The sequence below is a fragment of the Melanaphis sacchari genome, unplaced genomic scaffold (genome assembly GCF_002803265.2).
Source record: "Melanaphis sacchari strain LSU unplaced genomic scaffold, SCAv2.0 Contig1_pilon_pilon, whole genome shotgun sequence".
NCBI lineage: Eukaryota > Metazoa > Arthropoda > Insecta > Hemiptera > Aphididae > Melanaphis > Melanaphis sacchari.
Window position 1 is genome coordinate 5,193,548 of NW_020270976.1, and position 126,719 is coordinate 5,320,266.

General features: G+C 25.3%; 2 protein-coding genes across 7 annotated transcripts; one reads left to right on the top strand and one right to left on the bottom strand.

Moving 5' to 3' along the window:
- Window positions 1-32,720: 32,720 nt before the first annotated feature.
- On the bottom strand, window positions 32,721-81,143 carry LOC112593081 (protein PFF0380w-like). Of its 6 annotated transcripts, none has more exons than XM_025337335.1 (60): window positions 80,614-81,143; window positions 78,825-78,936; window positions 78,669-78,755; window positions 78,553-78,595; window positions 76,196-76,384; window positions 75,996-76,074; window positions 73,879-73,995; window positions 69,753-69,896; window positions 68,150-68,278; window positions 67,979-68,065; window positions 67,114-67,194; window positions 66,863-67,039; window positions 66,336-66,452; window positions 66,097-66,204; window positions 65,803-65,898; window positions 65,620-65,736; window positions 65,318-65,425; window positions 65,129-65,236; window positions 63,746-63,853; window positions 61,695-61,823; window positions 60,545-60,631; window positions 57,171-57,305; window positions 56,223-56,306; window positions 55,891-56,025; window positions 55,452-55,568; window positions 54,484-54,612; window positions 54,168-54,293; window positions 53,724-53,852; window positions 53,500-53,616; window positions 53,346-53,423; window positions 52,625-52,759; window positions 52,481-52,561; window positions 51,644-51,730; window positions 51,175-51,297; window positions 51,010-51,099; window positions 50,820-50,933; window positions 50,514-50,630; window positions 50,348-50,440; window positions 49,737-49,847; window positions 49,402-49,524; window positions 49,257-49,346; window positions 49,064-49,177; window positions 45,538-45,648; window positions 45,421-45,471; window positions 44,919-45,005; window positions 44,736-44,852; window positions 44,461-44,556; window positions 44,346-44,399; window positions 44,160-44,279; window positions 43,573-43,698; window positions 43,402-43,515; window positions 42,668-42,793; window positions 42,505-42,606; window positions 41,819-41,940; window positions 34,349-34,459; window positions 34,191-34,258; window positions 34,028-34,121; window positions 33,314-33,383; window positions 33,143-33,230; window positions 32,721-32,894 (listed from the first exon to the last, which is right to left on the bottom strand). In XM_025337335.1, exons 1-60 carry the CDS (start codon window positions 80,699-80,701, stop codon window positions 32,804-32,806), a joined length of 6,387 nt encoding a protein of 2,128 aa, XP_025193120.1. In that variant the 5' UTR covers window positions 80,702-81,143; the 3' UTR covers window positions 32,721-32,803. The 6 variants fall into 6 exon arrangements, with proteins under 6 accessions (XP_025193120.1, XP_025193119.1, XP_025193118.1 ...); XM_025337334.1 differs by having other exon boundaries at window positions 44,346-44,396; window positions 52,481-52,567; XM_025337333.1 differs by having other exon boundaries at window positions 52,481-52,567.
- A 6,924-nt stretch (window positions 81,144-88,067) lies between these two features.
- Window positions 88,068-108,071, top strand: LOC112593220 (translational activator of cytochrome c oxidase 1). Its single transcript, XM_025337570.1, has 5 exons — window positions 88,068-88,375; window positions 89,318-89,427; window positions 89,751-89,881; window positions 91,482-91,656; window positions 107,800-108,071. The coding sequence occupies exons 1-5, from the start codon at window positions 88,192-88,194 to the stop codon at window positions 107,998-108,000; spliced, it is 801 nt and encodes a 266-aa protein (XP_025193355.1). The 5' UTR covers window positions 88,068-88,191; the 3' UTR covers window positions 108,001-108,071.
- The last annotated feature ends 18,648 nt before the right edge of the window (window positions 108,072-126,719 follow it).

The following is a 126,719-nucleotide window of genomic DNA, read 5'->3' on the forward strand; positions in this document are numbered from 1 at the left end:
TAGTACTATTATAACATCTGAACAAATTATCTGGTTTTTTAGCTAGCATAAAATGTTTAGACTGTTTAGAGTATTGTTTTTGCAACATTAAAAAATATATTTATTTATTTTTGAAAATAAATAATAAATATAAGTACAATTCTCATGGTTCTGATGCGTTTTATATAAATTTGAACTCCATACATTTTTCCATCTATATTAAACCTAATATTGTAATAATAATTTTAATATAATACGAATATTTGACCGGCGGTAGTATATTTTACATTCATATATCAACTAGAATTTGGTTGTAAAGGGTACATTATATATTATGAAGCGAATATGATAATATAAATGTTGTATTTATAATTAATGTTATTCCGAATGTTATACAAACAAAAGTATAACATATAAAATATGCGCGAGAGCAATAATTATGTGCCACCAAATTAATTATAGTACCCTTTTAACCACCCACCAACTTGCAATCATATAATAAACATTAAGCAAGATGTACACATATTTAATTTTTAGATTCTAAAGTGAACGAGAAATGTTTCAGACATGATAATTTTATTGTTTAATAATAATATTACTATGTGCGTACATAGTTATTAAAAATTCGCCGTTATTTTTTAGAGTAATAAAAATATATACGTAATATTACGTACGAGTATAGTATACTAACAGATTGGAAATTAGATTTAGGTTGTAATTCTAGTAATCTGTCTGCTGCCAATACAATTTCCACCATTGAATGCGTGGAATATTTTTAATATTTACTTGTATTTATTTTATATTGAAAATAATAAATTTTCAATCATTGGATCATAGGACATTAAAAAAAAAAAAAAAATACTACTATAGAGTTTATTAAAGTTCATTTCAAATCGATTTTTAATAAATACTTAATTAAAAAAAAAAAAAAAAAAAAATGTAATTTCGTTAGTAAATAAATAAAATATATGATATGATCTTAAAAACTGGAACTATACTCCTCCAGCATAATATTGTCTAATAATGTTTTTAAACTATCAGTCAAATTAAATTTACTTACGCTTGTCTAATTAATTAATCTGTATAATATTTATTTTTTTTTTTTTTTTTATAACATGATTAATCATTTCCTTTTATTAATAACACAGTAGCTCAGTTACTTGAGGTGCTTGTTATTTTATAACTAGGCATTCAAATATTTAAGTTAAATTTTACATAAAATAATATATAGTTTTTTTATTCATTATATTATTGGCTGGAATATAAATTTTTATTTTAAAAATCATTCAATATATCTACTAAGAAATAAAATGTAATACTTCATAAGCAATAAACATATTAAAATTCATTATCATAAATAAAAATGTATTTTATATGTAAATATAATATACTATCTAAATTTCAATAAAAAAAAAAGTAAGTTTTCTGTTAAAATTATAGTATAGGTATTTATTATTTATGTTATTTTGATATTTAGGTAAGATATTGGTGTAAAATTTAGACATTTATTATTAGATACATTTATCGTTTTACGAATATTAAATATTTTATTAGATAGGTACTATAATAAGTAATAACTATAAATATAACATTTTATGCACGTGGAAAAAAATAATAACTGTAATCAAAAATATTACGATTTTGGATGAAACTTTGTTTATCAATACTGATAAATAATATTTTGTTTAAAACTTATATTTTCTCCAATGTTTTTAGATTTTGAACAGAGCAATAATATATTTATCTTATAATGATACATATGTATTTTTCTATCTATCTGTCATCATCTACTAGAGCAGTAAAACACTTTAAATTTGAGAAATAATTTCTTTATTTTGTTAAAAAATGTTATTTTAAAAAAAAGTTAAAAAAATTATGAGTGAGTAAAAATATTTTAAAATGTAACACATATTTTTTTATAAGTTTTACAATCTTAATTAAAAAAACAATTTCTACAAGAAATTCATATTAATTTTTATAACCATTTTAAGTTTAAATTTTTACAATAAAAATTCACCCGTATAATAACTCCATCATTAAGCAAATAATTGTATAGACTCAATACAGTTTTTAAACACCATAAATAAATTGGTTGAGCATGCTAAAAAATTAGTCTAAGCCTAAAATATATTTAATAGTTACATGATGATTTCTTATTTCTTATATTATTTATTTATTTCTTATGTAGTTTAATGATTAAAGAATGTTAAGAATGCGTTATAGTTTATAGACAGCATGGCGTTTAGGTACATACACAATATACACATACTAATTAATTTATTGAACAAGTAGGTATTTGTTGTGCGTAAGTTTTCTCACCACCTTAGCTTGTAAGACAAAAATGTTTAAATGTTAAATGACGTTTTAAAGCATGAGGTACTACATATGGAGCATTTTTTTATAATTGTATCCCCGTTGAGCAATAGCGTAGCTACCACAGAGACAACAGAGCTGGTAGTTTCCTTGGGGTATAATATTTTATTGGAGGTTTACATGTATGATAATGGTTAACATTTAATCGATATAAAATTAAAGGATATAGCGCAAAGAGAATAATTTCCATCATAGAAAAACAATATTTTGACTTAAGGCGCTTTAATGTGTAACTACGTGAGTGCCATTAAGGCCTAATCCACACATATAAAGAGAGCATTAATTGTGTTCACAATAATTGCATCATAGAACCGTTTACTATTAATGATTAATGGTCAAAAAGTTATTTATATTTATATATATTTAATTGTGTACGAGATTTCACAAAAGAACCATATGATTTACAATAATTAAAAAATAATAATGTTACAATAGTAAAATTTTCAAAAGTTTGTTGGATTAAATATTATGAATTTTAATAACTGTAATTTGTATTTTTGAAATGATGAATTTATTTACTTAAGTTCAAATTAACGAAAAATGTCAAACTTAAATTATTTAAATTATCAAACGCACTAATGAAAAATACTTAATATATATATACAATAAATGTATATATAAATTAAATACTATGTACGTTTAATGAAATCTTCAAATTATTAATACATTTAATAATATAATTAAAAAATGTGTTACAAAATTTTAAAAAATACATGCATACTCGTACATGTCATTTTACATGCGCTTACTATTTTCAATATAAAACTAATATAAAATTCGTGTTAGCTTTGAAGATGTATTCTTGTACAAACATATTTTTTTTTAATTATTGTACTATATTACTTTATATATTGTATTTTTAAAGTTTTTTATTTTTTTTTTCATACTTTAATTATTCATTTTTTCATGTTTTTTTTTCAAAAAATAAATAATTTCTTTTTTTATTATAAATAGTTTTCTTAGTTTTTTTAAACACGTTGATTTATCATTATTTTATTTTTATATAATTTAATTTTTTTTTTTAAGGTATTTTTTTGTTTTTTCATTATTTATGTTTTACCATTATTTCAAATGTTTTACATTTTTTTCATTTTTAATACCTAAAAATTATACATATTTATTACTTTTTTTAATTAAAAATGTATTTTATGATAATGAGAGATCGAAAATAAAGTTTAATTTAACACCTTGTTTGATGTTGAGATCTTTTTCATACTTAATCTAAAAAATTAAGAATAAAACATTAAAAATAATAACACCTACTAAGTTTTTAAAAATATAATAAAAATATTAAAATGAAAAATTAATTTAGTTTAATTTAAAAAAAAAAATAGGTATCAAATTATGGAGTAAATTTTGTTCATTCACACTTTTTAGTATAGAAAATTATTAGATTTTATCTCGTAAACATTAATCTAGTTTGTACTTATATAAATTATAGAAAACAAATAACACTAAATTTTTTTTTTTAACCAAGAAAAAATGAACTATGTACTAAGTTTAGTTAAAATGTTAATCTAATTTTCAAAATAACATTTTATAGATATAATATAACTTACAAAATATTTTACTTTTCAGTCTATCTATCTCTAAAAATATAGGTGCTTAAAGATACAATAATAATAAAAAAAAATGTATAACTTTTGAAGTATATAAAACGGTTATGAATTCTAATATTTATTCTAATAACCATAAGTTTTAGTTTTTCAAAGAAATTTAATCTCGTACAATTTATTGTACAACTTTCAAACATATTATAATAAACCATGATCCTTTAACCGGTAAGCTTTTTACTAGCAATTAGTTTACTCCAATAAATTTTAGTTTTTAAACTATTTTAAAGTTACAATCATGGCTACTTAATGTGATTTACTTACAAATTATATAAAAACAATTATTTTTAACAAGGGGCAAGTGTCCCGTATCATATCCATTCTAAATCTACCCATCATTCTATTACTAATATCAACTACGTTAAGAAATAATAACGCAAGTAAAATATAACTTAGCCATAACTATAGTATATGTCCTGCAGCAACTTCTTAACTGTTTGACAGAATATCACTTCACGCGCAGTACTGTATTGGTTATTTAAGTTGAGAAAAAAAATTAATTATTTGACATACACTATTTTAAACACTAAATAACTTTAGAAAGTCAAAAACTTTTAATTCATTATCGAACTATCACGATATAAATTAATTAGTTAATTCTATTAAACACTTACACAATGTACCTATGCAATCGTCGTCAACAAAATAATATATTCACGAGCTTATTATAATATTAATATTCATTAGCTAACATAGTATTAGATAAATTTTAATACGTATAGCGCCTATCGTAAGTATTAGTTTATTTTTGTAAAGAAAATATCATAGTTAATCGCTGTATAGGCATTTTCAGTTTATTGATTATATTATCTATTATTAATATTTTTCTTAATCAACGCTTTCAAATAAATTTTTTTCATCATATTGTAGACACAAAAGTGATTTAATATCCATTAGCAGCTATATAAATATATAAATTCCAATCGTTTTATTTTCTCAAAAATATGTGGTTTTCCATATACTTTAAAAAATACAACTATAAACTTTAATATATTTTGAAAAATATGAATTACAAATTAATCACCTTGAAAATTGCAGTAATAATATGTTCATACACTGTAAAATGATTATTTATAGTTAACTTATTATTATCCTATTTTATCCAAGAACAATAGTAGTTTAATATCGAGTACCTACTTATGTAATTTTTTATGATTTACATAAGAAACTTAATTAGACTTACAATATTATAATAAGTTACTTTTTAACTTGACTCTCGTGTCTTTTTCTCAGACCTCAGTTTTCTCTGATCATATTATTAAATGAATATATTTCATATAATACAAATACATATTAGATACATCAATAAATAGCATAAATCGATAAACATCATCAAGAAATTTCAGTGGGTATAAGTATTATAACAATATTATTACTTCATATTTATCTATACATCTGGCCAACGGATACGGACAAAATAAATAGACGCTAGTATACGATTCAAGCCAACCGTGTTTGTCGCTAGTTATTGTTATCATTGCACGTAAGTTTATACGTTTGACGGCTTTCGACCCTTTTTTCAAGTTCATTCGGGGGACGTCGAACTTTGACAGACTAAATATTATACATTATAATAGGCCAGCCGGTATACGACTTTGATTTCCAGCACATTGTACGCGTCACGCAATAACAATAATCCACCGCAGCGCAGTCGATGCGTTGAAAGCAAAACGTGGTAGTTTCGGTCAGATCCATATATGGTTATAACCGATATTACATCTCGTGCATAAAACGTATACATATAAGTATTGTGTACGTGGAAGTAGGAATGCATGAACGGAAAAGAAATAGAGAAAAAGAGAGATAGAGAGAGGGAGAGTGAAAGAGAGAAATCATCGTAACCGCACGACTATATTTTTGAACGAACCACACACACACTTACATATTATATGTGAAATCTTGTCTACGCCGTCTTAGTCGTTATAACTCCGGTCTTGGACCGTTCGCGGCTCACCACGTACGAAACATAATTCAACCGTATCAAACGGAGAAAAATTGACTACGCGGGGCTGCTCTATCCGCTCGCACGCCGTAACGTCGATTTAAGAGAGAGAAATGATAGTGCAGGGCATTGGAGGTGAGACGAGGGTCGTGTCGAGGTTGGAATAGGCACGAGGCGATGGCGTATAACGATCGTTTGGTTTAACTCCCCTGGTCCTAATATATATATATATATATATATATACATACATCCACCCACGCGTATTGATTGTTGTACCCTGTATATATTGTGCGTGTGTGTGCTTAAATTCGGCTGACCGGTCTGACTCCAACACTCGTGTACGTATACCCTCTCTTATCCTCACCACGCGGGTTCACTTTCGGGAGAGGTCTCGGGGCCACCGGACTCTAATCCATCAAAACGTCAATTCGAAACCGGGCCGGCTGAGCGCGCTAAGGCTAGGAAACCGCCCAAACACGTATTTCTAATCTACACCTGTCCACAGCGATATCCGTTGATTTTTTTTTTTTTTTTTTTGCGACTTTGACAACCCAATGCTTTTCCGCCAAGACTACTGCGCCATAATCGTTATAATATTATTGGAAAAAATAAACGATTTTGGCGTGTAGTGGAATAAAAAAGCGCAACGAAAGAAACAAAAGGTTTCTACATAAAGTCGAAATTAGATTTAAACCGCGTCGATTTATTATTATTATTATTCTTAAGCGCCCACGCGTCATATTATTGTTTTACGGACCGTGTTCGACGCCAGTACCTACTTATTTCATATTTTCCGAATGGCATATTCCAGGAAAAATAATATGACGCAATAACAATGTATTGTCTAAACTTGTTTTATATTATTTTTTTAAAGATATCGAATCATTACTATTTTATTCTAATATAATTTTATTAAATACAGATAATGTTTCTACTTTTATATTAATATACCTAATATTATGTTATTAAATTTATGGCAAAATTTGAATTATAAACCATAACAGCGAAAAGCTCAAGATTCAAAACAGCTCGATAAAAATATTATATTTCTTGATTTATTTGAAATTTTATAAGCTGGATATTATACTTTGCTATTCATTTCAAATGTTATTTATACAATAACTATCCAAAAACAATACGATTTTATTAACATTATTTGATGATGTTGCAGTTGTTATGCTGATATATGGTTAGAGCCTATATAATTTCAACAATGCAACGTCAGAAATAACTAATATCATAAATCCATGTCTTTCGGTCATTTATACTTAAATTATTTATTACACTATTAGTGATTTTAAAGGTTCAAATCATGGTTTTGACAGAAATATTATCTTTCAGTTTTATCTATGCCAATGTTACTAATGTTCATGTCACTTCAATTTCAATGATCAATGTCTGTAAAATATATCTTAACGTAAAATTTTCAAAATCAAAACCAGATTTTCTTAAATAGATCAAGATGCATTATAATATACATGTATAATAGTTATAACTTATCGGGATTCGTCTAAAATGCTAATTATATAAACAAATTTTAAATGTATGTTATTGTACATATTCATACTATAGTAAATAATTTTTATTCATTATATATATGTATGTATGATAATAAATAATATATTTATATGTAAACTGTATTTTAAAGCTACTGGAAAAGAATTGGCAGAATTGTACGTAATAATTGTTAACGAATTGTGAGACTGTGCTACGTTTGAAAAAAAATAAAGAGTACTCATAATATGATTTAAAATAGATATAAAATAGTACACAAAAAAAAATATTTTCTATTAAAACCTATGCTCGGTGAAGTTTGAAAAATATAAACGTCGGCGATTTGTCTGGAGTGCCTTAAAATAACAACACAGTATTACAACAATAAATTTAATGAAAAAAATGAGTTTGTACTGTTTTTACGTGTCATACGATTAACCAAAATTGTTTCCTCTCCCTCCAAGTATATGAACATATACCAACATAAACACACTTAAAAGATTAAGAAATTTCATATAATTTTCTCTGCCCACATTACAATTCCGATGACTTAGGTAGATAACAAAATATGTCAAATCGGAGGATAGAAAACGTGTTATACACATACAACTTAAAGAAACCCAATCATAGTTAATCGTTTTGATATCTGCTACTACTGTCAACCTCTGTCTTAATCTTCCAGTGATGACCAAATGTGATTAAGTAGTTTACTCGTATAACCACGAAAACGTGATCGACCAATTATATACCCGAAAACAATAAATAATAACTATAATAATTAATAATATACACAGTTTTTTTTTTCAATTTCCCCCCCCCCCCCCCCACCCCCAATTTCTATACAACTTTTAAAATTTAATTTTATGTTTTATTCTATAGTTAGTATACTACGTATTTGTGGAAAATATTTTGCCCCCTTTACCAAAATTATTAGGATTTTTTCAATAAATTATTACAAAACGTTAAATATTTTCTTTTAAGAATTTTATATTTATATAGGTATACGTATATATAAAAATAATATTTTGATAATTTCCGGTGCTCGCAATGTTACAATGTTACAGTATTGATCGCTGTAGTTGACGTACACTTTTAACTTAAATTAACCACCAATATACAAGCGTGAATTGAAATATTTCAGAAACTAAAGGCATGCAACTTGGCTATTTTACTGAAACCTAAACAATTGCATGACACATATAATTGAGTACGATATTTATAATGAAATCAATCAAACAAAAATTAATTAAATAATTTGGAATAAACAATATTATAGGTAGGAGGTACTCCTCGAGTTTTTTCAAATGGGGGAGTATAATAATTCGGCCGTTTATGACGTATCAACTCCTGCGGTTTTAATATTAATGGGTACTTTGATTTTGTTGGATACTATACCAACCTATATTAAGTGAATCATGATACTGAAGTATATATTATTATTTTCAAAATAAATTATACCTATTATTTAGATTTTTGAATTGTTATTTAATGCGCTTTTATATCATATAAATTACTATAGTAATACATAATATTATATTACATAATTTATATAAATGATTAAATTTAACTTTAAGACTTATATTATTAATTAACAATTTCAATAAAAAATAAAATAGTAAAATATAAATACTATTTACAATTTACGAATATTTTCTATCATTATTATAAATTTAAGACTCGACAGAATCGATTTAAACATTATCAACAGTAGCCGGTGAAATTAATAGCCAATAAGGTTATTGAATATATATTATAACTTTTTCAAAACAAGATGTTTAGGAAGAATTTATAAATCTTTCTTTAACTAATATTTAGAATATTCATAAATTAATATTAAATCATCATTTAATTTCAATTTAAAAAAATATTTCAATCTTAATATTTTGGTTGGTTTATTTTATAACTATAGTAAAATATAATTTTCTTTGTTGACGGTTTGTAAACAAGTTGGGTAAAAAAATTGTAAAACAATTTAATTTTTCATTCCAACGCTCACTCATTACGACTAAACTTCAGCCTTCGCTGTAACCATCCTTTGTCTTCTGACCGCAAATCCAATTCAGTCGACCAGGGTACGGTATAATAGTAGTTTCTAACAAGTTTCGCAACGCGTACTGATGAAAAATACGAGTAGAATTGACCACCAGCTGTTATTTTTATTTAATTTTTTAACAGTAAACTTTTAGAGTTAAATTTTCGACTATCCTGTCTATTACTTTTGAACGCCTAAAAACACAATAACTATTCCAACGGCCGCCAACGACTAAGCTATCGTTGTCATGTCTATATTTATGCTCGTTATATTATGACCTCAGTCGACGAACAGACCGGCCCTCAGACCAAGGAAATCGTCCCTAAGGATGCATTTTCTCCAACGCGTACCGACCGCTATCCGCTGATGATTCGTTTTATTCGCTCGACCCAATGTGTATGTGTTTTTTTCCTATCTCTTTTCACAAAAGGCCATTTTGTTTTCAACAGGGATGGCTGGCGGTGATGGTGGTTTTTTGCCGCCATAAGAATAAAGTGGAAAACGGGACAACCGGGAATTTTATCGAATTTCCGCCGTCTCCGTTGTAGTTAGACAACAGATGCAATCGTTTTAAAACCAAAAACTTTTATTATGTTTTGACGCAGTATACGAAACACGACGAATTCATAAACCAGCTATATACTCTATACTTACGCGCATTACCTTAAATGTATACATTTAAACGATAAAATACCATGCACATCAGACGTTTTATTGATGCACACGGACGAATAATAATATTTACTATCGTTTATTCAACGTGTATTTTCATTTTTTTTTTTTTTTTTTAAATTGTGTACACGCTGTATAGGCTTTGTGATGACAATAAAGTTTCTATGGTCTCTATAAAAAATGTCAATCGTCATAAGAAATTTTCGTACAATAAAAAACTCGAGAGTTGAACTACCTATACGTATTTTCCTTTAGAAATGAGACGATGCAGGTGGCTTCCACAATGAAAAAATGTACAAGTTTTACTACAAAGTTCTTTTTTTTATTATTATTACGAAGAGTAATTTTAAATCACAATTTATAAAAAAAAGTAATAAACTATTAAAAACATCATGCTTTCATAAGCTCTATATATTATCGTTACCTATATATGTAAAACTACTAAGACTTCAATAAAAAAATAAATAAATAAGAAAAATAACTCTGCTGCAAACCATCATTGAGCAGGTCACTGCTGTGATGAATTAGTTGAATTTAAATTAAATTATACGAGTATAAATCATTGCATATGTTAAATAGTTATATACGCGGAGACGATGAGTCGCCTCTATTTCTGAGGATATTTTATAATTATTATTTTTTTTCTATTAGTAATACGGCAAGATGAATTTATGTTTTAAAAAACATCACATATTATATGAAAATGTTGTATTTTTTATAAGTCGGTACGACGAACAATTTTTGTTATAAACTTATAAATAACATAAAATTAATCTAAACATTTTTATTTTTGAATTACAACAAAAAATATATTGATTATATCAAAAACAGGTATTGCATAATATTCTCATTTTTCGCTATTTTCGTTTGTTTTTCCAATTATTTTAAAAATTAAATCTCCTTATGACCCTATATAAGTACTTTATAATTCAAATTCTTTATTCTTGACAAAATTAAAAAAAATTAATTAATTATAATAATACAATTTAAATAATTTGATATTCTGATCATTAAATTAATATAACTATTAAATGTAAATGCATTATTGAACTACCCATACTTTCTATGATTGGTTAATTAAATTTCAACACTTCTTAATCAGACAAATTTAAATACTCGATTTCTATTTAAATGATCATATCGTAAATTAATCGAGTAGTATTCGCAAATATGACACACAATATAATTTACAATTTCTTTCAATTCATAATTTCAACTAAAACAAAATAATATGAAGTCTAGACACCTATTTACTATTCAATGATCATAAATAAATTATAAAATGGTGTTTTTGTACACTTTCGGTTATAACTCGTTTTTCTCTCACAAGCTCAATCGGCTAGCCAGTCAGCCTGCTGCAGTTTCGGAGCAGCCATAATGATGTAATATAAAACAACATTTTCCGCCGTCGCCTGTGCTTCCGGATGTATTTTCCTGAGAAAACCCTTCAGAGGCGAGTGAGACGACAAATAGAAGGCGGTGTAGAAAAAAAAGGGCAGGACAGCTAATGCTGCAGTTTTATAAAATATATGTATAGCTATAACGTCAAATCTGTTTGTGCGACAAAACTCATTTGCCGATTTCTCGGTTCATTTCCACCGTGTTCAATTTGAAACTACACGGTCGCTCGCCGGCAGTGATGGCGCAGCACTAGTGCCATTTTTATAAAACTGAATAACATTAACATCCAGCTTTTTCTTTATTTTTTTTCGTCGTATTATTATCTCGCTGTACGCAATCGTTCCCGTGAAGACGTTTCCTTTCTCTTTAGTTATTCATTTTCACGGAACAGACGTTCATTAAAATATTTCTGCGAATGAGTTAATATTGTACAGTTTGGTGTGCGCGCATAAAACAGGCGCAATCTATAAACGAATAGAGGCGATATTAACATCAGCTCTCGGTAGTGTCAGGCTATTTACAGATTATTATTTAACATGACGTTTTTCATCGTGATATTGTTTATTGTTTTACCATAACGCGAGGATGGTACCTATTTATATTATCTAGTGTAATGGACCCAAATTTACCTAACCTACTAAACATTTATATAGAAAACCGTCTGTTGAATACATATTTAATAACTTTGTTCAGTTTATTTATCTAATAAACTTTAATCAAATTTTAAACTACTTAATCTAGTATAATTTTGTTTAGCTATCATAATTAAATTTAGGTTAAGTTAATCAATTTGTAATGAATTAAATTTTTGGTATGTATACCGTTCAAAGTTTAAACTTAATATAATTTATCAATTGATCATATTTTGACAATACTAAATTTAATGAAACTCAATTTATACCTGTCTGCTACTAAATACTATATAAGCATATAACTTTATTAAATAAAGAATCTTAAATTTACCTTAAAAAGTATTAAATAATTGATAACAAAAACTATTTACAATTTAAAACTTAAAAGTATTATGATACATACATAAAGCAATTTAAAAATTTATAAATTAAAAAATGGAAATGATGAAAAATTATACTATGTGCGCATTTTTAAGGGTCCATAATAAAATGTTAATAACTCTGGAACGTTATATCTACAACGATAAAGCAATATGTTGTGGAATAAAACTAAAACATATTATATGTACAACAGGTAAAATAAAATTGAAAAACAGTAAAATGCATAACCAACTATAGTAATAAACATCACTAAATAATACGAGTATTTCGAACGAGTATTTTTTTATCAAAAATAAAAGCTGTGATAAAACCATTCCATGTGTATTTTTAAATTTCTTTTACGTTTCCTATAACATTTTTTAGCATCTTTAGACTTAGCCTCGTCGTCAAAACGCCCCCGCCTTGTCTCCAAAACGATGTGTAGTGAGAAACTGATCGAAAACTCGATGTGTGTGTATGTGTGTGTGTGTGTGTGTGTGTGTGTGCGCGCGCGCGCGTATAGTGCATACGCGAAATCCAATAAAATAATAGCTGTTTTCGACAAAGTTGTTTTAACCTCCTCATACGAACTCCTCACTCTCTCTCACTCATCGTCTCCGAAGCACTCGTTTTCGAGGATAAACAAACCGTCTCTCCGACAGAAACACATAATAAAAACATTTTGAACGAGCCACCGTCATCCCCATCAGCCCGGTAAGTCTATCGTGAAAATATTCTCGAGGGATTGCCGCCGTAAAGTCAGACGACGAGACATACGCTCGTCTCAGAGCATAAAAACACCGCCGTTGCTTTTCGCCCTACTCATTTCTTCGAAAGCCAAGACCATGGTAGTCAGTGGTATATGAAAGTAATCCATGTCCCCTCGGGGAAAAGCCGCTCGATATTTTATATTCTTATCTACTGTACAGTATATGATACACTAGTGGTAAAATATGTACGCGTATATATTATAAAATAGAGTAGAGGTTATTATATTTTACACATTGTGCGTTTTATAATATAGTTTAACATTAAATGCACGGTATTATCGTAAAACATCATATTTGATCAACTTAATCGATTTGTAGTGGACGTAAAGAAGTATAGAAAATATTTATAAATTGGTGTATTGACTGAATATGAGTCATCAGGACGGCTTATTCAACCAATTTTATAGCTTAAAGAACAATAATAAAATTATGGTGTAGTTGAATAATAAATTTAATCAGAATAGAAAACGAAAATATCGAAATAGATCATTTTTCGAAAACAATAAAAAAAAAATTTTAATTTCTTACAAATTTTTGATTAATCCAAATATTTTTCTGAATATGTAAGCATGTTTTTGAAAACAAAGGTCCAATATTTGGAATAATTGTGTCCTATCAATTTAAGATTTCTTGAAAAATTCAAATTATTTTCTGTAGTGTCTGTGTGAAGTTGATACCCCGATGACTTTGACTAATTTACTTTAAACTAGTGCCAAAGGTTTTGAGTTTATCAAACAAAGTCGGGGGGCGTCAACGTGAACTTAGCGTTTTAAACTTTGTTTTATTACTGCATTTATTGTAAAACTACGTTGAAAAATACGAAACCAATGTTGTAAATTGTTGTAATTTAATATTAATAGTTTTATAACGTTAGTGTTTCAGAAGTAAAAACAGGAAACAATTTACGCCCATGACGTTATTTTCATGGCTAATTGTATTTACCTCACGTTTATTACAGTCGTTACCATGGCGATGTACCTACATCGAGAAATTTTAAAATAATAACATTATTATTCAGTAAAAATTTAATTTTGAGTCTGTCTAGCCACTATATTAATATACAAAACACTTAGTTGATAGTGCTTTATTCAAGACATGAATTAAGATATATATGATCGAATACAAAACTAAATGGAATGTGGTTCTAGATTAATAATATATTCATATATTTCCATAATGCATTATAATATAAAAATTTATAAATAATGATAAAAAAATAAAAATATATTATATCATTGACTGAATCAGGAATAGATTATGAGGAGCTCGACATTTTATCCTAAAAATACTTTTGAGAACAAAACTACTTTACCAGGTCTTTTTTAGTTTGACATTTTAAATTCTTATTGTTTTTCAAAGATAAATATTTTTTTATTTGTTGAGAAAAGTCACGTCATGGATGTCATAAACGTAATCTAATGTTGGAAAATCGTGTTGTCAAAATACAATAATCTAGTGAATTCATTCTTCTGTATAATAGGTTCCGATGCACCTCGTCATTAAATATGTAGGTCATAGAATATAGTGTATTAAAATTGAATTCAATGGTAAATTGTTATATAATACAACTCTGAGCAGAATCTGTTTTAACAGTTCCTATTTATTATGTTATTTTATCATATAGTTAATCATTAATACTAACTACTTTTAAACTTTTAATATTTTTACATAATTTTTACATTATCATTATTATTATTAATACCTACGAATATTGAATTAATTTTCCCCAAAAGCATCATATAGGTATATTAATATTATTAATTATTTTTATATTTTTATCATATTATATTACTGTAATTTAACTTTTACGTTTATATTTTTCATAAATGTCTAAATTTACTTAATGTACTTTTACAAATTCATAATATATAATTTTATATATACGTCCTAAAACTTATATTTCATAATATTTTTATTTTATCATTCAATAGCTACAGATATACATTTTTTCAAAAAATAATCCCATTGGTCTATCTGCAACTTTTTTATTGTCATACTCCGAACTTTTATACCTACACACATAATCAAAGATAAAAATTTTTTTAACAAGCCAAAGCAATCGTTCAGCTGCAATGCGTTATACGCGAAGTCTTTTTTTATTATCGATTAAATTCTACGATTTTATAATTATTTTATTATACATAATATATAATATACCTACTATGTATATTAAAATACAGCATACCTGTATATTTTTCATGCTAAAACATATGATTTTATTAAAAACATTGTTAATTGTTCTATATTGTTATTATTTTAAATATTCAACGTTAAGTCCATAACAAATAAATAAGATTGGGTTAGCTTTCCTTGACGATGTTAGTTAAAATCAACAATAAAAAAAGTTGTATTAAAGATTTATAAATTTATAATGATAAAAAAGGCGTAAAAAATCCGTACTATATAAGTCAGTACACGTTCGTTAGTATTATGTGATTTCCCATATTAGTACCTACTTAATTGTTATAAAAATCTTGTGCAATTTCAGTTCATAATAATGTTATTAAAGCGCAGATGAACGAGATTAAAAAAAAAAAAAAAAAAGGTTTAATTTAATTAAAAGGATCGGATGGTGTGCTGAAAATATGCCACCCTGAATTTTGGCGTTCCACGTATTGAATTTAATTAAAGCTTTACGGCCATAGGTTTTTTGTTTTGTTTACATTTTCGTTCATTGGTTAAATGTGCGCTATGCGGAGGGTGCCTGACTGATTCAACTTTTGGGTTTTCTTTCCAAAAATAAATCTCGAAAAACCGAGGATAAATAAAAACAAGAAAAACTCGTGTAAAAGAGAAAAAAACAAAAAAAAAACAAAAATAACGTAGCAGCACCAACACGGCCAGGCATATACGAGGAACGATAAAACCTTCATGATTGATAAGGGTCGTCAGAGGCGGCGTTAGTGTTTTGAAGGTGAACGAAACAAATAGTCGAGGGACCGGGTGTGTACATGGGCCGAATGTCCATAAAGCTAATGAAGGTTCACGCGAGCGCTTCCAATGATAACGGACGAAAAGAGAAAGAGAGGTGTGTGTGTGTGTGTGTATATGAGTGTGTGTATTATATATTCCGACCATTAGTTAACTCGCTCTATCTACAATTCTTCAGCTCTCCACTCACTCACAGCCAGTAGTCGGATGGACGGTCAAACGGAGAATCCGGCCCAAGTACTATTTCTCTCTCACGTATATAATTTCCTTTAACAACTCTTATAATATTTGGATACCAGCGATCTTTTTTTTCCTTTTCCTCTTTCCGCCGTCGTTTCTTATTATTTTTATAAATTACCATCTGAACCCGTATCGTTTATTACTACTGTTACTGCAATATTATGTCGTAACCCGTTGCCATCAAACTGTGCGGACCACTGTACGCCTTTCACATCGATATAATAGCTGCCTAAATAATTTTAAATAATCAAAACTCAAGTTAATAAATTTTTCTTGACTATCCTATTTCTTTATCCCATCCACTTCATAGCTAACCATAATATTCTATGAATAGTATATCTTATTTACCACATTGCTGCACGTTAACAGCTCAAGCGCTATAATTGTATACTTAAAATAACACAAAAGATCCGAGAAAAAATTAAATACTAAAATCTATTGACTTATGAACATCGATAATTTGTGAGTATACTGTGGAGACGGTATTTACGACTAACCTAAATATATCATAGTTATTTTAAACGTAATTGAATTGTGTTAGTTGCAAAATTATTCACATCAGAACCTGTCTAATAACATAATAATATATCAATACATAGATAATAAGACACTACCATTCTTTAATAGCCCACTCTCGCAGCCTTATATTATATATTTATATATGTAAATATACTGACGCGTGACGAGCGTTCTAAATATCATGCGTACAACTATAATAACACGCGCAGGCAGTTAAACTATTTTATTGGCTAAGACGTGTTCCATGAACTTCATAATATGATAAATTATAATAAATTATATTTCAATTGCGTAAAATGACTATGTTAAAGCGCCAACCATCCCACAGAGTGGTCGAGTACCTATGATCTTATAGAAAATCTTATAGAAAAATCTTACAATACATTTTCTTAAAAAAAAAAATTAGTAATTATGACCACTGTGTATTTTAATTGAAATCCAAAAAAACCTCAATCTCACGCCTTTTTATCTACTCATTTAAAGACGCCAATTATTTCCTTTCTTTCAAAACTATTAAACTACTTACTCCTCACTTCTAGAACATATTTTCTTCCAGCATTTCTTAGTATTATTACAGAACATATCCCTTTTTAATAAAAATACCTATGGTCAAAATAACCCACTTGAGAGGATTCTGAAGTTGAAAAACAAATCTGAATTAGACTTTTTTCATTAAAAATAAACTTTAACATTATGTATTATTATATGTTAATCGGTTGTATGCATTGCAGACCTGCAATCTATGTTTAAATATTATATATTATTATGTTTTGTATAATTTTTTATTCTATTATGATATAATTATTATTTTAAAACTATATTGAATATTATGATTATAATTATCACTATAAATATCTTATTACTCTACTTGCGCAAACTATGGTGATTATGTTTATAAAATAAAAGATTAATAAGTAATAAAATATTATATGTTGTGGGCGTTACGAGTCATATACGCTCAATTTAGTTATTGTTAATAATAAACCTATGTAGACAAAGAAGAGCTCTAAGCAATATATTGCATGTTTCAATATTACAAACTTAATGTATTTTCAATCGATGGTTTTTGAACTTAATTGTTATTAAAATACTAAACAATTCTATTTTTTATTATATTCTATAATCTATAGGATAGGAATATATAATCGTAAATACTTTATAGCTACAGCGCTTTAAATAAGAAAGTAAAGGTGGAAAATACAGGAGGGTATGTTATCCATACTTATTTTTATAAATATATACTCTATTTTACACGATACAGACATAATGCGATTGGCTGTATATAACGTAAAACAAATTTTGACAATTATTCATAATCATTAAAGTAAAAACTAAAAAATTATATGATCCTGTACCTTGACAATAAGTACTTGCTTAAGTATAAGCCAAAAATTCCATACAATGCTGTTGTTGCTATTTTTTGTTATATTCAAATAAAAAAAAATATATTTTATAGCAAAGCTCATCTAAAATGTTTCGTGTTACCATTCAAATAAATTAAATGTAATTTACAAATAAAAATATCGACAATTATTATGAACATCTCCACTTTAATATAGTTTTATAATATTCTAAATTTATAAAATACTTCTATATGATAATATAAAAATATAAAATTATAATTAAATAACTTTTTTTTTTTTTTTAATCAAAATCCAACAATGGTTATATCTACTAGGTACCTAACTTATTATAATATGTATTGTTAGTCTCAGCATCGTAAAAATTCTATCAGACTTTCAATTCTACTTGTCCTCGTGTAAATGTAAATGCAAAACGCAACTACAATAAATATAATTCAAATTCGCACACAACATATAATAATGAAAACGAATTTCAACATTTTTTGGACGCGATCAATTTCCCCCCGGTCGAAACTGCATATATGTTATACATATTATAGTCGCTCAGTTCGTATAAATTTCAATTTATTTTTCCATCCTCAACCGCGTGTTTAAACTGTACGCTCGCAATATTATGTAAATCGTACACGGAATTCCACACTTGGCGTGTTATATATTATATTACACTTTAATGAACGAGCAGCCACCGCATAACGAGCGTTTTAATTTCACTCCGTTTTAATACCGTTTTATACTTGCACAGTCATTATTCATTACGTTATCTGAAGACGCACGTCATTTCGACGAGAATCCGTCGTTTCGAGAAAATGTATTATATTCCCTCGTCTCACCGGTAGCTTAAAAATCAAATGTCTGCAGTTTTCCGGGTTCCAACTATTTTTTTATTGCCTTACCAATCGATTTTTATTATCAGAATACTGAAACAAACTATCTACAATAATATGATATAAATGTATAACACACGCAACAGCGGTTAATAATTTACGACTTCACATAATAATGTGTTATTAAAATATAAATGAAAATGAAATATTTTTTTTTTTTAATGAAAATTTAAGTCATATATTTAGCATATTTGATTCATAATAATAATATTTTGGGTTATTTATTGGATTAATAATTATGAACTGTCTATATCATATAGAATTATAAATTATAATCTATAGTTAATAATAAAGCTTTTTTCAGAATTTAATTGCTTTTGTTTAAAAAAAATATTGAACAATGAAAGTTTTAATTAATAATAACAATAATACAGTTAAACACTTGTTTCACTACCAATCACATGATATTATAACATTATATATTTACGAATAACTACTATGACATAAAATAATAATGCAACAAAATTCACAAAAAATTAATTTTGTTGTTAAAAAATAATAATAATATTCCAAACCCAAAACTTTCAATAAATCACATAATAAACGTTGCTATTTCAACAATGATAATATACACACAAAAAAAATCCAAACGTAATATTATGCTGTATGCATAATGTTTCTTTATAAAAAAAATTGAAATCAGTAACTTAACTTCGATGGATCACAATGTATAGGATAGATAGTGGATGGTTTCACCTAATGTTTAGTGGTGTGGATGGAGAGGGAGGAAATTAATAAGGAGACATATTCATTCTATAGAAACTATCAAGAATAATTTCGAATAAATAAAATTGAATGGTTTTACAAAATGTTAATTTGAATAAATCAAAAAATGCATTAGTCTTCCATTGATTTTAAAATATTTTTGAGAATAATTTTTTGATCAGAAAATTCGCTCTAAACGCACACATATAGTATTTATAATAACTACTGAAAAATTGAATCTAAATGATCGTTTAGGGAGAATATTTTTTATTTTATCAATTTGATATTATAATCCATGCACATAACACACTATTTGTATATATTAAATTTTTATATTCTAACATATTAGAAAAATTACAAAGGAATGTTAAACAAATTATAAAATAATGTTATTACGAGTATCCAGGATTAATTACTAATACCATTGATTATATAATAATACTTACTTTTCAGAGTAGTATTTGGAGTATTTTTTTTAAACTATTGTGTATCTACCTAACTACCTATTGTTATTTACTCAAATATATTTTAAAACATAAAAAATATAAATAATATAAGAACTATTTTAGACCGAATTCACCAAATTAATATTTAGTCATGCTATCAATATTATGATGTACCACGTACCAAACATTAAAATATATCTAGTGACCAGAAATGATTTAAACTTAAAATATTTTAATAACAATTCATATTTCATAGTAAATTATATTCTTAAAATATCAAATAAATTTCAAAATAAATTAGGATTTAAGTTACCTTATTATCTGCCAATTAACATATAAATATATCTACTCACTTTTTGAATCCACATTTTTACTTCTTGTAAGTACTAAGTGCTTATATTTATTATCAAAAATGTAGTAAAAAATATTTAATTTTAATAAACAAAGGTATCTGTTTTTTATGTTAAATTTTTAAATTTAAATAAATTTAAAACCATAATTAATGCTTATACACTAATACACTATCTCACTGCACCTATATTTTACAATATTATAATAGCTATCAATTGATTTAAATAATTTCTAACACACGAATGTTAAATAAACATGTCACAATCGTGAATGATAACAATAAGTAATAAAAATATTATTTATGACAATAATAACTAAAAATAACGCCTTAATTTTTTTTTTATACCGTCTGTATGAAATAATTTTATGCCATGTGTTTAATACCTTCAACCTAGTATTATACAGTTTTATACCACCGTATAATACAAACTCACATTTCTTGAAATTCTAATAAGAGTAACATAAATTATTATAATAATTGAATTATTTCTCTTCAGACGGTAATGGTCACGCCATCTGTTACCGTTGTCGCCTATCATTCCGAAATACTAAAATTTATTATTATTGGCTTAACTGTCTTGAGAATGAACCATTAAATGATGATATCTATTTCATAAATTAAATTTTTCTTGACTCCCTTTTAGCATTTTACCGAAAATCGTCCGTGGCAGAATTATAGATATTATTAATAATATACTTTACAAAATGTACCAAACACCGAAAACTCGTCATGACGTACCTAAGTTGGTAAATTATCGAAACCCGAGTTTTAATATGCGTAATACCGTTATTATTTTTTTTTCTTTAAATTATTTGTTGTCGGTTAGCACCGATATCAATAATAAGTTGGCAACACTGCGTGATCACTTCTAACCGGTAAAGAAATAACGTTTTTTTGTGAAAAAAATGTATGTATTATTTTATCAGTATACAAATTTTTAAATATCGCTCAAATAAAACGTCATATTAAACAGTTTATAGTCGGGACCTCGGGACTCTCAATGAGTCTCAACGACGGTCGAACGTTACGTTTACACAATTGCACGTGTCCAGCTTCTGTTTTCATAATATTTTCAATAACTTCAGTGTAATAACTATCAACAGTGAGCCGAATAGCAGTTAAATGCAATACGCTTACATACTCGACAATCAAGGCACACGTTCCTTACAGCAATCCTGAATATAGCAAACACGCAAAAAGTATGTACCTACCTAGTAACTAGACCTACACGTATTTAGTGCCTACACTCCTACAGTGTCCATTTCCACATATTCTTATTATTATTTTTGTACGTCTACGGATATAGCAATCCCTAAGTTATCCAAATTTTCGTACTACATAGTCCCGAATCTGCCAAATCTATATAAAAAATCAATGCTCTAAAAATTAACACCAATGCTTGAGGATTTTTTTATTTAACAAATAACAACGCATTATATAAATTCAATAGTAATATGTATAAATATATTATTTTATTACTGTGAACAAAATTCAATTCTTATTAATTTATTTTAATATTTATTATTAATAAGTTATTAAGATCTTAACCTAACCTATATTATATTATTTAAATTATAAGCTTTTATTTTATTTATAAAAATAAAGCAATGTCTTTAAATAATACTATAATATTTTATTTAAATAAATATTATTTAAAGCACACTTTTAAATTTCATATTACTCAACAAGAATGTATTTACTTTTGTGAATAATTTTTAATTCACTGTAACCATTGACTATGTATAAGAACATGTTATTATTATGGTGACCAGACGTATTCTTTTTTTAATGCATGTTCTTATGTCCTTAAAAAATTGTTAAGTATATAAAATTGTTTCCTTTTTTTTTTTTTGTTGATTGATATTTTGTAATTTTATTATTCATATTCAAAGATTATACCTAATACTGCTGGTTTTTACAAACTGATGGTAATTTTTATGAAATATTTAACACTTTAAAATCGGTTTTTAAGTTACTAAAAAAAATCCATAAATCTCAAAAATAGTTTTGATATTTTTATCATCCTTAAATTGAAAATATAATTATGAATTACACATATTATTTATTTTTTTTAATTTAAATAATATGTTTTCATAGTAAATATGTAGGGAACATTAAAAAAGTTTTATATTTATTTATTTAAATTGTACACTTAGTACCTTTAAAAATTAAATCAAATATTTAGGTATACTTTAGTTTAAGTTTACTTTAAATTATTTCAATTACAAAGTATTTTCATCATAAAAAAATATACCTAAAGAGTTGATATTATAATTATTTCAAATAATTAGTTTTTATAGTCGATAATAGTAAGAAAAAAATGGAGTAATCAGATGAAAAAATACAATTTTTGTAGAAAGAGATGACCTATGAACTACGGCATAGGGCAAAATGAATAGAATAGTATACACATTGGCAAATTACACAGAGGAAAACTAAGTTTTAAAATGTAATTTATTTTTATATCTGATCAGTGATCACCATAGTTATTATACATAATCAATGGTATAACTATATGTGTGTATTAAAATTAAATTCTATGAAAAAAAAAATCAAATAGAACTTGTAAATACATTTTTTTTTTTAATGTAATCATATCTAAATAGTTTGTTATTAGTAAATATTTAATAATTATTACTTTTAGCAATTTTATGAGATGGATATGGGCCCCAAACCCTTATTTTTACCAATAAGATAGTTGAAATAATTTAAAGTCATACCACTTTTAAAAGTTTGATTCTATCTTTCTTCAGTTAAATTTTGATTTTCAGTATATAATATAACAGTTGCACTAAAAGTAATTTATTTGGTTATTTTAAGTATATTCATAAAACATTTTTCAATAAATTGTACTAGATATCTTTAAATGTTTATGATTAAACAAAACGAAAAATTAAAATCTAACAATACCTTTTTCGTTTTATTTTTAATTATAAAAATTAACACTTTACTGCAGAATTATTGGTGTTAAATCAGGTATAAAAATAGAATAATGTTTAGTGTATGCATTTTAAAAATGGTCTCTGTCTCCATATAATTTCCTTATTTACATCCATGTGATGTCAGATTATTCTTGTTAGAATATTGTTGCAAGGACTGATATAGTTTGTTCAATCTAATATTATTTATTAAATTTAATCATTGTGTCAAGTGTTGTTTCCTGTGATCACAGTACATCTTGAGCGCAAAAAATTGTGAAACGCTTATTCATTTACATTTGTTTTATTTTAAAATTAGTAAATCCAGTATTATTTGGGATTTTTGTCAACTTAACATGGATAATATTTTTGTGAAGTGTGAGCTTTGTCGTACAAAATTTAAAAAAAACTTTTCATCAACTTCAAATTTAATCAGACATATTACATCTAAACACCCTACTTAAAACTTATTAAATAAAAATATCCATGTACTAGAAGAGATTATTGATGATCCAAATAATGCTCCAACAACTTGTACTTCTGTAAGTACGATCCACGCTTGATCCACTATAATATATATATATATATATATATACAGTGTTTCATGGTGAATTAACAATTGCAATAAATTTTGTTCTATTGAACATTTTCAACTTTTTTTTTTTTTTTAATTATCAATTGTCATCTATGTTACATTTAAATTAATTATTCGATTTCTTTTTTTTAAATCTTGTACTCGTATGTGAAATTAAGAAATTAAAATTTTCTATTTGATATAAAAAAAATCAAAATAGCCATTTTGTTGATACAATTTTTAACACATGTTCGCAAAAACAAAAAAATGTAAACTGTTTATTTTTTAGAGATTTTCTAAAGTTTGCACAATTTTATATTATTTCAAATAGATTTTCTGAATAATTGATAATCGTTGAAACACTAATAAACAAGAAATAAATTTGAATTTGAAACTTTAAAAATTATTTAAAAATTTTACATACAAAATATTAAAAAAACATCAAAAAATATTTTAAATGTAATGCAGGCAACAATTAACAATTAAAAAAGAAAAGTTGAAAATGTTCAATAAAACAAAAGTTATTGCAATTGTCAATTCATCTTGAAACACTCTGTATTTATTTATATATATATATATATATAATACATCTTTAATTTAAGTTCTTTATAGTATTAAGTATTTCATTTTTTTTTTTATTATTATTATTATTATTATTAATTAATTACAATGTAATAGAAAAGAAAATAAGCACTTACACAAACATATATATAAAAATATGTGTATATATTTTTTTAGAATACAAAGTTGTTTCAACAACTAGTCTTACAAATTACCAAACTATGAAGTCTTCAAAAGTTCTATCTTTTTCTTCTTCATCTAATGAACATGCAACAATTAGTCATCCTTAAAATTATAAATTTTTGAATAATTCAATTTCTCGATATTTTTCAAAACCTTTAGATGCATCACGCTGCAAAATTATCGATCAACAAGTTTTGAAAATAATTTTTAAAGAACACTATCCATTCAGTATTGTTAAAAATTGAGAATTTGTACAACTTTTAAATTTGTTGAATCCTGGGTATACACTTCCATCAAGAAACTCTTTACAAAATCATTATTACCTGTAATGTACAATAAAATATATGATAAAATCAAAAGAGATATAAAAAGTAATACAAAGTATGACAATATTACCACTAATAGTTGAACTCCAATAAAAAAATTTTAATTATATTGCTTTAAGTAATGAAAATTAAAGTCTTATCTTAAAAATTCCGAATCACATATTTCAGAAAATTTGAAAAAAGAGTTATAGCATATTTTCTACCAATAACAACTGTAAAATACAAAGTTTTAAGTGAATTGCTTGAAAAAGCCATGAAACATTTGTTTGATTGAGGGCTTATAGTTAAAACTCTTATTTGTGACCAGGCTACAAATAATGTTGCTGCTTATAAAGACTTAAGCATAATATAAGATAAGCCACATTTTTTAATTGACAAAAAAAAAAGTGTACACAATATTTGATGTTTCACATTTGTTTAAAAATCATAGAAATTATTTCAGGAAATGTTCGAACTCGGTATCTTTTTAATTGCCCGCCGGTTCAGAAGAACGTACATCTTCCCTCCCGCCGCCACAAAACTCCGCTATCGTCTCATAATTATCTTATGTGCGATATAATCGTCGCGAGACCGATATGGATCCGGCTGGTTTTGCCCGTCGACCTTTTAATATAATATAATATAATACTATACGTCGTCAGTGTGTCTTTTTGCAACCACCGGACGGTACATATCTGTGTGTGTGCCCCGTCGCCTGCATGCGTGTTGCGACGTAAAACCTTTTTTTTGGAAGGCAACCTAGTTGGTTGTTCCTTCACATTGTTTTCTTACATATATAATTTTGTGCGTGTCGCTGTGTGCCGCCGCTATAAACCTTGGTGGTTTTTCTTTTGGTTGTACCATATACGTGACGGACTTCATCGTTTGGACCAGCATCATCCGTCAGTGGACTAACGATCATATTTTCATATCCGGAAGAAAGTGCGGAGTTTACCAGGTCGTCCTTTTGGTTGTCTATACTTCATATTTCTTAATATTATTGTGTATCACGTTACGTGAATCTAATTATATACTGTTTCCCTTTTTTTTTATTTTTATATATATATATAGTATATGTGTTTACGATATTTCGATAATTTTTTTTGGGCGCCCTTTTTTTAATCAATTATTATATTAATCATTGTGGTGAAATATATGTTTTTTATTACCCTGTATTTTTATAATTGTATATATTATACTGCTTAGAGTGACCCCTTTTATCCTCAGCACACCGCGAGTCGTGGCAGCAAACGGCTCATAATTGTACGTGCTGTCCCGGCGCGACAGGAAAAATAACTTGTTTAATGAAGAAGTATCATTTAAAGATATTAAGGACACATATGATATTGAAAAAAATAGTAATAATAGCCGATCATTACTTAAAATTACTGATGCACATATTAATCCACGTAAATTTACAGAATTATGCCAAGATAACCACCATTTTATTATAACTCATCTTATTAATTATAAACTTCTTCGCGATTTTAACTGAAAATCAAAAAAATAGAGCAGAAAAATCTCAAAATCAACTAAATATTTTATTCAAATAAATAATAGAAATTATTAAATTTTTTTTTTTTTTGGTAAATTAACTAAAATGTACGTCAAAGGCGCGATAATTTAAATTAATTAATTCGTCAAAATTAAATTTAAGTGATTAAATAAAATCTGCAACCCTAAGAATACAAAAAATAAAACTTGAAATTGCATAATAATTTATAAAAATCTAAGATGATTATTGAAAAATTCAATAATTTTAATCGAAACTTAATCTAGTTGTCACTTAGTCAATTTTAGTTTAATAGCTATGGAAAAAGGACCAAATTGACTTAAAAAATGTGTATTTCAAATTTTAGTAATCCCTAACTATTTAAAAAACATCCCTTCTCAATCCAATGTCAGAATCATTTAATGTTACCTTTAAAAGGAACGTTCTTTTATATTTGTTTAACAACACATGTATTTAAAATAAACATTTAAAAGCAATATTACCATAACTTATTTTAACATCTAAATCTTTGTATTCGAACACAACGTTATATTTTTTTTATCGTAATTAATTAATTTATCTAAAATACTTAAATGAGCATTGATATTCATTATTTTTATCACGTAATATTTTTTTTTCTCTTCTGGTCTAACTTAATCATTAATATTATCTTCTGAAACCTCGTAAGTTGAATTAAAATGATAGATAGAGTTTTGAAAATAAAATAATTTTTTTAACAATCGTATGATAAAACTCGATCCCAAGAATGATAATTGATTATTTTTGTATTCTTTGTCTTTATTTTTAAAATCCACGTTTTTATTTTTTTTTACAAAATATAATTTATTGTAATTTTTCTATTAACGAAAAGATAAAATATGTGTTGGAGTAAAATACAATTAATAACGATTTCAAATAATTACTATTTCTATAAATGGAAAAGTTAAAGGTGGTGTTTAGAGTGTTACTCAATATATCTTCTATAACCAAGTTTCTGTATATGTTATATTATATTAGGAGTAATCGTCATAAAAAATATTGTGCTAACTTTGTGTGGACAGAGGTGAATATTATTAATATAAGTTATTAATTTTTATTTTATAGATATTAGAAGAAAAAAGCAATTTTAAGATTGTTCTAAAAATAGTTTTAAACTATTTTTTAGTTTATATAAAAAAATAATTTGGGCCTAAATTATGATCTTTTTTAAGACCTTTTTTTGTGTAACAATTGCTCTTATTATCTATATTCTATACATATAAAATCCAAATACCACTTATTCACTGATCTCTGCAACTCAAAAATTACACAACGTATGAACTTGAAATGTGGAATAGAGGTTCTTCTCATATTTTTACCGTGCAATAAGAAAGGATTTTCAAAAATGTTGCGTTTTAGTGGAGTAATTTATGAATTAAAATAAATTAAGAAAAATGGAAATTTTTACGCATATCCATATTATCATTAAAACTATTGTTTTGTAACCAATGGTTACCATTAAAACACTTATGTTATAAGAATTGTTATAATTATATTATACAGAATTAAATTTTAAAAATAGCTAAATTAATTTAAAAATATTATCTATCTGTTTATACCATACATTTATTCAAACTATTTTATAGTAAGATTGAACTAATTTAAAAATTAATAATAAAGTTCTTGAAGAATTAAAAAACAAAGCTAATTTTTGGGGCCTCTCTGCGAGTTTCGCGAGAACAGGCCTTTTTATGTTCCCATTTTGTTGTTATCACCAATTTTTTTCACAGACTCGTTTCAAATACCCTCCTTAACGTCACCACATCACTCGATTCTTAATTTTTTTGTCTGGAGAAGATAAGGAGGGGTGTATTTTATTTAAATGTTCCAATTTTCTGACGACACTATTTAAAATTTTTCCAACTTTTTTACAAAAGCGTATACCTAATACTTAATATCGCTAGAAACATTTCTATACGTTTTCATTAATCATTTTTCATATTTATTTGCCGATCATATTTTTAAATAATAAAATTTGAATAAAAAATAATTCCACATATCTAGTGGCGCAAATAGGGAGGGGGCTTGGGGGGACTTAGTCCCCTCAAAAAGACCTAACCATCATTTTATTCTGTGTCAGTCACAAAAAATGTGGGACTTCAGTCCCCCAAAAACATTTAAGCTAGTTGCGCCACTGCACATATCAATATATCATATTCCGAAGGCAAAATAAACAACCAATCACGGGCAAAGCCGTGACGGGTCGGCTAGTTAATTATAAATTTTCTCCCAATGTCTGTAAACATTTACAATCTTTTACGGAAGGTATTTTACCAATAAAATCTTCTATCGTGTTTAAATCTAAATTTTTTATTATATCCTGATTATATATTCTAAAAGTTAACCTTTAATTCCCCAAACATTACTATCGATATGTAAATCAAAAATACAAGGAAAACGGTTTTCATTATAATTATTCTATCCATTAGTCTCTATATTCATAAAATTTTCCTCCTAAGGTAATCAAATAACTTCTTACCCTTTAAAAGAAAAAAAAAAGCAAAAATAATTTTGTTATACTTATTGATAAAAATTGTTTAGCTCTTTCCTTAATACATCTTGCAGAATATACCTCATTCTCTTTTACAAGAGAGTAATCTGTAATCAAAATCTGTGGTCTACCATAAACGTAAATAATTTATAAACATTTTTATCTCCCAATTTTTGTAGTTATTTTTATTTTGTGGTTTTTTTTTTTGCGATTATTAAAAAAAATATATATTTTATCAACTTTTTATGTTAAATTAAATTATGAACTTTTGTGATATTTTTTTGTTAAATTGATTTAAAATTATTTTTCTGAAGGTTTTCCGCATCGTTTTATTTGTATGTAAAATTGATCAGATAATGAAATTTTAAACAGAGAATTAGAGAACTGCACCAGGAATGATATTATACTTATAACTTATTAAGGTCTCGTAAAAAGTTTTGTTATGATTTCGATATCGAGTTGTTTAATCGACAAAGAAATCATCAGTTGACATTTCTACAGCATTGTCGTCACTCGCGCCACTTTCATCACAGAATGTGTTTTTTGTTATGTGTCTAGCTTTATTATGTTGAATAATTAAAAACAAACATTTTTATGAAGATGTTGTTACTTGAAAAAAATAAAATTTCATAATTCTTGTCACATATTATTTATTAGCATCGATCATACTTATCTAAATTATTATTGACTTTTTCTAAAAAGTGATAATATTTTGGAACTTAGTTTACATATTCCTTCAAAAAGTGTCTGCTCCAAGTGACGAGTAGTGACGTCAAACCCATATTCTTATAAACCTAAAAGATGGTGTTAATTCTAACTTTTTAAAAAGTGATGTGATGGTAACTAATTTCTATACTTTGCTTCACCAAATAAAATACACGTTGGTGCTTACGTTTAAGTCACTAGTCGCAGACTATGCAATTAGATTTATACGTAAACATTCAATGAACCTTTGATATCTCATTTTAAAACTAAAAATATGCGTCTAGGATGTGATTTTTAGGATATCCCATTTACGTTATATTGTAATGCCTAAAATCGCAGTATATTCAGTTTTTTACTAAGCAATTAAAAAAATTTAGAGATTTCTTAAAATTTATGTACTCCAAAGCTAAGAATCATAATATTTGATTCGTAAGTCGTTGTTTATAGGCACAGATAATCATTATTTTTATGGTTAACACTTGAAAAAAGCTTAGGTATCATAAAATTTTATTTTAATTATTCATTTACTTACTGTGGTCTAATTGGAAATACATTACAAGTTTCAAAAATATGTTTAGGTCATTAACCCTGGATCTTATAAAAGTTGTTCTAATAGCGTTGACTTCCTATTTAAGCTTATACAATCAAGATATGTACGTAATCCATTTATTTGATTCATTAACATTGTAGATAGATTCTTCATTATTTGGTATATTATTTTATTTGCCTTTTAGTCGATAGCCAAATCCTCTACGTTTCGATTATTCAAAGTATAACAACATATAATAATTACTATTCCTCATATTTCATACTATACTTTTATTCTCATTATTACTTCATGTAATCAAAATATGTTAAATGCTGAGCAAAGTAATGAATATATTGATTTTATCATTGTGTTAGATATTTTTTTATATCTGTTTACACAATTTGTAATCAATAAACTGATCCAATTTTCACTTTGAGAGTGGTTGTTTTGGATAACAAATTGAATCTAGTTTGTAACTAATGGTTAATTTATTTATTAATGAATATAAAACGTATTTTCTTATTATCCTATAGTATTGATTTCTTTGCAATATGTTTATACCATAACAATTAGTAACTCTTCAAAGTGCATTTTATTGATTTTAAAATACATCTAATCATCTAAACATTAACATATTTTAAGCTTACCGTTCCTCTATTTTACAATACCATTTTGAAATTCTGATCGTACGCTTTTAGTTTTACCTATTTTCATGTCAATGTATGACTTAAAACTAGAGCTAGAATTTTATAACCTAAAAACATTTTATTTTAAAATTATTACTATTATTAATTATTTTTTATATTAACATAATAAGTAAAAATGTATTTTAAGAAGTAAATTGAACAAATATATTCAAATTTGAGTTGTTATTATTTTTTCAATATCAATAGTATGGAATATATAATTGGGATAACCTTTTCAACATATTAAAAAAAACCTTAAAATAAACAAAAATAACCTAATATTTGTAAAAACGACCTGAAAAATGCAATAAAATTCATTCAATACAAATAAATGCAAAATAAAATTTATCCATTCTAAATTGTATTTAACAATTTTAATTAATTTCTTTGTTTTTTATCTCACGTTTTCAGGTAGTTTTTAATTGTATAATTGCATAACTATTGAATGGGATGTAATCTTTTGAAAAGTACCAACAATATTCTCATAACTGGGTAAAGACTAAATGTGGGTTTATTACATTTGTATGTAGGTTATAAGCTTAAATAATAATGTCAATAACTAGTGAACAACAACCTTTTATTCTAACATTTTATTCCAGTAGTTCAAGTATCTAAACACCAGTAATCCAAATAAAATTTAAATGATTCAGATATGACACCCTGAAAAAGAGTAATGTTGATCAATTATTATCCATTATATAGTTTTAAATGATAGTAATAATTATATTTCTCACTGATTTTTCAATTTGGAAATGCTCATCATTTTTTTAAATTCTGAATAATCTCAAAGGTTTTAAAATAAATCATACTATAATATTTACACATAGATAATAACTTATTTAATTAGTAAATAAAATTAGTTTTGAAATAAATAAATTTACATTTAGTCTAATATAATTATACTGAATACTTTCATAATAAGAAATACATTTTAATAACATAAAACATTGTCAGTCTCGTAACTGGGTGTACATTTGCACACTTACACAAAAAGTCATAAAATAGTTGGATACAATTAATTTAAAATAATATTTGATAAAATTTAATTTACAGAAGGAGAATTAAAATAGAATAGTGGAAAACATTTTTCGTTATCTATTTAAGAACAAACTAGTTTTTACAGATACATTCAAGATACAATTTTATAAGAATAGTAAAAAATTCCATGCATGTGATAAATACATATCCGAATCTCATAAATTAATTAATTGTACTCAAATATAACTTAGTTAACATGTAAACAAATATTATTACCTAAATAATTATAACTAATAGTATAAATTTAAAAAACAAATGTATACAAGTTATTGATTTTACTGTAAATAATAAGTTATATAAATATTGTACTAAAACAATAGAAAAGTATTAGAAAATATTTATTTCAATAGTAAAATGCTTTTATTGGAAACAATAAACATCAATTCAAATTCATATTAAAAAAGTAACCTACTTATAGTAATAAATAATAATGATAAGTAATAACAGTATGATAAAAAAATAATACATTACAATGAATGTACAAAAAAAATGTTACAGAGTAATAAACTATTATCTAGGTATGTGCAATGAACAACAAATATTTACAGTTGATTGTTTTATTCTTAGAAGAGTTTATACATAGTATGCCTTTCTGTATTCATGTGGCAATATAGAATCATAAGTAACCATATAGTGTTCTTTTTCATGCTGTTCCTCTATATAACTGAAAAAAAAATTAAACGAGCATACAAGACATGTTGTAAAAAATACTAATACTAAACCCACAACACAAATTTATTGTTTTGTTTCAACATTTTATAAAAAGTTCAATATTTTTTGTAGTATACATATTTTGTTTGCATAATGTATATTAAAATTAAAATTTTAATGCATGGGATTTTCTTTAAATATAAATATAGTTTGATAACGTAAGTTAAATTACTTACAAATAACAACTTATATTCTACTTACCAAAGTAATCCTTTGATAAATTCAACCGCATTAGGTATAAAGCTATCTAAGACATCTTTCACTAAGTGGAAAAGTTTGGGTAGTTTTACTGCAAACATTCATATTGTTAATACATTGAGAAAAAGTTAGTAATAAGTATGTAGATATGATATTAAAATATAATATACTAACTAATAAATCTGAGGAAGTGAGGAAGTCCATAAATGTGACACATGGATTTGTCGGTGTTATTATTTTTAACCTGTAGTAAAGTAGTAAATATTTTTTTAAATATACAAAAAAAAACATAATAAGAATTTTTAATTGACATACAATATTATAACATGAGTATTAATCGTATTTAACATTGTTCATAAAATATATGCCATTTAATTTAGAGCATTTTGAATGAGATAATTAATGAGATTTTTCATGGTTTGTCCAACTATGTTAAGTAGAATAAAACAGATTTGAAAACATTTGAAAAATTATTCTGGTCGATTGTTTAATATGCGAAGTATGAAAACATAATTTATTACATGGGATAGAGATTAAAAATAAAAAACTTTTAATATGTATTTTGCATAAACAGACTTATCAAAATATTTTAACTACATATTTTATCCTTTAAATTCTCTTATTTTACCTGTTTTTTTTTTTTAGCGCATTAATTCACACTCTAGTGATGAATAATGTTAATAAATAATAGGATTTACCAAAATTTTAAATTTAAGCTTTGATAATTAAATGAACACTAAATGTTTATTTATTTTATACCAAACAAACGTTTCTGCACTGATGTTTAATTATTACTTCTGTAATAATTTGTTATGTGAACAACATTTGTTCTTTGTCAAGCATTATTTGCTTTTGGGTTTGGTAAACAAATAAAAACCAAAAACTTACATAATCATATTTAGGCCTTTCAAGTGGATGCAACAACCACAAATACAATGAACAGTTAAAAGCTTCTAAAATAATGATAGCCATTTCCATGCATCTAAAATATAATAAGTATTTATTTTTAAAAATGTAGTTATATTTAATAGAAAATGATTTGTATACTAACTTATTTGTTGTAGCTACATAATCTCCTATAATTTTGAACACGGTCATGTATGAAGGTATGATTGCTATCTATTAAAATAAAAACATCAAATAATTTTACGTTTCACAAAGTTTTAACTATTAACCAAAATTTTAATTTTTTATAGTAGTTATACATACACAGCGATCATCTTCAAGCATGTGTTTGTCTATAATTAATATTTCTTGAGCAAACTTGGGCAACTTGACATTGTAGTCTTCTAGTGTCAACATTCCATACCAAGGATCATACTAAAAAATAAATTAAATTATGCACTATTTATAAATCATACACAATAAAGTTGTGTTTTAAATAATAATCAGTATGTTATTAACAATCCATTTATATGGAGATCATTAACGAAGAACTATAGCCTATTCCAAATAAATCTGGAAAAATGTACAATGCGTCCGGTTTCGAGCAGGTATATCACGTGACCAGCCGGCGGTGAGTGCTGTTGGCGAGGATCAAGCCTTGATCGTATTTTTTCAACGCTCCTCGTACGAACAGCAAACAACCTTATATTCCGCTTATACATGCATGGGCGTAGCTAGGAATTTAAGGGGGGGGGGGGGGGGGGGGGGTTATTGATACAATTTAATTTGAAGCGCAGAGGGGGCACTTGCTCAGTCCCTCCCCACACTACGCCCATGCATACACCGTCTCATTGTTTATATGACGTTCCGTATACACGACGGCAAGCTCCGGCCGCCGACCGATCACGACAAGTGCCGATCATTGTATCAATGCCGGTGGACTTGCCTGCGCTATTTTCTTATACTTATTTAGAATAGAGTATACAAACATATTTTCAATATTCTCATTAGTAAACCATAAGTATGTACTCAATTTAAACGTAAATCAACGTTTCCAAATACTTTTTAGTAATAAACTATCACGGGATTTTTTTTTTTTTAATAGTATTTATTCATTATATATTATATCATTCGGTATAAATCTAATTTAGCATTTAATAATATAAATAATTATACAAGAATCTACGTTTTTAATATTTATTTATAGATCATTTTTCCAATAAACTACTTATAATGTATAATTTGATTAAATTTGGTTTTTTACGCCATCTAATTTATGACACTCAATATCGCATTAATTACTATATAATACTGAAATAACACACAAAACAAGCCCGTATTTGAATGCTTACAACTAATGCTACAACTACCGCATGTACAAATTAAGGTGATGCACACAAGCACTATGTTTTAAAAGGTCCTCTATGTATTTTAAATTAAATTGTTTTTTCTTATTGATCTAAAAAATAAATGACGTTGACAACAAAGACCATTAGTTACAACTTACAAGTATGTTTTGAATTAGAGTGGTTATAACACAGATATATACTTAATATTATTTAAGTTACATATTTTTTATATTTATAAGACGGAACAATTTTGTTTGTTTGTTTCATAAAATTAATAATATCTAAGTCTAAGTTTTTTTTCTTGGTGGAGTCCCCAACCGAGAGCGGTGTCTAGTTAGTAGAATATCCGTGCTCGACCCGTTCTTGATTGTACATTAAACAGTCGGCTATTAAATGTTTGACAGTTAACACGGTTCCACGGGTTTGACAATTATATATTTTTATAACTCACTTTAAAGTACTTATTGTAAATTAACTGTGTTTTTATTATTCGAAGAAAAGAGTATCATCATCTATAATAATAGTTGTTGACTGAAGTTGACATCTAAGGTTATTCTAAGAAACAGAAGTATTCAAATGATAAACATGTATTATCATGATTATACATTTTTAACCATAAACCACGATCATTTTAAATATTATGGTTACTATTTCAACTTATCCAATGATCTATTAAGTAAAAAATCTTTGTGATTATCAAAATTTACATTATCATCATAATTTGGATTATTGAAAAAAGGGAAACAAAATTAATTTTTAATATTATTAGGACAAACATTTTTAAGCCGAAACATATGTATAGTCTATTCGGAATGAGATCGTACCTCGGCGGCCGATTTCTGCGCATGGGCGTGGCTTTGTTCCACAGCGCTAGCCTTACAAGCTTTGGTGGTGGGAAAAGCATCTGACCGTCGCGAACGAAAATTGGTCGTCGCCGAGGTACGATCATGGTTTTAAATAGTTTTTTAGTTTCTAGAAAAATCGTAAAAATAAAAACCGATTTTTGTTTTGTTGATATTTACGTATTTTTAAGTATGAGCCAGGGTAAGAGTCTGTAGTGTTTAGACACTCTTATAAAAATATTTTAGTTACCTATTATTTATTTAGTGATATTATTGAAATTGGAATAACTATTTTCATAGTTTATGACTGCTGGACTTGGGTTGTTTCATTTAGTGAATTAAAGATTTTTTAGATTTTAAGATAACTTCAAAATATGTGTGATAATTTTATTTCTAAATAAAAAAAAAGTTACTCTTTTCACTCTTTAAACATTTTTGGCTCTTATTTTCATTTTTTAATAAAAAATAATCAATATTAGTACTGTATATTATTTACGTATAGTTGAGAAAATAATTTTTAAATTAAAATTATTTAGTGTTAGTTGATTACAACCCACTGGCCACTGTTAAACTCTTGCTCACAGGCCCCAAAGCATGTATATGCGGCACTGCAAAAGCAACCGATATTATATTATTTATGTTTTTGAATTGATAGCCAAACGTAAAGTTTAAAACTCAATAGACAAGAATTCAATATTACATAAACGTCATAAATATTCATATATATAATGTAAGATGTTTATTATTAAATTTTGAAGAACCCAACCAAAGGAAATACAATTGCTAATCAGATCTGTTTAGATTATTGGGTCATTAGAAGATAATACAATCACATAGAGAAGTATTTGCGTAACCCAACTTATACTTCTGCAAAAAACCAAAAAAACTTACTAATGCCGGTACACTAATCCAAAACTAACGCGAATCATCAACTTCAAGAGTTTATTGTTACCATATTTAAATATTGAAGACTATATCTTAGCAACAATAACAAACCACAAATTTAAAACAAAAATTCCACCATATCTCTAACAATGTACAATTGCCTATCAATAGCGAGCTATATTCGTTGTTCGTTTGTTAACAACCTATGATTTCGCAGAAATATTTATTTTAAATAGCGGCACAATAGAGATACGCCAAGAGGAAGAGGTGGAGGATAAAAACATATATAGGTCGCGATACACGGAAATGGACCGCAATGACAGTAGCGTATTGTTAGTCGCGGAAGACGGGTTGATTTCGGAGCGGCGGCCAACGACGCCCGGCAAGACCAAAGTACGGAAATGGCTAGCAGGCCTATTCGTGCAGTCGGTGCGCGCCGGCGAAAAGTTGCTGGAGGACGGTCATCTGGCTATGGCGGCGGCCATGTTTGCGAGCGCCACACTGCTCACCGACCGATCGGAAACGTTCACAGACGCAGTCCAACGAGTGTACCCGTGTTATTTTTACCGGCTATACGAATCCCGTATGGTCACCATGGGCTACGGACACCTGTTCCCGGGAACTGCAACAAACGCGACTACCGGAATAGCCGGCGCAGCAATACGCGGACGGTCACCGGTTGGCGGTCGCTTTGGCATTCTTTCAACCGATCCTACGCACCGACCGCCATCACCGACACCATAATGATACTTCAAGCATTATCGTACTAACCAATAGAAAAGCCATCGGGTGTGAAAAACGATAATATTACAGTGTAAAATAGTGTACACATGACTATTTCAAATTAAAATTGTAATAAAACAATGAATAACAAAAGGTTAAAAATAAACGAAATAAACGTGAAAAGTTAAGTATATAAACAAATTAAATACGTTTCACCGATTATATTTTAAATGATTCCTACTCGTTACTATCGCGAGAACAATACAATGAATAATCAAACAATAGCATTCACAGATGAAAACTATTATTTAAATTATACCTTGTAATAAATTATTATAATATTTTCAGTAATAAGATAAAAGATACGTAACGTATATTTCTAATCATTAATATTTAACTGTCAACAGTCGGTGGTATCTATTAGCTAAAAATAATTTGTCAGTGCTTAATTCACAATTGCAAATTAGAAAACTATGTAACAAGACACTTCTTTAGTTATAAAAAGATACAAAATATAAGCAAGTATATGAATGCAAACTATAAAAATCAGATATAACTTATTCAAAATAATAACAGTAATAGACTTGTGAGCAGGGACATGACTTCATTCAGAAGATGTTGCCTCGCGGTCAACTTCATGGGAGAAAACTAATTTACATCACTTGACCGTCGTTAATGAAGACTCGCTGTCAAATACTTATCTTATTTTTAATATCGTCTGTTCTGAAATCTAAATGAAATATCATTACCCGACGGTCAAATTGTGCGCATGGGCGTAGCATAGCATTGTTCCGTGCTAGTACCTGACGCAAAGATATAACAGAAACTGCCTTTTCTTTTTTGTTCAAATAATTTGAAGTACATTGCGCGTATTGTTTTATGCGTCACCCATGACACACGCACATCTACCTCTCGCGACGATGCACAGGTGACCTCCATCACGTGGTAAATATTTGTGGGTGGAATCTAACCACCTATTGACGAAAACCAATCGCCGCCGGGTAATGATCGCATTTTTAATAGACTAATCAAGTATACTGACGGCAAATTTAACCAGTCTTCGGTCAACTAACTTATAACGCCAACAAACTTTAAACAGGTACATTTTTCCACGTATTATTAAAACGAGCAAAATATGATAAAAGTTAATTAAAAACACAAAGTAATTTATAATAAATCATACTCCTTTAAAAATATGTTTTAAAACTTAATGAATAAATAAAATAATAAAAAATATATTAAATTTTATATCAAATATATGTTATAATATATTTATATATATTATTAAAGATTTCCGTCTGTCAGATGCGCGAATTTGTCCAATCTCTCGACGAATAGAGTATAAACTACAATATAGTTTGCATGTCCTAGTAATTATAATCAGGGACACGAAAAGTGGCGTGGACAGCTGCGATCCTAACGGTAAAATCGTCTAATGGGCTCTTAAAACTCTAAAAACAATTAGCTCGCCATTTAAAAATACTCATTTTATAATACGCGCTAAAAGAACGCCGCAAATTGAGAATTATTGTTTGCAGACAGGAGTGAGGGTCGGTTTATAACAAAGGTCACACGCCAGATTTTATGTCCCCGACTATAGTTGTTATGATAGGTAACTATTATTAATTTTTTTTTTTTTTAAAGTTTGATTTTGAGAAAACCAGATTAAGAGATTTTAATGCGTAATATTTCGGTGCTAAGAAATATAATTATTTTTTATAACACTTGGTAATAAATAATAATACTTCATAATATTAATTATAGTCAGCGACACGAAAACTGGCGGGTGATCACAACGATTTTAACGGATTTTCGTGCTAGAGGTCATTTACCATTTACCGCCCTTTTTCAAATATTTCGTATCCATGTACAATTTTTTTTATTTACAGTAAAAGCCGCTTATTAGGAACAAGGATAATTAATACAAAATGTCTCGGGAAAAATCGGCCGTTTATTAGAACATTGAAAATTAATCGGATTATTGAAACATCACATCGGTTATTTAAAACAATTAGGCGAAGGTCAGTTGACATATCACCGATTATCCGGCGATAACCAATTATTTTAATTTTATCTTTCTGTACGTACCGGTCGTACCGTTTGTAGTTTAGCTTTGACGTGCGTACGCAAAGGTGTGTTTCGTTTATCTAAAAATCTAAAAACGTCTAAACGCTAAAATTTAAGCCGATTTTAATGCGGCCAATTGTGGTTTGAAACTCATTGGACTGATTTGCTAGCCCAATACTCACCCTCTGATATTTTCAATGCGGGTGAGACTGGACTTTATTTTAGAGCTCTACCTAAACACACATACGCACTCAAAATAAGCGACAAAACCAAAGGGACAATAGTACTTGTATTAAAATATGGTCATGGAGTTACTTGACACAAAAAAAATCAACTTTGATTGATAAATATTGTAAATAACATCGTAAAATATATACATTTGTACATACTTTTTTAAATTATACAATATATGTACATACATACATATTTTATTCTCGTTTTATTCATTTTTTTTCAATTGCTTATTAGAAACAATCGGTTAAGTGACACATTTCACCTTGCCCCAAAGTGTTTCTAACAAGCGGCTTTTACTGTATTTATTAAACTGTTAACATAATATTCAACAATTGGTAAAAATAATAATATTACATATTTTTCTTAAAATAAGGTGTATTAAACACCGGAAAAGAACGTAAAAAATAAGTTTGTTGCGATAAAAAAAAATGAAAACCACTGTCTACACTTTACAGACTGAGTAAGTACGGAGTAAGATGGCGGCCAACTGCCAGATTTCGTGAGAGAGTGGCAACATATTTAAATATAATAAATAATTTGTCTACGATATTTATAAAAATGAAACATTTTAAATTTAATATTAAATTAAATATAATAACAATCACGCACAAAAATATAAAACAACTAGAAAATTATGGCAGGAGAATAACTTCTTTTTTAATTATTTATTTAATCAAATAAAATTATAGAGATATTATTGAAATCCAACTAGTATTTAGATATTATCATGAATAATTACAGTTAAAACTAAAATGTAATTAATTAATACTAAATGTATATAATTAGTCATTTTTAAATGAAATTCAACTGAATTTTATTTCAATCTTTCCTATAAACTTATTGCAAATAAGAACTATCTTGAATTTATTTTGAACATGTTCTTTCAAATAGATCAAAAATTAAATTTAAATTAAAATTGTTAGTTAAAATATTTAATTTTGTTCAAATTATAACTTAAAATGTTTACAGAAAAATTAGGCTCATCTAATTTTTAGATTGTTGATACCAATATTAATAAAATAAGGAACTATGTATTAATTTGTCAATCTTTAAATAAAAAATTAACATACATTTTAAAACTATACAAAATTTCCTAAATTATAACAAATTTTATCAAAATTTGACCTTCCATTGCTCATTAAATAAAATTGTGCCTATTCATCATTCATATTTATACATAACTATAACAACTTATGAGGAATATAGTTCTTAATTCTTAAGTTTTTAGACAAATAAATACATTTTTATTGATAATTATGAAAAAGTTGCTAAAAAAAATTTTAAAAACCAAATGTCTATAAGGAAGTTAAACATAGTCAAGATAATTTTAAAATTATGCCATAAATAAAAAATTCTAACATAAACAATAAATGAAAAATCTAGCATCTACAATCATATTAATTTTGAAAATCAATTTTTTAACTAAGTCAAAAGCTAGTTTTGCAAAATAATTTCAGTTTTTCTTCAATTTTTAAGAAAAATAATTATCATTTTTACCCACTTTCCCACCAGAAGAATACATTGAACATAAAAATCTGAGCATTTTTTTTAGTTTAAAATATGTATAAATACAAAAAAAAAAACCTTAGTGAAATCAATGTAATCGCTTATATTAATATCTTTAGTGCCTATAAATGTACAATGTAATCAAATCAATATACCTAAAACTATAAACTATTTTAATTTTAACTCACTTCATTACTCTTCTTGCCATTCTTTAATCGTTTTATAGTATCATTTTTCTTATCTTTGTTAATAAGCGGTTTACTCATCAGTGATATTGCTTCGTTAGCTTTTACCTTAGCTGCTCTTGAATCTAGATAAGTACACAAAATAATTTATATAAGTATTGAGATAACTAATAATTTCAATTTTAATTACAAATCACAATATATTAAATTACTAATTAGTGCATTTGAAAATAAAATAAAATTTCTTTTGAACTTATAATGCAATTGGATATCAACAACAGCATGATGAATATTATGCTTTTTTTAACTCGCATAACACACAATTTTAATTTTTTAAATAGTTATTGTCTGTTTAATACTTTATTAAACATGATTACAATATTAAAAAAAAAAAAATAATAACAAGTTCTTTAATTCACAAAAATAAAATAAAATGAACATTGACAAAAGTACATGAAACAACAAACAAAATAATTAAATTACTGAACTTATAAGACATTCTCATTTTGTGACAATTTATTTATTATTATTTCATACTTGTAAATGACCACCTTAGGTTGAAAGTCACACAAAAATAAAAATAAATAACTGAATAATTTTGAATTATAATATAATTAAACATGAGAAATCAGTAATGACAAACAACTAAATAGTTTTCTAATAAACAGAAATCAGATTAACATGCTTACATTGTTTTTCATATCCAAATTCCTCAAAAATACTACGGTCTACATCATCAAAAACGTTATGGTTGTTTTTAGAAATTTTTCTGTTTTTAACATATTGATCATCTGAAAACAAATGAAACATATATCAATAAATATAATAAAAATAATATGATAATAAAATAACCATCTGTAGTATGTGTATCGTCATCAGATTCTATTTGATGATTTGATAGAGGTATTGAATTAGATGAACTAGCACTTTCACATGACCAATTTCCATTGGATGTACGATAAATATTTGATTTGGGAACTAAAACATGATAAGAACAAAGTTTTTTTTTTTAAATACATTTTTATTGATCTAAAACTACCCTACTAAATAAATAAGGTAAATTGCAGTGTCAGCATTTTTACTGACTGGGTAATTGTTAATTTTAATAACAAATACAATAGGAAGAATTACTTGATATTTTAATATGAATTTAACTGATTTTTTAAACGATCTCAGTAAGAAATATAATTGAAAACAAAACACAAATAATAATTAATTAATAAAACACATTCATGTTTCACACCTAGCTTGGTTAACCACCTATTTTATAAATAAAACAAAACTTTAAGTTTTAATTACGAAAACAAAGAAAAAAAGGAAATAATTTAATTATATTAACATGTCATTATAAAAATTTAAAAATAAATAAGTAATAAGATACTTATTAATGGCATACTCAACTCATTTGCTATGATACAAGCTAGTAACTACACATAATATAATAATATTAGTCACAATATATGTAGTAAGCAACTCGCTATTTATTTATGTCTTTATATGTGTATCGTATCTGTATATTTTATATACAGTATTAATCTGATCAAAGATTAAATGTAAAACAAATAACAATTAACATTAAAACTCACTTGGTTGATAGTTATTAATCACTTTATCATCTTTGTCAGGGAGAATATCTACAACATGTGATTTCTTTTTAATATCTTTTTTTAGCTCTCTCACTTCTTTGACACAGTTAACTCCTAAAATCATTAAAGATGAATAAAAGTGAAATAATTTTAGAATAAATTTAACCCTACCATCAGTAACTTTATTTTTAGAATTATTAATTTTCTTCTTATTAATTAATACAGTTGTCTGTATAGTTGAAGTAGCAGTATCAGAAAGATTACTATTATTCAAAGTAAGACTATTGGAAGCTAAATCTGAAACAAAAAATTATTTTTTAAAACAATAATAACTTGAATTTAATTTTTTATATTTTATATATTTAATTTAATATTTAATAAATATCTGTATAATAATTCTATCAGTGAAGCATTATGATTTAACAATTATGTTTTAAAACATAATTTAAATTAAATTATGACGTGTTATATAAAAATGACATCAGAAAAATAAAAACTTAACAATATTTAAGTTTTTAAACTTAATTTTATTAAATTGAAAAATTACATAATGAATAATAATTCTAAATGAACAATACATTTAAAAATAACATATAAATAGTCATTAAACTGCACAAATTTAAAATGGAATCATATAAATTAAAATTCACAACCAATTTAAAACAAAGCTAGTTAATACCAATTATTGAATATAATAAAATGTAGACATTAATTGAATAATTTTAATAAATAATACAATTATTTCAAATTAAAATCACCTAGTTGAGAGTCACCAACTACATTAACTTTGCTGTCAATATTTAAATCTATTCCATTTGACTTTTTCTTTGAATATTTTTTAAGCCCTTTTGACTTATGTTTTTGATCACTTTCTAGACCTGTAAGCAATATAAATGGTTAGTATACAAACAATATAATAATCAGAATTAATATAAAATCTTTACTCTCAGTTGTTGATGTTGAAGTTGATGCTTTGTCTATTCTGTCACAATCTTCTACTGAAAAAAATTGTATTATTTAATATAAATGATTATCATCAATAAATCAAATCAACCTTACCATAAAAATCATCATTTTTATGTTCCTTAATTCTCTTCATTTTAGTTGCCACACTAGTTGATGTGCTGCAAGCTTGAGGTTGGTTAGAAATTTCATCTGAAATAAAAATTATTAAATTAAATCAAAAATGTTCTAAACTGATCAATTGCATTTTAAAATTGAATTAAAAAACACGATTTAAAATATACGTTAACTTCAAATTAGGATAAAAAATATAAACTGAATAAAATGTTTTATTTTAAATAATTAGATTGGAAAGAAAAAATATTACATACCATCATGGTAATCAGCTTCAACATTATTTTCATCGTTAGATTCTAATAAATCCTTACATTTACCCTTAAGCAAACTTCTAAAAACTTGAGTCCTTTTCAGGTAATTTTCTGAAAGACCTATAAATTTTATTAAAAGTTAGTAATAGAACAATATTATTATGGTCAACAATAAATAACTATTACTCTCTGTTGGTTGTAAATATTCATAATGTATTATATGATTATTAACAAATGTTGAAGATGATGAAGCTCTTGATCTCCAAAAATCATCTGAAAATCATCTTAATTAGTTTATATGATTTAATTTTGATTAAACATTTTATCAGAAAATTCAAGTAATTATTACTTCCAGACCCATATAATTATCGCTAAAGTAAATAAACATATGAACAATATAATGGTCGGAGATAATCTTAAAAATAAATAATAATGAATAAAAAGGCAGTAGACTTTAAAATTGCAGATTTGATCATGAAACTCCAAACTTTTAAAAGTAGAATAAATTTACTAAATGCCAACTGCAAGTCTAATATTGCTAAAAAGTGGAGATGATATCATCAGTCTCCACAATCACCTAATCAGTTGGTCATTGATAATCATAAGAAACTTTAAAGATTAACTAACCAAACCCAACCTAACCTAACCGAACCATCAGTTAATTTTTTTTCTATGTTATAATTAATACCTCCTCTTGACTCTGTAACAAATGGTTCTGGTCTGCTAGATTTATCTTCTCCTTTAAAAAAAAAAACCAATCTTAATTAGTATTTATAATAAATTATTAATTATTTATTCATTTTACCATCAGAGACATCATTTTTAAGATTTTTAGTTTTCTTTTCTTTAGTTACATTTGATGATGTTGTTGAACTGCAAGGTTCAGGATGATTACTTTCGTTGGGTATTACATTTTCTGAAATAAAAATAAATAGACACAAGTTATATATATTATGTCTTTAAGTACAGATTATTCAGACGTCGTAGTATGCGGATCTGTCCGAACTTATCTTTTCAATTAACGACATAATTATTCTTGTTATTACAACTGGTTTATGTTTTAATATTTTGATCACTTAATAATATATGTATTTTTTTACTAAATTAAAATTGTAATTATTATTACAGTGAATCATTTTATTCTGTAATGACTGCTCCTACCACTGATACTAATGAGACACTCAACAAAATTTTGGGCACGGTGAATGAACTTAAATCTATTCAAACAAATTAATATCCATCAATTCTTGTCGAGAATTAATTAAAATACAAAACAAAAATTACAGTACTATTGAATCTGAACTTGATATTTTATCCAATCAGTTAACCGAATTTATTTTTGAAAATAAAACCTTAAGAGTTAAAATTGAGAAGCTTGAGACCCAAATAACGACTGTTGAAACTGCGGCTTCTTTTAGAGCTAACGTTGAATCAGTCTACTCTGAAATTATAGATTACCAATCACGAGCTTATAACATTGTTTTTTTTTTTTTTTTTTTTTTTTTTTAACATTTCGGAATTTTCGACAAAATACTCAATAGCATTGGTCTATAAATAAATCATGTATCTGTTCGTCGCTTGGGTAAACAATCAAATAAACCACGTCCTCTGATAGCTACTCTACCTACGAACTCCGATGTTTTTGAAGTCTTAAGAGTAAAACAAAAATGACTTGGTACTGCGAACTTCAAGGATATTCGTATTGCATCTGGTCGGAAATTGTATCCCAACTTAAGGTCCGCAATGAAGCTGGTGAAGATAATTTATTCATTAAATTTATCAACAATATACCCACTGTTTCAAAAAACTACCAAAGAAATTAGCCACTATAAATAATCTATCTGTATTACACGTATATCAGGAAATTCATGGTTTAAATACCAAATTAGATACTTTTATACGTAACATAGCACTTCTTAACTATGATTTGATTATATTAACTCAAACTTGGTTATTCTGTTCTATTAATGACTCTGAACTTGGACTTTGATCTTGTTACTCTGTTTTCCTATGTGATAGCCAAGAAATTCAAGACTCTGACGTTCGAGGTGGTAGAGTCTTAATTGCCGTTAAAATCCAATTTCCGTGTCATCGTTTAATTATACAACACAATTTGGTTGAGCAATTAATTGTAAAAATATATATTTATTCAATTTGTTTAATTGTCGGCTCTATATACTTTCCTCCGCGTTTTGATTTAAATTTATATAATAACCATGTCAACATTATCGATTATCTTATGTGTATCATTTACCTATTGTAATGATACATTTTTGGTGCTAGGTAATTACAATTTGACTTATGTAAATTGGATCATTAATAACCACAAAATTATTCCTAGATTATCAAATAATAATTCTTTTGAATCAAATATTCTATTTACTTTATCTTATGTTAATTTGATGCTATATAACTTAATATATAATGATGCTTCTGGTTCATTACTTAATCTAGTTTTCTCAAATATTTTCAATGTAAATGTAACTTTTGAAACTTATCTACTTGTTCTTTTGGATTATAAATATCATCCTGTTTTACAAATTACACTTCCATTTTCAATAAATAATAATAATTTACATTAAAATGAAACTGCTCATGACTTAATTAATTGTAATTATAATGGCAGTAGGCTCAACTGATTGGAGTTGCACATTTAAAGATTTATGTATTAATGAAACACTTAATGTATTCTACACTAAATTACACGATACAATTAATACATACTGTCATAAAAAAAACGTATATTCTCTTCAAAGTATCCCTTATGGTCTTCTAATACTCTAAGACAGTTAATCTTTTCAAAAAAAAAAATTGCTCATAAAATATATAAAGAATATCCGATTAACATAAACTATAGTCTATTCGGAATGAGATCGTACCTCGGCGGCGACCAGTTTTCGTTCGCGACGGTCAGATGCCACCACGAAAGCTCGTAAGACTAGCGCTGTGGAACAAAGCCACGCCCATGCGCAGAAATTGGCCGCCGAGGTACGATCACATTCCGAATAGACTATAGTTTTTCAACTGATAGGTAGCAATATGTTTTAATTCTTCATTATTCAAAATTAACTCTGTCGTCCCTCAGGGATCACATTTAGCTCTATTACTATTTAATTTATTTATTAATGATATGAAATTTTACCGTATTATTAAATCACTAACAAGACCTTAATCGACTTAGCACTTGGTGTATTCAAAATAACTTATTCTTAAATATAAATAAATATAAAATTATGACTTTCTCTAAAATTTGTAATCCAATCTCACATAATAATTATAATCTAAACATCAAATTAGATCATGTTTTTCTATACCAAGCACTTGGGAATTTATTTTGACCCGCCTCTTTCATTTAATAGTCACATTATCATATCAAAATTCATAAATCGCAGCGGTAAAGACTTAACCAAAACCTTAAGCGTTAAAATCACTGTACTGTTCCTTTGTTAGATAATTACTTGATTATGGATCCACAGTTTGGTCTCCACAATCAATTAGTGCTATAAAAGGATTGATTCAATTCAAACCCGTTATCTACGTACTATTCAATTTAGGCTTGGTATCGAACGTACTCCTCACTCATCATATCAACCACTATTATCATACCTAAAATTAGAAAATCTTGAACATGGACAAAAATACTCGATTCATGTTTTATTTTTAAATTAACTTAATTGTCCAGAATTACTTTCTTTATTGAATTTTAATATCCCAAATCGTAAAACTAGGCAGTTGTATACTTTTTATGTGCCACTCTAACGTTCAAAATATGCTCAAAATGCCCCTTAAAATAGATTATTGCAACTTGTAAATTATTTAAATATTGATCTGTTTTCCTGTATTTCATCAAATGATTTTAATAATTACCTAAATAATCTTTTTGCTGTATAAATGTTACATTCTATATCAATATTATTATAAGTCAAGTTTTTATTATTATATATTTTTCATTTTGTATTCTTAATATTTTTTTTTCGGTGAATTATTTCAATCATAATTTTCTAAACATCACATTTATTATACTTAAACTTGTCAATTTATCAATCAAATTACTATCTGTACTGTTGTATTATGTTAAGATAAATAATAATTTAATATCAAAATATTATGTATATCCTAAACATATGTTTATAATAATTGTAATTGGATTTGCCTGTTTAAATATACAAATAAATAAATAAGACCTAATCAATCATATTTTTAATTTAAACAATAAAAATAAATAATTATTAAAATTAACATCAGACTAAAGATTAAAAATCGCAAGAATAAAAAAATAATGATCATATTTTATTTTATTTTATTGAATTAAAAAAAATAATTTTACTCACTTAAATGATAATCAGCTTCTAAATTATCTTTATTATTGACAAAGGTATCCTTAGATGCACAGCTAAGAAGTTCTTCATGAACTTTCAATTTCCTTACATGATTAACTGATAAATCTATAAATTATATATAATAATAATATACAAATACAATAAAAAAAAAAAGTAATCGTTAAAATCAATTAAGATACTTTACCTTTAGTTAATTTATTGCATTTATCATGTATCTTATTGTTGGATTCTTTTGTTGTTGTTGATGTTTTTGATCTACAATTATCATCTTTTCCTAAAATTGATGTTAATTAATTTATATGATAGAACAATCAATAAAAAAATTCTACCTTCAAAAATTCCACTTTCGCAATGTTTGGATTTATTTTTTTTACTTATCATGTTCATTGATGTTGGTGAACATGTTGAACTAAAAATTTCCGATTGATTGGTTTGATCATTAGAGTCATCATCTGAAATTTTAAAAGTCATTAAAATAAAATAATTAAGTTTTAATGTGATACAAAAATATGATTTCTAAAAAAAACTTTAATTCAAAAAATTAACATTAAAAATCTTCAAAAAAATTAAGAATAAAAACTATATTAAAATATAAATTAATAAACTTATTATAATAATTTTAGTTAATTTTATTTAATTAAATATTTATACATATGTTACTCGCCTTCTTGATAATTAGTTTCAATACTATTTTTATCATTAAATTGTAATGAGTTCTTAGATTTGAGCCACCTTTTAATATTTTTAGTATGTTTCAAGTAATTAACTGACAGACCTATGAATTATATCATAAGTTAGTAATAGAAGGATATTATTGTCCCCCTTAATAAATTATTATTACACTCTAATAGCCCAATGCAGAGGTCTCCAACCTACGGTCCATCCTGCAGTTTTAACTGACCCGCCACAAGTTTAACTGATGTTTTGAAAATATTTTTTATTTATCAATAATATTTCCTAGTAAAAGAAAAATAATAAAACCTTAAAATAAAATAAATGGCTTTTAATTAATCATCGTCGATGTTATCATGTTTAAGGCGATTGTTAATCAAAAAAATATTGACTTTTCTTAAATCAAAAAATATCTTTTTTATTCTCAATTTCATTACCTCTCTATTCCTTTAAAAAAATTTGGCCCATGATGCCAAAGTGTATCTTAGATTTGGCCTCCATAAAAAAAGGTTGGAGACCCCCGGTCTATTATATACAACAAAATATATTTCTCCTAAACCTAGTAAACCTAGTAATAACAATAAAATTATTATCAATGATTACCTTCAGTTGACTCTCTGTATTTGTCAAAAACAATCCTATTGCTAAACCTCTTTGATGAAATTGATAATTTTGATCTCTGTAAATTACCATCTCCTAAAACCATTAGTAATTAATTCATAAAACATCATAATAATCAATCAATCAATACTATCATTAATTATTTTACTTTTATTTTCTTTAATTTTCTTATTTGCCTTTTTTGTAAATGTTGATGAGGACGTAATACTACAAGCTTTAGGTTGATCGTTTTTATGAATATTAAGACTATTATAAGAAGTAACACCTGGAATAAAAATATTTAACAAAATTAAATGAATAGTTTTAATTGAATATTAATATAGCATAAATTGTATAATTAAGTTAAAAATGGAATCAGAGAAATTTAAATTTACAAATATTTAAAACAAAATTTAAAAAAATTAATTTTTTTAATTATTTAATAATTTTAATCTTGACCAGTTGCCCTACTTACCTTGATTATAGTCTGCGTCATTAAAACTATATTTATCAGCATTACTTTTTACATCCTTTGACTTGCTTTTAATGTATTTTTCATAATCATGTGGTTTTCTTAAATTATCATCTTCTAAGAAAATTAATTTTAAAATCATACATTTATGTTTAACTTTAAATTTTTGTAAATATAAAAGGAAAATGAATACCTTTAGTTGCATTGCTTTTTTTATATTTATTTTGAATATTTAAGTTCGTTTTTGATATTGATGAATATGCTTTTACTCTTCGAACATGATCTTAGAACAAAATATACATGTTAGTATAAATATAATAGCAAAATGTACTTAAATAATACTATTAGGCATTTTTACTTTTAAGATTTTTAAATTTATTATTTTTCTTAGATACATATGTTGATATTGAAGAACTAGAAGAACACCCAGTTCCATGATCATCGATTTGGCTTGATGCATAACTATTGTTTGAAATAGGATCTAAAATATTTTATAAGAATTACATAAACAACTACTCAAATAAAAAAACCATTAATTTTAAGTTCAATGCAAGAACAAAAAATATTAACTCAAAATAGTATCAGAAAAATTCAAATTTGAAAAATTAAAGCTCATTAATTTAATTATACACATTAAATTGTAAAACTAAAAAAACGAGACACCTTGTTGGATTGTTGATAGCAACTATATCATTATCATCAAAATCCTTGGATTTACTCATTAAAATTTTTTCAAAATATTTTGTTTATCTCAAGTATTTGATAGAACTATAAATTATATGGTAAATAATTTATTATGAAAACCAGTATCAGTCAAGAGTCTTTACCTATAGTTTGTTTGTGTTTTTCATAAATGTCCTTATGTTTTGACTCGTTTGTTGAGTATGTTTTTACTTTCTGGATATTATCTTCTCCTATTTAACATTAATACATGAAGAAATAATAATTAGTATTCACTTTTTTTTTATTTTTAATTGAAAGTGATAACCATGAAAAACTAGATGTTTTAAACTTCAGTATTACTCAAGTAAAATTACCATTAGTTCTAGAAAAATAGTAATTTATTTTAAAATTATAAATTGTACAAAAATATAAATAAAATAAATGAATGTAAAAATTACTTAAGTGGCTATCAAGTATTAGTCATTATTAATTGATGAATAACCATTACTAAGACCCGAATTTATATACATTTGCATGTTTTTTCTGAACAGTCCAAAAATTAGCAAGCTTCAAATTTGATTTGTAGTCAATAGACCCAAAATATTAAGTTTTATTTTGCATTTTTTGACATGTACTACATATTTCTGTATTTTACAATCTTTTATTGCATATAAACAGTTTTTAACTACATAATATGTAATATTTTGCTAAATTTAATTTAAAATAACGTATTTACAGTTATATTTCTAGTCCATGTAATTCAATAAAGTCGTTTTCTTATCTCATATAAGACCTATCAGGACAAGTAGTAATCTGTTATTGAATAGGTTTTAGTGAATCATACATTAGTCGTGTTAGAGGTGATCTGAGTGTGCATAACTTTTATTCAATTTTTTTTATTTTATAGGGTATATTTCTTTAAAATAAAAGCATAAATGCATATTTTATAATGCATATTTCTGAGGTTTTTAAAGCATATAAATCCAGGCCCTAATCATTACCCTTAGTTTGTTTGTATTTGTTATGAATATCCTTTTTTCTTGAATCTGTAGTTAACGATGTATTCACTCTCTTGGCATGATCTACTCCTACACATTATTCTAAATTAATATTACTTATAAGAGGAAAATAAATTCACTTTATACCATCAATATCTTTATTTTTTTGGTCTTTAATTTTCTTTTTATTTATCATTTTCTTAGTTGACATTGATGAACTTGAAGAACTTCCAGTATCAAGATCATTATTTTGGTTTATTGAACTATTATTTGATGTAAAATCTAAGACAAAATATTTTAACACAATCATATAAATAATAACTTAAAGCTTGAACATAACTTTAATATACATTTAGAATTGTATCTACTTTTTAAACACTGTAAAATAATAAATATAAAATTGTTTGTTGCACATTAAAAAAAAATCATTTATCAAAAACATAACCAATCTGTGGTTATTGTCTATCAGACATTGTTTGTAAAAAATGTAGTAAAATTTATATAATACATAGAAACATATCTAAATTTCATATTTATTATTTGTATATATAAAATATTCAATGGCTAACACTTTCCATAAAAACTATCCAAGAAAAATAAACATAGAAATATTTTTTAAATTTCATACATTATATACTAGATATTTATAATCAGCTCCAACATTAAAAACTTTGGAATCAGAAACGTGAGAATTATATATTCTTAGTTTATAATAGAGACAATATAACTGTTAAAAGCACAGCATAACATCATCTTTGTAATAAAATACTGTGATTATAATTAACAGAGTTTCCAATATATGGTGGTGATATTTTAAAATAATTAAATAGTAACAAATATAATTAAATAGAATATCATGATTACTCACCTTGATCATAATCAGCACAAATATTACTATTATTAATATCTACTTCCTTTTGATTCATTTTCTTAGCTAAATCTGATACTATAAATAAAAATATTAATTAATATGAAATATAAATACAATATTATCACTTATTGCAAATATCAATAAACCTTACCCTCTATTGTATAATCTTGATCATTAATATTCAACTCAGTTGTTGATGTTGTTAAAGCATTTGTTTCAAGATAATCAATATTTTTATTAGAAGTTAAACAATCATAAGAAGTCAAATCTTAAAATAAAATTTTGAAGATAAATTAAAATTAAAGCTAACAAAACTTATTATTAATTGTTACAATTAAATACTTTTAAAAACATTAATAAATTACACATTTCTACCTTTAGTTATGTCACTCTGAAGATAGTTGTTAGTATTGATTTCCAATAACTCAGTTGTTGATATTAATGATTTACTTGTTTCAGAAGGAAAACTTTCATTTAATGTATGGTTCAGATTAGGAATTAGATCTAAATACAATGATGAACAAATTAAAAATTGAACAACACTTAAATAACTTTTATAAAGTTATTATTAATGAACAATTATATATAAATCTATTGTTTGAATAATATATTCAATGCATGGATTGAAAATAAACAATGAGTAATGTAAGGTATATACAAGATATAAAAGAAAAAGAAATAATGATACACAAAAAGAATTTTAAATCAATAGCAAAATAACAGGAAAATGAATGGATAATTCAATATGTGCCTAGTTGAAAGTCAACCATAAAACTCCATAACACCATAAAATGTCTAGTATAAATGAATAAACCTTACTCTCTGTCAATCTTTTTTGTTGGTTATTAATATTCATAGAAATTGACTCAGTTGTTGAGGTTAAATTATCAGTTTCAAGGCCAATAAAAATATCATTTGAAATTAAACAGTCATTTGTGTTCAAACCTAAAAATAAATTTTTTTAAGTTAATTTAATAAATCCCTATTTTTTTATTATTTTTTTTAATGATTTATTAACAAAAAAAAAAAACAAATATTTGCTTAGAGGTAAAAAAATGTAAGTACAATTTTTTTAACACACTCAATTTTATCACAAATCAAAATTTTAAAACATGAATAAATTACAAATTATTACCTTCAGTAATGTCACTTGGGAGATAACTATTAGTATTTGTTTCTGACAACTCAGTTGTAGGTATTAATGATTCATTTATTTTGAAAGAAAAATTCTCATTTAATAAATGGTTTTCTTTAGGAATTATATCTAAAATGCAATTTCGTATAAATTAATATTATGATTCAATACAATATTAAATTTGTTTGAGTCAACTAGTGGTGCTGAATCATATGAATTTAAGCGAAACAAAATCAAAATACACCTACTCCACTGAGGATGTAGTCTACCTTTAATAACTAATAACCTAAGTTATTTATTTAATTATTTAGTATATATGTTATATAATGTAAAAACAAAACACATATACAAATAAAACCAACTACCTTCTTTATTATATGAAGAGATCGATTCAGTTCATGTATAAATTCAGCGCCACTTAACTCAACTATATGAATTAAATTTTTAGTACCTACTTCCAATGACCTCTCATACTTCTCACTTTCAACTTAATTCAACCAATAACACATAACAGTATTTAATAATTTATTGTTAATCTAATTTAGATATATTCATAACCGTTAATGTAAGTTTTGATAATATATACTATGATTAAATTTGGAATGTCTGAACTTTACTAGAGGACCAAATAAATACTATAAAATCTTTGAAAGCCAAATTGTCTATCGTATTTACAATTTTTAGTTTTATAGAAAATATAAAAACAGTATGAGCATTGTTCTATATTATTTTTATTTTTTTTATATGATCATTCCCACAAATAAATTATATAACTCAACATGAATGCATTAGTTAAGAATAGAGGATACATTAATTGATACCGGAATTAAACTATTTTAACCTAAACTAAATTCTAAATGGCAGCTTAGTGACCTGGTCTAACCTAACCTAACCTAATTTAACCTGAAAATGATTTAACAGCAGTAAATTGTACATACTTAATTTAACTTCACCAAAAATATTCTTACCTGTTCTAGCCGTCACATCATGATGAATCATTTTCTCTTTATTAATTGATAGTGCTGTTATTGGTGGTGGTGTTGATAATATTAATGATGAATTACAATTTGTATCTGATATAAGATCTGGAATATGAGTATATCTGTCAGATTATTTCTATATAATTTTCACAAAAACCCAATTTATAAAATTAATTTACACAAATTATTAATTTAAATTTAAAGAAATTTAATCACTCAACATTTAAATATTTTTATTTGAATAATTTACTTTAAATTTATTAAAAAAAAACTTAACACTTTATAAAATATTTCAACCCACATTTTAATCAAATCAAAAATCAATATTAAAAATATAATTTTCTATTTATTTTGTACTTATTTATTTCTAAATTTTGAACTTTGTTAATTGAAATTAAAATTAAAACTTATATTATAAGAATCTTACTTGTAATAGTTATATCTTCACAATCATTAACTTTCCTTATATTATTTACCAGAGTAGTTGTAGAAGTTGATGAATTACTTTCAACTTTTGAAAAATTACTTTTTTCTAAAGCCTGATTATCATTAATCACATCACCTAAAAATTATAGAAAAAAAATTAAATAAACATATTTCTTAGTTGTATTGTTTTTTTTTTTTTTTTATAGATTTTTAGTTAAATTTGTAAAAATAATAATGAAAGATGTAGTAAAAAAATATGTGATTAAAGTAGAATTAATTAAATTATATTTATTTAAATTAAATTTAAATTAGATTTAATAGAGTATCACTTACTTGACTGTTTTTTAATAAAGCTATCTTCGGAATTAAAAATTGCTGTTACTTCCATCATATTTTCAACTTTGACGTCGCCAACTTCTATAATAAGCATACAGAATATTTTAAGCAAAAAAATTAGTTAAAAAAACAAAACCAAAAATACGCATTTATATTTTGTACATGTCCAAAATTAATTAAGAATGTTGTAATAACAAATTTACATAATGGGGACTTTCAAATTGTAATATTTTCCATGCTTTTAACTCCTTTTAAAATAAAAAAAAATATAAATAAACCAATTTAACACATGCTAGTGATCATCCTGCCATTTTTAAATTTAGTTCAAAAGTGATCTTCTGTATTAATAATTCAAGCCGAATCAATTTCAATATCTTTTTTTTTATGAAAATAATAGTTTGTTTTTTTTTTAAATTTCAGGATTATTTTTATTTAACATAATTTTGGATGGAATATTGAATCTAATGAATGATGTATATTACATACTTTGTATATTTAACAATTACATTATTAGAGTTTATTTATTTAATGAATTATTTTATAATAACTAGTTGGGTTTTTTTTTTTTTTTTTTATTAGCAAATACTGTCATGACAATTAGAAGCATTTAAAATTTTTCTAGTTTTAAAATGTTTAACATCATTACTAATGATTCATTAGTAATGTCAGTAATGATTCATTACATATTAAATTCATAAGGCCAGCAGAGAATACAACTTTTTTCACTTAGTCTATTTTTCTGACATTTCAACTCTGTAATAAAATAATAGATTTTACTGTAAATCTGCAAGGATAAAGTTTAACCTAAATCGAGTCTGAACAGAAGTGAACTCTTAAAAATCTAATTATTTTAGTATAAGTTTGATTATTTAACAATTATAATATAAAATAATTATTGGTTTAAATTAATTTAAAAATATCAATATGTTATCATAATAATGTTACCATCAACAGTATAACTCAGATTACTGTCTAAATTATCAGCGGTGCTTGTCACAGATTTTGTAGATAAAAGAATAGTTATTTTATGAGATTGCTGACTATCCTTCTTCAGTTTAGATATGTCATTTTCTTCACAGCCTAAAAATTATAAATACACATAAAGAAATAAATGTGTAAAGCTGATACTAAAAATTAAAATCACTATTTTTGTATCATGCAATTTAATAATTTAATGTAGAAAAATTAGTTTCCTATACCTACATAAAATGTTGACACTAATAGCAGATTTAATATTGAAATAATAGTCAGAAAAATATAAAAAATATTATACAATATACAAAATTTATGTGGGAATTTTAATAATAAATAAACATCCGCTTACAAAATCTTTTAGGTGTGAATAAAATGGACCCCAAATAAAATATTAGTGGATAGTCTCCTAACACATGTCGACTAAATTACCATTAAATTTGCCACGTTGAATATTTAGATTTAAAATATGATATTTTATAAGCATTAAATATACGAAGTAATATATTTAACAGAAGATTCATTATTACAAAAAACACAAAAACATATTTGAAAATAATAATCCTTTAACATAATTTTCAGTCATTATAAAATATTTTTGAGAAAAAAATTATTTTTTTAACTATAATTTGTTATTGTTTTTTTTTTCTTTGAAAAACAATTAACATTTTTAATATTATATTCCAAAGAAAAATATTATTCCAAAAGTATTAGATTTATAAAAATCAATTTTATGATAAGTAGTTTATTAGTTATAACTTATATTTAAAATTTAGAAGAGCGGAGTGTAATGGACCAATATTTTGTAGAATGCCCTTCGTACTACTCTACTAACCACATACATGCTTTAAATAATTCAAACAAATGAATACTGGTTCAACATTTTACATGTATATATAATAATATATAAGTAAACCTTAAAATATTCTAATTTAGAAAAAGAAATAAAAATACAAGTTATAACAAAAAAATGAAAAATCATAACAATAAAAAAAAGTAAAAATATTTTATTTTATAAAACATTTATAATGTTTGAAGTAATTATACTCCATTCTTAAGAATACTAAGCCGCTGCCGCTGGCAAATTACAGATACAATATAATTGGTCTCCAATAATTGTCAACCGCTGCTTTTACTCGTCGCGGTCGACAGCCAACGTCAAATATATATAACCGATTGTAAAAATATAGTATTTATATTATAGTTCATCGTATTATAGGTTAGCGCGAAATATATTAATATTTTTACAATTATTAATAAGTATATTTAATTCATACATTTTAATACTTATTATTAACGTAAATTAATGGTGACGAAGTTTTGTGAAAAAATGTAATAGTAATATAATTCACTAGCTATATGTCTCATTGCATGTCGGCGGAGCCATGAGCGACAGACATCAACGCTCACTGTGATAATAGATATACGCGACGCGACGAGTTTACGCCAGTTGAATGGGCACTCTCTCTTAAACTGAATGAAAAATATGAAAATAACTACCATAGAACGATCATTGCCGTCTTATAACGATAAAAATAGGCCTATTAACTTTGTTCCTACATGCCAACTTGAAAGTTTTAAACCTATCATAATTTTGAAAACAAATGTTGTTAAATAAATTTTGGATCCTTTTAACTTTAACACAATATTATTAAAAAGAAAAAATCTCACTTAAAATTTAAAAAAAAAAATTTCAATAGGAAAAAATATAGATATTAAATTTGTTAATGAATAAACAAATAAAAATATTATTTTCCAAAATGTGTTAACTTTAAAAATAATTATAAATACTGTCAAATAGATTATGTAGTTGTATTATTTAGTTATTCATTTTTGATTAAAGTATATCCTTTTATTATTTTAACTAATAAATTTAAAAAATATATTATATAATATGTTATAACTTATAAGTTATAAGTAGGGTACGGATGTTGTTGCATTTACAACTTTTTTTCTACTTTTTCAATTAATTGCTTAGATTAAAATGCGTGTTATGTAAGTAAAAAATAAAATCTAAAAGTTTTAAGTGCAATTTTCCGCAAGTTTTTGGATTTTTATTGCAATTTTATAGAATTTACACATTTATAAAACAATTTTTGTAAGTTTTTCCAGAGTTGGCAAAAACCCGAGCTTTATTGAAAAAACCCAACCCGGTTTGGTTTTTTCAAAAAAAACCCCAAAAAACCATAAAACCCAGTGGGTTTTATTGTAAAGGTGATAATGGGTGGTTTTATCGGGTTTTTCCGTATTAGTATTGCTGTACGTATTAGCTGCTCTGTTTTTTGATTTTTCTCAATTTTTAATAAATTGTTAATTGTTATTGACGTTGTTAAGTTCAGTATTTGTTATTTTATTAATTGTTAATTTTTGTTTTTATTATTATTTATTAAGTAAGTTTTTACAGGAAAGTTACCTAATACTATTAATAATTTTTTTAAATTTTATACCTTAATAAAAAATAAAAATTGTTAACATTTCTATAGACCATTGGTGTGTAATTTTTTTCATTTTTAATTTTTAGTTATACTTACCTAATTAAAAAAAATAAATTATTACATTTTTTTTAAATCAATTTAATATTCAAGTTGGAAAAAAAAATACCTTAAAGTAAATTTTTCTGAAAATTAACACAAAGTTAAAAAAAAAAAAAATAAGAGTGAATTTTTATTTATCTAAATAAGCAGCCAGAGTTTTTTCAAAATACTGAGCGGGCTTAACCCAAAAAAACAACCCAGGTTTTTTCAAAAATCAAGTGGGTTTAACCCAGAAAAGCAGCCCGGGTTTTTTTGGGCTGGACTTTTTCGTGCCAACCCTGAGTTTTTCACATGATTATACTTTTTTAATACTTTTTAAACGGTTTCGTAAATATTGTAAGAGGCTAAGGTTATGTTAGGTTAACCTAAAGATTTGGCTGTATGCGATTTAGTTTATTTTAAGTACGCTCCGCTAATATCAACAGACGTAGAACAAAGTTTTTCAAGGTATAAAAACTCACTGGCTCCAAACCAAAAGGCGTTGGATTTTGAAAATTTGAATAAATTACATACGGTTCTATTTTTTAGTGCAAATTTTGGTATATTTTAGTGCAATACTGCAATCAATTTTACTAGTTTTTTAGTACTATAACATCCGTAACCCTAATTATAATAAGATATAAAAGCAATAACGCCAACAAAATAGTATGGGTAAGAGAAACTTTAGGAGAGGAAAGGGATTTAATTTCCTATCGATTCAAAATTAGGTTTTTTTTATTATTTAAATCAAATAAAAAATAACTAATTTTCATTTCCATATTCTAAAGTTAATATTAAATCTGGTTATGATTCTAACTAAATATTCACACTTACCTCGGATATCACCATCATGATTATCATCAAGATTATTACAAGGTTCATTAAATGTTTCTTGTTTTACAGAAGCATTTAAGTTGTGTCCTAATAATCAAAACAAATTAATTATATCTATAAAAATATAAATATTTTAATATCACTGATTATTCATATTTACTTTCTTACTTTAATACTAGTTAATATAAGTTGATAATAATCAAATAAAAAACATAAATATCTCCTAATAATATAGAAAATTAAGAATCTTGAATATTTGTTCTAGAAACAGAATTAAACAAACAGATTTCAAAAGAGTTAAGGTTGAATTTATGTAATTTAAAAATATAAAAATACCGTTGTCAGTACTGAAACGTAACATATTCATAATATACTAACATTTTAATAATAAATCAGGATAAAAACTATGTTTTACAAAGAGGAACTCATACTTTTTTTACTTTGTTCAAATAATAAAAATATAATACCTAAGTTAAGATGTGTTTTATTAGTTAATAATTTTAAAATAATTTATTTTTTAAACTTAAATGTATTTACTTCCAATTTAATGAATTATCTTTTCACTGTGAACATTAGACATAATTTATATGAAATTTTTGAAATATATTAATTTCTAACTATCAATTATTAAAATAATCTACACACCAGATACACTACTTAGCTTTAGTGATTTAAAAAGTATCCAATTAAAAATATATAGATCATTCAGAAAACTTACTGATAAAAAATTATTATTTAATTATATCATGGAAATGTGTGAATGTGAAGAAAAGAATCTCTAAGTTTACTGACAAGTATCAAATAATTATTAATATCACTTTTTTATTTATTTTTTTTTTTTTTTTTACAAAAGTTTGATGAGATTAATTACAATTTAAGATACTTTATCAAGATTCTGTTCCTAATTTATCAGTCATTAATATTAATCACAGAATTGAATTAATCAATTGAGTATAATTAAAGCTAATATTTATTTATTAATTCATTTATATTTAATTATTGAAAATAAAATTATTTTTTTAGTAAGAATTAGAAAAATAATTATTTCAGAGTTATAGCATAAAAACTAAATTTCTAATTGATATTATAATTAATCTTAAATAATTTGAGCACAGATTCCCATAAATAATATTATAGTAATGCTAATTACCATTTACAGTATTTCTTTGATCAAATGTCACACTCTTCTCGATGCCTGTCGCATAATCTTTGATTTGAATTGTTGTGGCACGATGTGGATCTTTATTCATTGATTTAAAAAATGAATTAATAATACAACCTAAAAATAAAAATAATATTCAATTCAACAATATTCAAAAAAAGTATGTTATTAAATAATTGAATGAGTAGAGTTTCAGACTAATAAAAACTAAGGCAATGAATAAGTTAAATGATAATAAATATTTAGATTATGTTTTGAAAAATAAAAATGTTCATTTTTTGGGATGAATTTATTAGAAAGTTAACTTAACATAAAAACTAAGAAAATACTTCAAAAAAAATTAAAATAATTTTGATTGTAATTAAACTAAAACAACAAAACTAATGGTTCAAATGGACGTAAGGGCAACCTAACGGTAGATTGTTCATATACACGCTTTCGCTGTTTGTATATGTGTATGTAAATATTCGGACAACAATACAAATCGTTCAAAGCGCAGCAGTACTCGACGCGATAGTCCGTTTTTATAACTTTTAACTATTTAAAAGATATACTTATAACAGATCACAAACACATTATTATTATTGTATTTATCTATTATCATTAGTTATAAATATTGATTATACATTTATAAATTATATAATTTATTATAATAAAGATAACTTGTATATTTAAATGTATAGAATTAAAACGAAGTAACATATTTTAGAAAGAACTAAGCCTCCTTAGTCCTCTCCCACAATTATTTACGCCCATGACGCTTCAGAAATTTATTTTAAAAGATAAAATGGTATGTCCACAAAACGTGGGACCTCTGTAATTAAATTTATAATTTTTAAAATATTCAGTCATTTTTTTATCATACTTTAAAAAAAATTATATATTGAAATTGAAAAAATAATCAACTAAATTGCATGGATATTAGTTGGCATATAATTTATTAGTTGAGTATTCATCGATTTTTTAATGCTATTCACTTAATTTTAACTCTAAAGTGATGTCAATGGACAAAATAGATTTAATAGATCAAAGAGCGCAATAAATTATATCAATAGGTACTATGAACGCTGGAGAATTTTCAAAATCTCAACTTTGTGTTAAAAATATTAAAAATAAAATTTTGAAATATAAATAATATTAATCTTAGCTAAAGCTCAACAAATAATGTAATAAAGATAAAAAATCCTTGTCCCACTAGAAAAGAAACATGTAATTTGTGTTTTATTAACGTAACTATTAATTTACAAAATCAAAAGCTTTATGCTTCAACTTGGTCAATTTCAAAAAATTAGAGTCAAGTTCAAAAATACAAGTATCTTAAAATTTAAAAATCTAAATTAAGTAAAAAAGATTTTTATAGTATTCCATTAAATAAAAATGTTTTTATTTAAAACTGTAAAAAAACTATATTTAAATAATTTCCGCAAAAATACTAACAGGACTCGTGAACATTTTTTGGACTCAATGTATACTTATAAAAATTATATCATTACTTATTACTTATAAGTACAATTAATAACTAAATTTTATTAATTTATCATATTCAAATTTTATAAGCATCAAAAATAAATTTCCCATATAAATGCATAGTAATCTTTAAATCTAATAATAATAATGTCTAACACTATAATTATTGTGCATTAATAATAATTTAAGTATCATAACAAGTTAATAGAAAATTCAGAGCCTATAATCTGATATTTATATTGGTATATAATATATACTATATTTCTACAGATTTTAAATTAAGTGTTGTTCATTTTTAAAGATACTTAACACCAGGCGGATAAACCTAATGAAATAATTAAGTCTAAAAAAACCAATAATTTATTTGTATCACTTTTCAGAAAATTTCAATGTTTTAATAACACGACTAATATATTCTAATATTTTAAATCAAATGAAGTTTAATGTTTATCAAATCATAATTAATATAATTCATATAATATTTATACTAAATAGTATACAACTATACAAGGTATACATAGAACCAATTTATAAAAGTTCAAAAAATACTTTTAATATGAAAAATTACTTACATGGTTTTGTAGTTGAAAAATTTATAGAGTTGATACTATTTTGCAATTCCGTTCTAATATGTTGCTTAAAATCACCAATTGTAACTTCTTCAGGTTGATCATTATCTACTATATATTAATAAATAAAATGTCAATTGTAGCACTACCATTTAAATTTATTTTAAGCTGTAATCTTCATTTGTTATAGTTAAGTTATAGATTAAAAAGTGTACCAAATCAAACTTTATGTTAACAATATTTACAGTTATGATATAAACATTTTTGAACTCTGGGCATTTTATTAATACAACATGTAACTTTTAAAATTAAAACATGTATATTTATTTTTTAAGAATCTTAAAACTGTTTTATTAACAGACTACAATAATAGTCTGAGAGCAACAATATTTCATGATGCTTTGAAATTAATGAATTAAGAATTTGAGTACATTAAAACTAATATGGAAAAAAATACATCTAAACTCTACTATGCATGATAAATTGATAATTAATATGATTACATACACTAACATATTATATACATGGACTTTCATAAAAGAATCAATTTTTCAGTAGTTAATCAACAATTAAATCAAAGATGATATCAGCAAATACAACTAAAGAAAACATTTATGTTATAAATATTACCAGAATATTAAAATACTTTAAGTGTAATTTAAAAAAAAAAAATAATTTACTTAAACAAAATTTAAAAATTTAAAGAATGTTGTCTTGTAAGAAAATTTTCCAACAACAAATATTAACTACCTCAATTAATTTCTATGATTTTTAAAAAGCTTATATATATTGTTATACTTATAAGTATTACTTTAAAAGTATTTATCTAGTGTTACATGTAATAATTTTATGACATAACATTTTTTTTTCTTTTTTGAAAAAAAATTTTTAAATGGTTAATTTTTATTTGTACATCCTATAAAATTTGTTTTCTTTTTTAAAACAAAATAATAAGTTTCTAAAAAAAGCTATAACTATGAATATTAAAATATATTAAGAATTACTTTTAAAATATTATACAGCTTAATAATATTTAAAAACTTTTTACTATATCTATGTAGTATAAATGTTTAAATTATTATAGTTTGGTATTGGAAATAATTAATGTGTTATATTAACATATTACTATAGACATAAAATAATTAACACTGGGATTTTAGAATGTTGAGATGGTAAAAAAATTTACTTTATTTTTAAATAAAAACAGGTTATTCTGGAAATATATTGTTAAATCACATCCTAAGTTAAATAATAGTATAGAAATATTAAATCATAATTTAATCCTTTTTATAACATAAAAATAATTTTTTTTTATTTAAAACATTACAGTAAAATTTACAAGGAAGGCAAAAAGGATTAACTCTTAACTATTTAAAGCTCACTTACTTGAAATATTACAATCTGTATCACCATTTGAATTGGTTAAATTTTGTTGATCATCAAATTGTCCTTGAGAATCAGATGTTGCAACCTCTTCAAAATAATTGGTTTCAACTAAATATATAAAATAATTTAAATTAAATATCAAATACAGTAAAATATCCTCTAAAGATAATTGTTTATAAATTATATTACCAAATGAATTTTTTTCAGTAGTATTTAAATTTGTTCCATGCTGTGACGCTTCATTTAAACTTAAATTTGTATTCTCCTTTTCATTTGAGGAATTATTCAAATCATTAACTATTAGATAAAAAGAAAAAATTTTAAAATTATTGATTATGTAGAACCAAATGAAATCTTTAAACAAGAAAATAAAAAATGTTATTAAATTAAGAAACAAGCTAATAAAAAAAATAAATACTATTGGTTAATAAAATAAGAGTATTTAATTAAATATGTTTAAGAGATTTATGATTAATATACAACACACTTACTTGACTTATCACTAACTGAATCAGGATCAAAATCAATGAAATCTTGTTGATTATTCAACATTAATTGATCTTCGGTTTTAGAAATTGTTATTTCTTCATGAAAATCATCATTTTGTACTAAAGATAAATGATAATTTTGAATTAATATAACATTTACTATAATATTTAAACTTTTAATACTACCAAAATTTATTTCAGGCTGTAACTCTTCTGTTATCAAATCTGTTCTAACTTGTATTGGATTACTTTCCTTTAAATTTATCTTGTTTTTTCCATCAACTAAAATGCAAATTAATAAATTTAAAACAATATAATATAAAAAATAAATTATTCAAAATCGAGTAAAAACAGGATAATAATTAGAAATACATTTAAGAATAAATTGTCTAAATATTATTAATGAAAAGATTAAAAATATTTTTATTAATTTTATTATACAATTATATTTCTCAATAAACAAAATCTCGTTTCACTCACTTATTAACTCATTTGCGATTGAAACATTCAATGAGTTGCTAAAATCCTGTATATCATTAGTCTGTATTTCATTTTCTTTATTTGTAGTTGTAACATTTTCATACGTCACTAAATACAAATAGAATTTGCAATGTAAATATTTCAAATATTTTAAAATAGGGAGTTTTACAGAATAATACTCTTTATATATATATATATAAAAGATGTATATTTTTTAATTTTTTAAAACACTACTCTACCATTTGAAAAGATATTTTCATTGTCACTTGATTGTGCTTCAACCGCTATTTTATCAAAATATTTACTATTTAATTGATTAGTTTCTTTAAATGTAGAATATTCATAATCTTTAACACCTGAAATCAATGAACTACAATGAAAACCATTTTAATTAAATAAATTTTTAATTTAATCAAAATTCAGAAACTATTTATCAGGAAGAACCCAAGTGTCGATGTAAAAATAAAAAATAATTTCAAAAATGAAATTTTCTGTATAAACTTAAGATTAGAGTTAAAAAAATAAAATTGTTGAACAATGAACTAAATGATATTTCAAAAAAAAAACAAGAGTATACATCAGGAATTATTTAAATGTTTTGTAGTAAAAAAATCAGTAAAAAATGATTTAAGAAAGTCAAAACTAATGTCAATCTATTAATTCAAAAGAAATAATAGTATTTAATTTGAAAGAAACTATTTAATAAAATATCATTAATAACTATAACCAAATTTTGAATACTAATCTTAGCAGTAAATTATCCTACCTTCAATCTTATCTTCATAATCATTAGCTGTCTTTTCAAAAGTTGACTTGCATAGTGAAACATTATTGTCATTTACTACAGTATCTTCGACTGTAAAATTATTTTTATCCTTTGATTTTTTTGTTGTATTATGCTCATATTCTATTTGTACTTTTGATTTTATAACATTATCATCACCTAAACACATTAATAATATTAAAGTAATTCAAGTTAACATTATTTTAAGATCATAATTTTAATTTAATCTATACCTCTACTAGTCTCTGCCACATCATCGTCAATTTTCTCATTATTGTTTGATACTGATTCTGATAATGACAATCCAACTTTTTCTAAAAAATATTATTTAATTGTAAAACATATTTACTATAGAAGTATATTACCTCTAAAAGAATAATTATATGACCAATTAATTATTTAAAATATATATTTAAGGACATTTTTCAAAGTGTGATATGCAGTTTGTTAAAAATTAAATAAGTTCACAATAATTGGATTAAATGACCTATTCCAAGTCTCATATAAAAGAATCCTTAGGCCAACAAACAAGTTTAATACAAAAGCCAAAAATTCAATTTACTGTATTAATCTTAAGATCTGTGAAAAAATTGTTTTCTCTTTTTCTCTCTCTGATCCAAACACAACATATACAAAACATAAATTATAATTATAAAAATAAACAACATAATTACATAAATATTTTAAATGATTTTGAAAATTTTAACTAAACTACTAACCATGTCTGTATATATAATTTATAATATTTAGAAGAAATAAATATTTTTTATTAACATCAGTGTTTATATTTTCATGATTATTAATTAAAATCATAGTTGTTTTAATTGATGAACTATAAGTTTCAATTTGAATTATTTTCACTAAATCAAAATTTCTATTATCAGATGCAAGATTTGAAAATAAGTTATAAGAAAACTTTTTTATTTTGTATTGAATATAAATTGTCAACAGCTGCATTTAAAATATGATACACATAAAAATTCAACTTAGCAATACATGATTAACTAACATTTTTCAACAAAATTTAAGAATGAAATCAGAACATTTATAATCAATAATATCAAAATATTGTAAGAATATAATTAAAAATTAACTTACCCAAATGAGAATCATTAATATTGTTGTCCAAAAGTTCTGTAATCGGTTTTTTTTTTAAAAATTTTATTTTTTTTATAGTATCATAATCTGAAACAAATGATAAAAACAAAATTATTTTATCAATTGATTTTTATACATGGAAAATAACTGAAATCGATATATTAACTTTACCATCAATAATTTTTTCTTCAAAGTCATCTGTCTTCCTTTTATTGTTTGTCGTGGTTGTTATTTCTGATAAACTTACTATTTCAGAAGTATTACATTCATTCAAGATAGATTTATTATTAGATGTAAAATCTGAAACAGATATTTTAGCCTTTAAGTAAACTAATTTTTACTGTTTATTATACTGAATAGTGGTCAAAGGTCATCTTTATTAAAAAACTATACTGCATTTGTGAGAGATAACCAATATGCTAAATATCATAAATATAAAAAATTAAATGTCAGATGAGTATTGTACATGCTTAATTAAGGTAAATACATTTTAATAAAAAACAAGATTATAATAATCATTTTAATTCAGATAAAATAAATTATTTGTTTTTTAATATAGCAATAACAATAACTTATTAAGTTAAAAAAACGCCGTTACAATCTTATTTTACCTTAGATTTTAACCCCTTGGTAAATATAACATTTAAATGATATAAATATATTAAAAATTTTTCAAAATTTCATAGAATATATAATTTATCTATTCACCATTTATTTATATACGTAGTTAAAGCCGACTACTAAATGGTATACAATATTAAAAACATAATGAATTTCTAAAATTGCTTTCACATCCTAATTATCGCGACTACTTTAATATAAAAATTATTATTTTATAAAAATTAGATCTTTTATTCATGGCAGAACATAGTTTATAGTCGGGAGAATGAAAATTGGCCGCTAACAAATATGATAGCAACGATTTTTTCCCAAAAACAGGGGTCCTCAATCTGAAAAAGATCAGTACACAACATTTGTACCATGTAAATACGCGCGCTTTTTTCATTATTTTTAGAAGCCATTAAAGAAATTTACCACCGGGAGCGCTCGCATCAGCGCCACTTTTCATTCTCCGACTATAGTCAATAATAAACCCTTCAATCCCCTCCCCCAAAAAAAATTCACAGGCACAGCTGAGATAAAATAACTTAAATATTGTATTATTTAATATTACCTAACTTGCTCCAGTAAAAATAATTTTGTGGCTTATGAATAACGCTTAGTCGCACAAAAGGGGAAGGATCAATAAAAAAATTATACGAAGTCTAATGTTCTATAAAATAAATTTTGGTTTAACTTGTAACAAATTTTATGAAAAATTAAAAATAATACAGCTATAGGAAATAAATCACTTAAGCGATAAGTATCAATAGATAAAAAGTAATACGTATTAGTAATAACAGTTAATGTAAAAAAAAAAATTGCATTAGCAAATAAATATTTAAATAAATAAAAATAATATTCTTATTTCCATACAAGAAAAAAAAAGGTTATTCAATATTATGATGTCCTAGTTTGGTAATTCCAAAATCTGATAATCCTATACAGGTCAATATTAAAGTATAATCTTTAAGATTTCAAGACTGTAATTTATTAATAACATTTCTAATAATTTGCACATAACATATTTTAAAAACTTTAATGATTACGTCGATAACACTACTTAGATGAACATATATATGTACATAAAATATTTCAAGAGTAATAATATAATTAATGAATACAAACATTTATTACATTTTACGATACACAAAAATATATTTTTTAAACTTACTATCGTCAATTAACATTTGTTGATTATTAGGTTGATCATCACAAATCTCATTACAGACAGATTCGATCACGCTTTTCTCAGAGACGTTGTTGAAATCTGAGGCATCATAACTTACGACAGCTGGCACCACAGGTTTACCAAAAACTATATAAACACAAATAATAAAATGACGATTAATTGTTAAAAAATAATTAATATTAACAATTTACAATCAATTAATATTACATTAATTCAATATTAGTATCCAGTATTATAGATTATTACTGATAAAGAGTTATTATTTTATTAAAGGCTAATGTTATAATAAGAAACAAAAATGTTTCGTTTAAAAATGAAAGTAAGTTTTTAATATCAATAACAATAGCTAAAATAGCTTTCATTAAAAATTATATTTATCAGCTATCATGAATATATTAACATCGTATAAAAATATTAACAGTTTCAAATCTTAAAGGAGATTATAAATCTCCTTAACATATTTACAATCATCATTCAAATTTAAATGATTAATTCAAAATAATAATTATAACTATGTGTAACATAATCATATAATATTTAAATGTCAGAGATTTGCGACATTTACGTATTGTATTTCAAATACATGCTCACAAAAAAAAAAAAATTAAACTTTATAAAAAATATATAACATTGTACTAAAAACATTTATTTCTGCGATATAAACACTTCTATTAGATAAGACTACCTCTAACGTATTAAGTATTTTTAATAATTTTAAAAGAATCATTTATTAGAACATTATTTAGGTTGGCCAAACATTTTATTCACATATTTTAAGTAATTCAAATCCATTTAATCAAATTATTTTTTTATTTATATTTACTATATAATATTATAGTATATAAAAAAAAATATTTTAATACAATAAATTATTACAATAATGATTAGCAATTATAAGTGCAGTTTTTCATTTCCCTTCATAAATTAAAAATAGCCCACAACTTATTGTAAAAAATTATACCAGAAAGTTATTCTAATTTAGTTTAGTATCAAGTTATAATAATATTATTAATGTAAGAATAAAATGTCTTCAGAATACAATAATAAAAAAAAAAAATTTAAATACCAAGTACCTATATATGACTGAGCTATAATCTATGTATATTTGTATATTACATATACACCATTCATGTTTAGATGGTACCACAGCAGACTTGTGCGAAATTTAACTTAACGGCAGACATATTATATAGTTGATTTAAGTGAAGAAAACATGTTAACCATCACCTAATAAACACAGGTTGCCACAAAGATCCTTTCTTAATTAAAATGTAATTTAATAGAATTGTTTTACATTTTATTTTTGAACATCATTGTATCCATTACCAGATATATTAAATTGTTTAAATCTTGTATGAAATTAATTAATAAATTATACCTCTAGTTGACGATGATTTAAAGGAATATGAAAATATGTTGTAAAAATGTTAAAAAGTTTTTAAGATAACTTTATAAATTAATTTATATCTCTTCTTCCAATCTCTGTATACAGCATTTTCAAATAATCATTCCTAAATCATAGCCTTTTATACGCTATTCCAAATAAGTCTGGAAAAATGTACGACGACAACGCGTCCTGGTTTCGCGCAGGTATGTCACGTGATCTGCCGGTGGCGAGCGCTGTTGTCGATAATTGTATTGTATCCGGCCGCCGACCGATCATGACGACTGCCGATAATTGAGCCAATGACAGGAGACCTGCCTGCGGGATTTTTTCCAGACTTATTTGGAATAGAGTATACTATCTATGATTTCTGAAGTTCTTGATATATTAAATACAGAAGAAAACTACATTTTCATGATTTAATTTTGTTATCCAAAAACATACAAAAAAAAAAAATAATGATCTATGTATAAAATAAATTCTAGTATATTATGTTTAAACTCAAAATCAATCTGTGGATAGTAGAGCAGGAAATAGCTGTAGGAACCATTAAAATATAAAACTATGTGTTTGCTTATGAAAACAAATGTATCCTTAAAAACCAGAATTATATCACTGCGACCAGAGATATATTCATATAATGATATACAATAAGATTACAATTTAAAACACAACGAAAAGAATAAATATAAAAAATTAACAATATCTTAACTTATTAATATACGAATATGTAAATTAAAAATTTTAACTAATTATACAAATTGTACATCATCCACTTTATCCACATAATCTCTGCATTTAATTTTGAACCCATTAGTTACAGTAATTCTCTATTTAGTTTGGTTTTATTTTTATTTATCATAAAATCGTGGTTGTTCTAAAACAAACACCTTTACAAATAATACACATATCTTAAAACATTAGAAATTTACTATAAATCTTAATGATTTGTTGTAGTGTTAAATAGTCTAAATTATTAGACATAAAAATACTAAAAAATGTCCATTATAGGAGTATAAACCATTGTAAAAAGTTTATGATTATTTAAAATACCAATCAACAAAATGAATATAATGCAACTAGGAAATATAATTTATTGGTGATAAAGTTATGAGAAGGAATGATAACCATCTAATTCTATTCAGGATAAAAACCGGACAATGACCAATCTGTCATATAGATCAAAGGCTTTTAGGCAACGTCACATTCTCATTTCTCAATCGAGTACAATCTATATACCTGCTGTGTAGTGAAATAATAGCTCTGCGCACAAGTTGACCATACAAATGTATTTCTTATCCTGAATACCATATAAATATAACTGATTACCTACAATATGAGTATTTGGGATAAAAAAAAATTGACCAAATTCCGCTATACCCATTAAATTATATAATTATTATGTTCAAAAATATATCATATTAAGCTATTAGGTCGAGTAATTACATGTCTATATAAATATTTCATATGTTATAATTTCATTGAATATGTGAGAAGGATTTAAAATGACATATTTGTACTTCATAAGATTTTATAATTACTACCAATCTGTATTTTATTAAGCAATATATAATTTAATGATATTTATTGTACTTAAATTAATTATAAAAAAATTTTGCCATGACATGACCTAATCTCAAATAATAATGCGATTAAAACAATGAGATAATAGAAGCATATTTTTTTTAATTTTTCTGTAGTGTTTGATTTTTTCATATTGTTTTCCACTTGAATCTAGAATAAAATTAAGAGATCACCTCACACCTGTTATTTAAGGAGTATAACGATACAGACAAATTAAATATTTAATACAATTTTGAAAAGAATTAAAAAAATTAATATTAAATATATTTAAATATCAATCCAAAAAATTTAAAAATGACCCAATGGCAGTACCATTGTTATACCATTGGTTATTACATACATAGTAATGACATTTTATAATTAAGAACAATCAAATAGTTTTGTGCAGGACAAATTTACAAAAACATTATTTATATTCTATAGATATAAAAAATTTTCACCACATAGAAGAAAACTTTATCTATCATAACATTTTTGTTTCCTTGAATATATCCAAAAAAAAAAAAAAAATCTCTACAAATAAATAACTTAAATTGTTTTTAAGTTACCCAAATAATAACAACAATAGACGTATCTTTCTTCAATGTATATTATGGTAAAAATTTAATAAGGCTACAATAAATACTATCGCAAAAATTTGTCCCAAAAAAATCTGTTTTCAATGATAGGTGTGGTGACCTCTTAATCACAGTAATGAAATATAGCGATATTTACAATTATTTTAACAGATAGCATTTATAAACATCACATTATTATATAAATATTGTTTTACAGTCAATACATATATATATAATCCTAATATGTTTAAATACATTTATCCGGAGAAACATTTATGAATAAAAATCAATTGTTCAAGCGACATTTTAACATTATGAGTAATTTAGAGAATCATTGAATTAGATTATTTAAAATTTTTAAATTTATAAATGTAAAACATATAAAAGTACACACTTACAAGGCCTGAAACTGAACATAAAAATTAAGCGATTCTACGTCATTATTATGTGTTAATAACAGATATTATTTTTATGTAACATTTCTAATAATTTGTAGGTTAATATATTAAATTTAAAGCAAACATATAGATTTTGATAAAGAAATATCAACTTTATACACAAGGGTAATAATCCTAATTAATACCTTCATGATTTCGGACAGAATTGTTAAGTTTTGACTTGGTTAGCATGTTGTCCAAAACATTGATTACCATTTTTTCTTTAGTTGAAAAAGTATCCAAGAGCTGTGTAAGATCATTATCTAAAAAATAAGGAAAATAACATATTATTTTAAAATTCTGTATTAATAAAATAATCTAAAAATGCTATATAGTGTAAAATTACTTAATAAAATAAAAAAAGTAAAAGACAGACAATACTAGCTACCTCTTTTAAAATTAATTAACGGGTGAACAGATACCAATAATTGATATTTGTATCCATACTTTTAGTATATTTTGTTTTTGTTTTTTTTACAAATAGTAAAATTAATTAATTACATTTTATGATATATCTTAGTAAAGTTATCACAATATTAATTATTATTACAATTTAAGAAACTATATAGGTTGAATAAAATGAATCTTATACTATAAGTTGTGAATATTGAAGGAAAACTAAGGACGCTAATCAGAGCAAAATTATGTGAATTAAGTTTATTACATCATAAAATATTCTTACTTTTATAATCTAAATTATTAACTAATGAATAATTAAAAATGTTATCTAAAAAATAATTGTTCAAACATTAAAAAACTTGGTAAAAATTTAGACATACCGTTAAAAAGTATAGAATTTTAATTTTAATAATAATAAAAACAATAAACATCCTAAACTGTACATATTATAAAACGACGTTATCACTGTTCAAAATGAATTCTAACTGACTTCTTAATTTTTAACACTTTTTTTACAGTTTAAGCACCATTTATCTATTATTCAGGCAAGTAATCATGAATTTAATATAATAAACTGGTTACCATAACCATAGGCAGAAATAGGGAGGTTCAAAACAAAAATTTTAAAATGTCATTACAATATATTAAAGTTTATCTTTTAAAGTTCATTCTCATCACGAAATAAATGGTAATTACAAGTCAGATTAGATTATACAAAAGGTATTTAGATAAATATACTAAAATCTGCACAACCTAACAAAACTTTATGCACCAATGATATTCATTTTAAATCTGTTTTCGCCAATACTTAATTCAAATCCTAGCAAGTTAGTTCATCATTACTACTTAACATTAAAGCACTGTTTAATCGTTTAACCTGTATATCTCAAATTGTGATAATTATAAATTATTATAAAACACAAATTTATAAGCAATCATACCAAATACAAGTGTTATTGATATACAAGTTAAACAACTAGATAGTACTTTATGAAGAGTAGTAAGGATTAACCGGCTATGTTTTAAATTGAAGAATTAGATGAAACATAAAAAATTACTAATGTATTAATTTGATTTAAATTATGTAACATTCATTATTATTTACTTACTAACTATAATTGTATTTTTAGATGTAATTTAACATTAATCACTTTTTCAGAAATACGAGATGTTTTAATACATCACTAGGGTACAGATTTTGTTGCATTTGCAATTTTTTTTTCTACTTTTTCAATTAATTGCTAAGTTGTTTAAAATGCTGTCATGTAAATACAAACAAAAATCTAAAAGTTTTAAATGCAATTTTCTGCAATTTATGGATTTTTATTGCAATTTTATATAATTTACACACATGATTTAACTTGTTAATACTTTTTAAACGGTTTTATAAATATTGTAAGAGGGTTAGGTTAAGTTAACCTGAAGATTTGGCGGTAAGCGATTTAGTTTATTTTAAGTACTTTCTGCTAATATCAACCGACATAGAACGAAGTTTTTCAAGGTATAAATACTCACTAGCTCCAAATCAAAGGGCATTGGATTTTTAAAATTTTAAAAAATACGGTTCAATTTTTTTGTGCAATTTTTAATGTTTTAAGTGCAATTTTTGGTGTATTTTAGTGCAATATTACAATCTATTTTACTAGTTTTTTAGTACTACAACATCCATACCCTATACATCACAGTCACTTAAAATTTATATAAATTTATTTATCAGACAAAAAATTTTAATATTAAATCATAGATCCAACAAACTAAAAATATCAGATCAGCTATCAGTTATTTTTCAGAAAACACTAATATCATCCCCAAACTCTAAATCACAACATATTCAGATATTTGTTAATTTTTATAGTGTTATTACTTTTATTAACTATAGTTGGTTCTTGATTCTTCTCAACACTAACTTCCAATGTTATTGATTGTTGTGATAGTGATTGAACCTAAAACAATTACCAAAAATTATTAAAACTCAAAAAAAATATACTGAACATCATAAATTGCAAGTATCATCAATATTTTATTTAGTATAGAGACGTGTATGAAAGGATTTTGACTACATACATTTTCTTCATTTTCAGAAAATGATTTGACTGCTTCAACAGGAGACTGTGTTTGTATATTATTAGACGAATTTTTATCTTTAGGTAATAACTTTATTTTTCCTTCTTCCGAAACCATAACAGTATATAATGCTGGGTTAAAATTCAAACGTTCCATTACTACCAAGGGTTTATTTCCTTGCTCATATTTCTAAAAAAAGATAATAAATAACTTTGTTAAAATATAATTTATAACTTATATATAATAAATGCATTTAAATATTAATTAAAACATACAGAAATATGAAATTACAGCCTCCAATGTATGGATCTACCTCTGTTTTATGTACTACATATCTACAAATATGAGAATAGTATGTGGTCTACCAATGTCATGTGTTTTACCTATAGCTGAGAATCCCGCATCATTTATATTTATTACCTACCAATTTATGTTTTATCTTAATTTTTCATAACGATATAAATTAAAAAAATTATCACCAGGTTAGTTGATTAGTGTCGTTTATGGTAAAACAACATTTTTTAAATTTTGAACTACAAAAATAGTTTTTAAAATGCTTGTTAAAGAATTTTATAAAAAATTTGAACTGAAAAAACTACTGTTTAATACCTGAAGATTGCAGCCTACCTTGTGCAAAATAATGTCTCTAATGTGACAGTGAAATAAAACTCTACCAAAAAAATGAACACGGAAAAGTAAGAGAAATTTCCCAGTGTAAAAAAAAGGTTGCCAAACTATCCAATCTATATTTTTGTATCATAGTGTAATATTTATAAATTCTTTTTTCAATTTCTTTATTCTTTTTATATTATTATGGTAGACCATGTCCATTTTGGTAGACCGCATATTGGGAGAGATAGCCAAAATTTCAATCGTTTATACATATTAATTTAAGGATTAACCCATAAATAAGATTAGTAATAAATTATGAATATTATCAAGCATACAACTAAAGACTAGTGATTACATAATACTGCTAGTAAATATTATAATCAAATTGTTAAAGAAATAATAGTTAGTCAAATTTTAGAAGTCTATTTTCCTTAGTTTCAGTTTCATGATTAAAAATGTTTTGCAATGACGGTGTGTAAAAAAGGAACCCCGGTATACAGTTTATATGCAATCAACCCAAGAAAAATGGACAAAATAATATGTAAGTTACATTCTAAAATGTATTGGATATTTTTTTTATACGTTTATTTGTCAGCTCTAGTAATAGGCTTGTTTTCTATGGTAACTTCTTAGTAAAGATAATCTTGGTATAACATAGTATTAGCGCAATCTATCAAAGAAAAATCCAACTACTCAATATATAACCTTAAAAAACTATTATTAAATCAAATAAACTAAGTTATATATTAAAATATTTAAGATGTTTTTTATTTAATATTATATCAATCATCCATATCTAAAATTGAATTTAAGTAATAACAGATTAATTATCTTAAACTGTTTTTGCGGTGATAATGTAGTAAACATTAAAAGTTATTTCACAAAATTTAACTACATATAATACTAAAATTAAATATATTAGACGATTTTCTTTTCATCATTAATGCATCATATAAATTAAACTTTTTCATTAATACAATATATTATTTATTCTTTTATGTATATATATCATTATTAAGCATATAAAAAATACTTAAGAAATTAAATATATTTAAATATGTAAAATTCTAATACTAATAATGATAGTATGTATAATATAATAAATTTGAAGAAACAACTTAATTAAGTCATCAACTAAGATTAATTTTTAACATTATTTCCTTCTCGTTATGTAAGTTATGTGAGATTATTTTTGTCTTTTATTATCATAATTCATAAACAATTAAAAAATTAATGACCACATTCCCATATTATATACAAACAATTCATAATGATATACAAAAGTTACATAAAAGTTTGCTTTGAAAATTGTACCTAACATAATTTTTTTATTAACTATAGATTAAAAGTAAATTATTAATGACAAGTTGTATATTCCTCAATATACATTTGATCATTTGTAACATTTATTTTGTTTCTCTTTAAATAATTCAGAATACAAATATTTATTTGTTTAAAAAACTATTATTTTTTTTATTTTTCAAATATACTATAGATTAAATATAATTTGTATCATTAATATAAATAATGAATAATTTCATAACTGAAACCATGTAATTACAGCATAAATCTGAACTTTTGAAATAACTAGATAAAACTAATGGGTTATCAAAGATACCTTCAATAATATTATATTAATAAAGAAATATAAATGTGAATGGAAAAAATTGAATACAAAAATAATCTTATTTCATATTAGATTATCTTCTATTAGTTCAACAATTCTATTTATTTTTATTACTTACTTCTATTTCTCTCATCATTTTCTCTTTAGCCCTAATTTTTTTGCTATAAAATAAAAAATTTAAAAGTACATTAATAAATGAATAAAAACTTTTAGTTAGTAAAACTTAATACTTACGAATTCCGTGCATTGGAAATTTTGACGTATTTATCGTTTGCTTTACAAAATTTTAAAAAATATTTTTCATGTATCGGCATGTCCCATCTAAAAAATATTGAATAAAATAGTCATAAATTTAATTTATTTTAAATTTAAAAATATTGATGAACTAACGATTTGGCAAACTTCCAGAAATGAACTGTAAAGTAATTAGGATATGGTTTGGTTTCTTTCAGTATTTTTGCACGATAATAAATTTTGTTCCATTTAGCCCAAACCGTATCACCTATAAAACAGATAAAAATAATATTTAACAGTTGTAATAACTAATGTATTCACTAACCATTCTTTAAAATTATTCAATAAAAATAATCAAGTTTATGTCTTGACTTAATCGCTCAAAAAACAATTTTTAGAATTATAAGATATAATATTATTTGAGTATTTAATACTGATATAAGCAATCAGTATCTTTATAAAATTATTAATATTTTATCAGTGGCTTGCTACCTACAAGTAAAAATTGTAATTGAAAAATAATTTCTAATTTCATTGCAAAATAAAAAATGTACAGCATTAAAATTAAAAAGAGATGCAAACATATTTTAAACCTAATTAATTGTTAAATTGTATGTATTAAACTATACAAAATTAGATTGTGTGATTAATAATTTTATACCTACCTAAAGGTAAATTATATTACATGTTAGTATAATTACAAAAATATGATCAATAGTGAGCATGTAAAGTTAGATTTATTCCAATTCCTGAATCATTCTATAGTTTGAACAATAGTAAGAACTTATGTTAATTCTCTCCGAAATGTACACCAGATCAAATAAATTAAAATAATATTTTACATTATAAAGATTTATAATGCTCACCACCACTATTACCCATCATTATTGATCACATTATAAGAGTAAAATCATTTTTGCAATTAATTTTGTTATTTTTTTTTTTCACTTATTTATAATTAAATATAGTTAAAATTTTGTTTAGTGACTAAAAAAAGATAGACTTCACTATCATAAAAATATGCTAAGAATTAAATAAACAAATTTAATTTATAAACAATAAACATACACGTTAAGTAAATATTATAAGGGTATTTAAAAAAAAAAACTTAACTTAAAAGTATATCAGAAACATAGAATACATTCAGTACTTAAACAATAATTGTTAGAATATAAAACATAAGTATTAATGTTAACACTCAAATAAATATTGCTAACTTTTAATAATGATACGAAATTTAAAAATATAAACTATAAAACATGTAACTAATAGAAATAAGCATTTTTTTCTTTTTAATTGGTCAATAATTCTATAATCTTAAAGTTTATTAAAAAATAGGGTTTCAAAAATCACAATTAATGCAAAAATTATATAAAAAATCCAATCCTAGAATATTCTCACGTACAACATTGATTTGACATAGTAATGCAATTGATTATAACAAAAATAAGCAGTTGGCAGAGTGAACTCAAAAAAAAAACAAAACCACAATACAGAACATATTTTAGTCTAAACGTATCTAAGGTTTAATCGGCTGCTGAAACTGGAGGAACTAAATGGCTACGCCGGAACTGCATCACCATATCATTGCTAAACGTGTCTATTTGTCAGGAATAAGTGAAAAAGATAAATGTACCACTGATCAGCGAGGGGGCCAGAAGCATAATAAAACCTCAGACATTATTATCATAATGCATGAGAAGTCAGTTGGTACATGACGCTATGCACAGGCGATCATGTCGCGATGTGCGTTTGCGTAGCGTACGCACGACTAAAAGAAACCTTTCGAAAAATTATTAGACGAATGTTTCAGGCGGAACATTCGACACGTCCGGGCATCAGGCATCAACGACAAAAGCAAAATGCGACGATAATCCGTGACGACGCGTATCTAAAAATTGCGCCACTACCGTAGCGCGCGTCTGTGTTTCTAACTTTTATTTACCTATTGCAAATGGAGTCCGATCTTGAGGCGGCAGTTTAGGCCGTTTAGGGGCCGCCTGGACTCGATTCTTAGCGGATCGAGGTGGCATGGTTGGATGATCTGTGTCGGCGGTATTTCCCGTTGCCGTCGCCGCCGGAGCCGACGGTGCAGCTACGGTTACTCGCCGAAGTTAAGGGACGTTGGCCCGAACAACGATGTAATGCCGTTCCACTCTTTTGACACTCGAGATGACTGGCCGATGTGGGTCCGTTGAGCGCGTAATAAGCAAACGAGAAAAAAAGTTACGAATAATAAATTGATTCGAAAAATTAAACTCGTATGGATCGGACAACGAGCACACACAAGTGCAAGCAAGCTGTACCAGAAATAATCGCTAAAATATTATAACAGTAGGTAGAGCAGTTATGCAAGACAAAGGACAAGTAGACACAACCATCCAGCTCACATCCTACTGCGAGACTGCGAGACAGCGTCACAACGAATTTTGACTTGTCTTGGAAACACAACTAAGTGCTCTACAGGCGCCGGCGGCCGCGGAATACTGTAGTATTACTACGAAGTTTACACGGAGATCGCGCTCTACGGAGGTGGTCAACTATTACCTCCACCACCACCACTGCTGCCGCCTCACGGAAATGCTGATAACTGATAAGTGCGTTACACGGATACAATAATTACGTAGAACAGCTGCTATAACGTGCGGCAGTCGATCGAACATTACGAATTTACGAAGACATGTAAAAATTGTTAATAAATATAACTTATGATTTCGAAATAAAATGATTTCATTAACTCTATGACACCGTATCTATGACTATTATTATTCATCGTATTTTAAAATAATATCATTACATACGGATTGGATTCAGAGGTATACGGTGGAGGTTGACAGGTAGCGAGTTGGGTTGGTTAAAAAATATATAAGGACCTAAGGTACTTTTTTGATCGTCGTATTCCGGTGGTCAATTTGTAAATTAGTTCCGAATCATTTAAATAATATTTATTTTAGATTTATGTATATGTATTTTGTTCTCTACTTCTCTACATATCTGCGGTGAATAATAAGTAACTATATCCTATAGACAAATAGTGGTTTCCTATAAATCATAAAAATACTATTATTTGTATGTAATAATTGTACTTCATTGTTTTGTAAAATTAATACAATGAATAAAACAAAAATAATAAACCTACTAGAACATCAATGTAAATTGTAAACAATTTTATGAAATTATAAATATATTCATAAAGAAAATATGAATTTAAAAATATAAATTTTTATTTGAGTAAATACGTACATTTAATACATTTTTTTTTATTCCAAAAAAAATGTACATATTTAGAAGTAGAATCTAACGTACGTGTATTTCATTCAAATGAGTTCTCTCATGAATTTTATTCTGTTCTTTATCGGATCGCCATACACGTTAAATATTTTGTGTATTTACTTCACTAATCGTTTAAAAAATTATATTTGTTATTCGCCTGCTTATTATGTCAAAATAAATACCAACTAAAAATGTATAATATGAACATTTTTCTATTTAAAATTAAAATATCTTTAAACTAATAACATACATTTGTAATATACATAATGTCATCTTAATATAATATTACGCATTCAAATTATTTTTATTTTTATCATTAATTTAAGTCATTCAGGTTAATGTTTATCAATTTGTATTTTTAAAATGCAATTCCATATTATGATATTATAATTACCCAACTGGCAACTTGATTGCTTCTATAGTTTATTATGAACTAAAATTAAATAAGCAACTAATAATTAGACACTATTATTTATTATTTGATTATAAATCCCATTTATTTATAATCAATGATACTAATATATACTATCTATAAACAATATTATTAAAAGGCCGCTTCCTCCGCATGTGTTGTCACCGTCTTACAAACGTGCAACATATTAAAACTCGTTTTACGTGGACAAGAACTACTAAAGCTGTAGCCTGTAATCCAAATTAAGCAACAAATTTTCACACTAGAAAGAGGAGATTTTGGACTGTGCAACATCGTTTTTTATTTTTTCGATATCAAAATACAAAAAAATTTATTCAAGTTTGAAAAACACAAACATAATGGAATTTTTAACGATAAGAACATTTTTCGTATTAGTAATATCAAAAAAATTAAAAACAATTTTGCACAGTTCAATATTTCCTCTTTCTAAAGTGAAAATTTGGCTACTTTATTTAGATTACAGCCTAAATGGTTTTTGCCCATGTAAAACGGTTTTTACCATGTATTACATTTGTAAGACGGAGACAACACATGCGGATAAAGCGTCCTCTTGTATAATATTTAATACACCAAAAATATATTTTCCTGTTTATTTATTTGAAGTATACAATATACTCTGCCTAAAAGCAAATTCCTTTTCCAGCCCAGACCCTGAAGCCTCCTTTCAATTACTGATAAATAATAGTGAATATGCAGACGCGTAATCAAGTTCCTAAAAGTTGAACGGTTCTATCATTGACCATTGTGCATATGGTTTAAACTCCAATCATTATTAAAAAGACTTCAACAAAATAAATATATTATTTAAGATTTTAAAGTAAAATATTCAACATAATAGACTTTAATAGTTTGTACTTTTATAAAAAAATTTAGAAGACCATCTAGTTTTGAAAATTTATTTGCATGTGCTTTATAGGGTAAAATGTAATATCATAAATATTATATTATTATCATTATTTAAGTGTTACAGAAAATTAAAACCTTATTAGTATAACAAAGTAAGCACATCTTGAAATAGCTATGTAATAATTAATAAGTATATTTCAATAGCAAATTATTAACAATTGTTTTGAGGAACCATCGATCATACAAATTATTTATAAATATATATTATTATTATTATTATTTATTTATCAATTATAATAATTATTAATATTATTATCAGGCTACCAGTTAAGCTTAAGTTTATACTATATAATATATTCTGTCAGTTAATAATGAAACGAGAATCATGAAAATAACTAGGTATATTTCCATTATCCAATTAATTTTAAATTATATTATTATATATTAAATATACCGGTGTACAATATTATACTATTGTCTATTTTTATATGAGACGGTATGGTGTCAAACTCGGGTTTACCGATTAATGAGTCTGATAAATTTAGAAAACAACAATTGTAATCGTGTATCGAGATAAATACAAATGGTAATTTATTTCTCAACATTGAATTTTTAACGTTGGATTTACCTGTTGATAATTTTTTTTTTTAATTTCTAATTATATAATTTTCTCTATTAAAGTATGAACAATTATTGATCACAAAATAAAACAAAATATTTTATAATAATTATGAGAATAATTAATATCTATATGACTATAAATTACTATACGTTATTGATACAAAATAAAATAATGCTTTAATATTGCTTTTTACTAATTTATCTATACTTGTATATAATAATATATTAAATATTAAAATAAAATATTCAGTTTAATATATTAAACTAATTTATAATAATCAGTATACTATGCAAACTGATATTAATGTTATAAATGTTATAATACATAAAGAGAATTATAGGAAGAATTAATGATGCAATGAAATGTAGGTACATAATTGTTTGTGTTTATAGGAAATATAAATAAGTAGTAGCTGGTAACCAAATCTAGATCTAGTAATCAACGTAAATAGGTACTAGACTGTAGGTTAGTAACTGAATTTATAATAATAAAATATTAAATAATAAGGAAATTATTAAAAGATTCTTGATAATTTATCATATTTATGAATTTTTTTTTTTAACTTGAATAAATAGTGCATTATTTTAATTAAAACAAATACATACCTACACGATACACTATCTGAATATTATTATTTAAGTGCATACTAATAAACTTAAATTTATGTAGTTAAATATAAATAGTAGTGTGAATATGTGACATAGACAGTCCAGTACGGCATTACTGTATGTCAGAACTTGGTTCTTAAGGACCCCAAAGCAAAATTAAATTTTGAGCTTATAGCTAAAAAATAACAAAAAATATAAAGAATATTTTTAAGAGTATGACATTGATTTGTCTAAATATTGTCTCAAAACAATTTAAAGTTTATAATTTTTTTTTTATTTTTAAAATCGAATATACTAAGTCAAATAATAATAAAATATAAAACCGATATATTAAACCCTCCAAAATATCATCCTCTAAAATGTTTGTGATATGTGTTTTTAGTCTATGAATATTCAAAAACATCAAAAAAATGATTCTACGTAAATGCGTTTTGTCCATGTTACGCATGGATCAGAGAGAGAAAACAAATAGTGCACTGACATTGTCTCATGTATTTTATCTTTTAGTTACATTTTACCTAGAAATAATAGGTATAATTATACGTCGTAATAAATTAAATACGGTACGTGAATCTATTTTTACGAATTAATAAACCCATGAATATATACGTAATATAGAAAAACCAAATTTTTGTTTATATATGGAATTTTATTAATAATGTATCTCACTTTTGTTTTCTTTTATTTTCTGTAATATTTTCAGTCCAATAGTGGTTTACAAGATACTATTTCGTTACCGTCAAATAAAATCCATACGATGAAATATACAGGTTAATATAAATAATACCCAAGCGAAAAAATGTAAGAAGTCTATGTAAACTGTTAAGTAATGTTGGTATGACGACACATTGCTTATACATTTTAATCTGTTTTAAAAATATTTTTGGATCATACTATAGTGTGATGGAACAGTGGATAAAAATACAAGTACATCTATAGTATGTAAAAGAAAAATAAATTTTTCAGAAATAATGTTTTAATTTATTAAAATGACTGTTTAAGTTTCGTTGAAATGACCTATTCATTATGAATATAAGATCAATTAAAAATATGTTTAACAAAATATATACTAAATAGGTACACACTACACATTTACTAATTAATATGGAGGTGAGGATTTTAAATTATACTTTTTTTTAGCAAACAATTATTATAATTTTGTTATTATATTTTAATAGATATGTATACATTGGTATAAATCTATCTAATTACGCACTTTAATCTGAACCTTGAGGTATCATTCAAACTTTAAAAAAAAAAGTGAAATTATAATATCATATAGGTAATTTAATAAAATAAATAAACATGTATTTCATGGACAATAATTGGATCTGAGAGTTTAATTATTTTGTATTATAATGAATTTCATACGGTATTCAAAATAAGTGAAATACATTAATTCATATTTCACATAATACGTTATAATCATTTTAAATACAAAATTTAAGTTTGCATATTTTTAACAATGATGTTACTGCGTACAAACACACAATTATATATATATATATATATATGTGTGTGTGTGTGTGTGTGTGTGTGTGTGTGTGTGTGTGTGTGTGTGTGTGTGTGTGTGTGTGTGTGTGTGTGTGTGTGTGTGTGTGTGTGTGTTATTTTAACTGTTTTTCATATTTTTATAATATATACTCGAAAACAAATTATGGATTAGCCAAATTTGATATCTGAATATAAAATTTTACTATAGATTAATTGGTCCTTTTTCATGTATACATTTTTCTAAAAAACTGTTTGTATAAAGCTAATTATGTTTCATAATACTCATATTTTTATAATAGGTACTCAATTTTAATGAGTTTTAAAATTATATAGGTATTTTTCAAGTCATATCTATATAAGTCGCATCTACTTAGTGTAATTATACTTTTCATGACATTTTATAATGTATAATATTTTAAATTACATATTTACATCACAATATGGATTGTGAATAACATTTTATGAAATCTAAATGATAACACGATTTTATCTAAATAGATAATTATTATAAATTTGTTTTATTGGACTTACGTCTTACATTATAATATATTATATACATTTTTGTCGTGGTAGCCGGTAGGTGTTATATAATTATAGTTTTCTGCAGTAGTACACAAGTACTAAATAATATATAGTTATTAGTGTTAGGTATTACTTATTAGCTATTACGTTGTGTAGTACACCTGTATGGATACACTCGTTATCAATTTTATGAGCACGATACGACCGCAATTCTGGAAAAATTCTATATTAATTTATTATTGTTTTTGGATGATGCTAGTATAAGTTTTCTGATTTTATAATACGAGCGATTATTCGCTATATAAAAAAATAACACCAAATAAAATAATGTTTACACTTTGTATAATAAGAAAATAAAAAGTTATTATTTAGATTTCACGAGAAGTAAAAATTCAAAATTCAATTTTTGTAATTAATTAAAAATATTACATAGGTAGTATAAAATTGGGTTTTCCATTTCACGAAATCGATCAAATATAATATGTCCAATTCATGAATCTAAGTTTAATTCATACTACATGATCGTAATTCATAATATGGATATTAATAAAATAATAAAAACGAGATTACATCAAGGATGCGACAAATCAAATATTAAAAATTTACCTATTTTGTTAATTTTTTGTGCTTATTTCCTTATTTTTCATTACATTGAGGAATGTACATATTATATTTTTCAGTACATAAAGAACTCTCAAATAAAGTGCATAAAAAAGCTTAACATTTTTGTAGTACAAAATACTATACACTGAATTATAAGCCTGCCATAATAATAATAATAATTTATCACTTGAATTAATATCATTATCGATCTGTAAAATCATTTTCGTATTTCATACATGATATTTTTTGGATATGTATGATATATTTCGGTTTAAAATTTTTTAACTAAAATACTCTGTCAAAATATTGTCAGCTTATTTAGCTGCTTCGCCTAGATTTGATTCACAGTAACTATAATTATTTTTTGTGTTAAATGCATAGTAATATTGTTCACTACGGTCTTAGATGACCGAGATCTTCACTATGTCATATTCATAGATAGGTATTTTAGGTATTTACAACGATTAGATGTCGATTTGTTCTCATCATTTAAGTTAAGAAATTAACAGTTGTATTTTACTAAGCAGACAATATTTACTTATATACCTACTTTATATAGATATATCATATAATAATATTATGTATACATAGAACAATACAACTTATAAGGGTTTTATAAAATATATGGAAATGTATAAAAAAATTAAACATTGCCTACGTCTTACATAATGAATTGTATGGCGGTAAACTTTGATCAATAAAAATGTTCAAGAAGAAACATTCGATGCGTATCAAGTTCCGATACGGGTCGGTATGTATCGTTAGTTTATTGTACAAGTAACTTCCGAAACGTTCTATTATGAACGTTTACGTACGGACTCAATTACATTTTTTCGGAACTGCAATTTGATTATATGTATTAATGGTCACATAGTCATATTACTCATATTCATCCGTGCCAAAAAAATTCTAGAAAGAGATGTTCATTTTTTTTTAAGCTTATTATCAATGATAAGTGATAACAGGTAACACCTAACTGATACTAATTATCACCGGGTGTTAGATTTTACAGCCTTGTGGCTTGTATTTTCAATGAAAACATTAAAGTTTAATAAAAGTATAACAATTTAATAGCACAGAATATTAATATTTAGGAAATAAACGTCTTATGCTTATTCTATTATGTACAGAAATACTTTTTTTAAAGTAACTGATCTTTGCCGTGTTGCCTTGAGTAATATCGTGCTCAAGCGAAATGCAGGTCATAACAAATGGTCCAATATTAAGCATATAAAAGGGGCCAATGATCAGTATAAATCGCTGTTGTTTGCCAAATTTAGCCGTCAGATGAAACTAGCTATCAGGGGTATGTTTACAAACTGTTATTAGCAATTTCAATATAGATTACAGTTAATATTTTGCCCAACTTTGTGCCTATAGATCACCTACATACTTATCATATTATATAGACATTACATATAGTTTAATAATTGTTACACAGTTTTTATATATACAATAGAGTTTAGATATTCTTCACCCTCAGTAATCTGACATATTTTTAAGGCATCCATGAATAATTTTATTAACGAACTATGGCTCTAATTACTCAATGTAATTGAATCTTTGATAATGTCACTAGAATTTCAACAATAATTATAAACTTGGTGGTATGAATTACCAATATGTGTGTAATGAAAATAAATAAATTTTAATTTTTACCTCTAGTTATATACTAGGTTTTTTTAGTCACATAATATGTATTGAGTTAACAATACTACTTTGTTCTCTTATAAAAATAGTGTAACTAATATTTTAATTTATAATACATTAATATGATATAATACTTAAAAATGTTAAATTTTTGATGTCATGTATTTATGCCATGAGAAAATCTATCTATTTTTTTTTTATTAATTATTATCAGTTGTTTTTGGCATTGTTATTATTGTTATGGATGTATTTTTATTTTGTTTCTTTATAGTCAATACAATTTTCCATTGTCCATTTTATGTTCTATGCAATTAGCGGTTATGGTTTGTATTCTAACTGTAACACTAAGGTTAATACATTTACTTAAAACAGTTAAATTTTTCAAAAACATAAATTTAAGTACTTGAATTAAACTTAAAATTGATTCTCAAAATAAAAGGCAATTACAATACCTATGTTATATTTTATATGATTTACTCAATCAATATAAAAATAAATTCAACTAAAAATCACAATATTTATATCCAAAAAAATAAAATTTCAAACAATTTATCAAAAAAAAAAAAAAATAACTTTAATTAATACATTTTTTTTTCAGAACAAAATGATTCAAATCCTGAAACCAACTCTAAGTTGGCATCAATAATTGAAATGGCTAAAAAGAACAGTATGCCGAAAGATACTATCTTAAATACTATAAAAACACAAGTAAAATTTATCTAAGTTAATAAATCCAACAATTTTATTATTTTTCACATCTGATACTTTTTTGTTCTAATAGACTTTTAAGTTAAAATATTTTTTTTTAAATAAAAATTACTTATATAAATATTATTTAATTTTACACAAAGTGTAATTTTTCTTTACTTTATTAATAAGACCCTATTTATATTTAAACTAAAGTCATAATAATTTATTAATACATTATCTGATTAGTGATAAATATAAAAATTGATGGATGTTAAAAATATATATTAACTAATCAAAATATAATTCACTTCCTATCATTTTATAAATAATTTATTTTTCAGTCGAATAGTAAAGCAGATGTTCATTGGCATGAAATTAAAGGACCTAGAGGTTCAATTATACTGATTCAATCATTAACTGAGAATGTAAAACTACTAAAGCAAAATTTAAACACTTTAGTACGAAAATCAGGGTAAGAATTTAAAAATATAATAAACCATTTATTTAACAGATCACAATGTATATCTTAAAAAATGTTTTAAATAAACCTTATTACATTCTTAGCGGAATAATGAACATATTGGTTTTACAATGATGTTTTTCTTATTTATTTAATTTTCATTAATTATTTTATAGCTATTTTTAAATTGATTTTACCATGGCTTGTAAGTTAACATTTTATCAACGTTCTTTAAAATAACCAAAATTTAATTAAGTTAAAACTTCATCAAGTTTTCAATTTTAGTAGCTAAAGCTTAAAGGTTTAATTCAACGTTCATTAGTAATTCTTATAGCAATTTAAAATATATAAAAAAAATTATATGCACAACTTTTGTAGATATTTGAAGTTAAAATATTTAGAAAATTAGTAGATGTTTAAACAAAGTATAACAATTTTATTTTTGTTTTAGTTTTGTTGCAGTTTAAAAAATATTAAACATAGGTGCTTGAAACTTATTCCACTGTTATATATTTTATAATTTTCTATTCTGAATTAAATTTATAAAATATTTACATTGATTTTAAGCTATTTTTACCATAAACTTATTTATACTGTTTTATGGTATGTAAGTACTAAGTATTGACTTTGAAATTAATAACAATTAATATGCAATATTTTCAAAAACTAATTAAACATATTGTATAACCATTGATTTTATAAGAAATTAATATATTATATAATCAATTGTATAATTAACATAATTGCTCAGAATTGTTTTTTTGTGCACATTTATTTATCACTGAATTCAAATTTAACACATCTTTTATAATGAATCATTTTAATTTTTAAGACTAATAATATACTAGATAAAAATCCATAAGCGCAAGTTTCTTGAATATATTTTTCTTTAATTTATTATAATTATTGTTATAATTTATATTTTAATTTTTTATTGATTTTTTTATAATTTAAATTATTTTTAGAAAAAAAAACATAAGCTCCTAACATTTTTTATTTATGACAAGTTATCATAGTTTATTCCACTAATTAAAATATGTCAGTATATTAAATTTCTTGCCCCCTAAATTAAACGTTTTTAATAAATAATAAGTACATAGTTAAAAATTAATTCAATATGCATTTTATTACTTTCAAAGAACTGATAATTTTAAAGTATTTAGTTAGGAGGATGTCAGCAAAATAATTTTTTCTCTCAGATTTTTCATAATATTGATATATGCATTTATATAAAATTATTTTTTATGACTTGTGTCATCGTAAAATCATCTGTTACAAAAATTTTGAATTTTGAAGAATAGTTATTTTAAGATATTGATTTATTGGTTTTCTATTCAATTATTATGTGACTTTATATTCAACTTTAAAATCAATAAAATAATTTTTTAAATTTAAATTGATATTCTGAGACAATATTAAGACAAATCAATATTTCATACCTTTAAAAATATTATTCTTAATAATTTTTGTAATAAGTGATTTTACTCTAAGATAATTCGAAAGTATAAACAATTTATTTTGTGTGAATGCCTTTGTGTTGCACTGACATTCTCTTAATCCAACTCATCTATGTAATACTATTAATCATATTTTTTTTCTATTTTATTAAAAGGTTAGCATATTGTGATTCTGGAGCTAAGCATTTGTTTATTCATAAAGGAATCTTAATAGCTAAGCCATCATCAGATTTAACAAATGCAGCAGAAGATTGTATAGAACATGCAATTAATGCTGGTGCTGAAGAAGTAGAAACTGACTGTGATGATTTAGAACCTGGCCATTATAAGGTACTTTTTTAATTTTATCATTTATACTTATTATAGTCTTAAGTATTAACTCAGAGTTTAGTAGAATATTTTCTAGATAGTTAAGAAAAAATCATTTTAACTAGATATTTCAATACCTACAATTAGTTTGTCATGAATATTACTATCTTGTTATCAAAATAATATGTGCATTAATTAATATACGGTTATCTTAAAAGCTACTAAACCAATAAACACCAAATTATATTCACAATTCCCTTGAAATTCAGAATATTCATAACATCATTTTTAAAATTATATTGGTTGTTATAGGTTTAGAGTGGCTCACACATTAATTTTGTTTTGATTTATGAAAATCAAATATTTTTTTGCTTATTTACAGAGTTTCTCTTGATTACAAAATTAAAAAAGACTTTTTATAATCTAAGTATATAAATAGTAGTTTATATACTCAAAAACTATTTGACTGAATTTGATAAAAATTTCAAAACATTTTTTACAAATCACTTTAAATTATTAGGTACCTATACAAAATTATATTTTGATTTAAAAATGTGATCAACTATGTCGACAAATTGGGTATAAGCCAATTATATGTCAGCTAAGTGGCATGTCGCTATGTCGACAAACCGAGTTGTCAACTAGCCAGTAGCATGCTGCTCCAGTTTGAAATTAGTATATAATATTATTGCACTTATAGAATAACCGCGGAACATATCCGGCTGAAATAGCTATCTTTTTTTTATCAAACGCTGAACAAAATCTGTTTTCTCATTACTAATTTTTGTCATTTAATTAGTGAAATTTTATGATATAATTAATAAACCATTTTAAGTAAAAAACTGATTGAAAAAATAATTGAATATTAAGTAATTGCCACATCTATATTACAATACTGCAATCGTAGTATAATTGACTGATACAAAGTTAATAATATATTGTACATACAATAAAAAAAAGTTATCTTGTTTTTACCTTTCAGAAAATCTCGTTTTACCCTTACGAGGGGGAGGGGCAATTATTGTAAATGGTTACTAAATAAAAATAAATTTATCTCAATTATTTCCACGTTTCGTTAAATTATAAAAATATTAATATAATCATCAGTTTACCATAGCTATGTCCATGAAAGCTTTCAGGAAACACTTTCTGGCGACTCGAGGGGACGGGACACGTGCCTAAATTCGGTGACGCAACACACACTCCGTGTCTATGTCTCATAATAATTTGTACACGTATATTTATAACAATATTATCTTTAGTCGCGTGATTCTTTTCAGTCACAAGTAGCCGGCGACAAAGTATCTCGGCTGAAAACGCTCTATGTGTAGTTACTAGTTTACTACATACATACATACATACATACATACATACAACTATAGTATATATAATTACTATGTAATAAACTAAATACCGTAGTACTACTGAATAGTGCTCAAATTATAATCATTTATTAAGTTGAAAATTTTCTGTGAATTAACAAAATTAACATAAAAATATTTGACTAGTTGTATTTTTATACCTAACGGCTAACGTCAACAATTTTTATACATGGAATATATTTTCAGATCTAAGAAATTAAAAAAACATATTTAGGTGTTAATCTTTAATAAATTATTTTTTATTTTTTTGTAAAATACATATTAAACAACATTTGATTTTCACTAAAAAAAGATCAAGTACCTAAGTAAGTTGACTTCCGTGTGAACAAAAAATAGTTTTAAACCCATTTTCAATTTAATTTAAAGGACCATCCAATTTAAAAAGTCAATTATTATTTTATTACCGTTATATATAGCATAGAGTTAGCCAGTACAATGATACAATTAAAATTCGTTAGTGACTACAGTAGAGCCTCGATAGTTCAGACCCTAGATAATCCGGTATCCGGTGAATGCGGTAATCTGAACGGCATAAGTCCATTTGTTCATAAATAAAAAGTATTATTCAGAAAAAAATTACTATTATTATCAAGTTTTGTTATTATACACATTTTTTTTTTTTTTTTGAAATTCATTATGCCAAATTTATTTATTATTTTTGTAATTTAAAGTACAATCAATTTAAAGGTGGTGGAATTAAAAATAAAAATCTTAGTCATTTGAGTAGGTAATTTTGAAAACCATCCGGTAATCCGGATGAATTGGGCAACGCCCATTTGCGCCAAAAAAAAGGTATGTTTTTTTCTGACAGCCCATTTACGAAAACTTTACCTGGTATAATTTATTATAATAAAATAATATTTATTTCCTTGTATAATAATCAATACAATTTTGTATAATACAAATTATTTTAATTAATAATTAAGAAGTTGTGAAATGTAAATAGATTAATGTTTTATAAACATCAGACTCAAATTTAGGATTTGAAGGAAGAGATTTTTTATGAGCACGGTATTAACTTTTTCGTACAGCAGATACATTAGATATAGGTAGTAAAATCTGAATTTTTTATGTTGTTATTCATTTTAGTTAAAATATTTTTCCTAGAACGAATACTTATATCTTCAACAGCCACACGCTTATATGCTGCATATATATTTAAAATGCATAGATTTATAAAAATAACTTTTATACGTTTCAGACACGAGTACACGATGTCTTTTAAATATACAAATTAACCAATTCGTTAATGTAAAATGTTTACGCAGGTAAATTTGGCACAAACGGACTGTACCCAAAATAAATTAATTTTTTTGGCGCAAATGGGTAACCCCCGACGAATCGGTAATTCAGACGATACTCGGTCTTCGTCCGGCCTATCACGGTTAGGTTATAGTACTATAGTTTGTATTCGTTCTCTAGTCCGGTGATTTTTGAAAATGCGCGACGCCACAGATTCGTTCGCAGCGGCAGCAGCTGTGTATTATACACGGCAATATTTATCCATTTTTGGTTTAACGTAAAATAACTGTTAATAAACTTATTTTCTCTCGAATGAACTAATCAAATGTATTTAAGAGTACCTCATAATCTTTTTATTAGTATTATTATATCACATATTGATTTAATCTTTTAGAAAAAAATAACTTTTAAGTAAATTTTATTACGGAATTTGCCTTACATTCACTGCAGTAAATATGTGTAATATTGTTTTGACGATTGTGGCATCGAGTACTTATAGATTTTTAACGTCTAAACTGACTATTTTAGTTTTAACTCGTAGCTAATATTAGAAATTGCTAAAGGCTCTCATAATATTATCTAATTATTCTAACTTCTAATCTAATATAATATAATTGTTATTATTTCATTAATATTAAATTAAAATGTGATATAATTATACGAATAAAAAGATTATGAGATACTCTTAAATACATTTGGTTAGGTTATTCGAAAAATAATTAGTTCATTAGCAGTTACTTTACGTTAAACCGAAAATAGATCAATATTGCTGTAAATTATAATATAATACATGGCCGTCGCCGCAGCAAACGAATTGTGACGCGTCACGCGCAATGTTAAAAAATCACCGTAACTAGTGACTGGATAGTCATAAACGAATTTTAGTGGTAACATTTTTTTCGTCATAGTAATTACAATAATTTAAGCCAAAGAATATTTGATAAGTTGGATGGTTCTTTAATAATAATGATTTGGCACCAGAATTATACTTATTTTTATAAGAATTAAAGCTAAAGCATAAAATTGTTACATTAAAAAAAAACTAACTTAGGACCAATAGGTTAGGGCTTAACTACTAAATTGCTCGCCCTTAAACCAATCTCTGTGAAACCCACGAGCTCACTGCTCAGTTTTAGTTGGAATATAAGAGAAAATTCTTTTGAATTATACTCCGCGTCATGGGAATTTTGTGTTAATGTGCAATAGATAGATTTATTGTATTAAAAAAATAATATAGGCTTTGAAGTATACATATTTTCATTCGTAAAATATGACCACAAAATTAAAATCTCAAATTGATGCCTTGATTTTTAATCATAGATAATAATATATTTAATATTTTTGTAAATCTATAACATGGGATGAATCACCGGTAGTATATTAATAAATAATAATAAATTATAATTAATAATTATATATTATATACTATATACCATATTATTATGCATGAGTTTTTAATTTATAATTTAAAGCTGTAGTTTATAAAATTATAACTGTTTAGGCCAGAATCGTATTCCCTAAATGTTATAATTTTACGATATAGAAACAAGCATTTAGAATTCTCTAAAATCCATAAGAAATATTATATTATATTTTTAAATGATATTTTATGATAAAATTTGTTAATATTCTTTTAAAAGTATCCGATAAAAAATACTCAAATCATTGAGTATAATTTGAAAATTTAATTATGAAATAGAAAAATATAATTATTTTACTTTTTTGTTTCTTTTTAAAAACAGTAAATAGTTACAATATTTTGTTGCAAATTATGTTAGCTTAGTCATATTTAGTACGCCGTTCTGTTAAGATGTTTTTTTGTAAGCTGAAAGACAAATTTCATATCGGCAAACTCCTATTTGCTATATATTGTCTATGTATATTTTCGATTACTCTGCCGCTTTTCGTAATAAATAATATTAATTTTTACAATAATTTTCATCGTATTTTTATTTTTATTAATCATTTAATTATACTTTGGTACAAACATGCTAGTATGCCGTTCGTCGATAAAATGAGAAGACGCAATTAATACCAATATTTTAATACTGTGTATCTTACATTCTTATATTACTTGTTACAGCAAAATATTTCGGTGTAATACTGTAGCGTCTTTTTAGTAACTTAAATTATTCACAAAAATAATATTTAACTATTGAAAAATATAGCTTTGTGTTAATATAAAATACACCATATTATTAGTATATTTATTTCATAAGTATTAGTTATAACTTATAACTTATGTATTATAGAGTATAGAAAGAATATAGTGTTGATTAAAAATCATTAATAGCCATTAATTACTATTTTTTAATATACTTATATTATCATTAATTTTTGCTTCACAATGTAGATCGTTAAAAAATTAATTTAATCGAATTTAGTTTAAATTAAATGCATAGATTTATAGTTGGTTTGATTATATAACTTTTTAGGTTACAGGTCAAAATTCCAATTTATTTTATCGTCAAGGTGACTTTATTTTATCAGTTAAGTAGTTTGTGTTGTAGCGTGGATTTAAACGTAAGATTGAATTAATAGCTATACTATATTAAAATTATCTACTATGAAGTGTATATTATGCTTATGTATTAATGTACACCAGCATCAATTTTTTATTTTTCTTAAAACACGTTGTACGTTTTTGAGTGATACCTACCTCATTTAAACTCTTAGTTAACAAAAAAATTTATGTACTTTGAAAAAAGGTAATGTTTGTACCTACAATAAATCTTATATATCTGAAGATTCTGCTATAATAATAATAATTCTTCCCTACATTTTGGTTCGAACCGCTATCGAATCACAATGTAATGTGAAAGTAAAATTTGTTGCTATCGTTACGTTGTATATTTTATTGATTTTTTGGACGTACATGCCTGCGTACGCCTGTTGGCCGGCTGTATCTCGTCATCATGGCAACGAACAAATTATTATTAATGGTCCATTAGATTATTATTTTATTCTCAGAACTTGTACCGAAAACTCGTCCTACAATATACCCTAACGATTTTTATCGTTTTGTTTAATATTATAATAAAATATAAGTATAGTGTTGTATCGTACTGCCATATATTATATCATTATAGATTATATCTACTCGAATAATATAATGTTATAATATCTGAGATTAACTGAATATTGAATATAAATGTAGTATGTTATTCACTGTGGAAAAAAATCTCAGTTAAAAAATCCCTATTATAAAAACTAAATCAATGTATATACTTGTTTAATAATAATTGGACTAAGATTTAAATGCCTTAAAAACTATTAAAAAAAAACCAAAAATTCCATAAAAACTGAGAATTCAACTCATTATGTATATCTTAAATGACCGAAATTTTTTGATAGGCGCCCAGGCAAGAAGAAAACTATGGTTAAGCTTTTGACATGTTTAAAATTTCTTTATCTTATTTAGGTTAACAATAATACAAAAATAAAATACTAAACTTATGCACATCCAATATTTAATTAAATGTAACGCGTGTCTATCGAATTATTGTTTTCATTTATTTATAATATATATTTTTTAATTATTAGCAAAAATTAATATTATTTTTAAGGAATATTTTTATATTCAATTTAGGTGATATTATTAATATATAACCAAGGACAAATTGGGCAATTAGATAATTCTCTATGATTAATGGTCCCACGTATTAGTTAATAGTGCTAGTAAAATAGTAAGAGTAAATAAAGTTATACACAAATTTATTTTTCTTTCTATACTAAAAGTAAAAAGTATAGAAGTCTTTATTCTTTAAAAATTAATTGATGTGCGACACGTGTGGCAAATGATGCAGTCATTACTCTTTGAGAAATTTAAAAATGTGTAGTTTTAGTATGGTATATATTGGTACAAGTTTAATGATATAAAATATTACATTATGTGTTAGTGTTTCACAAAAAATAAATTTCAAACGGTATTGTATGTCGAATTGTTTAAGGCAATGAGCGATGACTGATAATATTATTTAAAGAAGAACGATTATAGTATTTAAAAACGCAGAATTCTACGAGAACTGCTCTCTACATAATAGTATTATGTATTTCAATATATACTAGCTATATTACTTATATATTTTTTCTATTTTATTCCATTATATTTTAGTTGAAATATAAAATACAGTATAAACACAATTACAATGATAAATTTTATAATTTTTTAATCTTTAATTCTGGACATATTTATGTTTAAATTTTAAAAACTGAAAATATGATTTAATTTATGTTTCAAAGTTAACGTAAATTCAATATCGATAAGATTTGTACTCTTCATTATGCGTAAATATCAAAAATATGTACCATAGAATTAAAAAAGTAAGTTATGATTGCTCACTATATAAAAATAATCTTTGTAATTATTATGTTCTAAATGTTCTAATATTTATTATTTGATTTTAATATTTATTTATTTTTAAACGATTTTATCTGATATATTTCTCCTAATTTTTAGAGTAATAATGTAATCTATAACTAATGGCAACTATTTAAATAAATAAAAAATGTTCGATTTTTTAACTCAAAAATAAATTTATGCGTGGCCAGCATTTAGCAACCTATGATCTAGGAGTTGAAAAAATAAACTATAAACACGATTACGAGTCTCAAGGAATTTATTATATTAACTTTTATTGAAAGTGATTCAGTAGTTTTTGAGTCTATAAAAAAATATTCATTTTTATATAATATGTATGTACATATTATTATAATCTCGTCGTCACTGTTTTTTTTTTTTTTTTTACGGCACAGCGTCTCGTTTGAGAGCCATTAAAAATATCGTTACCAAGACGCCGAAAATATAATATTAATGAATACGTTGAATGCGTACAATGTGGCGCCGATCGATAGCAACGTCGCGTCGGTAGGCACATGCGTCGTTTCCCTGGTGACGCTGGCGAAGGTTCAAGGACTAATGATATTTCACTTTTCTCCTTGTGGCTCACGGTACCCGAAAAATAACGATCAACATCGGCCGTTGACACCCGCTGTTTAAATAATATTATAATATGCGTATGTTAGCCGGTTTTGTACAATAAATACGCTATAACTGTGTTTTTTCGTGTAGGCCTAACTGACTGCGTTTGGGGTCTCGTAATTCGTAGAGCATACACGTGTACACAGCTGCATACCGTATATTATATTAACACATTATCATAAATTATAATTTATAAGTTATAACACGAGTTTTTGACAATAGAAGAATTGAAAAGAAAAAAATCCTGTTTTAATGCCATGAGCTAGTGTGTATTGTATTTTATTTAAAATACAAATAATGATAGTATGTGCGCGCGTCAGCATTTGATGATATAAGTAAACATAATATATTATATTATAGTTTATACATTTACGCTCTACGGAGCGATCCATTTAACATAACACTATTATCTCAAAAAATAATTTTTTTACGTAGTTTAAAGTTATTACTTATTACAAAACTATATTTTATTGTTAATAATGATAAAAATGTTAAAAAATATTTTCAACAATGTTAATAATTTTTAAATGATGTGTGTCTAACGAAATAAAAATCACTTACGATATAGTTCAGCGGTCAAGCATAATAATGATGTATATAATTAATAATTATCAATAAATTGCACTGCATATGTATACGATTTACCGGCCAACAGTGCGCAAATATATTAAAATAAATATTTTGTTTAAGTATAATAAATAATAATACTGTATACTGACTATACTGTATACTTCGAAAATTCTAGTTCAACACAATATTAAGCACTACGATGTTATTTTATATTTATCTTATTTATAATACAAAAGAATCGAATGACCGAGCATACTACGGGTTGCAGTTTCTCAAAAATTATATACTTGGTTGACAAATAAGTTATGACAATGCTTTTTGTAAAATCACATTTAATTCAACTCATGTTGTGCGTGCAGTATTGCGTTATATGTATTAAGCTTTTTTTAAGTAAAAAATAACAATTCATTTTTTAATAATAACGATCTTTATTTTACTGAATGTTAATGTAAAATTTTCTAGTATCATACTAATTTATCGGTTTTGGGTTTTGTAATCTAAGTATTAACAATTCAAAGATAAATACAAAAACTAAAGATATAAATAATAAATAAAAGTGAAAAAATGAAAAAATGAAAATGGTAGTGGTTATTAAGTCATCAACGCAACCTAATTATACTCATACTTAAAAACATAATTCAAAAGCACAAATTTTCTCGAAGATACAATATAGGAATGAGACCTTAACTGATGCATTCCTTGTATTAAAAAATCTATAGGTAAAAAATCCTACGAGCCATTTCTAAGTAATAGTTTACTGGTACATACGTCATAGTCGTCATACGCTATATATAGTTCTTATTTCTAATAACTGTATTTATATTTTTCAAATTATGTTTAACATATGCCAATCATTAAAATACATCAAAATCAACCAATTATTATTATATTTTATGAGATTTTCTCAAATGTAATCTATTTAAATTATTGACACGCTTGCATTTTGATAGCTCAGTGATCGGAATTTATCTATTCTCAGTAACTAATTATTACATTCTGATTACATAAACGATTCCGAATGTTAACGTCCGCTTTTTTAAGTTTTTATAATGGGTAACAAATTGTTAAATTTTAATTATTTAAATAATACTTGTATAACAATATATTTATACATTTTATATTTTCTTACGGCTAACGGGCTAAAGTTACAATTACCGAGTTCTAATATTTTAAAACAGATAAAATTGTTAACTTAATATAATAGGTCAATTCTCTGTTATAATATTTAAGCTAATTGTACAAAATTGATTATACTGAACGAAAATTAATCACGCTATATACGTTTACAAGACAGAAACAATATGTCCTCTCAAATGCGTTGTAATTGATAAGAAATTAATAAATTAAATTATATTTATGTTATTATATTGAACATCTAAAAAATAAAAATACTTTACAAGTAAAGATCTGCTCTTTATTGTTTGATGTTAAAATTTAATTATTTTCCCATTATAATAATAGGTATATATAATAAGCTGCCTTAAATTGGCGTTTGTCTGTTAAAGGCATATATTACCATTTTTAAAGAATATTTACAAACGAAATAAAAATTCCTGTTAATATTAAATTCAACTAGCTAAGACACTTTATAAGACCATAAATAAATATTTCGATATTTGGATACAATATTTTAATAAAAATTGTGATAATTTCGTACGCCTATCTATTGTAATTTTGAAAAAAAAAAGTAATATTGTTTTCGTAAAGTTGGGTCTGCACCACCGAAGGCACGCAGAAGAATGTATATTGGCGATGGGTTTACGGTTTACGACCTGTGTCTAGGGGGGAGGGGTATCATCGTTCAATCAATTGTTACATTTTAACAAAGACGCATTTTGTATGTGTCCTTGGAGTTATCGTTACGGCGTTGGCAATGCTATATTTCGGTGTCTATTGTAATACAATATAAATGCGAGTGCGTAAACACGATTGCCAGCCCATGTGTAAGGATGAGCCCACTGCGAACGTGTGTCGTAGTCAGTAATCATGAAATACGGTTTGCATGGAAATAGTATATGTAAGAGACATAGAAAAAACATCAAGGAGAAAGAATATTATATTTACTTAGTTTAACACAGCTACAACCATTTACCGAAATAATTTCATATTTACTAAGAATATCATATAAATTACATATTACATAGGTTAAAATTAAATTATTCAGTATGACAATATGAAAGTTCAACAAAATACAATAGAAGTTATTCCAACGAAAATGCTTAACAATTTTCACGATGAAACAAAAAAAAAAAAAAAAACCTCGATATTAAAATTATTTATGAGATGTAACGTAAAAAATTAAAAAAATTAAAAGTAATTATTTATTTTTACGGTATACATTATTTCTTCGAATTAAATTAATTATTAATATAAATGTTTGTTTAAAAATGTTTATAGCGGAAACGAATTTTTTCTTTTATATCGATTATAATTATTTATAGTTATAAAAGAACCTTAGTAAATACTAAATACAGTCTGATTTAGTGTATTATATATTTCATTACATTAGTAGTAATTTTAAATATTCTTTTGAAAAAGATTATTTAGGATTTTAGGAAAAATGACTGTAATCATATAATTATACTTTAATAAATTCTTAAGCTTAAAAATTGGGTTTTTTTTGCACAGTTGTTATTTAAAAAAATATCTATTATTACTTTTTAGTTATAACTTTTCATTTTTTCAAATAATATAGCTAATTCTATTTTATAGAACGTTCATGCTGAATAATTTAATTTTAACCTATGTAGTTTACATAATATTCTTTGTATATATAAGATTATTTCGATATTTAGGTGTAGCCGTGTTAAAAAAAAAATAAGTATAATATTCTTTCTCCTCAATGCTTTCTCTATAACATCTTTCAAAGACACTGTTTCCATGTAAACCGCATTCCACAATTATTAACTACGACGCACACGTACGTAGTGGGCTCATCCTTACGCGAGCACAGCTACATTGTATTATAATAAAATACCGAAATATAACAGTGCCGACGCCGTAACGATAAACCCAAGGACACACATCCAAAATGCGTCGTTGTTAAAACGTAACGATTGATTTAATGATGATACCCCCCTCCCCGACACAGGTCGTGAACCCCTCGCCTATACACATTATTCTGTGTGCCTTCGGTAGCGCGGACCCCACTTTACGAAAATATTATTACTTTTTTTCCTCAAAATTATAATAGGCATCTTTACACAATCACTTCAAACATCGCACGAGATTATTACAATTTTTATTAGAATATTCAGTCGTTATTGATGTAATGGTGTCTGTAGGTTCTTGTGAAATTCTAGCCGTGATCCGTTTTTCTAATGTGAATGCGGGCATATTAATCGTGCCACAAACCAAAGTATTTACCCAAAATATTAATTATTTATTATCTTGGCGAAGATTACTATTGTTCTCAACAGTAATATGTGTTAAACATGTTATTTGAGATTATTGACACCATAACTTAATGTTTCTTCTTTAGTTGTACGTGACGTAAATGGGTCTTGTTTATTAATTGGATATAAATTCTATATAATTTCCCATCGCAATTACTATTTACGATAAGATAAAATAAATTCAAGACAATTGGATCAGTGTACGAGCATTGACGTGCGAAATTAAAATTAAGTCGTATCGTAATATTATTGGATATTAGGAAATCTTCGGAACTCTTAAAATTATTTTAAATTGTCGATAATTTTGAATTAGTAAACTAAACAACGTTTTTAATAATATCATTAATTGCCGAAACTATATGTATCAATATCACAGTTGTCATTTACGCCAAGGTTGAATCGCGTATGATCAATACACAAACACACACACCCAACTGTAGAATTTAATAATAAATCGTGTATGATAAACGCACGCACACAACTATAGAATTCAGTAAAAAACGCGTATGATCAACATACACACACACACACACACACACACAGGTCGTACAACGAGCTAATAGTTGGGCACCACTTTGTTGTATACGCCGATCAAATCGAACACACAAAATAAGTTAATACTTGAATTATTATCAATCTTTTCTTACAGTGGTCAAGTCCCACGACCATCGCAGAAGCGTCCACGTTATTATTTTTTCTCTTCTTTTTTTACATAATTTCCCTACTTAATATTGACAATTTGTTCTACTTAAAATTACTTACTACTTACTAAACTAAAATATTATTTCTATTTTTTATGGTATTAACATTTTTCGATTTATTCAACATTTACTATATTACATAAACATATATTTTTTGTTGATAGAGAAAAACGACCTACTTAGAATATAAATTAAATTATCATTATTTCCTAATACTACACATTATATAACACTGTTTGGTGAAAATTACAACTTGTTATATACAAGCATTTTCTGGTCTACAGTAAATAATAAAATCCATTTACCGAAATCTAGGAATCTAGATGAAAATTGCTTAAAAATTGATTCATTATTTGTAAATTGTAATGCTTATATTTATATAATATCTATCATGGCCGTTCGAGTATTTTTTTTCTTTTGAATTCGCTTCATGCTGAATATGAATTGTTGGTAGATGTTTTAAACATTTTTTTTTGATTGAGCAACTGCTAAACGGTCGTATAGCAACAATAGCCATTGTTGCTATTGATTATTTCTCCCTTTCAGTTTTTGCTTTCGTTTTTTCTTTTTGTATAATACGCGCAACTCGTTGCAATAACGCGTTTTCGCTTTTATATTCTTCTCGTATGATTCAAGTACGTTCCATCTATATACATCAAGGCCCAAGGGTAGCAACGGCCGAACAGCGTATATAGTGTATTGATCGTTTGGTTGCTTAGTAACACTCTCATTTTCGCCGTTAGCAACTAAATAATACAATAAGTTGTTCGGCCGTTGCTACGCTTATACCCTTTATACCCTTGTATACAGATGGCACGTACTTGAATAATACGAGAAGAATATAAAAGCGAAAACGCGTTATTGCAACGAGTTGCGCGTATTATACAAAAAGAAAAAACGAAAGCAAAAACTAAAAGGGAGAAATAATCAATAGCAACAATGGCTTGTTGCTATGCGACCGTTTAGCAGCTCCTCAATCAAAAAAAAATGTTTAAAATATCTACCAACAATTCATATTCAGCATGAAGCGAATTCAAAAAAAAAAAAAAAAAAAATACTCGAACGGCCATGATAGATATTATATAATTATAAGCATTACGATTTACAAATAATAAATCAATTTTTAAGCGATTTTCATCTAGATTCCTAGGTTTCGGTACATGGATTTTATTATTTACTGTAGACCAGAAAATGCTTGTATATAACAAGTTGTAATTTTCGCCAAACAGTGTTATATAATGTGTAGTATTAGGAAATAATAATAATTTAATTTATATTCTAAGTAGGTCGTTTTTCTCTATCAACAAAAAATTTATGTTTATGTAATATAGTAAATGTTGAATCAATTGAACAATGTTAATACCATAAAAAATAGAAATAATATTTTGGTCTAGTAAGTAGTAAGTAACGCAACACGCGCGTTATAACACCCTATTTTCGCGGTATTCTGGGACCACAGTTTATATATAACACAACTATATAAATAAAATTGCTAATTTGGCTATAATGCGTTACAATCGGTAAAATACTAAAATAGGCAATATCTATTCTATTCAATAAAAAGATCTATGTTTACATTTTGAAATACGATTATGACAATTAGCAAAATAAATAAATTTGATTTTTATAATATATTACTGATAAATCTTTTGGTTTTTATCAATGACGAAATTGTGAATACGGCCTCTTTAATAAGTAAAATCGGCTATTTTTTAGACTTCAAAAACATTAAATTGGGAGTATAGGAAGTCTGTTGTTTAATAACTTGTTACATCTATCATATTTCTGAACCCACGGCATACGATATTATATTTTACTCTTCGCTTACCTCTACTGCTTGTGGGCTATAAAATAATGTTTATTAAATAACAGGTTTTTATTCACACTGTTTGGGTTCTGACGCCCTTTTGCCTGCCTCTTCAGCATTAATTTGTAATAAATAATAGATATAAAGTTTTATATTTTATATTCATACAAACAGAACGGTAACTTATAAAAACAAAATACATTTATTTAAATTACTAAAATCCTATTATCTACCTATAAAATAATACTCCTTTTTATAAAAATTTTATGTATGAACATTTATTATTCATTTCATCTTTTTCCGAGCTAACATTGCACTTAATATTTTACAGTAATTTATAAAGGCGATCTCAATTAATAAATATATTTGTCACTTAAATCAGAAAAATATTTATTTAAAAAAAAATAATGGATTGTTATGAATATCTATAGTATCTATAGTTATATAATATAATAATTAATAACATATTATAGTTATGTATACGCGTGCTTCCATACTATTTTAGTTTGAATAGTAATTTGTTTAATATTAAGATTAACTATAGACTTTAAAAACAGTTGAACTTAATTATTATCACTGTCTACTATAATTATTTGTACTTATAACTTATAAGTGACTAGGTGAGGTAATAATGTAATACACGTAGGTATACGTACTATTAGGTAAATATATAATGATAAAAACGAAAAGTAATCAAATAGTATTCAAGATGTCAGTTTGTTTATTTATAGATGACAGAATTAGAGTCCATGTGTATTGATGTATACAATAAATTGTAATAGCAAGTAGAAAATTTAAGTATGAAATATTATGTAGTAGGTTGTATAGGAACATTCAAATGAATACAGTAAATTTGTCGAATAAAAAAAATATTGTATATTTTTATGATAAAAATATTTTATATTTATTTTTCTTATCTTGTCCATAAGCTAAAAAATATAATTTTAAAGAATCCTGGAAAATAAAATAAAGAAAAAACAATTTATTACAAAAATAATTATTTATTTTGCTCATTATATATTATATTAGTACATAATTTTTTTTTTTCATTATCGTTAAGTATATATTATTATTTATTCTTTTAAGTATTGATTCATATTTTAATTATAAAAAAAAAAAGTAATACCTAGTAACTAGGTAGATCCAGAGGCGGATTGGATTATCGGGATTCGGGTATTTTTCTACAGGCTATGTTATAATAATTTTATAATATTTTTAAATGTAATGTTTTCTCCAAAAAATTATTCAACTTATTGTATTACTAAGGCCCGTTTCATATGCGCGCGTTTTTAGTTTACATTAAATAAATTCATACGCATCATTTCGGCGATGGCGCGTTTTCCTCCTCGGAGTAGCACGTAATAAGTTATTCATTATACACAAAAAACGCAGGCATACGATACGCGCTCGCGCGCCCATGTGAAACGAGCCTACTAGTAAAATAAACTACATTCATAGCAATATTACACAACATAATATCATGTAATATGCTAATTGATCGTTTAATTTATATTGAACATATTCATCACAGTGATCCACTGTACAGCAAAGCGGTACCCACATGACCAGCTTTATTTGTTGGAATTCATATAAATTAAATTATTTATTAATGCTATGTTAAGAATACATAAGATATGTAACCATGTAGATACTGCAAAATTTGGTAAAAAAATAAATCATAAATTAGATATCATAAAACGTATTTATGCAGGTAAAATTTTCGAAAATTCTTTGATCATACTCAAATTATATGAATTATTCATGTTATGTTGATAAATGATTATAATATATTATTATAATTTTGGTTTTTTTTCGAATACCAACGCTTTAAATATGTTTAGTCTCAAGACATTATACAAAGCACTTAATTAAAAAATTCAGACGTGCGAGTCGTAACAGTAATCAAAAATTAAAATTCCTTATAGCAACATTTTTATTTATAACTTTTTAAATATACTAATAATGTACAAAATACAGCTTATCAGGCCGTTAAAACGCCATTAATTGTTTTGCTTTTTTTATTGATTAACTAGATAGCTAGGTTAAAATGTTTATATTTATTAAATATTTTTTATTTTGTTTACAGTTTCTTTGTGAACCAAATGATATTGCCAAAGTTCGGACCAATCTAGAAAAATATAAATACGACATATTGCATGCTGAAGAGGAACACTTGCCGCTACAAAAAGTATCATTAAGTGAAATAGAATACGAACATTTAGTAAAATTCATTAATAACGTTCAAGGATTACCGGACGTCATTCAAGTTTATGATAATGTAAATTAATTTAATGATGTAAAATTGTTAAGTGCAAGGTAATACAAACTTGTTAATAAATATAGTTAATTCACGTGGCATTTTTATTTATTTTTTTAAACAAAATGATTACTTTATATTCATAAATGCTTCAGATTCTGAATTGAGTGAGTAATGCATATTATACTGATGTATTATTTTAAAGTTATTCTGTTTACGTTTTTTCAACTTGAGTATAAAAAAAGTGATCTAAAAGTTTTTCATTTATTAATTATAAATTTAATCTAGTTGTTTCATTTGAAATGTTATCAAATGATAACTTATCATTTAGTTTTATAAGTTTATAACGCTTTACGCATAAAGAAAAACTATCATCAAATTTCGAACGAATAAACGATTAAGCATGTATGATTTATTTTTAATAATAAAAAAATAAATCTAAGTACATACGTTTTATCGAAAAAAAAACAAATTATATAAAAAATAAATTCATAAAAATAATAATACTGAAAACGAGTTTAAGTTATGTATATAGCAACAATCGTTATGAAATACCACTTATAAAGTATATTGATATAATAATATGCATTTTGAAAATACTATAATTTTTTATTTTAGTTTTTTATTTTTATGGATAAGTACCTACACTTATACTAATTACAATTATTATTTACATGGCATTATTTACTATTTAGTACACACATACATAAGTTAATTTTTCTTAAAATTATTTATTTAGTCACCATTATATATTACTTATGACTTTTCAAGAAATAGAAATAGATTTAAATACATAATAATCATACTTTTGAGCTATAATAATTATTTAATCAATTTTTATTAAAATACATTGTTATATTTTGCCAATTTAATGAATTTCCACGTGACATAATAATACATGTTAATATATTGTATTATGTTTTATTTTTTTTTTTTTTTAATACAATAACTACTGATTGAAAATATATGATATATATAATAATAACATAACACATAAACAGAATCAGATTTGATGGTGAGCATTAAGCAAACGCCTCGAGTCGTATTTTAATATAGGTATTACTAGAATGTAACGTAATTGATAAAATACCACTTTATTTATTTATAAATGATTAATGCGAATATGTGATTTTTTGCACGAAGAAAATGTCAGAGGATAATAAAGTAAGAAAATATATTAAATCCAGGGACCCGTAGTCTTATTAGCTCTGATTCCTCAAAACTATAAAACCAGCCTAACATATTATTAATATAGCTAATTAAAGTAGGTATGTCTTATCGGAATTTTCGGTGTTACACTACGTTTTACTGTATTTTCGAACTGTTCTAATTACTAACAAGACAAGTAATGTTAGTAAATGTTTATGCATCAATATATTTTATTTTTATATAATTTTTTACAAAGTGTGATATAAGTATAAAATGATTACAATAATATAATATAAAAACGTCTGAGGTCCGTTTCACATGGCGCGTATGCGTATCGTTGTGCGCGTTTTTAGTATTTTTACTGTTTATTATAGTTTACATTAAATAAGTTCATACACGACTTTCCGACGATGGCGCAACTTATTCACGACACCCGCCCATGAAACGGGCCTCCTAATGACAGATACACATTACATATTACATCATTGAATTCGTTTGTTACCATATTATATATATTAACATTTGAAGCTTTTCTTCTCCTGTAAATAGTGTAGTTTATGATTTAAACGGGTTTAGTTACTGCATTTTTCCTATAATTTATAATTAATAGGTTTTACAGTGTTCGAAGTGAATGCGGCGAAAATCACAACAACTATAGGTATTGTATCCAAGTGCCAATAATCGGAATAAAAATTACACGTACTCGTCGTTTTTACGTATAGCCACGTAGAGGAAACTGTAAATGTAAAATGTACGTGTATGTATCTATATATGTTGCATTATGTAGTTAACTTGAAAAAATATATTTGCGATCTACTATGATTAATGAACATTTGGTTCCATTACCGATTTTGTCTATGTAGAAAACGAAATAGCTGTAAATAGATTTTTTACAGTTAAAAAGAGTTATGCCGAGAGAAAATCGAAAAAAGTGCAGTTGATCGATAACAAATTTAAATAAATATTTTACTTGTTATGTTATATTTTTACTATTTTCTATAACTGCACATCTCAATTTATTATTAAGTTAAAACTATTTCTGCATTCTTTATTTTTGTTATTAGTAGGCACGCGTGTATTTATATGTAACCTAACCGGAATACCGGGAAAAATCCCAGTGGCCTGGAAGCTAAATGGCCAGTTGCCCTGAAGAGTATAGATAGAAAAATATTTTTTTTTAATTTTATTCTAGAGATGAAATTGTTGAAAAGCCTGTAGGAAATTAATTTTATTGGCCTTAATTGTTTTCCCACTCCGCCCCTGAATAGTCTGCATACTTTGCCAACGGATCATCATCATAGCTAAATAATATCAAAAGATAATTGTCGAATATACGCACATACCTACAATTTATTATATTCACTAAGCCGGCAATTGCTTGTGTTTAATCTAAGTATATAAATATACTTAACCTTTCATCGTTTATAGATTTCGAATAATTTTCGTATTTTCGTGACAATATTATGGAGACAAGAAATTGAAAATTTCGCAGCGAATATTTCGCACGCAATTTAAAGGTCATCACAACCTCCTATAACTACGGGGTCAGCGCAGATTTGTAATTTATTATAATTCACGATAAGTATAATGACGTTTGCATAACCCTGCAATAGTGCAACACTGCAATATATTAAAGAGAATAAGTAGGTACTATGCTATAATATGTGCATGCATACATTTATATTATTTCATATAATTGCAAATATTTTTGCGATACGAATAACAATCGCCATTTTAATTAGTCAGTTCGTAGCTTTTACCACGTTCTGTAGTCCGTATAACTATTATTCGAATTTTGAGTGCAAATATTTTATTGATACGTTATTTGTATCCATACGAGGATTTATATGTATTCGTTTTGTTTTAAGATTACACGATCTTTCTACAGCACATTATTACAATGTTATCTTTATTATATATATTGCAAAATATTAAGTGTAAATCGCGATCATGGTTATTTAGTCTATTTTTGAAATAATATTTAAAAATTATATTATTTTTGTTTTAATATTTTGTTTATAATTCATTATAACTACAATGCATTTATGCATTTTGTGCTTATGTACGATATTTGCGATACTAGGTTCAACCATGCCACACGAGACTCCGTTACAATATAGTATTTTACTTTACCTATTCCAGGCGAATCACATAGACGTAAATCCATTAATAATGTGCATGTTGCGTACCTGGCCATGTCACATTCTTTTATAATATACTTATTGTTCTGAAGAAGCGGACCAAGTCTGTAATAACAGCTAGTTCAAGTCTTAAGTCTTAATTACTGATAATAATAATATTATAATAATTAATGCTACAATTAGGTCGCGGATTTAAATTTAAATCATATTTTTGTTTGAATATCTCGAACTTTATTGATAAACACAAAATTTGTTATATTGTTACTCATGTCTCCTACACGTCAATTTTTACTTTTTTCATCAAATTTACTTAATGTATTATTAATTAATATAGATTGTAAATAAAAAACAAAAAAATATCGAATATCATAAATATGAAACTTTTATTTTACTTATTTTTATAATTTTATTTTAAACATTTTTTTTTAAATTTCTATGGCTTTGTTAAAACAGTAAATTTTTTGTATATTTTATGAGATTGGATTATATTTTATAAAATTTTACTATAAACTACACTAAACACAGCAGTAAGATAAATAAAAAATAAATAAATATTATATATTTTTTTTCGTCAATAATTCATTTATATTACGTATACTACTGTACTAAACAAAAGGAAAGGTGTTTGACAAACGGAAATTTTATCACGTACAGGTAAGAGATACATAATTATATGAATAATACATAGATTTTATTTACACACGGTATGAATTGCAATAACACCAAATATTACACACATTTAAAAAAGACAAATAGATTTTTTTTTAAATAATTTTTATTGAGCATTAAGTAGGTATATCGAATATGTTAAAACAATTATCCAGGACATTACTTAATATTTTGTCATGTTAAATTAATGCATATTATGTTAAATTTTTAAAAGAATTTTTCTTATTTTGTCCATTTAAATTCGTACCACATGGACCATTGTTACATTATTGCAGTCGCAGCGTATATATTCTATCACTAATACATGATGTAATTTATATTTTTATAGCGACTAGGACGTAACAACATAATAATATGTATTATTTAGCAATGGAACATTGAGCTTTCGGATTCTAGAACTTGTCTAGATTCGATGTGTAGTGAAATATCGTATTTCGGCCACGATTCTGACTAGATCGAATTGAATCCAGGTATACTCAAAGAGGGTTAATCTCCCTCCATTGCATTTTATTTATCCATACGGTTAACAAAACATATTCACTAGATGAACAATACTCGCTTTAATTTTATTATTGTTAATAATAAACATACCTACCATTGTCCGTTCACATATTTTACATCGAGATACCTAGAACTTCTTTAATTGTGTTCAATAAAATATAATTCATTTATACATACTATTTACAAAATTTGGTTTTTGGAAGAATACACGTTTTGATACAGAGTGGGTTAAGATTTAATTCCCCACTAAAATGTCATATGCAAGTAGTAATATATAATATTAATTATTGTAAATTCTGCATTGACTTCCTTCTTAAATTTATTTTATGTTAGTATGTGTGATGTACTGAAATAAATATCGAAGGCAAAGACTAGATTGATTAAAAAAATATGCTTTTCCCCTTAATTTTAAATTCTGAATCGAGCGATAAATGTATGATGTGTTCTTTTTTATGTTTATGTATACGATAAGTTGTCGATAAAATGCCTCTATTTTCAACTTGAAGGGTGGTTTTAGATAGCAAATTGGATGTAAATTTTACTTTAAAAAGGTTAATATAAAAAATTTACAGTAAAAAGTAGTTTTTTTTTGACGGGGAATTTTTTAAATTAACACATTTGATGACCTGACTAAACAAAAGATTTCATAAACTTAACAGGTTATGTTTCATAAATGTCCTACCTATTATAAAAACGTAGTGCAGTGGCAATACACAGAAATAACGATTTCTTGAAAATATTCAAATATACTTTCAGATTCATGGTACACCCATGGGTACAAGGTAATTTCCGTTGTGTTATTCAATATTTATATTCAGAATTACGTAAAATATTATTACAAATGTATTTTTAATTAAACGTGGATTATTATGATACAAACATTTTACTATACTTTAAAAAAATACAATTAAATCGAATACATATACAATATATTTTGTATATAATGTTAATATACCTACTTATTAAATTTACAAAAGAATATTTCATAGTTGAGTTTTTTGTAAATTAATACAAATGTGGATATATGACAAGTGAATTATTTAAAATTATTTACTACTATCTACTAATAAGTTATTCTCTTTCACCGACATAAATATTTAACTACTAACGAGTCCTCGATAACTACTACGATTTTATTTAATATTTACAACAATACTAAGTACCTCTACATGGTTGTTTCTATTTACAATGAATCAATTTTCATATTAAAACTTTACCTTTGTAGAAATTTATTTTTTATTTTTTTAAAAGCTTATTGAGATATCTAATAAAACTCTTTTATATATTTGTAAACTGGGAATAAGTGCACGTTAAATACCCAACTATTAAACTTAAATATAAACACTGATAAATAATTTCATCATTTGTATCCAAAATTATTATCTATAAGAGGTTGCGTCAGAATAAAAATAGTTTAAAAAAAGGTAAAAGCTAATGAGTGTTACTGAGAACATCTTACCGACCTATTGTGTCAGAAAAATCGACGACTGGTGATAACTATCAGAATAAAACATTAAAACGCATGTAATTAATTAGATAGGTTTAGTCAAAAACTTGTTATAAACTAAATTATTGTTATTTGCCATCAAATTTTTTTGTACAAAGATTATAATAACCATTTATTAAAAATTATTGAATAAATTAATAATAATAATAATATTATAATTATAATAATAATAATAATCACAATTCAAGACTTATTAACAGTCTGTAATCACCAATTGTTATAATAAATAAATACAATATAAAAAAAATATATTATGAAAATTCGTATGAGACGCTATTTCTTAAAAGATGCAAATACGTTCTTGACTTAAAATCAATAACCGGACCGACTTAAACCTTATAAAAAAAATTTGTTTGTATTCATTTGGGATTTGTGATTTGTTTAGAGTAAATTTGACCATTTCTTCGAGCACACAAATTATATTATAGTTAATTACTAACTATTAAACTCGTCTTTCGCTGCGTATTCTCATACAAAATTGTCATCGTATGGTGGAGGAATTGCATACGTTGTAAGAGTGAGATACGCTTTTGAAACTGGGATTACGACAATATTTGCCATGCCAATGCCGCCGCACCATCGTTTATCGCTGTACGATGTCATAATTAATTATTACATTCATCATTTAATAATTATTATACGTTTATACTATTTGATATTTGTTATTTTTGACATTTTAATATTTATAGTTATTTCCAAAATGCAAAAATATCAAGTAATAGACATTTTATTAATCAATGGTTTTAATATACTTTAACGTATACGAACAAAAATCAATTGAAATTTAATCGCCCAGCTCTTAATTTATTATAAATTATCACAGAATTGAATTAGCTTATAAAATATTTAAATCATTACATCATTAAACAGTATATATGTAAATATGTACATACAATTATTTAGCTAATTAAATACCTATTAAGAACAATTAATTTTCGAATAAAAGGGTTTTTTCGTTCATTTTTGTATAGAGTTTATGTTACATAATTTAAGTCTTCCCAAAATATTTACTTGTGAGTCTCTACTGCTATTAATGATAACATGCTATTACTTTAATATAGGTGAAGTATATTATATAAATATATTATTTTAGGAATTTTAAATTTAAAATTATGAGTAATAAATAATAATCTTGAATCATAGAAGTATGTATTGTAATATTAGTTTGAACTAATTATATTTTATATTTTTCGAATATATTTAGTATTAATTATTGACAGTTAATAATATTAGTATTTAATTTAATATTTACTTCTCTAATTATATAGACAATATTATACTAATACATACATTGTTTAATTAAAAAAATATTTCTTTTATTTATTACTAATTAATAATTCTTTATTTTAAGCAATTTTTCGATTCACATGTTTGTGACATACACTTGTCCATCAAATCATACTGAGAATATCAATAACGTTTAGATATTCATATTACAAATAACACTGCTATAATACTTCTATGACATAAAAAATTGCACTTATTTTGTCTTATAGACAAAGCACAAAGTTGTTTTAATACATGATAATTAGACGATAATATGGAATATTATATATTATATACCTAATACCTATGGGGCATTGGCTATAATATGTTTTAGCATTTAAATGTTTACTAAAACTTGTCGTACAGCTGCGCATTAGATCATTATTTTACCCGAATATTTAATAGATTTTCCAAACTTTTCAAATCCAAACCAAATATTGTTTTTAAACAATGTTAGGTATTTCTATTGCAAATAACCTGTGAATAATGAAGGTGACTTATCGCACTCCTTAATGTTATGTTGAAGCGTGAATCCCATGCAACATATTGCACACGCTTTAGTATTTAGAATTTATCTTGTCTATATGCGATGTGTCATGACGTATGCAGTATACATCTGTATTATTGTACAGGTTTGGAAAATCCAATTCAAACCGAAATGAGATTGCTGCACGGCTTTTAATGTACTATTCGTTATTATTGTGTATTATCAACTGTTGAATTGTCGGTGCTTCCGGCTTTGTATAATATTCATATAGGTAACATGTCTTATATTACACTAATACAGAATATATATGATGGATAACGAAGTACATTTGATTAGAGTACGATTACGAATTCAATAAAAACCAAGGTGAAAAATACGATTACGTGAATAAAGGTCGTTTTAACATTTAAGATAACGATGCGTGTATTATAGGTATAGCCGTATAGGTTATCAATAATTGAATAACACCTAATATTGGTATTAATTAAAAAATATATTACGATTGAGTAATATTGAGATATGCACGTGTACACGTAACTTAAGGATCAAATGTAAACGGCTCGTTTTCGAGGAATTTAATTTATTATAAAAAAAAATAAGTAATTGAAGTGTGTACGAATTTACGAGCTTTGTTGTTGTACTTATACATGCAAACCGATCTTAACGTGTTTACATCCACATCAACATGCACACGTTACATGTTAACGATAATATTCCCCGCTTAAAATATTTTTGAACTTTTTATCCATTAAACATTTATACAAGTCCATCTGTACTAACTGAATAATACTTCAACTAATAGATTTGAATATTTTAATAACATGATTAATCTGCAAATTACAATATTGTTATCATTTATCGTGCTATAAATTAAATTGCTATGTATACAATGTACGAAAATGAATATTTCAAGAGTTAAACGTACATACAAAAATCATTACGTGGGCTGGTGTGGCGTGGCGGTTGGGCGTTGCCTTGGTTACCAATGTATTTGAGGTGAAGCATCGGCCAGCATCGCTAGCTCTCGGATGAATGACTATCCGGGTTTTTGCGACAAATCCATGGCACACACATACATAGTACATACATGTATTCCAACCCTACACAACGAACCCTACAAACAAACAACCCTACTCAAAAAAAAAAACCAATTGTTCCTGTCCACAGCAAGCCATTGCCTTAGTTTCCTTGCTTAAAATAAGATCAATAAAAAAACATAAAAAAAATCATTACTGAAATTCATGCAATACTTAATTAAATATTCGGTGTATGTTTTACATTTTTAAATTACGCAACATTACACTTCAATAATTATACGTTTTATATACTAACAGATAACAAAGGTTAACGATGGTCTATAGTAGAATGACCCTACCAAAAAGCAGAGTATTAATTGTCATGAACAATTTAAATGGGCCGCTGAACAATTATTGAGAATATTACTCATAAAATTATTTTAATTGCCAAATAATTTCAAACCACGACTATTGAACCAATATGAATAACTAATAAGTAATAAGTAATTGATATATTCGCATGGTCGAAGTGTTTAGCACACAGCTAGGTTATGCCAATGGGAATTTTTAATTTAATTTAAAAAAACTTACTTAAAAGTTATTTTAAGATTTTTGTTCTTAATTTTTATATCTAAGTCAATTGGTAATTTGTATACACAATAATATTAACCATTTTATAATTATTCATTTCTTGTAAACAGGTTCGTATAGTAAACCCAATATCTAAGCTTTATTTCACTTATTCAAATTAACGTAGTAAATTAACCGTAAAAACATTGTAAATGTTATAGACGTTATAAAAAATATTAATATTATTAATATTAACATAATTAAAATAATAATAGATATTTTACGCAAATAATTATAACTATTTGAACAAAGCCAATATAAGTACGGTAAACACTATTACAGTACTTAACGCTATACAAATAAAAATCATTAATTAAAAAATTGGTATAGATGACATAGGCGTACGCAGATTTTAATTACCGATCGAGTCTGGAACGATTAATTCCCCAATACTCGGACCGTGTCCCTAATTTAATTTTTAACACATTAATGTAAATTTTAATTGTAAATTAAAAACTGCGTGAATAAAATCAAGTCGTATGTGCACACGACATTAATGCGCTAATTTCTAGACATATATTTATAGACCATGTCAATATTGGCAATATTAATACCAAATGTTAGTTTCGGTTCAGTAAACATTAATAATAATTAACTATCAAGTCGGTCTTGATGTATAGTACTCTTCAATTTATTTTTTACCATTGTTAATTTAGAAAATATCCGTTCGCAGGAACAACTTGTAACTGGTGTTACACTAAATAATTTCAGTACAATGAATAATCCATTAAATGATTCTATGTAAATATTTGCTTTCATATAATCTAGTCACAAACAAAAAATGATTCATTATTATTTATTAGTATTATTAGTATCTGGTTGAAATTTTATTATGGCCCTAAAAAAATTCCGGTCGAGTCGGGGCTCGCCCTATGCGCACGCCTATATAGGTATGATGAAATAACCGTAATACGAGTTATTACCATTTATTTTAAATTGGTCATATTATATCTTAATATAGTTAATATCTTATGGTTGATTTTTTGAATGTTTTTAGTTGTTATATAGTTTTGATTATATTTTTATTTATGTTTGATAATTTAATATTTGTTTCAGCCCATTTCTTTTAATGATTCAACACGACAAAATATATTGGTAATGTGCATTGTTTAACGTTCGTGGAAACAGTACTATTTTTCTGACATAAGTAAACATGCTGTAAGTAATAATTTTATGAAATAATTATGTTAACGGCAACGCTGCACTATGTTTAATTTGGTAAAACGTACTCAATTGTTACGCACTTAAATCAATTGGGGTTTACGGTTAATCACTTTTATAACCGTAGTATTATTATTTAGTATATTTATGGAGGTCTTACAAAACGCACTAGAATTATATATATTGGACATACTACTCGATAAAGGAAGTTCGTATGATTCACGGAAAAAATAATTATAGTAGTATAAATAGGTGTAAAAAGACCGGAATAAAATTAATATGGCCCGTTGTTGTTGAAAACTGGTTGTATATCTTCCAGTTAGCTACTGATTATTACTATTTAATTATTATTCACTTATTTTAAAAATCGAAAAATATCTGATGTTTTAAAGCAATATATATATCTGCTATAATTCGACTTGATTATATTTTTACAATGAACGCCCATCGTTGGAAAATCAATATATTATTCATCGTTCCGTTCAAAACTTTAAAACGAATTTATGATTGTATTTTTGTGGGTATTCTGTGATCGAATTATTTTAATACCATAATATTTTATTTAACATCGTCGTAACAGTGTAAAACGCCGAGTTATTCTGTTGCACTATTATAGTATTATCTAAACGAACAAAGTCCAAGTACAGGTACCATTGGGATTACTATATACACATAGGTACACATGGACTATGGACTGGTCGACGTGTAACTGTCACGAAAACAACACGTCGATATATTATCTACAGGTAGTACTTTGTCAGTGTTGAATAGTGTTCTTGTTTTAATAATGTGTATTAAACAGCATTATCGTACGTTGTGATCAACGACATTGTGTAGAGGTTATTTGTTATTTTATAACGTAGGCTTGTAATTTTATTCAGGCTCATGTCCGATAAATACAATTTGTTGAAAAATGTATTAATCAAATTCAATCGTTAGCTCTAAATAAATACGTTAAGCATCGCCAAAATAATATACAAATAACGTTAAAAAAATTGTATTGTTAATTGCAATTATTAACTTAACTAGTTATCTCTAGTAAATATTCTTGAGCAATAGTTGCGTTTATATCAAAATAATATGTTGAAATTAATTTTCAATTCTAATTGCAGAATCTTCGAAATATATTTTATTTTCTGGTCAAGACGTTCGTATTCCAGAAATGAATATTGCTAAACAGTAAACATTAAACTGCATTATTTTATTTAAATTCTCGGTATTTTTATAATAATTATTGGTGTATATCAGGGGAAATCGACATTATTTCCTGATACGATTCACCGAAAAATTACATCCAATATTTCAATATCTTGTAATATGAAATATTTATATTTAAAACGACCGTATATTGTTTTGTAGTGTGTAACGATTGACCGCGCCCAAATTACACGGAATCGCGTGATGACGTAAATAACATTTGCGTCTGCGTCAAGAGCACACAACGAAAACGAAAGCCTCCGCCTCCGTTACTATAGATACGTCGCCGTCGTCAATCCATCTTTACTATACATATAGATGTTTTTACGTAGCCGAGCACTAGTTTTTTAATAAATAATTTAATAAAAACCATCGTAAAATTCGGTTTTAATAATTTGGCTAACTATCATAACGATAATTACTAGTGGAATATTTAAATTTATAATACTAATATTGTACGTTCTCTTTGCGGCACACGGACATACGATACATAAAATTATTCGATGTCACAACGTACCGGTCGTGGACAAAAATACTTTGTAGTAATTCAAGTACACGACATGTATATATTATTTTTATTTTTACTGTGCGCCGCCGTCGGCGGAAACGTGTTCTCGAGAATCAACTAATAGTTGTTAATCGTTTTCGATTATTATAATATAATAACAATAATAAGGGACTCAAAACCAAATAAACACACAAATTAATAGACAAATACGAAAACAATATTCCATCGTATAGTTTTCGAATCATTTGAGAACGGACTTGAAGAATAACAACTATTAATTGAAATCAATTAATGCGAAGTCCGTACTACTCGAATATTTCAATTTAATTTTCACAGATATTAAATCGTGAATATTCGAATTTTTCAACCGTTCAAACAGTTTTTGAACGGCTACAGAATAATCCGAATGAGTGAACTCTACTATATCGAACGTTTCCATGGTTCCCATCACATTTACGATTACGACGCGGTCGAATGTCGCGAGATGTGGCAGATGCCACCGCCCGGCGACTCAATCAATAAATCGAGGTACCGTAAACTCGAACGTGCAGGCTAGTGTGCGCAGTGTTCGTACACGCCCACTTCTTCGAGTCGACCGGCGGGCCGTCAAACTACTTGAATATTTTTATCGTGTACAAGGGGGCCCGGTGCGACTAAAACTTCGTACTATAATCATGATTTATAATACACACACAATTTTCAAGTATAATAATAGGTATACGATAACGATACAAATGTCAAATATATACGGTGACAAAACTCCCACAAGCCTCTCTACACCGCTTTTTATCAATAATTTTTTTTTTTTTTGTAGGTAACACAATAATTAATTTTTTTTTCTAACGAAATTGCGCTTTATTTTTAAATAACTACCAATCTATTTTAGAAACTGAAAAAAATATTTACGTATGAAATACGAATTGTAAAACAATAGACACTATTAACAAATATTTTATTTGTGTGTTTGGATATATTATCATTTGAAATGTTGTTTTATTTTGTTACCAAATTTACGTAGTGTAAAATATAAATATTACATATTGTTATTGTCCCAACGATTTATCAGGGGCCAACGCGGAAATAAACCAAAATACCAAATATGGTATGTAGTATACAAGTACATCACAATACGTGTACTTTTATTATAATATTATACCAACACCAAATTTAGGTAACTGTTAAAAACCAGGGCTTGAAAACGTTATAATAACGTTATGATTATATAACATTATATTTGACAAAAAAACGATTGAAATTAATAAACGTAATTATAACGGAAAACGATAAACAAAAAAAATTAAATAACACGAAACAAAACATAACGATTAAAAAAATATATGATATATCATCATATATAATATAATATATAGTATATCATTAAAAAAAAAAAAAAAATTGACTTCAATAATTTAATTAATAAATTATAAAATATAATAAAAATTTTAATTCGAAATTTCAATAAACGCAAAAGTAGAATAACGTTTTAATTCTGATTAACGATAAACGATAAACGCAAATTTTGTATAAAGTTTTAATTGTAAATAGAGTAAAATGAAATTTTTTCCAAATGCAAACCTTGGTTTTAACACAATTATAATATCATATTTATAAAAAATTGGTATTTATATATAGATGGATTTCTGAATAAGTATTTATAATATTAATTTATATCATGCCTGAACAGATTCTTGATTGATTAATTTACCATAGTGTCGAAAAAAAAGTCGTATAATACATGCACTGTCGAGCACGAATTTCAAATTCGTGAAATTAATATAATTACTAGCTGTAAATTATTATTATTTTATAACTTGCCTAATACTGTTGCTCGTGTTCGAATTTGACGAAATATTTTTCGTTTATTTTTTTAATATGATTAAAAAACGCATAGTAGCATAGCATAAATATACAATATGATATAAAAATTCCACAAATATTCAAGGTACACGGCAAACACTGCAGAAATACGTTTTAAGCATCTTTGGCTCATAACGTTATAAGGGTTAAAAGTACAACGGTTTAATACGTCCACATAATTATTGAGTATAACACGATTACGTACTTTTTACCTTTTTACCTTTTTACCTGAAAAAAAAACACGACACGATTGGGCACTTTTACCTTTTTATATTAAAAAAAAAAAAAAACGATTGCGTATAAAATTAATTTAATTTGATATTGTTGGCATAAATGATTATAGTTTAAAAAAACTGTAACTAGGTGTTTGGTCGAAACAATTTTTTTCACTTAGATTTTTACCCTTGGAAGATATAGAAGATACTTTTGCTTATTTAATTGAAAATAGCCCTACTGATAATTTTGAATTCACTAATTATATACTCAATAATCATAAATCATCTGATCCCGCTTTCCCACAGATTTTATGAGCAATAGAAGCTAAACCTTCAATAGAGGAAAGGACTTAAAGATAATTAGGCAAAAGGTGCGCAATCATGTCATGTTTTTTTCACTTTTTCAGGTAAAAAGGTAAAAATTGCGCAATCCTGTTGCACCGATTATTATAAAATAGAAATTGTACCCATCGTGCCAGTGTACTAAGCTCTACAAAAAACTAACAGTTAATACATAATACAAAAACCAAAAATCATGTCGCATCAACACAGATTAAAAAAACATACCACATATGACATAATATTTGTACCATTTAAATAATAATATCATTATTAAATTATATTATAATATATCCAAGGCTCTGAATCTAATAAACTTAAAATGTATTAAATATGGATGCACTTAAACATTCATAATAGTACAATAAATTAATATGCTTTAAAACTATATTCTTGTTTTTTTTTCTACTTACTATTTTCATATATATAAATATTTTTATATTTTAAAATTTTTTGTACTAAATATTGTTATTAATAATAATGGTAAATTGTATGTCAACTAGGGTTTTAATAAAAACAATATAATATTACCGAGTGAAACCCCTTAAAATAAATATTTACAGTAAAGAATTTTTTTTATTGTCAAATTTTCAAATTATATTATAAATAAATCATTTATCATCTAAAATGCACTAATAAATGGTGATATTGAAAAATATGCCTTGAAACTACAAAATGACTAAATATTCAAGAATATGTACTAAAAACTTTTAAGAATTTGTTCGTAAAATCATGAAATTAATTTAAATCTTACTTAGTAATAAATCTAATAGGCAATAGTCCAAAAAAATATGTAAATGCAATAACATCCGAGCTCTACAGTTATGCCTAAAAAAAAAACATCGTTGTCTCAGTTTTGATAGTCTACTTCTCACTACGCATTATACGTATAAATTATAGTATCTAAGTATACGTGTATATAAACTGGATTCTGGAATACTGGATGTATTAATTTGGGAAACCATTTATCTCGCGTTGTAAATTATATAATAATTTATATTCTTACGGCTTTCTCCAGCTTAACATTATGTTAATGCAGTGTATATATTAATATATTATATAAATAATACAACATTTTTTCCGTCGTCGAGTCAACGACCCTATAGGATACACGTGCATCATAATTGTGTTAATATAATGTTATGCTATCTTCGATAAAAAAATTTAAGAAAAATAATAACAAAAACTAATATTGTAATATATTCGAGAAGATAAATAATTTACATAATTTATATTTTAGTTAAGTATAAATTTATTATCCGAACATAGAAATTGAATATGATAATATGAACTATCTAAAAAATAATATTTCAGTTTCAGTAAGTTTTTGTTTAACGTCAAGATTGGGTTTCTAGAAAACACAATGTTAATCGAAACACTTTATAATATACACTTTATTATAATGCATTCCTGCCATTAAATAACGATATATCTACACATTTATTTTATGGGAGATTTTAAATTCCACCGATTTACAGGTTGAATTTAAAACATGTGAATTCCACCGATACGTATTTTTGACCTGAAAACACGTCTACCTTAATTTAACATAATTCGAAATTGATGAGTTGTAGGTTCCATGTTACAAAAACTTGGTGGAGAGCAATCCAAATATTTGGTTAAACGGAATAAGAGTATAAAACAAAAACCAAAGTAGGTGATTGGCTTGGAATTTGTTTTGAATTAGTATGTGGAATTTACATTTTTTTTTTTTAGGTAAAAAGGGTATTGGTATAGAATTAACACGAAAAAGGTCTAAAAAGGTCAAAATCGGTGGAGTATATAATTGTACGATTTAATTGTTTATATTAAATTATGAATTTTACTAAAAATTAACAAAAACTTATAATCAAAGTTACGTACTTAGAATTTATTTCTTAAAAAATTAAAAACGATTACGGAGCACATAATATTACCTAAAATTAATAAAAATAGTAGCTACGTATGATAGATATGCCAGTCAAAACGATGAAAGTATTATCTGAAAACAGTCGACGAAACTAAATTACTTATTGTAACGATTTAGACAAAATATATATTACAAACTACGTCATGCTGAAACTGTTGCAGTATTAAACAAAACACAAGGACTTAAAATTCTACGACGCGACATCAAAACAACGCTAAATTAGACGACGTTAAATGAGGACTTACTGTATTTGAATTTCATTCAAAATAATTTATGACTCTACGTTATTAAATTCAAAAATAAATATACTATCTAGTAAAGTGTCAAAATAATATAAGTGTCCAGATGTTTATATTTTTTCTTAATACTAATGTTGTATTATACTATACCCGACCCTATCGTTTTTTAATATGTAATATCTGCCACCTGGATCTGACGTGCTATACACATTTGAACCAACCACTCCCGGTGGTCTATTTTGTTGGCATACCAAATATGCCAACTATTGTAATATAATAATACGTCGTGCATGGAAAAGGTATGGACCCAGGATTTTTTATGGCAGTCAATACCATTGTAATCTCTGTTTTTAAATTGATGACACGTCATTTAATATCAGTAAAACTGTAAATACAAATAATTTAGAACCTACAAAATACGAGAATTTAAAATATATAACGATTAATTCAAATGTCGAGGAAAAAATGGTTTCCATATCGTAACAGATAATTAAAAATTGTTTAATTCTTAATTATTTAGATGTTGGTTGTACTCAATGATAAGTATATTCACTTGCCGCTGTCGTAAATGCAAGTCGTAAATAATTATGTACAGTTTAGAATGAGTATAATGATATACAACGCAGCGGTATGTCCAGTTTTGTATAATAATAAATAATAGTAATATGCATACATTTGTGTAGAAAATTGAATAGCCTGTAAAATATAAAATCTATATAAGCTTTGAATAAAAATGATTAACTATATTTTAAACGTGTTATAAAAATTCCATAAGTATGAAATAGGGTAATTTTCCAGACTTTAATGTTATTTTTATTTAGTAAGAACGACTTACACATTATATCCACCATTAAATAAGTGCTAAAAATACAAAACCACTCAAACACACTTACAAAAATCTATTCTGTCATTCATTCCTTGAAAATCCATTAAGAAGACTTAAGTACCAGTGCCTAGGGATTGTCTTAGTTAAAATAGTAAAGATGTTATATTATATTATATATGTACAAAATATAAAATGTAAATAATATAAATACTTGGTAAAATTCTTTTGATTATCGTTGAATGGTTTCTTCAATAAATTTGAAAGTATTTTTATTATTCGTTTAGCACTCAAGTTTATTGTACCATCAATGATTATAGATTATCTGATATACAATTATATAAATATAATATTTATACCTAGCGTTAAGCTTATGAAACAAATTTTATGTATTTTAAGTTAAATTTTATAAATTATTTATTTATTTTATAATTATAACGAGGCCATAAAACTATTAGGACATATTTTAAAATTGAATTTAAAAAATAATGTAGACAAGAAAAATTCACAAAAAAAAACTGTTAATAAAATGAAATAAATCTGTTTTGTCTTGATATCAATTTGAAAATATTTATGATACCTAATTACCCAAATTAAAAATATATAAAAAAATATTAACACACCTAGCTATCTAGTTAATCAATAAAAAATTAAAAGTAATATATGGCGTTTTAACACCCAGATAAATCGTATTCTGTATATGTTTAGTTTATATTTTAGCAGTATTTTTAATTTTTAATTATTGTTACGACTCTCACATCTGAATATTTTAAATAAAGTGCTCTGTATAGTGTCGGGAGACTAAATGTTTGAAAATGGTATATGAAAAAAAACCAAAATAATAATATAATTATTCATTATTATAACATAAATAATTAATACAATTTTAGGGGCCTATATAAATCGCCTATATTTATTATTTTTACATAACAACGTGGGCTGGCAATACGTGCTCCTTGCCACCCACAATCTGGCCGGGTAAGAGCTGATATAGAACAGAGTAAAAGGTCACGCACGTGTCAGTTTTCGGCGCTTGTAGGATACTGATTTATGTCCAAATAAAAGGGGTGGCATTTAGCTACAGTTGGGTTGCGCGAGAAGAGTTTTAGAAACGAGCTTTAAATTGAATTATTAT

Bases quoted from the DNA above. Each gene is read 5' to 3' on its own strand.
- LOC112593220 (XM_025337570.1), top strand. From the start codon at position 88,192: ATGTACAGAAATACTTTTTTTAAAGTAACTGATCTTTGCCGTGTTGCC. The intron at 89,428-89,750 runs GTAAAATTTATC...TTTATTTTTCAG, and splicing joins TAAATACTATAAAAACACAA to TCGAATAGTAAAGCAGATGT. The intron at 91,657-107,799 runs GTACTTTTTTAA...TTTTGTTTACAG, and splicing joins TAGAACCTGGCCATTATAAG to TTTCTTTGTGAACCAAATGA.
- LOC112593081 (XM_025337333.1), bottom strand. From the start codon at position 80,701: ATGCCACCTCGATCCGCTAAGAATCGAGTCCAGGCGGCCCCTAAACGG. The intron at 65,737-65,802 runs GTAGTATTAAAA...ATTTATCTTTAG, and splicing joins ACAGCCTGAAATAAATTTTG to TACAAAATGATGATTTTCAT. The intron at 56,307-57,170 runs GTAACATTATTA...TGCTTATTATAG, and splicing joins TCTGAGTTATACTGTTGATG to AAGTTGGCGACGTCAAAGTT.